At 53.0% G+C, this 139,371-nt stretch overlaps 4 protein-coding genes, 1 non-coding gene and 2 pseudogenes across 46 annotated transcripts in view; 1 reads left to right on the top strand and 6 right to left on the bottom strand.

The window, feature by feature from the left end:
- The window catches only part of ODF2 (outer dense fiber of sperm tails 2), a 49,149-nt gene extending 36,643 nt beyond the window's left edge, over nt 1-12,506 (bottom strand). For 2 of the 33 annotated variants that reach the window (XR_004178018.1, XM_031654586.1), the window contains exons 1-4: nt 11,546-11,738; nt 7,549-7,639; nt 6,540-6,656; nt 6,139-6,264 (exon numbers count right to left, since the gene is read on the bottom strand). Coding sequence is in view for 32 of the 33 variants with exons in the window: in XM_031654586.1 (XP_031510446.1) it covers nt 6,139-6,264; nt 6,540-6,656; nt 7,549-7,639; nt 11,546-11,709 (498 nt within the window). In the remaining variant the exon portion in view is untranslated. Of the gene's footprint in view, nt 1-6,138; nt 6,265-6,539; nt 6,694-7,548; nt 7,640-10,374; nt 10,615-10,749; nt 10,903-11,224; nt 11,397-11,545; nt 11,796-12,437 lie in introns of those variants that run through there. The other 31 variants (XM_031654582.1, XM_031654595.1, XM_031654581.1 and 28 more) reach the window with 31 other exon arrangements.
- Nucleotides 12,507-22,054: 9,548 nt separating this feature from the next.
- LOC110741514 lies at nt 22,055-27,228 on the bottom strand (annotated as a pseudogene).
- A 3,665-nt stretch (nt 27,229-30,893) lies between these two features.
- On the bottom strand, nt 30,894-62,609 carry CERCAM (cerebral endothelial cell adhesion molecule). 6 transcript variants are annotated; one of them, XM_031654576.1, is made up of 15 exons: nt 61,617-62,609; nt 51,154-51,273; nt 50,181-50,270; nt 47,441-47,551; nt 47,154-47,271; nt 46,144-46,278; nt 45,801-46,005; nt 41,193-41,312; nt 40,778-40,854; nt 40,576-40,682; nt 38,119-38,251; nt 34,252-34,379; nt 33,864-34,067; nt 32,612-32,864; nt 30,894-31,397 (listed from the first exon to the last, which is right to left on the bottom strand). In XM_031654576.1, the coding sequence occupies exons 4-14, from the start codon at nt 47,512-47,514 to the stop codon at nt 32,612-32,614; spliced, it is 1,554 nt and encodes a 517-aa protein (XP_031510436.1). In that variant the 5' UTR covers nt 47,515-47,551; nt 50,181-50,270; nt 51,154-51,273; nt 61,617-62,609; the 3' UTR covers nt 30,894-31,397. The 6 variants fall into 6 exon arrangements, with proteins under 6 accessions (XP_031510436.1, XP_031510435.1, XP_031510434.1 ...); XM_031654575.1 differs by lacking the exon at nt 61,617-62,609 and adding an exon at nt 56,102-56,288; XM_031654574.1 differs by lacking the exon at nt 61,617-62,609 and having other exon boundaries at nt 51,154-51,534.
- Nucleotides 62,610-67,208: 4,599 nt separating this feature from the next.
- LOC101001498 lies at nt 67,209-68,137 on the bottom strand (annotated as a pseudogene). Its single transcript, XR_638088.3, has one exon. The product of XR_638088.3 is annotated as a transmembrane protein 14B pseudogene (transcript).
- A 12,120-nt stretch (nt 68,138-80,257) lies between these two features.
- Nucleotides 80,258-101,328, bottom strand: URM1 (ubiquitin related modifier 1; the record flags this gene model as incomplete). The annotated part of the gene is made up of 5 exons (XM_003911234.4): nt 80,258-81,335; nt 81,691-81,739; nt 83,107-83,188; nt 94,485-94,555; nt 101,156-101,328. Coding segments are annotated over 5 exons (444 nt in total), but the record flags the coding sequence as incomplete, so codon positions are not given.
- Nucleotides 101,329-111,142: 9,814 nt separating this feature from the next.
- On the bottom strand, nt 111,143-131,796 carry SLC27A4 (solute carrier family 27 member 4). Of its 4 annotated transcripts, none has more exons than XM_009188099.4 (14): nt 131,465-131,628; nt 130,882-130,992; nt 129,645-129,811; nt 127,386-127,780; nt 123,939-124,097; nt 122,264-122,333; nt 122,070-122,161; nt 120,065-120,174; nt 119,578-119,787; nt 119,271-119,397; nt 117,819-117,956; nt 117,447-117,611; nt 117,213-117,359; nt 111,143-112,032 (listed from the first exon to the last, which is right to left on the bottom strand). In XM_009188099.4, the coding sequence occupies exons 3-14, from the start codon at nt 129,803-129,805 to the stop codon at nt 111,875-111,877; spliced, it is 1,932 nt and encodes a 643-aa protein (XP_009186363.1). In that variant the 5' UTR covers nt 129,806-129,811; nt 130,882-130,992; nt 131,465-131,628; the 3' UTR covers nt 111,143-111,874. The 4 variants fall into 4 exon arrangements, with proteins under 4 accessions (XP_009186363.1, XP_009186364.1, XP_003911284.1 ...); XM_009188100.4 differs by having other exon boundaries at nt 130,882-130,987; XM_003911235.5 differs by lacking the exon at nt 130,882-130,992 and having other exon boundaries at nt 131,465-131,796.
- A 352-nt stretch (nt 131,797-132,148) lies between these two features.
- On the top strand, nt 132,149-132,241 carry TRNAR-UCU. The gene is made up of 2 exons: nt 132,149-132,185; nt 132,206-132,241. It is a non-coding gene; the product is annotated as a tRNA-Arg (tRNA).
- The last annotated feature ends 7,130 nt before the right edge of the window (nt 132,242-139,371 follow it).

Genomic DNA, 139,371 nt, shown 5'->3' with positions numbered 1-139,371 from the left:
AACCCCATCTCTACTAAAAATACAAAAATTAGCTGGGCGTGGTGGTGCGCGCCTGTAATCCCAGCTACTTGGAAGGCTGAGGCAGGAGAATCGCTTGAACCTGGGAGGCGGAGGTTGCAGTGAGCCAAGATTGCACCACTGCACTCCAGCCTGGCAACAGAGTGAGACTCCATCTCAAGAAAAAAATAAAAATTAAAAAAAAATTAAAAAAATATTTTAGGGGCCAGGCACAGTGCACGCCTGTAATCCCGGCACTTTGGGAGGCTGAGGCGGGCGGATGACACCCGAGCTGGGCATGGTAGCAGGCACCTGTAGTCCCAGCTTTTTAAATATTTTAAAAAATATTTTTAAATGCATGTATGCTTCAGGAAACTTTATGCAAAGCTGTAAACACTTTCTTTTTTTTTTTTTTTGAGATAGGGTCTCACTCCATCGCCTAGGCTGGAGTACAGTGATGCGATCTCGGCTCACTGCAACCTCCGCCTCCCAGGTTCAAGCGATTCTCCTGCCTCAGCCTCCCGACTAGCTGGGATTACAGGCGCCTTCCACCATGCCCGGCTGATTTTTGTATTTTTAGTAGAGATGGGGTTTCACCATGTTGGCCAGGCTGTTCTTGAACTCCTGACCTCAAGTGATCTGCCTGTTTCAGTCTCTCAAAGTGCTGGGATTACAGGAGTGAGCCACCGTGCCTGGCCATATATTGCTTTTTTTTTTTTGCTTTTTTTTTTTTGGAGACAGAGTTTTGCTCTTGTTGCCCAGGCTAGAGTGCAATGGCACAATCTTGGCTCACTGCAAACTCTGCCTCCTGGGTTCATCAAGCGATTCTCCTGCCTCAGCCTTCCAAGTGGCTGGGATTACAGGTGCCCACCACCATACCCAGATAATTTTTGTATTTTTAGTAGAGGTGGGGTTTCACCATGTTGGCCAGGCTGGTCTTGAACGCCTGATAAGCCCACCTCGGCCTCCCAAAGTGCTGGGATTTCAGGTATGAGCCACCACATCCAGCTATATATATATATTGCTTTTAGAAGAAAAGAAGTTACTTTTAATACCTAAAAGGACAAAAATAGGAAAATGTATAAACAGTCATGTGCCACGTAACATTTCAGTCAGCAATGGACTGCATATATGACAGTGATCTCAAAACACCGTATTTTTACCGTATATGACAGTGGTCCCAAAACACCGTATTTTTACCGTACCTTTTCTATATTTACTATGTTTCAATATGTAAATACTTACCATTGTGTTACAGTTGCCTACAGTATTCTGTATGGCATCATGCTGCAGAGGTCTGCAGCCTAGGAGCAATAGGCTACACCACACAGCCCAGGTGTGGAGCAGGCTCTACCAATCTCAGTTTGTGTAAGTACACTCTATGATGTTTGCACAATGATGAAAGTGCCTAACAACATGTTTCTCAGAATATATCCCTATTGTTAATTGATACATGACTATTTATTTTTTAAAATGACAAAAAATATATATATAGCAGAAAGTGTGACTAGTTACTCCTTGTGATTGGGAGGCAGTGACATAGAGAAAAACCAGGGGCAGCTTCTAGGATGCTGGGTGATCGTTACACAGGTAACTTCAGTTTGTGAAAATTCATGAAGCAATACACTTCTGATGGGTGTACGTCCCTGCACTTTTCCATTTCTTTTTTTTTTGAGATGGGGTCTCACTCTGTCAACCAGCTTGGAGTGCAGTAGCACAACTTTGGTTCACTGCAACCTCCGCCTCCCAGGATCAAGCGATCCTTACACCTCAGCCTCGCAAGTAGCTGGGACCACAGGCGCACACCACCACACCAGACTCATTTTTTGTATTTTTGGTAGAGGTATGGTTCATCACATTATCCAAGCTGGTCTCCAACTCCTGAGCTCAGGTGAACCGCCTGCCTCAGCCTCCCAAAGTGTTGGGATTACAGGCGTGAGACACCAGGCCCAGCCCATTCCCTTTTCATTTTTCCTTTTTTTTTTTTTTTTTTTTTTTTGAGATGGAGACTCACTTTGTTGCCCAGGCTACAGTGCAGGGGCGTGGTCCTAGCTCCCTGCAACCTCCGCCTCATAGGCTCAAGCGATTCTCCTGCCTCAGCCTTCTGTGCAGCTGGGATTAGTGGCGCTGATCACCACACGAGGGTAAATTTTGTATTTTTAGTAGAGACGGGGTTTCGCCATGTTGGCTAGGCTGGTCTCGAACTCCTGACCTCAGGTGATCTGCCTGCCTCGGCCTCCCAAAGTGCTGGGATTACAGGAGTGAGCCATTGCTCCCGGGCCTGTACTTTTCAACAAGAAGTTTTTGAAACTTAACAGCAGCCAGATTTGAGTAGAACATTTTTTTTTTTTGAGATGGAGTCTCGCTCTGTTGCCAGGCTGGAGTGCAGTGGCGCAATCTCAGCTCAGTGTAACCTCTGCCTAAAGAGTTCAAGCAGTTCTCCTGCCTCAGCCTCCCAAGTGGCTGGGACTACAGGCACATGCCACCATTCCCAGCTACTTTTTGTATTTTTAGTAGAGATGGGGTTTCACCATGTTGGCCAGGATGGTCTCAGTCTCTTGACCTCATGATTTGCCTGCCTTGGCCTCCCACAGTGCTGGGATTACAAATGTGAGCCACCACGCCCGGCTGATCACTTTTAGTAACAGAGGCAAGAAAAAAACCTAGACCTTCTTTCTTCCAAAGATGATCTTATATTCCAGGAGTTGTAAGATATCAAACAAGAACCCCACATGCATACAGCAGCTTTTGGTCTTCATTTCCATATCTTCCCCAAACTTCCACCTCCAGGGGCTGTTCACCTTCCGTCCATGATGGACAGGGTTGAGTTAGGGCCTCTCAGGGTCACAGGAAGCCACTTGAAAATAGAAAGGGGCAGACAGACCCAAGAATGAAAGCAGAAAAGACAGCTACTGTTTCAGCTGCCAAGAGAACCTGGGCAGGCCACCTCTCTGGGACCTTCCATCTCTAGGATTTGGCTGTGGGGCTGGAAGTGGCATTATGCTTTCCAGTGGGGATTATTACGCCTAGCAATCCACGTCAACAGGAAAATTTTTCATAGCAGCATCTCTGTGATGTGTACTTTGAAAACTACCAAGGGCCGGGCGCGGTGGCTCAAGCCTGTAATCCCAGCACTTTGGGAGGCCGAGACGGGCGGATCACGAGGTCAGGATATCGAGACCATCCTGGCTGACACGGTGAAACCCCGTCTCTACTAAAAAATACAAAAAACTAGCCGGGCGAGGTGGCGGGCGCCTGTAGTCCCAGCTACTCGGGAGGCTGAGGCAGGAGAATGGCGTAAACCCGGGAGGTGGAGCTTGCAGTGAGCCGAGATCCGGCCACTGCACTCCAGCCTGGGCGACAGAGCGAGACTCTGTCTCAAAAAAAAAAAAAAAAAAAAAAAAGAAAACTACCAAGGAGGCCAGGCACAGTGGCTCACGCCTATAATCCCAGCACTTTAGGAGGCCAAGGCGAGCAGATCACTTGACATCAGGAGTTCAAGACCAGCCTGGCAAACATGGTGAAACCCCATCTCTACGAAAAATACAAAAACTAGCTGGGTGTGGTAGTGCATGCCTGAGTCCCAGCTAACTCAGGAGGCTGAGGCAGGAGAATCACTTGAACCCGGGAGATGGAGGTTGCAGTGAGCCAAGATCATGTCACTGCACTCTAGCCTGGGCAACAGAACAAGACTCTGTCTCAAAAAAACAAAAACAGAAAAACAAAAACTACCAAGGCTTTTTACTTTTTTAAAAGGCATTTTTGGGCCGGGCGCAATGGCTCACGCCTGTAATCCCAGCACTTTGGGAGGCCGAGGCGGGCAGATCACCGGGTCAGGAGATCGAGACCATCCTGGCTAACATGGTGAAACCCCATCTCTACTAAAAATACAAAAAATTAGCCTGGTGTGCTGGCGGGCACCTGTAGTCCCAGCTACTCAGAAGGCTGAGGCAGGAGAATGGCGTGAACCTGGGAGATGGAGCTTGTAGTGAGCCGAGATCACGCCACTGCACTCCAGCCTGGGCGACAAAGCGAGACTGTCTCAGGAAAAAAAAAAAAAAAAAGAGAAAAGAAAAATTAGCCGGGCGTGGTGGCGCACACCTGTAGTCCCAGTTACTCAGGAGGCTGAGGCAGAAGAATCACTTGAACCTGGGAAGTAGAGGTTGCAGTGAGCCGAGTTCGTGCCACTGCACACCAGACTGGAAGACAGAGCAAGGCTCCGTCTCAAAAAAAAAAAAGAAGGCATTTTTGGCTGTGCGTGGTGGTGGCTCACGCCTGTAATCCCAGCACTCTGGGAGGCTGAGGTGGGCAGGTTACTTGAGGTCAGGAGTTCGAGACCAGCCTGGCCAACATAGCAAAACCCTGTCTCTACTAAAAATACAAAAATTAGCCAGGTGTGGTGATGCATGCCTGTAATCCCAACAACTCGGGAGGCTGAGGCAGGAGAATCGCTTGTACCCAGGATGTAGAGATCATGCCACTGCATTCCAGCCTGGGTGACAAAATGAGACTCTGTCTCAAAAAGTAAATAAATAAATAAAAACAAAGTATTAAACCTTGCCATACCTCAGAGGCAATCACTGCTTACCACTACTTGCATATTCTCCCAGAAAACGTTCTGTACATATAAACATATGCGTTTATACATGGACACAGACGCCCCTTTTCTTCACAAATAAGGCCGGCCAAATGTTGTATGTTGTTCATCTCCATGCTTCATTATCATGCATAAATACCTGTCTCAATCTTTTTGTTCCTGAGACAGGGTCCTGTTCTGTAACCCAGGCTGCAGTGCAGTGGCATAATCACAGCATACTGAAGTCTCAGCCTCCCCACCCCAAGTAACTAGGAGGACTACAGGTGCGTGCCACCGCACTCAGCTAATTTTTTATCTTTTGTAGAGGCAGAATCTCGTCGTGTTGCCCAGGCTGGTCTTGAACTCCTAGGCTCAAGTGATCCTCCTGCCCTGGCCTCCCAAAGTGCTGGCATCACAGGTGTAAGCCACGGCAACCAGCCTCTACCTCAGTCTTTGCACGGCTGCATGGTATTCCATTGTATGGATGTATCATATTTCTCTTTTGTTTTGTTTTGTTTGAGACAGGGTCTCACTGTGTCACACAGGCTATGCAGTGGCATGATCATGGCTCACTGGAGCCTTAACCTCCAGTTAAGTGATCCTCCCACCTCAGCCTTCTGAGTAGCTGGAACTATAAGTGCACACCACCACGCCCAACTAATTTTTTTATTTTTTGTAGAGATAGGATCTCACTATGTTGCCCAGGCTGATCTCAAAACTCCTGGGCCCAAGCGATCCTCCCTCCTGGGCCTCCTAAAAGTGTTGGGATTACAGGCGTGAGCCCACCACACCCAGTCGGATGTATTATAATTTAACCAACACTCTCCTGATGGACATTTAGGTTGCTTCCAATTTTTCTGTTACAAACGATGCTATAGCAAAAAATCTACAAAAAATCCCTGTACTTGTAATCCCAGCACTTTGGGAGGCTGAGGCGGGCAGATCATGAGGTCAGCAGATCGAGACCATCCTGGCTAACACAGTGAAAACCTGTCTCTACTACAAAAAAAAAAATTAGCTGGGCGTTGTGGTGGGTGCCTGTAGTCCCAGCTACTCGGGAGGCTGAGGCAGGAGAATCACTTGAACCTGGGAGGCGGAGGTTGCAGTGAGCCAAGATCATGCCACTGCATTCCAGCCTCGGCAACAGAGCAAGGCTCTGTCTCGGAAAAAAAAAAAAAAAAAAGAAAGAAAGACAAGACAAGACAAGACAAGACAAGACATGACATGTGATGTGGCTCCTCACATGCAAAGCAGAGAGGCTAAGAGCACTGCCTCTAGAAAGAATCTTAACTCCAGCTCTGCTACCTTCTCTGTGACTCTGGGAAAATCACTTCTCTCTGAGGCCTGGTTCCTCATCTCTGCACTGGGACCGCAGGACTTCCCACACAGCAGTGTCATAAGAACTCAAGATTATTCACACAGTTTCAGGGTTTAGCAAGGCCCTCAGTAAATGGGGTCTGCTAGGACATTCCAGTAGCTACAGCTGACCCTGAATCATACCAAGGCTGAGGCCTGCTAGGATCTGAGCAGTCCGAGAAGAAAAGCCTGGGCAAGGGTGAGCCTACCTCCCACTTGCATCCCACGGGCCGGGCAGATGATTTTCCAGGGGGCATCCAAGGTACCTTGGTTTTCACCCGGACACTCCGCCGCACATTCACAGTGTCCCCTTTCATTCCTCGCTTGTGAGATTTCTGTGGAAAGGGACAAATCCAGGGTCACTTCCACACCCAGCTGGCCATGGTGCCATGCTAGTGACATCCCTCTCCAACTGGCAGAGTTCCTCTTCTGACTAATGTTACTGCTGCTGCTCCTGGATGACACGCCTGCCTACCTTCTAACCAGGAAACCGGCCTCCGAAAGAGTGTGTTTGTCTCCCAAACCTTTGGAGTCACAGTGCGAGGAAGCTGGGCTTAGCAGGATCACCCAGATCCACAGCTGCTACCTCACCCCACTGGCATGCTCCTACCTGGCTGCTGGTCGCTGATGGTTTCGGGAGTTTTTTTATGTGGACGTGGACAGGGGTGTTCTCATCCACGTGAACATGTAAGGGGGGAGTTGAAGAGCGGTCCTTCATGGTTGGCTTCTGGCAGGTGGGGGAGGACAACACAAAAATGGTTGATCTGTGGATGAGTAAACTGGGCATAAAAACGGAGCTCACAGCCTCTGGGGGCCACCAAAAAGCCTAGCCAGCAAGCGAGCAGGACAGCTACCAACTACTGGCATGCAGGCAGGCAGCAAGGCGGGAGTATCATTCAGCAGGTTCCTGCAGAGATCCCAGCAGAAGACTACCAGGGAGATTCTGGTCCACTCAAGAGAGGGTCTGCAAGACCCACTCGTTCTAGAACAGATCCCAGACGCAGGCCCCAGGGTCCTCAGGGCTGGATCTCCTCTAAACCTGCTGGAATGCACAGCTCCTCCTTGGATTTAGTGAAGCACAGCGGAAAGCAGGTGGATCCTTCTACACAGTGATCTCAAGTGGGCATGCAGATTGGCGTGGGAAACACACAAAATGCTCAGGGTGCAGAATAAATCAGACAGCAGGCAGACCAAAGACCATGAAAACAGAAAGCTGGAGGAAATCCTAAGGATGAGAAGGTTGTCTAGATTCTAAAGAAAACATGAGCAAGGCAGAACCGCAGCTACAAACCCCTCAACCACTACCAGCTCTTATCCTTCCCCCCATTCTTTAAACTTTTTTTTTCTCGTCTTTTTCTTTTCCTTTCTTTATTTTAAAAATCTCAAGATTTTAGGATTTGGCTGGAAGAATACGTCTAAGACAATTTCCTCACACCCGCAGCCTTACCGCAGACAAAAATGATCGTAATTAAAAATCAGCAGGCTATGCATAACAGCACCTAGCAGAGCAACTGGGCGGTGACGGTGCCCAGCAGGGTAAGGCATCTCCTGGAAATGGTGTGCAGAAGCATTTTTAGCAGGGTGACCAAAGAGGGCTGCTACGTGAGTGCATCACCTACCGTTACAGTTACACTGGGTGCGCCACAAGGTGCTCTCAAGACCTTTTTCTGCGTGAGACTCGTTACTCCGTTCTTCCCACACGATGGAAACCTGCACCCAGGCACAAGAACCAGATTGTAAGCAGAAAACTAGGGCTCTCTTATGTTTTAGATTTCATGAAATTATACACTGACTATGGTAGCTAACATGTTCAAGGCTAGGAAAACCAGCGTGGAATTCCTTGACTCCCCTGAGATGAGCACCAGATGTGCGTGGGAGCCCAGCAGTGGGATGGAAATAGGGTGACAGGCATTTGCAGGCTGGACTTGTAACATATCGTCACATCACATGTATTATGACCCTTACTGAAAAGCCAGGCTGACAGCCCGTCAGAAGACAAAAAGCAAGCAGCACATGAACACAGCCAAGGTGCTGGTTTGGCCGAGGGTAGAAGCACCCAGGACAGTAACTGGAGCAGAAGCGGCCCTGGAGAAAGATGGAGTGAGTGGATGACAAAAATAGAGCATTAGTGGCCACAAGCCATGGCTCATGCCTGTAATTCCAACACTTTTGGAGGCCAAGGCAGGCAGATTGCTTGAGCCCAGGAGTTTGAGACCAGCCTGGGCAACATGGCAAGACCCCATCTCTACAAAACATACAAAAATTAGCTGGGCGTGGTGGCACGTGTCTATAGTCCCAGCTACTTGGGAGGCTGAGGTGGGAGAATCACTTAAGCCCGGGAGGTGGAAGCTGCAGTAAGCCATGACCGCGCCACTGCACTCCAGCCTAGGTGGCAGAGGGAGATCCTGTTTCAAAACAACAACAAAAAAGAAAAAGAATTTTTTTCAAAAAGCATTAGGCTCAGGCACGAGAAGTCACTGTAACGCACACTCATCAAATTAAGGCTCAAATATTCCCCTAAGAGAATAAAAAAGCATCTGTTTCCCAAAATATTCCACTTCCTATCCTTTAAGCTCCTAAGCAGCAGGGGATTTTTTTTTTAATGCCATGTGTAATTCACATTGCTTACACATATACTGTACAGCCCCATCACCAGATCTGCAAAGACAGAAAAAAAAAAAAACAAAAAAAAAAACAGAGCAAAGTTTAAAAGTTTAATTTGCTCCAAAATCTTTCAGCAGTACATCCAAGAACTCCAGGACTTAGAATTACCATCTGATCCATCTCACTGCCCTTTTTGTTTTTGTTTTTGTTTTGAGACGGAGTCTCGCTCTGTCGCCCAGGCTGGAGTGCAGTGGCCAGATCTCAGCTCACTGCAAGCTCCGCCTCCCGGGTTTACGCCATTCTCCTGCCTCAGCCTCCCGAGTAGCTGGGACTACAGGCGCCCGCCACCTTGCCCGGCTAGTTTTTTGTATTTTTTAGTAGAGATGGGGTTTCACCGTGTTAGCCAGGATGGTCTCGATCTCCTGACCTCGTGATCCGCCCGTCTCGGCCTCCCAAAGTGCTAGGATTACAGGCTTGAGCCACCGCGCCCGGCCTGTTTTTGTTTTGAGATGGAGTCTCGCTCTGTCGCCCAGGATGGAGTGCGGTGGCCCAATCTTTGCTCACTGCAAGCTCCGCCTCCCAGGTTCAAGCAATTCTCCAGTTCTCCTGCCCCAGCCTCCTAAGTAGCTGGGATTACAGGCGTGTGCCACCATGCCCAACTAATTTTTTATATTTCTAGTAGAGACGGGGTTTCACCATGTTGGTCAGGCTGGTCTCGAACTCCTGACTTCAGGTGATTCGCCCACCTTGGCCTCTCAAAGTGCTAGGATTGCACAGGCATGAGCCACCGCACCTGGCCCCCAAAGTGGGGAGAGATCAGAGAGGCTGAGCAACCAGGGGGTGGCGGGGAGGATGGGGCAGAGATGGGGCGGTCCCAAATTATCATCCTGCCCTCTCTACAAGTACTTGAGGAAAATAATGCAATATCAAAATGCAAGGAAAAAATACTTGAGCACTGTGGTATGCGTTTTGCTGTATGTGTATTACATCCTGATTTTAAAAAGAGGCAATGGCCGGGCGTGGTGGCTCAAGCCTGTAATCCCAGTACTTTGGGAGGCCGAGACGGGCGGATCACCAGGTCAGGAGATCGAGACCATCCTGGCTAACACGGTGAAACCCCGTCTCTACTAAAAAATACAAAAAAACTAGCCGGGCGAGGTGGCGGGCGCCTGTAGTCCCAGCTACTCGGGAGGCTGAGGCAGGAGAATGGCATAAACCTGGGAGGCGGAGCTTGCAGTGAACTGAGCTGGATCCAGCCACTGCACTCCAGCCTGGGCGACAGAGCGAGACTCTGTCTCAAAAAAAAAAAAAAAAAAAGAGGGAATATGTATATATATATAGAGAGAGAGAGAGAGAGCGCGCGCTCTACTGATCCTTTAGCCAAGGAATACCAAAACTGAGAAGACAGGCTTTTTTCCCTAATCATTCAGAACATTGTTCACATAAAGCCAACAGTTTTGGGAAATCTCTCAGTGGGTTTCCTGTCAAACCACCTGGATTCCATCATCTTGCTAACTGCCACATCCACCTCCTACATGTTATTTACACCTCAACTCCCTTCAAAAAGGCTCTGAACCTAGTACTCTATGAAGACAACAAGAGTGACCCTGTTTGCTTCCAGGAAGCTGTGACATTTGGGGAAGGAAGGAGCCAGGGAGGTAGAGCTGGGATTGTGTATACATTTCGTTCCCCCTTCCCTTTAAAAATGATTTTTAAATGTTTTGGTCCAGACTTTCAGCAAACACAATGAGGAAGCTGGAAGCCTCAGGCGAGCCTGCCCTGGGGACCCCTGGCCACCTTTCCCTGCCCTCCGGCGCAGGCGCCTCCCACATCGGCAGTACCTGGGGGAGCCGCCTGAGGATGAGGCAGACATGGCTAGGCATCAAAGCCGAAAAGGTGGGCAACTGGGTCAGCAGGCTCTGCTCAGGGGGACCCAGAGGGGCAGGCTTGTCAATGAGCCTCTCAAGGGGCCCGGCATCAAACGTCCTCTCTGAGGGGAGAAGGGTGGAAGCTTTGGGGTTGGCAGTTGGATGAAAACTTGGGAGGCGCTCCTCTACTGTCCAAGTCGCACAGCAACTGTCCTGCCAAAGTAGGGGGAGATAGGAGAGGCTGAGCGACCTGGGGGCAGAGGGGAGGAAGGGGAGGGGACGCGGCAGAACGGCGAGGGAAAAGTACCACCGCGCCCGGGCCCCACGCGGAGGACGGCCGGTGGCTACCGGGGGAAACCTGAGGCGCCGGCGGCCGTGCGGAGAGGGCAAGTGAGAACCGCTCGGCCCCAAGTGGGCCCCAGAGGGCCGGAACCGCGCAGGGAGCAGCGGGGATGCTGGGGCGGGGTCGGACAACTGTCTCCTAGGAGAAGGGGCGTTCCCGGAAGAACAGGTGCCCGAGAGGACCAATAGTGTTTGAAAGAGGGAGGCGCGGAGCCCGGGCGCCCCGCCGCGAGGGAAAACCGAACAACCGAGTTCTAAGCAAGTTAGACATCGGGCTGGGAGGGGGCGGGCGGGACCCCCGCGGGCGAGGGCCCTGGCGACCCGGAGACGGTGCCCGGGGGACAGCGCTGCCTATGGAGGGCCGGCAAGTGACTGCCGTGTGGAGGCCCGCGGAGAGGACGAGGCAGTCGGGGCGAGGCCGCCGGCGGGCAGCAGAGCGAGGGACAGCCTCCGTCGGCGGAGAGAAGGGACGGCCACCCACCAGCAGGCAGGAGGGTACCGGTTTCTGCCCATAGAGAGAAAGGCGAAGCCCTGCCCGCGGGCGGCAGAAGAGGGGCAGAGCCCCGCGGTAGCCAGGAGAGGAAGGAGGCGGCCGGCCGCCCGTTAGCGGGAGGAAGAGAGGCCCCGTGCCGGTGGGCGTGGCGGGGGCCCAGGTTCTGACAGGAGGGGGACGAGCGCGACGCGGCGGGGAACGCAGGACCCGACGGCCCCGCGGGGCCGACCGCGCCGGGGGTACGAAGGCGACGGTCTCGCCCGCGGTGCCCCGGAGCGCGCTGGATCCCGCCTGCCGGCGGCCTCTCACCAGGAGCGACACGGCTGAGCCCAGAAACGCCGCCTTATGAAGTCGTTGAAGTCGGAGGCCAGGGTCGTGCCATGGAGACGCCGCGGCGGATGCAGTCTGGCTCTGGCGGCGGCTCCTCCCGGCTTCCGCCTCCTTTTCCGACACCCGGTCGGCAGCTCGCCCATTGGCCAGTTCAAACCCCCCCGGGAGCTGCTTGGGCTCCGCCATCGAGGCCCAGCCCCTAGCGTCACAGAGATGCCCCGCCCCGCCAGAAGCACCGCCCACTTCCGGGCCAAGCGTCCCGTCACCAAGGAGACGTGCGACCCGTCCAGCAGGCCTGGCCTGGTCTCGCCCCCAATTCAAGGGCTTTCCCGCTCGGCCCTGTTTCCCCTGCCTTGGGTCCTCCCAGATTCCCCTCACTCAAAGGAGCGTACGGTTCCGACGCGCTCCCCTTGGTACCCACCAGGAAACTAGGCTCACAGAGGACCCACGGAACACGTTATTGGGAGCTGCACACTGCCTCCGAAAATCCAGCCCTGCCCCTAGTCCACTGTTAGTGCAGAGATGGAATCGGCTTCTGCGCATTGCCCAGCCTCTCTCCCCTGCCCACATCGCCTCTGTCTTGGGCCCAACAGGAAAAAGGGTCGGCATTCCCCTTGCGCTTCACTACCCTCCTGCACTCTTTTTTTTTTTTTTTTTTTTTTGAGACGGAGCCTCTCTGTCGCCCAGGCTGGGGTGCAGTGGCGCGATCTCGGCTCACTGCAACCTCCGCCTCCCGGGATGGTCTCGCCATTCTCCTGACCTCATGATCCGCCCGCCTCGGCTTTCCAAAGTGCTAGGATTACAGGCGTGAGCCACCGCGCCCGCCCGGCCTACTACCTCCTGCACTCTCCATGCCGCTCTGTGTACAGACCTATTCTGATGAGGTCCTTGCTGGTCCGCCATCTTCTCAATTATGCTTCGCTGTCAGCCAGTCAGGGGAGGTCTGTCACGTGGCTCATAATGCCGCCCTGGAATCTGGGAGACCTGAACAACCTCCCAGCCAACTGGGCCACAGTCCCTTGACCTTTCTCCGGTGACCCCGCAGCACCTTAGCCACACACCCCCAGGGTCACACAAGTTTTTCACCTGCAATCCTAAAGTCAAACTCGCAAACAAAACCTGCTTTTCTGCCTCACTTTCACAGTATACTGCATACTGAATTTGTTCTGTAATGTCAGGGAGCTCCCCTATTCTTTGGTCCATTCATTGTCTCTCTGTCGAATAATTGACAGATTTCCTAATCCTCATTGTAACCCAACCTTTTAAGACTCTGCGGTGGCTCACGCCTGTAATCCCAGCACTTTGGGAGGCTGAGGCAAGCGGATCACCTAAGGTCAGAAGTTCAAGACCAGACTGCCCAACATAATGAAACCCCATCTCTACTAAAAATACAAAAATTAACCGGGCATGGTGGTGTGTGCCTGTAATCCCAGCTACTAGGGACGCGGAGGCAGGGAGAACTGCTTGAACCTGGAAGGCAGAGGTTGCAGTGAGCCAAAATCACCACTGCACTTCAGCCTGGGTGACAGAGCGAGACTCTGTCTCAAAAAAAGAAATACAGGTTCAAGGAAAAGAGGACAGGAAAAGGAGGTCCCAGTCCTCCTGGGGCAGGCAGGAGATGGTTCCCAGAGGTGATGGTATTGGAACTGAGCCATGAAAGATGAGTGGAAGTTCGCCAAACAAGCAGCAAAGGGAATTCTAAGCAGAGAGCAGTAGGTACGCAGTTACCACATGCAGGTACAAGAGAACACAGCATATTCTATGAAGCATCATTACTGCACTCCGTTGAAGTGTTACAGGGCCAGTGATGAGAGAAATCCTGCCAAAGTCAGCAGGACCAGACTATGCAGCGTCTGGTAGTCCAGCCTAAGGTGTTGGACTTCATCCCTCAGAAGCCTGGAAAGTCATGAGAGGGTTTTCAGTATTTCACTCTAGGTTGGGTGCTGTGGCTCACACCTGTAATCCCAGCACTTTGGGAGGCTGAGGCAGGTGGATCACTTGAGGTCAGGAATTCGAGACCACCCTGGCCAACACAGTGAAACCTCGTATCTACTAAAAATACAAAAATTAGCCGGGCGTGGCAGCCGGCGCCTATAGTCCCAGCCACTCAGGAGGCTGAGGCAGGAGAATCACTTAAACCCAGGAGGTAGAGGTTACAGTGAGCCAAGATCGCACCACTGCACTCCAACCTGGGCAACAGAGCGCAACTCCATCTCAAAAAAAAAAAAAAGTGGCCGAGCGCAGAGTGGCTCACGCCTGTAATGCCAGCACTTTGGCACTTTGGGAGGCCGAGGCGGGCAGATCACCAGATCACTTGAGGTCAGGAGTTCCAGACCAGCCTGGCTGACATGTGGAAACCTCATCTCTACTAAAAATACAAAAATTATCCAGGCATGGTGGTACATGCCTGTAATCCCAGCTACTCGGGAGGCTGAGGCATGAGAATTGCATGAACCTGGAAGGCAGAGGTTGCAGTGAGCCAAGATTGCAACACTGCACTCCACCCTGGAGGATAGAGTGAGACTCCATCTCCAAAAATGCAGAGCATGGATTGGAAAGACAAGAAAGCATGTAGAGAGAGGAGGCCTTTGCAATATTAACTGTAAACAAAATTTGCCGGGGAGGGGGTTGGCAGGCATGGTGTCTCATGCCTGTAATCCCAGCACTTTGGGAGACTGAGGTGGGAGGATTACCTGAGTTCAGGAGTTTGAGACCAGCCTGAGTAACATGGGGAGGCCCCATCACTTAAAAAAAAAAAAAAAAAAAAAGGGGGGGGGGCTGGGCACAGTGTCTCACGTCTGTAATCCCAGCACTTTGGGAGGCCGAGGCGGGCAGATGACTTGAGGTCAGGAGTTCCAGACCAGCCTGGCCAATGGGCGAAACCCCATCTCTACTAAAAATACAAAAAAATTAGCCAGGCGTGGTAGCAGGCACTTGTAATCCCAGCTACTCAGGAGGCTGAGACAGGAGAATTGCTCAAACCCAGAAGGTGGAGGTTGCAGTGAGCAGGAATCCCACCACTACACTCCAGCCTGGAGCACAGAGTGAGACTCTGTCTCAAAAAAAAAAAAAAAAAAATTGTCAGGCATGGTGGCTCACGCCTGTAATCTCAGCACTTTTGGAGGCTGAGTTGGGAGGATTGCTTGAAACCTGGAGTTCGAAATCAGCCTGGGCAACATAGGGAGACACCATCTCTACAAAACATTTTTAAAAATTAGCCAGGCATGGTGGCACATGCCTGTAATTCCCACTATTCAGGAGGCTGAGGTGGGAGGGTCGCTTGAGCCTGGGAGTTCAAGACTGCAGTGAGCCATGATTGTGCCACTGTACTCAAGCCTGGGTGAAATAGTGAGACTCTATCTCAAAAAATAAACATCAATAAATAAACATAAATACACATATTTTTATACATATACATTTTTATACATATATATACACACACACACATATATAAAACATACCCAGACTAGAGTGCAGTGGCATGATTACAGCTTACTGCAGCCTCAAGCTCCTGAGCTCGAACGATCCTCCCTCCTCAGCCTCTTGAGTAGCTAACACTGCTGGTGCGGGTCACCAAGCCTGGCTAATTTTTTTTTTTGAGAGAGTCTCACTGTGTTTCCCAGGCTGGTCTCAAACTCCTGGTCTCAAGTGATTCTCCCACCTCCCAAGGAGGTGCATCAGTCTCCCGAGTAGCTAGGATTACAAGCACAAGCCACTGCACCTGGTTGTAATATAAACTTTTAGGAGATTGCTCTATCACTGCCTGGTGGCCACCCCAATGTCCCCCCTGGACCGTGGATTCCTTGTGGACTAGGGTGATATCACAGTCATTTCTGTATCTACACCAACCAAAGCAACCTGTATACGGTAGGCAATCGACAAAAAACGTTGTTGAATGAATGTATGGATTAATAATACTAATATGCCACCTAGCACATTAAGTGGGAAGGAGGTAGCATTCCAGAGAATGCCCTGGGTACCCCTTGCAGACCTCACCCCCTCCCTGCAGGAGAGGATGTTAGCCAAACAGCATCCCAGCTCCCAGTCCTCCCGTGAGCCATCAGTCAGGAACAGCTTCAGCCTCTTGGAGGTGAGCACGGAGCAGTCAGGAAAGGTGGACAGGGGTCGGGGGAGCCCAGGCTGGGCCCCACTTCCCTGGGTCACCTGGAGTAAATATCACTATCAGTGGTTCTCAAACCAGAGTCACAGGCTTGTTAAAACACAGATTACAGGAACCAATTCTCTAAAAGTATCTGATTCAATAGGTTTGAGATGGGGCCAGAAAATTTGCATTTCTTTTTGTTGTTGTTGTTGTTGTTGAGACAGAGTTTTGCTCTTGTGGCCAGGCTGGAGTGCAGTGGTGTGATCTCAGCTCACTGCAACCTCCGCACTCCCGGGTTCAAGCAATTCTCCTGCCTCAGCCTCCTGAGCATCTGGGATTACAGGCGCCTGCCACCACGCCTGGCTAATTTTTTGTATTTTTAGTACAGATGGGGTTTCATCATATTGGCCAGGCTGGTTTCAAACTCCTGACCTCAGGTGATCCACCCGCCTCAGCCTCCCGAAGTCCGGGGATTACAAGAGTGAGCCACTGTGCTCGGCCAAAAATTTGCATTTCTTTTTTTTTTTTTTTTTTTTTTTTGAGACGGAATCTCGCTCTGCCGCCCAGGCTGAAGTACAGTGGCCGGATCTCAACTCACTGCAAGCTCCGCCTCCCGGGTTTACGCCATTCTCCTGCCTCAGCCTCCCGAGTAGCTGGGATTACAGGCGCCCGCCACCTCGCCCAGCTAGTTTTTTGTATTTTTAGTAGAGATGAGGTTTCACCATGTTAGCCAGGATGGTCTCGATCTCCTGACCTGGTGATCCGCCCGTCTCGGCCTCCCAAAGTGCTGGGATTACAGGCTTGAGCCACCGCGCCCAGCGAAAATTTGCATTTCTAATAGATGTCCAGGTGATGCTGGTGCTACTGGCCAAGGATCACACTTGGAGAACCACAGAAGAATTCACCAGACCCACAGGCCACCCCGAAGCTCCGAGTCTGTCTGATATCTGCATCCCCCACCTCCCTGATCCCCATGGAGAGTTGAGAGGAACTCGCGCTTTGGCCAAAATGGAGCAGATGGTTTACACAGAAACATCCAGGAGTATGTGCGTTTCAGAAAATAAGGGCAACCTGGCCGGGCGCGGTGGCTCAAGCCTGTAATCCCAGCACTTTGGGAGGCCGAGACGGGCGGATCACGAGGTCAGGAGATCGAGACCATCCTGGCTAACACGGTGAAACCCCGTCTCTACTAAAAAAATACAAAAAACTAGCCGGGTGAGGTGGCGGGCGCCTGTAGTCCCAGCTACTCGGGAGGCTGAGGCAGGAGAATGGCGTAAACCCGGGAGGCGGAGCTTGCAGTGAGCTGAGATCCGGCCACTGCACTCCAGCCTGGGCGACAGAGCGAGACTCCGTCTCAAAAAAAAAAAAAACAAAAAAACAACAACAAAAAAAAAAGAAAATAAGGGCAACCTGAGAAATTCCCTTGCCCCAAACACACAAACCACCCCAAACCAGAAACAGGGTTGATCCTCCACTCATCTCTAGAGTGTCTACTTCAGGAGCACAGGGGCTGGGCCTGGGCCAGGATCTCCAGCCCCTGCTACTGTGGGAACCCTCCAGGCCAAGTTCAGATGCTGCCTCCTCCCTGAGGCCTGCTGTGGCTCCCGCTTCTCAGGATGCTTTGATGGCTCCCTCCTGGGTATGGGTCCCAATATCCCTGCTGTGGGCACTCGTGTGTGTGTGGAAATCTTGTGCCACCTCCTGCTGGGTGCTCTCTTCAGGCAAGGGCCATTTCCTCACGTCCCACAGAACCTAGCCAAAATAGATGCTCAGAGATTTTCACTTTAAAAGTTCAATGAAGGATCAAACTTTAAAGACTTCTTTTGGGGGGCCGGGTACAGTGTGGCTCATGCCTGTAATCGTAGCACTTTAGGAGATGAGGCGGGCTTGAGCCCAGGAGTTCAAGGCCAGCCTGGAAACATGGTGTCTCTACAAAAAACACAAAACTTGAAGCCAGGTGCGGTGGCTCACGCCTGTAATCCCAGCACTTTGGGAGGCCGAGGCGGGTAGATCATGAGGTCAGGAGATTGAGACCATCCTGGCTAACATAGTGAAACCCCGTCTCTACTAAAAATACAACAAAATTAGCCGGGCGTGGTGGCGGGCGCCTGTAGTCCCAGCTACTCGCAGGCTGAGGCAAGAGAATGGTGTGAATCCGGGAGGCGAAGCTTGCAGTGAGCCGAGATTGCGCCACTGCACTCCAGCCTGGGCAAAAGAGCAACACTCAAAAAAAAAAAAAAAGACAAGAAATCTTGCCAAAAGGGTTAGGCCAATTTATACCCAATCAACAGTTTGTTTTTGTTTTTGTTTTTGTTTTTTTCAGATGTTAACCGCTGTTTTATTATTATTTATTAATTAGAGACAGGGTCTTGCTATGTTGCCCAGGCTGGTCACGAACTCCTGAGCTCAAGCAATCCTCCCGCTTCAGTCTCCCAAAGTGCTGGGATTACAGGAATGAGCCACTGCACTGACCTATTAACTGCTGTGGACCTTTTAATGTCCTCCTTGCTGACTTTTCAAGGCAAATGAAAATATTTTTCACTTAAATCAACTCATGTTTTTTTTTTTTTTTTTTTTTTTTTGAGACGGAGTCTCGCTCTGTCGCCCAGGCTGGATTGCAGTGGCCCGATCTCGGCTCACTGCAAGCTCCGCCTCCCGGGTTCACGCCATTCTCCTGCCTCAGCCTCCGGAGTAGCTGGGACTACAGGCGCCCGCCACCACGCCCGGCTAGTTTTTTGTATCTTTTAGTAGAGACGGGGTTTCATCGTGTTAGCCAGGATGGTCTCGATCGCCTGACCTCGTGATCCGCCCGTCTCCGTCTCGGCCTCCCAAAGTGCTGGGATTACAGGCTTGAGCCACCGCGCCCGGCCTCATGTTTTTATTCAACAACCTTTTTCTCTGATTTAACATGGCACAGGTACAGCTGTCTTTCCATGTTGGAGCCCCAACCAACAGTTTCTGAGAATGCATGAACTCACCCAGTGTTTACTGTTACAAACAACAGGAGGGATTTTGCCAGTCTTTCAAGCAACAAATACGCCCTCTGCTAGACAAACTATCCCTGCGTACAGAAAACTGAAAGTCTCTCAATTCTCTTTAAGAGATTAGTTTCTTTGTATTGTTTTGTTTTGTTTTGTTTGAGACAGGGTCTCGCTTTTTCACCCAAGGTAGATAGGAGAATTGCTAGAACCTGAGAGGCAGAGGTTACAATGAGCTGAGATGGCACCACTGTACTCCAGCCTGGGTGACAGAGCACGACTCTGTCTCAGAAAGAAAAAAAAAAAAAAAGGAAATGTATTGTCTGGCAGTTCTGGAGGCTGGAGTTCAAGATCAAGGTGTCTGCAGGGCTGTGCTCCTTCTGAAGGTGCCAGGGAAGGATGTATTGCCAACTTTGTTCTAACTTCTGGTGGTTCCCTGGCAGCATAACTCCAACCTCCATCTGGTGTTCTGTGTGTGTGCCTGTGTCCAAATTTCCCCTTTTTGTAAGGACATTAGATATACTGGATTAGGGACCCACTCTACTTCAGTAGGGCCCCATCTTAACGGATTACATTTATGATGACCCTATATCCAAATGAGTGGCCGGGCACAGCGGCTCACAGCTGTAATCCCAGCACTTTCGGGAGGTGGAGGCGGGCAGATCATGAGCTCAGGAGTTTAAGACCAGCCTGGCCAACACGGCGAAACCCCGTCTCTACTAAAAATACAAAAATTAGCTGGGCATGGTGGCATGCACCTGTAGTCCCAGCTACTTGAGGAGGCTGAGGCAGGAGAATTGCTTGAACCGGGAGGTGGAGGTTGCAGTGACCCGAGATCGTGCCACTGCACTCCAGCCTGGGCAACAGAGCTAGACTTTGTCTCAAAGAAACAAACTAAAACAAAGTAAGGTCACATTCTGAGGTACTAGGGGTAAGAACTTCGACACATGAATTCAGGGAGGATGCAATTCAACCCGTAACAGAATGTGTAAGTTTAGTTTAAGGATCTATAATAAAATAAACAGTAACATAGCCAGGACGCAGCTTAAGAAAGAAAAGAGGCGGCCGGGCGTGGTGGCTCAAGCCTGTAATCCCAGCACTTTGGGAGGCCGAGACGGGCGGATCACGAGGTCAGGAGATCGAGACCATCCTGGCTAACACGGTGAAACCCCGTCTCTACTAAAAAATACAAAAAACTAGCCAGGCGAGGTGGCGGGCGCCTGTAGTCCCAGCTACTCGGGAGGCTGAGGCAGAAGAATGGCGTAAACCCGGGAGGCGGAGCTTGCAGTGAGCTGAGATCTGGCCACTGCACTCCAGCCTGGGCGACAGAGCGAGACTCTGCCTCAAAAAAAAAAAAAAAAAAGAAAGAAAGAAAGAAAGAAAGAGGCTGGGCGCAGTGGCTCAGGCCTGTAATCCCAGAACTTTGGGAGGTCAAGGAGGGCAGATCACTTGAGTTCAGGAGTTCGAGACCAGCCTGGCCAACATGGTGAAACCCCCGTCTCTACTTAAAAAAAAACACAAAAATTAGCCGAGCGTGGTGGCACGTGCCTGTAGTCCCAGCTATTCGGGAAGCTGAGGCAGGAGAATCGCTTGAACCCAGGAGGCGAAGGTTGCAGTGAGCCGAGATGGCATCACTGCACTCCAGCCTGGGCGACACAGCAAGACTCTGTCTCACAAAAAAAAAAAAAAAAAAAAAAAGAAGAGATTTAAAAATCATTTCAGGCTGGATGTAGTAGTACACACTTATAATCTTAGCACTTTGGAAGCCAAGGAGGGCGGATCACTTGAGCCCAGGAGTTCAAGACCAGTCTAGGCAGCATAATGAGACTTTGTCTGTACAAAAAAATAAAATAAAAAACCCAGCCGTCACAGTGTGTGCCTGTGGTCCCAGCTACTTGGGAGGCTGAGGCTCAAAATTTTTCTTTTTGAGACAGAGTTTTGCTCTTGTTGCCCAGGCTGGAGTGCAATGGCGCATGCAATCTCGGCTCACCACAACCACCACCTCCCAGGTTGAAGCAATTCTCCTGCCTCAGCCTCCCAAGTGGCTGGCATTACAGGCATGCGCCACCACGCCTGGCTAATTTTGTATTTTTAGTAGAGATGGGGTTTCTCCATGTTGGTCAGGCTGGTCTCGAACTCCTGACCTCAAGTGATCCGCCCACCTCGGCCTCCTGAGGTGCTGGGATTACAGGCGTGAGCCACCAAGCCCGGCCTAAAAAGGTCCAAATTTTATATCACCTGCAGCTGTGAATAAAGATTCTCACTATTAGTAGCCATCAATAATTTCTTAAGAGACTACCATTACAAAGCCTATTTCTCCTGATAACAAGTTATCAGAAATTGTGTGTAGCTGTTTCAAACATGAAACCTGACATAAAAAGTTATTTTCATAGAAGCGAGCTCACATTTCACATGTATTTATTTAGCTACAGTGTCTCATTCTGTCACCCAGGCTGGAGTGCAGTGGTGTGATCATAGCCCACAGCAGCCTTGAACTCCTGGGTTAAAATGATCCTCCCACCTCAGCCTCTCAAGTAGCTGGGACTATAGGTGCACACCACCACACTCGGCTATTTTTAACTTATTTATTCATTTATTTATTTTGAGACGGAGTCTCGCTCTGTCACATAGGCTGGAGTGCACTGGTGCAATTTCGGCTCACTGCAACCTCCGCGTCCCAGGTTCAAGCGATTCTCCTGCCTCAGCCTCCCAAGTAGCCGGGATTACACGTATGCACCACCATGTCTAGTTAATTTTTGTATTTTTAGTAGAGATGGGGTTTCACTATGTTAGCCAGGCTGGTCTCGAACTCCCGATCTCAAGTGATCCGCCCGCCTCCGCCTCCCAAAGTGCTGGCATTACAAGAGTGAGCCAGGGTGCCTCGCTCCTGTGCGTCCTTCTTGATAAGGAAAGGGAGGTTCCTGGCTGTTATCAGGAGAATGTCAGTTGCTTGCTCTGTGGAGAGGAAAGGAAGAATACAGGCAACCGTTCTCTTCCCTTTTCGGATACACATGATCTGCACAAAGTGGTCATCACTAGGCCTCTCTTGTCCAGGCAATTTCCTCCTTAACTTGTCATACATGCTACACATTTTGTGCTTTCCCTCATCCATTCTAGCTTCAGGCAATAATGACTTTCATAGTCCTTCGCATCAAGGAGTAATCTGTAGGTTTTCTCAATTATGACAGGGTTTTGTTTGTTTGTGTGAGATGGAGTCTCCCTCTGTCGCCAGGCTGGAGTGCAATGGCATGATCTTGGCTCACTGCAACCTCCACCTCCCAGGTTCAAGCGATTCTCCTGCCTCAGCCTCCCGAGTAGCTGGGACTACAGGCGCCCGCCACCACGCCCGGCTAATTTTTGTATTTTTAGTAGAGACGGGGTGTCACCGTGTTAGCCAGGATGGTCTTGATCTCTTGACCTCATGATCTGCCCGCCTCAGCCTCCCAAAGTGCAGGGATTACAGGTTTGAGCCACTGCGCTCGGCCATGACAAGGGTTTTCTCCTCTTGTCTCGAACTTTTCTTCTGTCTCATTATCCTCACTCCAAGATGTCACAAGAGCATCAGTCATTTTTTGCTGATTATTTACACTAGAAACAGTCAGCTTTCCGAAAGTGCCCGCAAATTGCACTGGATTATAGGCGTGCTCAAGTTTGGCCACCTGAGGGGTGATGAGCTTGGTGCACTCCTTTTTAGGGCCATCACCTTATTTTTCTTCAACAGCTGACAGTTTTTCCAAGTAATTCTGGTAATAAAAATCTTCCAGGTAGGGATCAGTGGTTTGCAATTGCATCATCTGGATTTTAGGGACCCAATCCTTTTCCCGCTGCAACATGAGATTGGCATATGGATCCTTTCAGAGATTATCTTGATGAGTGTTCCATTGACTTCCTCTATCTCCTGCACCATTGAGATTCCGATGCTGATTTCTATTCTGTTGCTGTCTCTGATGCAAGAGTCAACAATGCTGTGGATGAAAGTGAGTTGTGTCCAGTATAAACATTGGGGCCTGAGATCTTAGGCTTTGCAGGTGGAGTCCTGGGCCAGGAGGGTGCTGCCGTGGAGGTGGTGCAGCAGGAGTGGAGCACTAAAGAAGGCACAGAAGGCTGGTGCTGGGGGAAGCATCTGCCCACTGGCCCTTGTAGTAACTTGGGATTCATGGCAGCAAACAGACTACCAACAAATCCAGGGACCCATGCGAACTGGCTGGGAGACATACATCCAGGCTGTAGCGGGACACAGCAGAGCTGACTTGGAGATGTCCTGTCACCATAGGGAGCAGGATAATGCGGTGGCATTGGGGGCTGAACATGGACAGGCTTGGGACACAGAAAGTGTTGGGTGAGACTGGGTACAGTCATCTGCTTAGGTGGGGCGCCTATGGGGACAGCTCTAACAGGAGGACTGCCAATGATAGATGAAGTTGACCGCCTCGGTAATGCATGTTCAGAAAGGTCCTGATCATCTTCTGGACCCTGGGGGCCTCTGAGGCAAGGCACATTCTAATACAGACACTGTAGGCACTTCCTGAGTGAGCAGTAGTCTTTGGATTCCCCTCAGAACTTCAGATTCATCCCAGATCCTGGAATTCAGACTTCCTGGTTGGGGTTATAAAACTGGCCTGGTTTGCACTGTCCTCATGATTGCCGGATCTTCTAGTTCATTTTCAGTCACCATCTTACTGAACCTTTCTACTAGATTCTCCTCATGGTCACCCAACAAATCCATTTCATGCCTCTCTCCATTGCCTTTTTGTTCAATAACTGCCACTGGTTGCTTTTCTTCCAGTTCAGCCAGGCACTCATGTGCTTCCTGCCAATGATCATCAATTGCACCTGACCCAAATGTATTATCACTGAATTGATCAATTTCCTCATCTTCTTTTCCCAGGCCCTGAAATGCATCTTCAACTTCATCCACAGGACAATCCTCCAAAGACTCTTGGGGAGGGAGGGAGTGGGGAGAAAAGTAGGAAAGAGAGGGAAGAAGCACTGACTCCCTGGGCTCGGGTCCTCCACCAACTCAGGACCTCTGGCCGCTGCCATACCCTCAGTTGCAATTATATTTAAAGACTTGGGCCAGCTGGGCGCGGTGGCTCACGCCTGTAATCCCAGCACTTTGGGACTCCGAGGCGGGAGGATCACCTGAGGTCAGGAGTTCGAGACCAGCCTGGCCAACACAGTGAAACCATTTCTCTACTAAAAATACAAAAATTAGCTGAGCGTGGTGGCACATGCCTGTAATCCCAGCTACTCCAGAGGCTGAGCCAGGAAAATTGCTTGAACCCAGGAGGCAGAAGTTGCAGTGAGCCGAAATCGCGCCACTGCACTCCAGCCTGGGTGACAAAGCAAGATTCTGTCTCAAAAAAAAAAAAAAAGAAAAAAAGATGGGCCAGGCACAGTGGCTCATGCCTGTAATCCCAGCACTGTGGGAGGCCAAGGTGGGTGTATCACTTGAGGTCAGAAGTTTGAAACCAGCCTGGTCAACATGGTGAAACTCCATCTCTACTAAAAATACCAAAAAAAAAAAAAAACAAAACTTAGCCAGGAGTGGTGGCACATGCCTGTATTCCCAGCCACTTGGGAGGCTGAGGTGGGAGGATTGCTTGAACCGGGAGGTAGAGGTTGCAGTGAGCTGAAACTGCACCACTGCACCCCAGCCTGGGCAACTGAGCAAGCTTCCATCTCAAAAAAAAAAAAAAAGGCTGTCACAGATGCCAGTAGGAGAACAGGTTAGTTGCAAATGGATGGGAGGTATTAAAATTTGTGAAGATGGAGCTGGGGAACTACCCCCAGGAGAGATGCACACCAGCCTCCTCCTTCCTGGGCCAGCTGCACCTTGGGCACATGGGACCAGAACTCCTCCAGCAGGAGGTCCATGGGTCCCCTGTCCAAGACAAGCAGTGGCGCCCTCTGCAGCTGACTGCTTAAGTGGATGTCCAGGGTGTGGACCCCCACCTTGGCCCAGCCAGCTCATCAGAACAACATGTTCACTTTCCACAGGAACCATGGACATAAAATAGAATCCTGCCCCACACAGGACACCATAGGGCCTGCCTAGCTGCCCCAAAGAGGGTGGTGATCAACATTTATTGGCTCACTTGCCAATAAATCACACTGAGTGTCCATGACACACTGCTGCAGAGGAGGCTGAGCCCAGCCTGGTTCTGAGGATGAGTCTGCTTGGCCTGTTGATAATCTCACCTCCTTGTCAATGATTGTCAACACTTGGTTCAGAAATGGACACGTGACTCTATTTGGGCCGATGTGGAGAGGCTGGCTGGGGTTCTTTCTTCAAAAGCATCTAGAAGTGACTCATTTTTTTTTTTTTTTTTTTTTTTTTTTTGAGATGGAGTCTCGCTCTGTCGCCCAGGCTGGAGTGCAGTGGTGCAATCTCGGCTCACTTCAAGCTCCGCCTGCTGAGTTCATGCCATTCTCCCCCTCAACCTCCCAAGTAGCTGGGACTACAGGCACCCGCTACCACGCCCAGCTAAATTTTGCTTTTGTATTTTTTTTTTTTTTTTTTTGAGACGGAGTCTCGCTCTGTCGCCCAGGCTGGAGTGCAGTGGCCGGATCTCAGCTCGCTGCAAGCTCCGCCTCCTGGGTTTATGCCATTCTCCTGCCTCAGCCTCCCGAGTAGCTGGGACTACAGGCGCCCGCCACCTCGCCCGGCTAGTTTTTTGTATTTTTTAGTAGAGACGGGGTTTCACCGTGTTAGCCAGGATGGTCTCGATCTTCTGACCTCGTGATCCGCCCATCTCAGCCTCCCAAAGTGCTGGGATTACAGGCTTGAGCCACCGCGCCCAGCCGAAGTGACTCTTTTTTTTTGAGATGGAGTCTCACTCTGTCACCCAAACTGGAGTGCAGTGGCGCGATCTTGGTTCACTGCAACCTCTGCCTCTTGGGTTCAAGCGATTCTCCTGCCTCAGCCTCCTGAGTAGCTGAGATTACAGGTGCCCACCACCATGCCCAGCTAATTTCAGTATTTTTAGTAGAGATGGGGTTTCCCTGTGTTGGCCAGGCTGGTCTCAAACTCCTGACCTCCAGTGATCCATCCACCTCAGTCTCCCAAAGTGCTGGGATTACAGCTTTGCACTCTGTGTTATGTCAGCCTGTACCTGGTCTTCTTAAGCCAGTTTGAGTTGGTTCCTTACAGCAAAAAGCATCCTCACTCATGGCTCTGGGACAATCAGAAGACCTGATAATCAAATACCATTCACTGTGCCTTACCTGCATTCTACAAGGTAATATTGTCCTCACTTGAAGATGGAGAAATGAAGGTTCAGAGAGGCTAAGTAACATGCCCAAGGTCACACATTCCCCACGCCATGTCAGGACTACAGCCCACGTGGGACCCACTCCAGATTCCATGTTCTTTTTCCTGGCAACATGCCAGCAAAGGAGGACGCAAAAGAACGTTAAAAGCAGACAAAGGAGCTCAGGAAACTCCACAGTTTGGGGCACTCAGCAAAGGGGCCAATAGCCCCTGACTTCAGCAGACAGGGAGCCAGAAGCACTTACAATTGGAGTTTACAAGAGAAGGTACTACTTGCTACTTAAAAAGTCAGGGAACAGATTTCTATAAAAGCCATCGCCTTGGCAAGGCGTGGTGGCTCACATCAGTAATCCCAGCACTTTGGGAGGTCAAGGTGGGGGGAATTGCTTGAGCTCAGGAGTTCAAGACCAGCCTGGCCAACCTGGTGAAACCCAGTCTCCAATAAAAGTTCAAAAATTAGGGGGACGTGGTGTCTCACACCTGTAATCTCAACTACTTGGGAGACTAAGGCAGGAGAATCACTTGAACCCAAGAGGTGGAGGTTGCAGTAAGCTGAGATCCTGCTACTGCACTACAGCCTGGGCGACAGAGGGAGACTCGTCTCAAAACAAAACAAAACACCAGCCTGGGTGTGGTGGCTCACACCTGTAATCCCAGAACTTTAGGAGGCTGAGGCAGGAGGATTGTTTGAGCTCAGGATTCAAGACCAGCCTGGGTAATATACCGAGATCTCACCTCTACAAAAAATTAAAAAATTAGCCAGAGTGGTGGCAAGGGCCTGTAGATCCAGCTACTTGGGAGGCTGAGGCAGGAGGATCAGTTGAGCCCAGCAGGTCAAGGCTGCAATGAGCTGTGGTACAGAGTACAGAGCAGCACTGTACTCTGGCGAGTACATCACTGCCTGGGTGACAGAGTAAGACAGAGTGATACTCTGTCTCAAGTATAAATTAAAAAAAATAAAAAAGGCCAGGTGCAGTGGCTCATGCTTGTAATCACAGCACTTTAGGAGGCTGAGGCAGGAAGATCACTTGAGCTCAGGAGTTTGAGACCAGCCTGGGCAACATAGTGAGAACTGTGTCTCTACCAAAAAAAAAAAAGAGGGAGAGAGAGTAAAAAACGTCAGGCCTCACCCATAGCCTACTAAATCAGAACCTTCAGAGAATTGGGAGGGGGCAGGAATGTGTCTTTTAACAGGTTCCCTGGGTAACTGGTGGAGGAGTATACAGCTTGAAGGATTCCAAGCTTCTATCTCCAGCCCAGACTAGGGCCCTGAATTCCAGACTTGTGTATCCAACTACTTACCTGACATATCCTTTTGGATCTCAATTTTTATTTTTTCTTTTTGAGACAGTCTTAGTCAGTCACTCGGGCTGGAGTACAATTGCACGATCACAGCTCACTGCAACCTCCGCCTCTGGGTTCAAGCGATTCTCCTACCTCAGCCTACTGAGTAGCTGAGACCACAGGTGCCCACCACCACTCTCACCTAATTTTTTTTTTTAAACTAAGTTTCACTCTTTTTTTTTTTTTTTTTTTTGAGACGGAGTCTCGCGCTGTCGCCCAGGCTGGAGTGCAGTGGCGCGATCTCGGCTCACTGCAAGCTCCGCCTCCTGGGTTCACGCCATTCTCCCGCCTCAGCCTCCGAGTAGCTGGGACTACAGGCGCCCGCCACCTCACCCGGCTAGTTTTTTTTTTTTGTATTTTTAGTAGAGACGGGGTTTCACCGTGTTAGCCAGGATGGTCTCGATCTCCTGACCTCGTGATCCGCCCGTCTCGGCCTCCCAAAGTGCTGGGATTACAGGCGTGAGCCACCGCGCCCAGCCAAGTTTCACTCTTGTTGCCCAGGCGGGAATGCAGTGATGCGATCTAGGCTCCCTGTAGCCTCTGTCTCCCAGGTTCAGGCAATTCTCCTGCCTCAGCCTCCTGAGTAGCTGGGATTACAGGCATCCACCACCATGCCTGACTAATTTTTGTATTTTTAGTAGAGATGGGGTTTCACCATGTTGGCCAGGCTGGTCTCGAAATCCTGACCTCAGGTGATCCACCTACCTCGGCCTCCCAGTGTGCTAGGATTATACACGTGAGCCACCGCGCCCAGCCATGCTTGAATTATTACAGTGGGTTCCTAACTGGTCTCCCTGTTTCTTCCATGGACCTCCCCACAGTTTATTCTCAGCACAGTAGCCGGTGTGATCTTATAACACTATGTGAGATCATGCCACATCTCTGCCAGGGTGATCATGTAAAAATGTAAGTTAGATGGTTACTTCTTCGCCTCCATCTCTCTGGGGGCTCCATCTCAGAGTAAAAGCCAAAATGGCCTTCATGACCATCCCTGCTCTGGCCCCAACCTTGGCTCTATCAACTCTAGACACTGGCTCCTCCTCTCTCTGTATTGTCAGTCCTGCTCCTCCCTCAGGACCTTTGCATATGCTGTTCCTTCTGCTTGGAAGCTCTTCCTTTTGCTATCCCCAAGGCTCAGCCCCACCCCTCCTGCAATTCTTTTTTTTTTTTTTTTTTTTTTTTAGATGGAGTCTCACTCTATCACCTATCACCCAGGCTGGAGTGCAGTGGTGTGATCTTGGCTCACTGCAACCTCTGCCTCCCAGGTTCAAGCAATTCTCTGCCTCAGCCTCCCAAGTAGCTGGGATTACAGGCGCCCACCACCATCCCTGGCTAATTTTTGTATTTTTAGTAGAGACAGTGTTTAACCCTCTTGGTCAGGCTGGTCCTAAACTCCTGACCTCGTGATCCACCTGCCTCGGCCTCCCAAAGTGGTGGGATTACAAGTGTGAGCCACCCCGCCCAGTGAAGTCTTCTGTTTTTGAGATGGAGTCTCACTGTCGCCCAGGCTGGAGTGCAGTGGCGCAAGCTCAGCTCACTGCAACCTCTACCTCCCGAGTTCAAGCAATTCTCCTGCTTCAGTCTCCCGAGTAGCTGGCATTACAGGCACCCGCTACCATATCTGGCTAATTTTTGTATTTTTAATAGAGACAGGATTTCCCTGTGTTGGCCAGGCTAGTCTCAAACTCCTGACCTCCAGTGATCCATCTGCTTAGGCCTTCCAAAGCGCTAGGATTACAGGCGTGAGCGACTATGCCTGGCCCACTCCTGCGTCTTTGTTCAGTTGTTAACTTCTTAGATCTTACTTTGTATCTCCCCACTCCTCATTTTTCTCTATAGCAATTCACACCCTCTAATCTTTCCTTGTTTTTGTCTGTATCCCTCATTAGGATGTCAGTTTTGGTTGGGTGTGGTGACAGAAGGTGACAGAATGAGACTCTGTCACAAAAAAAGAAAAAGAAGAATGCCAGCTTAATGAGGTCAGGAGTTTTTGTCAGTTTCATTCACTGCTGAATCCCCAGAGCCTGATCGTGGCGCATGGGAGGTGCTTAATAAAGGTTAACAAATGAATGAAGGAGACACCTGGAGCCTGGAGAGAAGTGAGTTGCTCAAGGTCATAGCCATCAAGAACGAATGGCTTTCATCTTAGAACGAATAAAGCGCTGAGTCCACAGCTCCGGCCCAAGGTCCTTCTCACAGTTGTGCCAGGTACTGGACCTCACGCCCAGGACAGAGCCAAGGGGTACTCCAACCTCAGGGAGTGCCTCTCGGACTCTGCCAAGACCAAGGTGCTCACACGACCAAGTCCGGGGGCCGCCATGAAAGAGGAGCAGGAACGGGGAGCCTGGAGATATCGGTGCCACAGTCCCGCATGGGTGGAGGACAAGGCAGCCGTGGCCAAGGCCGGGAACCATCTCCCCTCCCACCCCTCCAGCTGCCTGAGTGCAGGCATGACAGACAGTGGCTGGGCCCAGAAGCCCGACCCTCTGGGGCTGGGGGAGAGGCTTGCAGTTCCCATCAGCTGCTGCGGGTCGCCCCAGCACCAAGGGGAGCTTCACTATGGCCCACGCTCCCTTCCTGGTGTTGACCCCAACCCAGCAGGGAGCAGCCTGTCCAAGTACAGGCTCTGCCTCCTTGCGCCCTCTGGTGGCCACACTGGTTAGCGCCAGAGGGGAACGCAGGATCTCCCCCAGCCCCTCCCAGGGGGTTCCTCTTCCCCTAAGTCAAGGTTTCAGCTGCACAAGAGATGATCCAAAGAGCTGGGGGATATCAGCAGCCCTTGGACTGGCTGGGCCCACCCTGACCAGCAAGGTGAGGCTGGTAATGACTTCGGGGATGACTACATCCGCCCCACTGGGTGAGCACTCACTGTGGGCCAGACTCAGGCCAGGCCACTCTATACCCAACCAGCCACAATGACCAAAGAGTAGACTAAGGCCCAGGGAAGGGATGACACCCACCCAAGATCACCCAGCACGGAGGCGATGCTGGATCGGCCTGACTCCTTGCCTGTCCTCCCGTCTCTCTCCCTCTAATTGCTCAACCATAGATCAGGAAGCCTCCTCCCATGCCAGCTGAGATACAGAGGCTCAGCCATGAGTTAAAAAATATGAAGTAAAAATATAAAAATTAGCTGGGCGAGGGGGCGCATGCCTGTAATCCCAGCTACTAGGAAGGCTGAGGCAGGAGAATCACTTGAACCCAAGAGGCGGAGGCTGCAGTGAGCTGAGATCGCGCCACTGCACTCCAGCCTGGGTGACAGAGTGAGACTCCATCTTAAAAACAAACAAATATATATATACATATATAAAGTGGCAGGGTGCAGTGGCTCACGGCCTCTCATCCCAGCACGGTGGGAGGCCAAGGTGGGTAGATTGAGCCCAGGAGTTTGAGACCAGCCTGGGCAACATGCAAAACCCAGGCTCTACAAAAAAATACAAAATAAAATTTAGCCAGGCGTGGTGGCACCTGCCTGTGGTCCAGCTATGTGGGAGACTGAAGCAGGAGGATCGCTTGAGCCCAGGAGGTTGAGGCTGCAGTGAGCTGGGTTTGCGCCACTGCACTTCAGCCTGGGCAATGGAGGGAGACCCTGTGTCTATATATATATACACACACACACATATGTGTATATATATTTAAAGTGCAAATGGCTTTTATTGAGGGCCTACTGTGTGCTGGGCAACAAGTCTGCAAGGGTCGTCCTCTACCTCTCTGTACTTTGCACTGGCCAGGGAGGAGGGTGCTGGGGAGACCTAAACATCAAGCTGGGGGAGGGTGCTGAGGTGGAGGTAGAAGGGGGCAGAGGGGTCCCTCAGCTGAGTCCTTAGGGAGGGAAGGGCGCATGGGGTATGCCCAGCTTGAAACAGAAGGCTGGGGCCCACCAGGCCCTGAATCAGGCCAGGCAGGGTCAAGGGGCCTGGAAGTCCTGTTCCTTTGCGGTGAGACCTTTAGGGAATGGGATCCATCTCTGAGTGGTTTCTCCTGATGAAAGACAGGTCCAGAGGGCAGAGTGGCCATGCCCAAGGTGGTGGCCAGGTCTGACTGGATCTGCGGTCCCTGCCAACAACCTCCTCCTCTGCTCTCTGGGCAGTAGTGGCCTGCTCCTGGGCACTCCTTTGCAGTCATCACCCGGACCTGGTGGGACAGGAGGAGCAGGAAGAGAAAGAGAATTAGACAGAATCAGAGAGAGACAGATACCGACAGATATAGGAAAACAGAGGCAGAGACAGGCAGAGAGAGGAAGAGCTAGAAAGGGATGCAGAGACAGCGGAAGGTACAATTAGAGGCAGACACAGAGGCCAGGCAGAGTGGGTCATGCCTGTAATCCCCAGCACTTTGGGAGACTGAGACAGCCAGATCATTTGAGGTCAGGAGTTGAAGACCAGACTGGCCAACATGGTGAAACCCCGTCTCTACTAAAAATACAAAAGGCCAGGTGTGGTGGCTCACGCCTGTAATCCCAGCACATTGGGAAGCCGAGGCGGGCAGATCACCCGAGGTCAGGAGTTCAAGACCAGCCTGGCTGACATGATGAAACCCTGTCTCTACTAAAAATACAAAATTTAGCTGGGCGTGGTGGCGGGCGCCTGTAGTCCCAGCTACTCGGGAGGCTGAGACAGGAGAATTGATTGAACCCAGGACGCGGGAGGCAGAGGTTGTAGCGAGCTGAGATCATGCCACTGCACTCCAGCCTAGGCGACAGAGCAAGACTCCATCTCAAAATAAGTAAATAAATAAAAATAAAAATACAAAAATTAGCCAGGCCTGGTGGTGGGTGCCTATAATCCCAGTTACTAGGGAGGCTGAGGCAGGAGAATTGCTTGAGCCCGAGAGGTGGAGGTTGCAGTGAGCCAAGATCACACTACTGCACTCCAGCCTGGGCAACAGAGCGAGACTCCGTCTCAAAAAAAAAAAAAACAAAAAAAAACATGGCCGGGCACAGTGGCTCACACCTGTAATCCTAGCACTTTGGGAGGCTGAGGCGGGTGGATTATGAGGTCAGGAGATCGAGACCATCCTGGCTAACACGGTGAAACCCCGTCTCTACTAAAAATACAAAAAAAAATTAGCTGGGCATGGTGGCGGGCGCCTGTAGTCCCAGCTACTTGGGAGGCTGAGGCATGAGAATAGCGTGAACCTGGGAGGCGGAGCTTGGAGTGAGCCGAGATCCGGCCACTGCACTCCAACTTGGGTGACAGAGTGAGACACCGTCTCAAAAAAAAAAAAAGGACACAAAGGCAAAGCTAGAGATGGAGAGAGGGAGAGAGAAGGCTGAGAAGGGGGAAAACAACCCCAGATATAGTCACGCCATCAAAGGGAAGAGCAAGCCAAGGTCTATGCATCCTCACCTAGAGCTCATCTCGAGGCTGGGGTTGGAGGCTGTGCCCACTGCTGCCAGCCATGTCCAGGCGAGGGCTGCGCAGGGTCTTTTGGGAGCCACTCCAGCTGATGAGGCGGCCGCTGTCGTCATCCCATGGAGAGGAAGTCTCCGTGTCACTGAGCCACTCAGCGTCCCCGGCATAGTGGGTAGGGGCAGCAAGCAGGGGCCGGGCGGAGAAGGCTACCAGGTCCCTCGGCCAGAAGTGTGCCTTGTACTGCTCGCTGTAAGGTGAGAGGACAGCTCAGGAGGACTGAGGCGGGCCCCTACTCCGCGCTCACACGCCTGCCTGGAGCCAGGCACCTTGCCTGCCCAAAGCACCTCACTCCCCGTCATCTAGTCCTCACAACAGCCCTGAGCAGTGGCACTTCTACTATCTCCATTTTCCAGATGAAGAAATGGAGGCTGAGAACAGCGAAGTCATTTGATTAAAAACTGCATGCAGCCGGGCGCGGTGGCTCATGCTTGTAATCCCAATACTTCGGGAGGCCGATCACCTGAAGTCGGGAGTTCGAGACTAGCCTGACCAACATGGCAAAACCCCATCTCTACCAAAAATACAGTGGCTCACGCCTGTAATCCCAGCACTCAAGTGATCAAGCGGATCACTTGAGGTCAAGGAGTTCGACACCAGCCTGGCCAACACGGAAAAACCCCCGTATCTACTAAAAAATACAAAAAAGTTAGCTGAGTGTGCTGGCGGGCACCTGTAATCCCAGCTACCCAGGAGGCTGAGGCAGGAAAATCACTTGAACCTGGGAGGCGGAGGTTGCAGTGAGCCAAGATCGCGCCACTGCACTCCAGCCTGGGCAACAGAGCAAGATTCCAATTCAAAAATAAATAAATAAATAAATAATAGCAGGATGTGGTGGCATTTGCCTGTAATCCCAGCTACTTGGGAAGCTGAGGCAGGAGAATTGCTTGAACCTGGGAGGCAGAGGGTGCAGTGAGTCCAAATCACGCCACGGTATTCTAGCCCCGGCAACAGAGCAGGACTCCATTTAAAAAAAAAAAAAGCCTGCGTGCGCTGCGCAAAATACACACCGAGATTGTTCTGACTCTAAGGTTAGGCTGAGCCACTCCTTGGTGACCTGGGCCAATGACTTGGCCTTGCCAGTCCCAGTCTCCCCATCTGCCCGGTGAGGGGACTTCCTACTGATTGAGGTGAGTTCCCGGAGGGGACGCCCCTGCCCTGCCATGCCCGGCCCCCATCAGAGTCTCACTTGGGGTGCTGGTCGAACATGATGGGCAGGAACTCGTCCACAGGTAGCATGCGGCGTAGAGGCTGTGAGGCCAGCAGCTTGCGGGCGCCCGCCAGGCTCAGGGCGTAGGCCAGCGTCCAGTAGGAGTACCCGGCCACCACCAGGCCCGGCAGCCCCTCCACGGCTGCCTCCTTCTCAGGGTTCACCTGTTTCCGCCCGAGGTAGCTGAAAGTGACACCAAGGGGCCCAGGACTCTCTTAGGTCCTGGGTATCATGAGACCCCCCACCCCGCACCCGTTCCTTCAGGGCCAGGCTCTTGGGGGAGGGGCTGGCCAGGGTCCCAGGCAGGAAAAGGCAGACTCCGGAGGCCCACCCCGCCCCCCTGTCCCTGAGGGCGCAGGCTGCCTACATCAGGTCCCATGGCAGTTTTTCTGCCTCCACATCCTCCATCAGCCGCTCCAGCCTCCCCCTGAAGTTGCTCTCAAAGCGCACGTCATCCTCAAACACCAGGACCTGGGACAGGCCCCTCGCAACCACCTGTGATACACGATGGGGTGGGAGATGGCTCTTCAGAGTTCAGCTGTCCCCTCCCTCCACGCTGCAGCCCACAGCCTCTCCCTGGCCTCGGTTGGCCTGGCCACGTCATGCAGTTGCCCCAAAGCCTGCTGGGGGCCCCACTGCCCGGGACCTGAAATCCCAACCTCACTCTGGCATCTGAGGCTCTCCAGATAGAATCATGATGGTAACCATGGCCCCTGCCACATTCCCTGAGTGCTACTGTACCCCAGGGCTGTGCCACTGCGTATCTCCAGGGGCCCTCAGGAGGCAGGAAATGACGATCCTCAACTGCAGGAGGGAGGAGGACACGCAGAAATGGGAGACTGCCTGTCCAAGGACACACAGCCAGGAGGTGGCGGAGCTGGGATACGAACCCGCATCTGCTGAACACCAGGGCCCAGATGGCCACTTTGGCCTTCTGCAATTTTCTTTTCTTTTTTTTCTTTCTTTCTTTCTTTTCTTTTCTTTTCTTTTTTTTTTTTTTTTTGAGACAAAGCTTCACTCTTGTTGCCCAGACTGGAGTGAAATGGCCTCCCAAGTCAGGGGGCTGCATGGAAGAGGAGCAGGAACGGTGGAGGGCAAGGCAGCCATGGCCAAGGCCAGGAGCCATCTCCCCTCCCACCCCTCCAGCTGCCTGAGTGCAGGCATGACAGACAGGGGCTGGGCCCAGAAGCCCGACCCTCTGGGGGCTGGGGAGAGGCTTGCAGTTCCCACCAGAAGATGGTCTCGGCTCACTGCAACCTCCGCCTCCCGGGTTCAAGTGATTCTCCTGCCTCAGCCTCCCAAGCAGCTGGGATTACAGGTGCCCGCCACCACACCGGGCTAATTTGTGTTTTTTGTTTGTTTGTTTGTTTGTTTGTTTGTTTTTGTTTTTTTTTTTTTTTTGAGACGGAGTCTCGTTCTGTCGCCCAGGCTGGAGTGCAGTGGCCGGATCTCAGCTCACTGCAAGCTCCGCCTCCTGGGTTCACACCATTCTCCCGCCTCAGCCTCCCAAGTAGCTGGGACCACAGGCGCCCGCCACCTCGCCCGGCTAATTTTTTGTATTTTTTAGTAGAGACGGGGTTTCACCGTGTTAGCCAGCATGGTCTCGATCTCCTGACCTCGTGATCCGCCCGTCTCGGCCTCCCAAAGTGCTGGGATTACAGGCTTGAGCCACCGCGCCCGGCCTAATTTGTGTATTTTTAGTAGAGACAAGGTTTCACCATGTTGGCCAGACTGGTCTTGAACTCCTGACCTCGTGATCTGCCCGCCTCAGCCTCCCAACGTGCTGGGATTACAAGCATGAGTCACCGCACCTGGCCTGGCCTCCTGCTATTTTCTTTCTTTTTTTTTTTTTTTTTTTGAGGTGGAGTTTCGCTCTTGCTCAGGCTGGAGTAAAGTGGCATGATGACTCACTGCAACCTCCACCTCCCCCGTTCAAGCAATTCTCCTGCCTCAGCCTCCCGAGTAGCTGGGTGGGATTCTAGGCATCTGCTACCATGCCCGGCTAATTTTTGTATTTTTAGTAGAGACGGGGTTTCACCATGTTGACCAGGCTGGTCTCGAACTCTTGACCTCAGGCGATCCACCCGCCTCGGCCTCCCAAAGTGCTGGGATTACAGGCGTGAGCCACTGCGCCCGGCCTCTCCTGCTATTTTCTAAAGGAAGCTGGGCTGGGTGGGGATTGGGAAGACCCCAGCCCCGAATATCCCAAATAAAAAGTACTTTCGATAACTTTTGGAAAAGTTACTTCAGAATAACTTTCGGAAAACTACTTTTGATAACTTCTGTGAAAAGAAAAGGAAATCAGCTCAGAAATTAGTGAAGCCAGGAGCGCTGGCTCATGCCTATAATCCCAGCACTTTTGGAGGCTGAGGTGGGTGGAATCACTTGAGCTCAGGAGTTCGAGACCAGCCGCCTAGCCAACATGGCGAAACCTTGTCTCTACAAAAAATACAAAATTTAGCTGGGTGTGGTGGTGCGCGCCTGTAGTTTCAGATACTTGAGGGGCTAAGGTGGGATAATTGTTTGAGCCCAGGAGGTCCGGGCTGTGGTGAGCCACTGCACTCCTGCCTGGGTGCCAGAACAAGACCCTGTCTCAAAAAAAAAGTAGTGAACCATGTTCTGAGATGGTAAAAAAGTCAACATAGGTTGAGCGTGGTGGCTCATGCCTGTAATCCCAGCACTTTGGGAGGCCAAGACGGGCAGATCACCTGAGATTAGAAGTTAGCTGGGCGTGGTGGCAGGTGCCTGTAATCCCAGCTACTCAGGAGGCTGAGGCAGGAGAATCGCTTGAACCCAGGAGGTAGTGGTTGCAGTGAGCCAAGACTGCACCACTGCATTCCAGCCTGGGCGACAGAACAATTCTCCAGCTCAGGAAAAAAAAAAAAAAAACACCCCATAATGCTCACATACACATGCACATATATTTGGCTATAGCAGAGAATAAAAACAAGGAATCCATGTCCCATCTCCTGGAGGGGCTGCCCTTGGAGGGCTTAGTTCCCCTGTTCTCTCCAGCCGTGTCCAGCAACCTCTCCTCTGCGCTCACACTCCCAGCCCCTGGGCTGAGGCTTCCTGGCCAAGTACTGAGCACATGCTGAGTCCCAGGCTTCCTTCTTTCTGCTCCTAAACACCTTCCTGCCTCAGGACCTTGGCACCCACTGTTCTCTGCCTAGAAGGCCTTTCTCCCTGCCCCTCAATGGCGACACCGACTCTGACCTCTCCCACACCAGGTGCCTTTTTTTGAGGCCGGTCAGCTCTATCCTGAGCTGGAGTCACGGTGGCGGTCTCTGCTCACTGCAAGCTCAGCCTCCACGAGGTTCACGCCATTCTCCTGAGAAACAAGCCTCACGTGCTTCTGGGACTGGTATTCGCCACCTCGCCAGAAGCTAGTTTTTGTACTTTTTTTTTTTTTTTTTTTTTTTTTTTTTTTTTTTTTTGAGGCAGTCTGGCTGTGTCGCCAGGGAGTGCAGTGGCGGATCTCAGCCATTGCAAGCTCCGCCTCGAGGTTTTTACGCCATTCTCCTGCCTCAGCCTCAGTAGCTGGGACTACAGGCCCACCACCTCGCCCGGCTAGTTTTGTATTTTTAGTAGAGCGGGGTTTCACCGTGTTAGCCAGGATGGTCTCGAACTCCTGACCTGCATTGATCAGCCGTCTCGGCCTCCCAAAGTGCTGGGATTACAGGCTTGAGCCACGGCGCCCGGCGTTTTTGTACTTACTTTTTAGTAGAGGCGGGGTTTCACCGTGTTAGCCAGGATGGTCACCGATCTCTGACGCTGATCCCGCCCGTCACTAGAGGCCTCCCAAAGTGCTAGGATTACAGGCTTGAGCCACCTTCCCGGCCCTGGGTGCAAAGTGGCCCACACCTCTCCCCTCCACTGCAAGCTTGGTTTTCTTGATTTTTTTCTTGGTTTCAGTAACCCCCCTCTGGTCCCTGAGCCCCAGGGGGATCCCTTTTTTGGAGGAAGGAGCAGATATGCATTGTTCCTGTCCTCCTCTGTGTTCTCAGAGCAGAATATCTCCTAGCACACAGTAGGTGCTTAAGAGAGACTGCAGAATGCAAACGGGTACCGCTTAGCGGTGCCCACTGGGGTGCTGAACACAGAGGAGATTGAAAGCTGCTGGCCAGGTTTTGATGCATATCTTCATTCATGCACTCGTTCACAGAGCAGTGAATAGAACAAACTGGCCCCGTTCTCCCCGAAGGCCGTGGGTGGAGGAAGCAGGCGCCCTCACCTCTTCCCAGATGGAGTAATGGCTGAGGAAGCAGCCCACCTCGCCCTTGGTCAGGGTGCGGCCTGAGTAGGGGTCCTGGTAGCCCGGGAGCAGGTCTACGCCGAGGCTCCTGATGGCACTGCTGTTGAGCATCCTGAGGGACACAGGTGTGATGGGTGAGGGGTGCCTGCCAGAGACCCCTCCAGAGGGGCCAGGCCTGTGCATGGTGGGGACGGTCACACTGGAGTCGGGTTTGAAGAAGGTTTCTGCCTTGTAACTCTTTTGTGTGACCTGAAGCTGTCAAGGGACTGGACCTGGGGAACTGGAGCCACTGTTGCCCAGGCTGGACTGCAGTGGCACCATCTCAGTTCACTGCAACCTCTACCTCCCCGGTTCAAGCAATTCTCCTGCCTCAGCCTCACAAGTAGCTGAGATTACAGGCACACACCACCACACCCGGCTAATTTTTTTTTTTTTTTTTTTTTTTTTTTTTTTTAGTAGAGACGGGATTTTACCATGTTGGCCAGGCTGGTCTCGAACTCCTGACTTCAGGTGATCTGCCCGCCTCAACCTCCCAAAGTGCTAGGATTACAGGCGTCAGCCACCACGCCCGGCCACCTCAGGAGTTCTGAGAGGATAACTATTAGGACGTGTCCTAATATGATAGGATGGGGGTTACCCTTGAGGAAAGGGTGGGATGGTAGGGGGCTGCCTGAGCGGGAGGCACTCTAAAGAATGTGGGAACATGAGAGATACTTCTTGGGCAGAGGCCCAAGCAAAGGATGGATAGCCTATGGTCAAGAGACCTCGGGGCACATGGTGTCTCACACCTGTAATCCCAGTGCTTTGGGAGGCCAAAGTGGGAGGATTGCTTGAAGCCAGGAGTTCAAGACCAGCCTGAGCAACAGAGAGAAACCCCATCTCTCCAAAAAAAAAAGTTTTTTTGAGACAGACTCTCACTGTTGTCGGCCCAGGCTGGAGTGCAACGGCACGATCTTGGCTCACTGCAACCTCTGTCTGCCTCCCGGGTTCCAGCAATTCTCCTGACTCAGTCTCCTGAGTAGCTGAGATTACAGGCGCCCACCACCACGCCCAGCTAATTTTTGCATTTTTAGTAGAGAGAGAAAAAAATTTTTTTTGAGAGAGTCTCGCTCTGTTGCCCAGGCTGGAGTGTAGTCATGTGATCTCGGCTCACTGCAAGCTCCGCCTCCCGGGTTCACGCCATTCTCCAGCCTCAGCCTCCTGAGTAGCAGGGACTACAGGCGCCAGCCACTATGCCTGGCTAACTTTTTGTATTTTTAGTAGAGACGGGGTTTCACCATGTTAGCAAGGATGGTCTCGATCTCCTGACCTCACGATCCACCCTCCTCGGCCTCCCAAAGTGCTGGGATCACAGGTGTGAGCCACCGTGCCCGGCGCTGCCAAAAAGTTTTTTTAATTAGCTGGGCATGGTGGTGCATGCCTGTAGTCCCAGTTACTCAAGAGGGTGAGGCAGGAGGGTCACTTGAGGCCAGGAGTTCAAGACCAGCCTAGGCAACAGAGTGAGACCCTGTCTCTATGAAAAAAAATTTTTTTTTTTAGCTAGGTGTGGTGATGCAAGCCTGTAATCACAGCTACTCAGATGGCTGATGGAGGAGAACCACTTAAAACCCGGGAGGCGGATGTTGCAGTGAGCCGAGATTGCGCCACCGCACTCCAGCCTGGGTGATAGAGCGAGACTCTGCCTCAAAAAAAAAAAAATTATTTTTAATTAGCTGGGTGTGATGGTGCACGCCTATAGTCCAGTTACTCAGAGGCTGAGGCAGGAGGATTGCTTGAACCCAGGAGTTTAAGGCTTCAGTGAGCCATGTTTGTGGCACTGCACTGCGCCCGGGTAACAGACGGAGACGCTGTCTCTAAAAAAAAAAACAGAGCTGAGCACTTGAAGCAAATAGCAGCAGACGACATATGGGGCCACAGGACCCCTGGTGGCTGGAGGAGCCTGGCCTCTGGATTCCCCAGGGGAACATGGCTGGCCTTTCCCGATCTCCGCCCACCAGGAACTCAAGTCCGGGATGGAGAGTAATAATACTGAAAATACCTAACCTTTGGAAACTTACTATGTGCCCAGCCCTGGCTAACTTCACTAAACCCACAAAACCCTAAGAGAAGGGCACAGTTATCTGCTATTTATACAAAAGGGCTGAGAGATGGGGGTAGCTGGCTGGAGGTCACACATTCAATAGCTGGTAGAGCTGGAACCCAGGCTGTGGAGCCTCAGCCACTGTGCTCGCCTCCTGTGGTGAGCAGCGGGAGGGTGGCTTCTCCCACGTGTGCCTGCTCTGAAACTCCCTGACCGAGTATTACTCAGACCCTATTTGGATACTTCCTGGGACAAGAAACTCATTCAACCTGTCTGCTTTTCCCAGTCCTAGGGGGCTTGGAGATGGACCACATTGCTCCCCCAAGAGCTCAGGGCCCCATCCCAGGCAGCCTCACCGGCCGTCCACAGCGTCCACCACCCGCCCAGAGATCTCCATCTCCCAGAGCGAGGCGAGCATGCGTTCTCGACGGTCAGGCCTGCGAGCCAGGCTGATGACAAAGACCTGGAGGAGGCAGGGGGTGGGTGGTAAGTGCAGGGGAGAGGGAGGGGAGGGCCCATTCACCTCCTAACAGCGAGCCCACAGGCTCGGGGACTTACCTCATCAAACCCTATCTTGCTGGGCCTCTTGGAGGGCCGAGTCACATGAGCTGAGGCCTGCATGGGGGGGCCGTCCACTGCAAAGGGAAGTAGACCCCAAGCATGAGTCCCTACTGACTCCTGTTAGCAGTCACCCTGAAGTCCTAGCCCCCAGCCTCATTCCTGCCCCCAGCCCGGCAGAACACCCCACAGGCTGGGCCCTCAGAGATCACAAGATCCACCTGTCCCCATTGTAGGGATGTGAGACTGAGGCCCAACAGGGAAAGGGACTTTCTCAGAGTCATGGAACGACTCAGGGGTAAGGCTGGAACCCCAAGGCCAATGCCCGCTCCAGTACAGGGCCTAAGGAAAGGGGCATCATGGGGAGGCAGGAAGCCCTGGCAGCAGGCGGGTGGAACAGTTCCCCAGCCCTCACCTAGTGCTTCTAAGATCAGGTGGATGAAGTTGACCCTCTCGTCTTCCAGCCCCTGGTGGGATTTCACGGGCACATTGATGTACCCATAACGGTGCTCATTGCACACGTGGACTGCGACCCCTGCAGAGACAGGTTGAGTGAGAGCTACAGTGGAGTGGGGGGGCTCTCAGAACCCAGCTGAGAGGTCCTAGGCCCAGCAATGCCAGTTACCCGTATCGGTCTTCTCTGGGACTCAGTTTCCCCACCTGTAGGACCAGAGGGAGAAAGGGCTTGGCTCACACAATATCTAAGGGGTCATTCTGCTGAGATGGTTCATTCATTCAATATACCTGTCCAGGGCACCCACTGGAGTCAGGGTTACGGCAGTGAGCAAGACTGAGTCCCTGCCCTCAGGGTATCAAGGTGAGGCAGGAGCAGGCAAACTCCCACCCACCACAGCCATAGGATGGCAGTGAGCCCCACTGCTCTGTTCTCTAAATCCCCCCATCTCTCCCGATCCCCACCACCCCACCTAGATCCAAGGGCCATCACCTTTTCCCCAGACCCCTCCACTTCACCCCACACCCTCTGGGGCTCCCTTCCACAGTATCTTTCACCTGGCAGCCAGAGTGGCCTTCCCCGGGCTTCAATATTTGTCACTTTTTTTTTTTTTTGAGACGGAGTGTCGCTCTGTCGCCCAGGCTGCAGTGCAGTGGCTCATTGCAAGCTACGCCTCCCAGGTTCACGTCATTCTCCTGCGTCAGCCTCCCTAGTGGTTGGGACTACAGGCACCCGCCACCACGCCCAGCTAATTTTTTGTATTTTTAGTAGAGACGGGGTTTCACCATGTTAGCCAGGATAGTCTCGATCTCCTGACCTAGTGATCTGCCCGCCTCGGTGTGATCTTGGCTCATTACAACCTCTGTCTCCCGGGTTCGAGTGATTCTCCTGCCTCAGCCTCCTGAGTAGCTGTGAATACAGGTGTGCGCCACCACACCTGGCTAATTTTTGTATTTTCAGTAGAGATGGGGTTTCACTATGTTGGCCAGGATGGTCTCGAACTCCTGGCCTGAAGTGATCCACCGCCCCCCTAGGCCACCCAAACTGTTGGGATTACAGATGTGAGCCACTGCACCTGGCCAATATTTGTTACCTTTATTATAACTATCCTCAGGGGCAGGCACACGGTGCCAATTAAAAAGCTAACCCAGGCGGGGCACAGTAGCTCACGCCTGTAATCCCAGCACTTTTGGAGGCCCAGGCAGGCAGATCACTTGAGGTCAGGAGTTCAAGACCAGCTTGGCCAACATGGTGAAACTCCATCTCTACTAAAAATACTAAAATTAGCTGGGTGTGGTGGTGGCTGCCCGTAATCCCAGCTACTTGGGAGGCTGAGGCAGGAGAATCACTTGAACCTGGGAGGCAAAGGTTGCAGTGAGCCAAAGTCACACCACTGCACTCCAGCCTGGGTGACAGAGCAAGACTCTGTCTCAAAAGCAAACAAACAAACAAAAAACAAATGAAAGCTGACCCTATTCCCAGCATCGAGCACAAAGCTTGGCCCAGAGCAGGGATATAATAGCTGGCTGTTAGAGACTGAATTCCTTCAAATCATTGACCGATTAACAAGGGCTGTCGCTTGAAGCAGGGATAGCACATGAAAAATAACAGAATGCTTTTGTTTTCGCTTGTGTTTTCCCCTCCAATTGTTTCACCTTCACTCACTTTTTCCACTTGATAAGATTTCTTCTTGCATGTCTGCACACTGCAGATTTCTCCAGCACAAAACAAAGAATCACAACACCCTCCTTACCGGCTGCCACTAATTACTTAATTAAATCGTCACCTCTAATTTACCCTGACCACCTGCAAAGTTCTTCTCCGTGCACCAGATAGTCTTCAAGGTCAGAATTACACATTCTCTGCAGCCTTCTCAAGAGCTTCACTCCAACATGAGTGTCTCCACTCCTCCCTCTCATCCACAGGACTGGATTTTTTTTTTTTTTTTTTTTTTTTGAGACGGAGTCTCGCTCTGTCACCCAGGCTGGAGTGTAGTGGCGCGATCTCGGCTCACTGTAAGCTCTGCCTCCCACGTTCATGCCGTTCTCCTGCCTCAGCCTCCCAAGTAGCTGGGACTATAGGCACCCACCACCATGCTCGGCAAATTTTTTGTATTTTTAATAGAGACCGGGTTTCACCGTGTTAACCAGGATGGTCTCCCTCTCTTGACCTCGTGATCCACCTGCTTTGGCCTCCCAAAGTGCTGAGATTACAGGCATGAGCCACCGCACCCGGCCAGGATTGGATTTATTCCATTCACACCCAAACACTTTCTCTTTTTTTTTTTTTTTTTTGAGGCAGGGTCTCATCCTGTGTTGCCCAAGGTGGAGTACAGTGGCATGATCACAGCTTACTTCAGTCTCAACCTCCTGGGCTCAAGCGATCCTCCTGCCTCAGCCTCCCAAGAAGCTGGGACTACAGATGTGGGCCAACACACCAGGTTAATTTTTAAATTTTCCTGTAGAGATGGGGTCTCGCAGCCAGGGGTGGTGGCTCACACCTGTAATCGTAGCACTTTGGGAGCTGAGGGGGCAGATCACCTGAGCCCAGGAGTTCAAGACCAGCCTGAGCAACACGGCAAAACCCCATCTCTATGAAAAATACAATAATTAGCTAGGCATGGTAGTGTGCACCTGTGGTCCCAGCTACTCGGGAAGCTGAGGTGGGGAGGTCAACACTGCAGTGAGCTGAGATTGTGCCACTGCACTCCAGCCTGGGCCATAGAGCAAGACTCCATCTCAAAAAAAAAAAAAAACGCTGGGTTGGGCTCGGTGGCCCACGCCTGTAATCCCAGCACTTTGGGAGGCTGAGGCAGGCAGATCACCTGAGTTCGGGAGTTCGAGAACAGCCTGACCAACACGGAGAAACCCCGTCTCTACTGAAAACACAAAATTACCCAGGCGTGGTGGTGCATGCCTGTAATCCCAGCTACTTGGGAGGCTGAGGCAGGAGAATTGCTTGAACTCAGAAGACAGAGGTTGCAGTGAGCCAAGATCATGCCATTGCACTCCAGCCTGGGCAACAAGAGCAAAACTCCATCTCAAAAAAAAAAAAAAAAAGGCAGAAAAGTGATGAGGTCTTGCTATATTGTCCAGGCTGGTCTCGAACTCCTGAGCTCAAGTGATTTCCCCTCTAGCCTCAGCTTCCCAAGACTTTGAAATTAAGGTCTGAGTCACCTTGCCTGGCCATACCCAAACTCTTTTTAGTAACTTTCATCTTAAAAGTAACTACTAGCCGGGCACGGTGGCTCATGTCTGTAATCCCAGTACTTTGGGAGGCCGAGTCGGGTGGATCACAAGGTCAGGAGTTCGAGACCAGCCTGGCTAACATGGTGGTCAGGCGCAGTGGCTCAAGCCTGTAATCCCAGCACTTTGGGAGGCCAAGGGGGGCGGATCACGAGGTCAGGAGGTCAAGACCATCCTGGCTAACACGGTGAAACCCCGTCTCTACTAAAAAATACAAAAAACTAGCCGGGCAAGGTGGCGGGCGCCTGTAGTCCCAGCTACTCGGGAGGCTGAGGCAGGAGAATGGCATGAACCCGGGAGGCGGAGCTTGCAGTGAGCTGAGATCCAGCCACTGCACTCCAGCCTGGGTGACAGAGCGAGACTCCGTCTCAAAAAAAAAAAAAAAGAAAAGAAACCCCCTGTCTTTACTAAAAATAAAAATAAAAAAAATTAGCCGGGCATGGTGGCACACACCTGTAGTCCTAGCTACTCAGGAGGCTGAGGCAGGAGAATACCTTGAACCTGGGAGGTGGAGGTTGCAGTGAGCCGAGATCGCGCCACTGCACTCTAGCTTGGGCGACAGAGCAGGACTCCATCTTAAAAAAAAAAGGAGGCCAGGCATGGTGGCTCAAGCCTGTAATCCCAGCACTTTGGGAGGCTGAGACGGGTGGGTCACGAGGTCAGGAGATCGAGACTATCCTGGCTAACACGGTGAAACCCCGTCTCTACTAAAAAAATACAAAAAACTAGCCGGGCAAGGTGGCGGGCGCCTGTAGTCCCAGCTACTCGGGAGGCTGAGGCAGGAGAATGGCGTGAACTCGGGAGGCGGAGTTTTCAGTGAGCTGAGATCCGACCACTGCACTCCAGCCTGGGCGACAGAGTGAGACTCCGTCTCAAAAAAAAAAAAAAAGAAAAAAGAAAAAAAGTAACTACTGGCTGAGTAGTTACTGAGATCACACCTGTAATCCCAGCACTTTGGGAGGCCGGAGTGGCCTGATCACCTGAGCTCAGGAGCTTGAGACCAGCCTGGCCAACATGGCGAAAACCCATCTCTGCTAAAAACACAAAAATTAGTTGGGTGTGGTGGCGGGTGCCTGTAATCCCAGCTACTCGGGAAGCTGAAGCAGGAAATCATTTGAACCCAGGAGGCAGAGTTTGCAGTAAGCCAAGATCACACCAAAAAAAAAAGAGAGAGAGAGAGAGAAGAAAACTCATGACCCAAAGCTGTAAGTCAAGAGTTAACAGGATGAAATGCAGGGTAGAGAAAGGCATGGTAAGCAGCCAGAATAGCATGTGCAAAGGCGCAGAGGCATCCAAGGAATGTTCAAGGAGGGCTGGTCCTCACCAGCAGCCTGGCAGGCATAGGCGAAGACAATGATGTCATCGAAAGGCCAAGTGTAGTTGGGATGTGGGGGGTAGAAGGCAAGTTGGTCTGCCCCTTCAGCCCGCAGGGATACCAGGAAGGTGGAGTGGACCATGGGGACGCGGAAGCAGCCCCGGCGCTGGCGGTTCTTGGTGGGGAAGTACTCGGCTGTGCGGCGGTAGTAGCCCTGGGGAAAGGGGATGCTTTGGGCTGTAAGAGGGCTCCCCTGCCCCTGCCCACAGACCCCAAGGCCTTCAGGCTCTCTGCTCTCCACGTCCCTCCTTCCAGGACCTCAGTCCACCCAAGGCCCCCATCCTGGCCTCACCTGGGGGGTGATCCCACACCAGAAGTTGGAGTAGTAGGTCTGGGAGTCCAGCATTGGGGCCACCACTGGAAGCCCCTGCCCCATGAGAAGCCGCAGAGTCTGGTTGTTGGTCAGAATGTTGTCTGTGTCTGCAAACTTTGGGGAGGGGATGTCACAGGCTCCAGCCCTGCCAGGGCTGCAGCCCCCCAAAGAATTCACTAAGTGGTCCTGCCAGAGACCCAGCGTGGCTCCTAGGATCCAATGGGAATACTCTTACAGAGGTCTAACTCACTCAGTAGATCCCTTTCTGGACCAAGGCTCTAGTCTGGGGCACTGACTCAGGGATTCGGTCCCGAGATTATACCTGAGTTTGCTGATCTAAGACCTTTATCTGGGATCTGGCTTAGAAAACGGGTCCAAACACCTACTCTGAGCTCTAGTTCAGAGATCCAGGCTCAGTTTATACCCTGGGCTCCAGCCCACTAATCGAGGCTTAGTATATAGTATATACAATGGGATCTGTCTGAGGGGTCCAGGCTTAGTACCTAGTCTGAGCTTTTAACATAGGGATCCAATCTGAACATCTGGTCTGGGCTCTGGCCCAGATAGCCTGCTGAAGGACCCAGACTTCCGGTGGGTCAGTCACACCCAGATTTTTCTTTTTTTTTTTTTTTTTTGAGACTGAGTTTCACTCTTGTCACCCAGGCTGGGGTGCAGTGGTGTGATTTCAGCTCAGTGCAACCTCCGCCTCCCAGGTTCATGTGATTCTCATGCCTCAGTCTCCTGAGTAGCTGGGATTACAGGCACCTGCCACCATACCCAGCTAATTATTGTATTTTTAGTAGAGACGGGGTATCACCATATTAGCCAGGTTGGTCTCGAACTCCTGACCTCAGATGATCCACCTGCCTTGGCCTCCCAAAGTGCTAAGATTATAGGCGTGAGCCACTGCGCCCAGCCTATACCCAGATTTCTATCAGGGACAGATACTACCACCTTTCAGAAGCCCAATTCTAGCCAGACTTCCTTACCAGGATATAGTCAGCCCCCCAGTCCCTGGCAAAGGTGAGGGCTTCCTGCTTCAGCTCCATCAGAAACTGGTGCCTTTCTTTGGTCCAGTGCTTGGGACCCTCTTCATCTGGGTAGAACCTGAGGGGGTAGAGAGGTGAGATGTTCCCATGGGGTACATGCCCCTCCCTCTCTGCAAGGCAGTGGACAGAGCCCTGGCTTGGAGGCTGCGGCTCTGGGCTGTCCCTTTTCCTCTCTGGACTGCAGCTGTTCTCCATCTTCCCCAGTACCCTTCCCCTCAGATCACCACCTGGGCTCCCCCTCGGGCCTCCAGACCACAGCGGCATAGTCATCGCCCACAGCTGCCAGCCACTCCTGCAGCATCTCTGTGGTGTTGTCCACATTGTGGTCCGTGGCACACCTGGGGATGGGAAGAAAAAAGGCTGAGGGGGCACAGCCACAGAAGGATTGAACCCCAAAGCAGCCTTGACCCCGAAGCACCAACGCCTTTGAGGCCGGGCTCTCCTTGGAACAGTGAAGGGTAGGCATGTTACAGCAGAGGGGCTGGAGGCAGCACAGCCAGGTCCCCATCACAGTTCTGTGACCTGCTCTGTGACCTCAGGCAAGTCCCATCTTTCTCTGGGCTTCACGTCCTCCCTCTATAACTTAAGCTTTCTTGCCTATGTCATGGACCAAGAGAAGAGAAGACGAAAGTATATATGTGTGTATGTGTGTGTGTGTGTGTGTATATATATATATATATTTTTTTTTTTTTGAGACATAATCTTGCTCTGTCACCCAGGCTGCAGTGCAGTGGTGTGATCTCGACTCACTGCAACCTCCATCTCCTGGGTTCAAGTGATTCTCCTGCCTCAGCCTCTCAAGTACCTGGGATTACAGGCACGCGCCACCATACCCGGCTAATTTTTGTGTGTTTAGTAGAGACGGGGTTTCACCATGTTGGCCAGGCTGGTCTTGAACTCCTCACCTCAGGTGATCTGCCCACTTCAGCCTCCCAAAGTGCTGAAATTACAGGCGTGAGCCACGTTGCCTGGCCAATGAATGCATTTTGAAAGATGAAAAGTACCTCGACTTTAAGGATCCCACCTGCCACATTCCCTGGTAACCTTCGTTAGGTGGGCAGATACCTACCTGTGTGACCTATGGCTGTGTGACCACAGGCCAGCCCCTGTCCCTCTCTGAATGGGGACTAGACAGAAGAGCTGCTGCTTTCCTCCACCCCCAGGTTGTAATAAGGACCAAACCATGCTCTGCGAGTCCCTGAGAATGCAGACGGGCCCAAGCTCCGCTGTCATGGAGCACACCCTCCCCTCTCCTGGGGAAGGGGCTCCCATAACAGAGGTGGGGGCTTTAGTCAAGTGCCCAGGTTTTGGGTGATGCTGCCCCTTTAAGCCAATTCCCCAGAAATGAAGACTACGTGTCAAGTCTTACAGGGGTGGGAACTAACAAACTCCCAAACTGTGGTCATTGTGGGCGGCCTCCCCAGGCCAGGGCTCCACCCCCCCAGCCCAACTAGGGTGTATTGTAAAGGGTGGCTTGTCATTTTTCTCAGTTTACCCCCAACCTCAGCCAGGGACTCCTCCCTGTTCTGGTGTCTACAGACCTGGGGTTGTGGCCTCCGATCCCAGTGCCCTGTGGGCACAGAGATGCCAGAGGGGAGAGGCTCCAGGAAGGGGGACTGCCCTTGGCTGACAGGATCCTGCCCCTCTACCAAGAGAGCTGGCCCCAGCCCAGAGGGAAAGGGAGCCGGTCTGACTCCCCTGCACAGCCCGGAGCCCAGTGCTGATGGCACCCCCCACCTGTGCCCAGAAGCCTCCAGCCTGGCCGATCCCTGCCACGTTGGGCCCCAGGGGACTTCAGAGGTTCCTGTCTGCTTCTCTTCAAATCCAGCCAACCACAGGTCCCACCGGGGTTGAACTGGGCCCTGAAGGCTGGGGTGAAAAGGGCTGGCTGCGCCCAACCTAAACCCAGGGAAGGCCCCAAGACGAAGGAGTAGGGGACCAGAAGGAGGGGTGGGTGTCTCACGTCGGCCTGTGGCCTCAGAGGTCTCCCAGCAGGGGGTTCAGGGTCCTGTCTGGGGGCTCGGGCTGGCAGGGCCGTCTGTGAGGGGAGGGGCCTGTCTAGGTGGTGTCTGGGCAGGGAGCGAGCAGACAGGGCCGCCGGGGGCGGGGGCCATCTGCGAGGCTGGGGGTTAGGTGCCCACTGGGTGCCAATGCCAGTGTCTCTCACCAGAGGGCCATCCTGGCCCGGGGGTAGTCCAGCCGCTCCAGCGCGCCCAGGTAGTGGGGCAGCGAGTGTTCGGCATTGCGGGCCAGGATGGCAAGGACCACGGCGGGCAGCGGCGACTCTGCAACGCCCGCAGCCTCTAGCCACAGCCCCAGCAGGAGCAGCAGCTGGAGCAGCGGCGCGGCGGGGGCAGCGCGCATGGCGGGCGCTTGGGCGGCTGCGGCGGCCCCCGGGGCGCTCCGGCCAGCCGAGGGGAGGGGGCGGGGCTTGGGGCCCAGGCGGGGCCGAGGCAGACCCGGAGAGGGCGGGGCAGTGCACCCCTAGAGTGGGATTCCCCTCCCCACCCCTGCGCGTGGATGCTCAAGTTTTCTGTCCTTGGCCTGGGGTACCGGACGGCCAGGGCCCGGGGACCCGCTCCAGCCGCGACCCTGGAGCAGCCCCGCCCGGCTGGACCCCGGAGGGGCGACGGGGGAGGGGCCGGAGGATGGGGACGGGGGAGGGGTGCTGGGACGAGTGCCTCGGGGCCGGCCAGGCATCCGAGAACAGTAGGGGCTCATGGAACCCCTGGGCTTTGAACCCCCGGAACCGGATTTCCCGGCCCATAAAGCCGACCCTTAAGACCTGAGCCGCAGACCCCGCGGGGCGGCGCCGGCTCTGCCACCACCTCCCCGGGCTTCCCCGGCTCCCGCCCCCTCCTCCGCCCCGGGCGCCCTCTGGCGGCCCCGGCGCCAGCACCGCAGACCAGACGGGCCACGCGTGGGCCGGAGACCCAGTGTGGGGGTCGCAGAGGGAGTCCCCCTGACCTGGGCGCGTCCTCCCGCGGCGGTCCGCTCCATAAGTCCCCTGCGCGTCACCTCCTTGCCTCGGTCGCTAGCGCTCGCATTGCTTCGGCCCTTTAAGAGAGCACAGTCTGGCCGGGCGTGGTAGCTCAAGCCTGTAATCCTAGCACTTTGGGAGGCCGAGGCGACGGGATCACCTGAGATCCGTTCAAGACCAGCCTGGCCAACATGGTGAAAACCCATCTGTACTAAAAATACAAACATTAGCCGGACATGGTGGCGGGTGCCTGTACTCCCAGCTACTTGGGAGGCTGAGGTAGGAGAATCACTTGAACCCGGGAGGCGGAGATTGCAGTGAGCCGAGATCGCGCCACTGCACTCCAGCCTGGGTGACAGACTCCGTCTCAAAAAGAAAAAAAGAGAAAAAAAAAAAAAAAGGCACAGCCCTCACAGCCCTCTCTTGGTCTGAGTGTAGAACTAGGGCACACCACGCCCTCCCAAGGAGGGGATGTTGGCTCCCCTGGAGCACCGCCGGGGTCCTTAGGACCCTGCTAGGAGGGAAAGGACTCTCCAGCCTCTCGGGAGAGAGGCAGAAAAGGGAGAGGCCTGGCGGTACCACAGATGGGATCAAACTGGGTGTCTGTCACCAACCTCAGACAGGTCACTTTCCCTCAGCAGCCTCTCGGTAAAATCGGGCTGATAACACCACCCATCTGGGAGGGCTCGCAGGGATTCCTCGAGAGAATGAATGCACTGGCAACTTTTCCCGCGTGGAGGCTGATACACAGGAAGAGCTCCGCCCTGGGGCTGGGAAGACAGGACTGGAGGAGAGGGAGGCTCCCCGTTCACCCTCCCACCGCTGGGAAGGGCTCCTTTCCTAGGAACACCACGGGGTCTCCCTTCAGCCTTTTCCCAGGCTCAGGGAGGGGAGCTAGGGCTGTGCACACTATCTCCACTGGAAGGGGAGGGCTGGAGGTCCACAGAGGAAGGGACTTACCTAGTGCAGGAGCAGCAGGTGCACACTGAACCCTGGAGTCCTCATCTCTAGCCTAGCTCCAAAACCTCCACCAGGATCGGGTCGCAGCTTCCATTTGAGGCCATTTCTAGGCCAGCGGCCCTGCAATGAGAAGCATCCTGGAGAGATGCCAGATTCCTCCTCCCTTGCACCGCAGTCCCCTGTGGGAAGCCACTCCCAGCCCCAGAAGAGGGATTCCCTTTTTAAAGCAACTTCACCCACCTACTTCACCCACCCCAGAGTCATTCCACAGCCTCTGCCTGTCCTATTGGTCCAAGGGTGCTATGGTCTGAATGTCCCGGACCCCCAAAACTCACATGTTGAAACCTAATGTTAATGTCAGGGTATTAAGAGGCGGGGCGGGTCGGGCGCTGTGGCTCACACCTGTAATCCCAGCACTTTGGGAGGCCAAGGCGGGCGGATCACGAGGTCAGGAGGTCAAGACCATCCTGGCTAACACGGTGAAACCCCGTCTCTACTAAAAAATAGAAAAAATTAGCCGAGCGTGGTGACGGGCGCCTGTAGTCCCGGCTACTCAGGAGGCTGAGGCAGGAGCCAGAGCGAGAGCGAGACTCCGTCTCAAAAAAAAAAAAAAAAAAAAAAGAGGTGGGGCCTTTGGGAGTTGATTAGGAGGTGATTGGGTGGGCTCCCTGACATGAATGGGGCTAGTGCCCTCATAAAAGAGGCCTGGGGGCCGGGCGCGGTGGCTCACGCCTGTAATCCCAACACTTTGGGAGGCTGAGGCGGGTGGATCATGAGGTCAAGAGATCAAGTCCATCCTGGGCAACATGGTGAAACCCCATCTTTACTAAAAATACAAAAATTAGCTTGGTGTGATGTCACGCGCCTGTAGTCCCAGCTACTCAGGAGGCTGAGTTGGGAGAATCGTTTGGAGGCAGAGGTTGCAGTGAGCCAAGATCATGCCACTGTACTCCATCCTGGCGACAGAGCAAGACTCTGTCTCAAAAAGAAAAAGAGGCCTGGGGAGCTTGTCTACAACTTCTGCCACAAGAAGACACAGCTAGAAAGCCCCATGTATGAGGAACAGGCGAATCTGCTGACGCCTTGATCTTGGACCTCCCAACCCCTAGAACTATAAGCAATAAATTTCCTTTATTTTTTGGTGGGGGAGGGGCGTGGGTGTGGGGTGTTCAAGCGATTTTCCTGCTTCAGTCTCCCAAGTAGCTGGGATTACAGGCGCACACCACCATGCCTGGCTAATTTTTTGTATTTTTAGTAGAGATGGGTTTTCACTATGTTGGTCAGCCTGGTCTCAAATTCCTGACCTCAGGTGATCCAGCCACCTCAGCCTCCCAAAGTGCTGGGATTACAGGTGTGAGCCACCGCGCCCAGCTGATAAATTTCTGTTGTTTATACATTATGCAGTCTAAGATATGTTGTTATAGCAGCCCAAATGGACTAAGACAGAGGGCTTCCAGATTCTTCCCTGGCCTCAAGTCCTCCTCTTCCCCCCAATCCTCCCATCCTCCCCAGTAGTCCAGCCTGTCACTAACTTTCTTGCCTCCAGGTTTTCCCATCACACCTGCCTGGAAACCCCAATAGCCATCTTGTTTTGGGGTAGGTTGGGGCTACTGCAAACTCAGGGTCTCTACCCTCAGTTGGGCTCTCACCCAGCCCAAGAATCCTGTTTCTTTGTGTCCCCTGCCCATTCCCCTCAGGGCATTTCAAATGCCTCCAGTCATTGAGGCACAGTGGCTCACGCCTGTAATCCCAGGACTTTGTGAGGCTGAGATGGGCAGATCACTTGAGGCCAGGCGTTCAAGACCAGCCTAGGAAACACGGTGAAACCCTATCTCTATTAAAAATACAAAAAAAAGGGGCCGGGTGCGGTGGCTCACGCCTGTAATCCCAGCACTTTGGGAGGCTGAGGTGGGTGGATCATCTGAGGTCAGGAGCTCAAGACCAGCCTGACCAACATGGAGAAACCCCGTCTCTACTAAAAACACAAAATTAGCCAGGCATGGTGGTGCATGTCTGTAATACCAGCTACTCAGGAGGCTGAGGCAGGAGAATCACTTGAACCCAGGGGGCGAAAGTTGCAGTGCGCCGAGATCACGCCATTGCAATCCAGCCTGGGCAACAAGAGCAAAACTCCATCCCAAAAATAATAATAATAATAATACAAAAAGAAATTAGCCAGGTGTAGTGGCACATGCCGGTAACCCCAGCCACTTGGGATTCTGAGGCAGAAGAATCAGTTGAACCTAGGAGGCAGGCATTGCAGTGACCTGAGATCATGCCACTGCACTCCAGCCAGGGTGACAGAGTGAGACTCTGTCTCAAAAAAAAAAAAAAAAAAAAGCCTCCAGTCTTCTCAATCCCTCATTCCACCGCCCCTCTCCCCCAGCAAAAATCTCCCTACTACTTTTTGGAGAAAATAGAAGCCATTAGCTGGGAACTCTCATTTCCAGCCTCCAAACCTTCCACCTCTTCCCTCAGCCAGCCTCAGGAGGGGCACCCCTCCTCAACAGAACGACCCCTGTGAAACCGCCTTTGCAAAATTGTAACTCAGGAAATTATGACAGTGAAACAAATCAGACCTAACTGACTCTATCTTGTTTCTAACCCTTAAGCTGTCCTTGTTCACTCCTGGGCGTAGGCTGAACTAACTTTGGGAAGCAATTCAGTTCATGGTTTGACTCTGAAACAAAATTTATAACAGCCCTTTCCCAAAAGACCCCCCTTCTTGCCTAGGGTCCAGTCTGCCTTTGCAGGACTAACAAATTAGCTATAAGATTAGAAATTACAATTTAAGGGTCATGCAGCCTTTGGATCCTCCCCAAATTGCTCCTGGGGTAACATCATTATTGTGAAACCTAAAGTCAGTGCTTGAGATATTTTGCAGACCCTGCACTCGATGGATCAGCTGACACCACCCAGACCCGTAATCGGGCCCAACCAGTTCTACCATCGCACCCAGGAACAGAAAACATTAAGAACACCTAACTTCCACCTCCTATGATTCCATCTCCAACCTGACCAGTCAGCATTCCCCACTTCCTGACCTCAAGTGATCTGCTCGCCTTGGCCTCCCAAAGTGCTGGGATTATAGGTGTGAGCCACTGTGCCCAGCCACCCACTCCCTCTTTTTGGAAACCTGACATCTCAGCTTCTCACCTGGACCCAAACTCTTTCTGTCCCAAACGGCACCCCAGTCTTTTCTCCTACTCTGCGCCCTGTCCCGTGCAACTCTGCGCCCTGTCCCTTCTCTAGGGAACAGTACTTCGGCCCATCCAGTCCCTCAGGCTGGAGACCTGGATGTTGCTGATGAAGAGGCCGTCTCCCTCCATCACCGCTCCTGGCCAGGCTGCCTCCTTAGCACCTCCTGCAGGTGGTCAACTCTTCCCTTCTGCACCACCCATTTGCCTGGCTCAGGGTATCAGCATCCCTCAACCTGAGCCACTGTATCTTCCAGCCCCCATCCCCACCCCATCCTCCCACCACCAGACTCTCTCCCTGGAGACCATTCTGTATGCAGCAGCCCTTTCTTTTATTTTACTTTTTTTTAGCGATAGGGTCTCTTTCTGTGGCCCAGGCTGGAGTGCAGGAGTCTAATCATAGCTCACTGCAGGCGTGAACTCCTGGGCTCAAGTGATCCTCCCACATCAGCCTCCTGAATAGCTGGAACTGCATGAGGCTACGGACATGCACCATGGGGTCTCACTGTGTTGTCTGGGCTAGTCTTTTTTTTTTTTTTTTTATCCAGACAGAGTCTCGCTCTGTCACCCAGGCTAGAGTACAGTTCACGATCTTCCCTCACTGCAACCTCTGCCTCCCAGGTTGAGGTGATTCTCCTGCCTCAGCCTCCCGAATAGCTGGGATTATAGGCGCGCCACCAAGCCTAGCTAATTTTTGTTATTGTTGTTGTATTTTAGTAGAGATGGGGTTTCATCATGTTGCCTAGGCTGGTCTTGAACTCCTGAGCTCAGGCAGTTCATCCACCTCAGCTTCCCAAAGTGCTGGGATTACAGGTGTGAGCCACTGTGCCCAGCCTAGGCTGGTCTTGAACTCCTGGGCTCAAGTGATCCTCCTGCCTTGGCCTCCCAGTGTTGGGATTACATGTGTGAGCCACTGTGCCTGATCTCAGCAGCCTTCCTTTTTTTTTTTTTTTTTTTTTTTTATTGAGATAGAGTCTCACTCTGTCACCCAGGCTGGAGTACAGTAGCATGATCATTGCTCACTGCAGCCTCGAACTCCTGGACTCAAGCCATCCTCCCGCCTCAGCCTCCTGAGTAGCTGGGACTACAGATGCATGCCTAATATTTATTTATTTACTTATTTTGTAAATACAAAATAAGTAAATAATTATTAAGTAAATAATTATTTAATAAGTAAATAATTATTTTGTATTTTGTAAATACAAAATAAGTAAATAATTATTTTACTTATACAGGGATCTCACTATGCTGCTCAGGCTGGTCTTGAACTACTGGACTTAAGCAATCCTCCCATCTCAGCCTCCCAAAGTGCTGGGACTGCAGATGTGAGCTCTTGAGCCTGGCCAGCACCCCGTTCTAAAATGCCTGACAATAACTCCCTTCAGGGCGGCCACTGCCAGGCACAGAGCTCAACCCCTCAAGACCCTTCATGGCCTGCCTGCATCTTCTCCACCTCTTCTGGTCTGCAAGTCTTCCTCCGACCCAACCTTATGCTCCAGCCAAATGGCACAATTTACAGTTTCCAGAATACTCCATGCTTTTGGACCTTCCCACATCCTTTTCTATTTTTTCCCTTGGTCCCGCTGCCTGGACTGGTCTTTACTGGACAGCTTCTACACTCTGGGTCCTATAGTCTCAGCCTAAACTGCCTCCCTCTGCAAAGATTTCCCTGATGCCATGTCTGGGAGACATATCCTACAGGTCATTCTATATGATCCTGTTCATTCAGCAACTATTTCCTGAGTACTTACTATGTGCAGATGGAACGCAAGGGGCTAGGAATACAGAGGTGCACAAAACAGACGCAGTCTCTATTCCTAGGCTCCTTACATCCTGGTGAGGAGAGACAGATAGGAAACAAGCAAAACAATCAATGAAGAGATAATTTCAAGGAATGGTAAATGCCATGAACAAATTGAAACACGTGATCAAGGCCGGGCGCGGTGGCTCAAGCCTGTAATCCCAGCACTTTGGGAGGCCGAGGCGGGTGGATCATGAGGTCAGGAGATCGAGACCATCCTGGCTAACATGGTGAAACCCCGTCTCTACTAAAAAATACAAAAAACTAGCCGGGCGTGGTGGCGGGCGCCTGTAGTCCCAGCTACTCGGAGGCTGAGGCAGGAGAATGGCGTGAACCCGGGAGGCGGAGCTTGCAGTGAGCCGAGATCGCGCCACTGCACTCCAGCCTGGGTGACAAGGCGCGAGACCCCGTCCCAAAAAAAAAAAAAAAAAAAAGAAACACGTGATCAAGAACTTTGAGTAGGCTGAAGGCAGTGGCTCACGCCTGTAATCTCAGCACTTTGGGAAGCCAGGGCAGGCACATTGCTTGAGCTCAGGAGTTTGAGTCCAGCCTGGCCAACATGGTGAAACCCTCTCTCTACAAAAAATACAAAAATTAGCTGAGCATGGTGCTGCACGCCTGTAGTCCCAGCTACTCAGGAGGTTGAGGTGGGAGAATCACTTGAGCCTGGGAGAGCAGAGAGAACTGAGAGTAGTTGGGAGTAGAGCAACATTCAGACAGAGGGGTCAGGGAAGACATTTTGGAACATAAGGAAGAGCTAATCAAGGGGGGATCTGCAGGAAGAGTGTTCCCCGGATGCAGGAACAGGTAGAGCAAAGGCCCTGAGGTGGGAACATGCAAGACGGCCAGTGTGACTGGAGCAAGGTGAGCAAGGGGATATGGTAAGAGGTGAGGTCAAATAGGTGGGAACGGCCAGGTCACCCGGTGCCTTGAAACTATGGTAGGGTTTTGGTTTTGGTTTTGTGTTTGAGAGGGAGTCTCACTCTGTCACCCAGGCTGGAGTGCAATGGTGAGGTCTCAGCTCACTGCAACCTCCGCCTCCCGGGTTCAAGCAGTTCTCCTGCCTCAGCCTCCAGAGTAGTTGCGATTACAGGCGCCTGCCACCGTGCCCGGCTAATTTTTGTATTTTTAGTAGAGATGCGGTTTCACCATCTTGGCCAGGCTGGTCTTGAACTCCTGACCTCGTGATCCACCCACCTCGGCCTCCCAAAGTGCTGGGATTACAGGCATGTAATCCCTACTAAAAATACAAAAATTAGCTGGGCATGATGACGCGTGCCTGTAATCCCAGCTACTCGGGAGGCTGAGGCAGAAGAATTTCTTGGACCGGGACCCAGGAGGCAGAGGTTGCAGTGAGCCGAGATCGCGTCACTGCACTCCAGCCTGGGCTACAGAGCAAGACTCCATCTCAAAAAAAAAAGCCCAGGTGAGGTGGCTCACGCCTGTAATCCCAGCACTTTGGGAGGCTGGGGCGGGTGGATCACCTGAGGTTGGGAGTTCGAGAGCAGCCTGGCCAACATGGAGAAACCCTGTCTCTACAAAAAAATACAAAATTAGCCAGGCGTGGTGGCGGGCACCTGTAATCCCAGCTACTCGGGAGGCTGAGGCAGGAGAATCGCTTGAACCCAGGAGGCAGAGGTTGCGGTGAGCCGAGATTGTGCCACTGTACTCCAGCCTGGGCAACAAGAGCAAATCTCTGTCTCAAAAATAGAAAAAAAGTGCTGTCCTGTGAAGCCTAAGACCTCATTAGCTGGGTCATGCCTGGAAAAAAATGATTGCTTGGGCCCATCTGGCTGAGCCGGATCCGGATCCTATGGGGCTGACACCTGGGGGGCTGCTGGTTTCTGCCTGCAGCATCCTCACCCACTTCAGCCATTGTAGTTCTGACCAAATCCAGGTGGTGGCGCCAGCACCTCAGGCTTGACTCTGGCTTTCCGGAGTAGAGACCCTGCAAGAACTGTCCCCCTCGCCAGCGCCTTCTTCCCTCTGGGAGCCTCAGTTCCAGGGCCTGCCTGCTCCTGGTAAAGACTTTGTAGCATGGCTTCACCAGGGAGAGGGGAGCTGAGGCTGGCAGACTCAAACTGGGGGCCAACCCCTACTCCTGGAGGTTAGGGAGGTGGGCTACAAGAGCCCCTTTGGGCCAAAGAGAAACTAGGGGTATCAGGCCACTGGGAGCTGGGGGTCAGGAACCCGGGTAGGCTGCTCTGGTTCAGTGGACTCTGGCCACACCCCCATTAACCCTCTGCGTACCCTGCCCCACCTCATTTGAGGTCCCAGGTGCTGCTTCCTTGCCAATGGGTAGGGGCAGCCTGGGGGTGCCCCAGGGCCCAGGTAGGGCCCGCGGATTGGGAGTCCTCATGGCCTGGCAGCCAAACGGGCTTGAAATAGGGACCCAAAGCAGAGAGGATGCTTGGATGCTCTTACCAGCTGCCAGCTTCACATCTCCTGAGTTGGGGGATCTCTGGTCCCCTGTCCTGCTTTGTGGCCAAGGGAGCCCAGGATCCTGGCCAGAGGATGGGCCTGCGCCCCACTCCTGGTTCTGGGTGCAGCTCGGCAGATGGGAATCCAGGAGCTCAGCTTGGGCACCCTCCCCACCTTCAGCTCCAAGCCCGGTTCCAAGAGGACCCAGGGCTGAGCAGAGGCTTGTCCCCAAGATCCTCCCCTGCCCCTCATCTTTCCTATTTGAGGGAAGACTGAGACCCTCAAAGTCCAGCTGGAGGCATCCCTGCCCATTCTGCTTGGACTTAGCACACCCTGGTCTCTGCTCTAGGAATCTGCCCTCCACCCCCCCCATTCTGGGGGTCCACCCAACACCCACACACACTTCCACAGACCACCCTCTCTCTCCCTTTTGGCCATGCCCTCCTCTCCCAGGATCCCAGATGTGCAGCTGTCCTCCGCTGAGGCTCTGCCTCTGTTCTCAGGAGGCTGGGGCCAGGCCAGCTGTTTTCTCTGGGCAGCCAGCTGTTTTGCCCATCAGGAAGCAGTCCTGGCTCCTCTGCTAAAATCGTTGCTGTGGCTGCAGCGTGGCAGCCCTACTGAGCCAGGTCCTGGGAGCTGTTAACTCCTCTGGGCCCAGGCAGCCCCTTCCCTCTCTCAGCCCTGATCCCTTCTGCTTCCCCCGGACCCACAGAACTAGCCCATCGCGGGACTTCTAGAGACCCCAAGAAAACCAAGTTTTGCTATCCCCACCCCCTTCAACAACTCCTAACCCCCGCCCTGCTCCACAGAGCCTTGTCCTCAGGTGAACCCAGCAGGAAGCTCAAAGGGATAAACGTTAACCTTATTCAGAATAATAATAATAGCTATCATTAACCGTTTGCTGTGTGCCAGGCATCTGCTAAGTGCTTTTTTTGGGGATGGGCAACGGAATCTCACTCTGTCACCCAGGCTGGAGTGCAATGGCATGATCTCGGCTCACTGCAGCCTCTGCCTCCCAGGTTCAAGCGATTCTCCTGCCTCAGCCTCCCGAGTAGCTGGGATTCCAGGCATCTGCCACCACACCCAGTTGATTTTTGTATTTTTAGTGGAGATGGGGTTTCACCATGTTGGTCAGGCTGGTCTCCAACTGCCGACCTCAGGTGATGTACCTGTCTCAGCCTCCCAAAGTGCTGGGATTACAGGTGTGAGCCACCGCACCCAGCCTGCTAAGTGCTTTAAATGTATTATCTAACTTGATTTTCACAACAACCCTGTGAAGTCAGGAATTCTTTTTTTTTTTTTTTTTTTGAGACGGATTCTGTTGCTGTGTCGCCTAGGCTGGAGTGCAGTGGTACTATCTTGACTCACTGCAACCTCTGCCTCCCCGGTTCAAGCAATTCTCCTGCCTCAGTTTCCCAGCTTGTAGCTGGGACGACAAGCACGTGTCACCATGCTCAGCTAATTTTTGTATTTTTAGTAGAGACAAGGTTTCACCATTTCACCATGTTGACCAGGCTGGTTTTGAACTCTTGACCTCAAGGGATCTGCCCGCCTTGGCCTCCCGAAATGCTGGGATTACAGGCATGAGCCACCATGCCTGACCAGTTGGGAATATTTTTACTTTACAGAAGAGGAAACTGGGAAACTGAGGCACAGAGAATCTAAATAAATCACTTGCCCAAGCTCATCCAGAGTTGGGGTTTGGGGTTTGAAACCAAGTCTGCCCGTCTCACTCTGGCCAGCCCTGGCGGCTCTGGAACTGCTGTTGGTGTTACTGTTTAAGTTCCCCGGAGCTTTTGCCCCAGGCTTTCTCTCCCTATCCTCAGTCGCCCCACCTGTAGAATGGGGACACTCTAGCATGGAGTTAACACCACCAGTTCTGAGTCTGGAGCTGTGTCAGCTTCTGTGCTCGATTCTTTCCAAGTATTCATTAGCAGATTACTCCTCCTGGTGGCTACGTTCGGCCTGGGCTAGAATCCTAGCTCTGTTGCCTCCAGACTGCCTGGCTTTGGACAAGTGACTGGACCTCTCACAGTCTACCAGTCTCCAAAGCTGGAAAATGGAGACAGGAACAATGCGTCTGCATCTCTGATTTTGTTACGGAAAGGTTGAGATGACGCAGGTAAAGTGATTAGCCCAGGACCGGACCCAGAGGTAGTGAGTGGGAAATGCTCCCTGTTACTATTCTATTTAACCACAATGGTCAAGGACAGGATCCGAGTGGCCCATCCACCACGGCGTGCCCCCATGCTCAGCTCAGAGCTGGTACATAGGAGGGCTCTGTGATTACCTGTGAATGAATGAACCTAGTCCATGGTCCCCACATGGGGAAAGCAGGCTGGGAGAGGGCCATACCTGTCCAAGATCACAGTTACCGGGTGGCACTGGGATTCAGCCCTGTCCGTGAGTCTGCCAAGGCCCCCTGGTCCAACTCCTGTACCCCTAGGGCCTTCTCTCTTGAGGCCAGGACCTGGACTAGGGAGGGGACAGGGGAACAGGGACAATCCCATGGCTAAGTAAGACAACCCAGTAGGTGACTTGGCTGTGGCTGGGTGGGATCTCAGGGTCTGGGAGCGACCCCTCAGGATGCAGTGACCCGTGCTCTCCCTTTTTGTCCCCTCCCCCCTGCCCACCATGGGTCAGTTCCCTGGTCCCAGCCTAGACATCTGGAACTGGGGCAGACAAAGGGCTGCGGGAAGGGACAATAACCTTCTGTCCATTTTCAGATGTCGGGCCGGGCCTGGCCAGGGCTGGGGGCCGGAGCCCCGGCGAGGCGGTGCCAGGCCCCCCGCGGGCAGCGGACAATGTTGGCAGTGATGGAGAGGAGGCATTTCAAAGCGTTTTGTTCCCGCTGACCCCCTCCCCCCCCCAACATCTCGCCCCAGCTCGGGGCGAGGCCCCATCCCCACCCCCAGCCACCCAGGCCTCTGCTCTGGGCGGCTTGGGGACCAGCCACATTCTTGACCTCAGGGGAAAAGTTTAGACTCTTTGCGCCCTGGGCAACAATAACAGTGTCACAGAACTGATTTAGGAGCAGCACTTACCATCACAAAGCGGCAGACAAAGAGCCGGGCTGAGAACGCGCCGGGCCGCGGCAACTACTCCACCAACCACGGCTCCGCTTCTCTCCAGGCTCTGCCAGGCAGGACTGGGTGCCAGGCCCCACACCCTAGGCACACCAGGGGAGGACCTGAGGTGGGCAGTGGTCAAGAAGAGACAGGGAAAACCAACCGGGAATGTGGAGGCCTGAGAGCCGTTCCTGCTCCACCACCAACTTGCTACGTGACCCTGAGCAAGTCCTTCCCCACTGTGGGCCTCAGTTTCCCCATCTGTAACAGAAAGGCTAAACTACAAGGCCAAAAGCACGAGGCTCTGATCTTGCAGGCAGAAGGGTTTCAATGAGGTTGATGATAGTGGTGATGGTGGTGCTGCCAAGCCCCCTCCTCCAACTCCTGTACCCCTAGGGCCTTCTCTTTTGAGGCCGGAACCTGGACTAGGGAGGAGACAGGGGAACAGGGACAATCCCATGGCTAAGTAAGACAACCCAGAAGGTGACTTGGCTATGGCTGGGTGGGATCTCAAGGTCTGGGAACTACCCCTTAGGATGCAGTGAGAAGTAAGGATGCAGTGAGAAGTATTTGCCACTTGGTCCTGGGCACTTCACAGGTGCCAGGCACGGTGCTTACTAAGCCCTTTCAGACCTTCATATCCTTTTATCATGTAAACTTTCTCAGACTCACAAAGCAGATGTATAATTAGCTCCACTTTAGAGTTGATAAGCTAAGGCTCAGAGAAGTTGAGTCATTTGTCCAGCGCCACACAGCCTGGAGGTTGTGGAGCCAAGACAAGGCGGAGCTGCTTCCTTCCCGAAATTATACTCCAGTGGGAAGGAGAGAGGAGCAACGAGGCAGCTGGACATGGTGAGTTCTGGCTGGGAGGGCCTCCCCTCCCCGCCAGAAGGCTATGAATAAAGAAATGTCTGCTTATCCCCAGGGGAAATTCCACCCTTGGAGCAGGTGCCTTTATTTTTTTTTTGAGACAGAGTCTCGCTCTGTCACCCAGGCTGGAGTGCAGTGGTGCGATCTCAGCTCACTGCAACCTCCTCCTCCTGGGTTCAAGCAATTCTCCTGCCTCAGCCTCCTGAGTAACTGGAACTACAGGCGCCCGCCACCACGCCTGGCTAATTTTTTTCTTTTCTTTTCTTTTTTCTTTTTTTTTTTTTTTTTTTGAGATGGAGTCTCCCTCTGTTGCCCAGGCGAGAGTGCAGTGGCGTGATCTCGGCTCACTGCACGCTCCGCCTCCCGGGTTCACGCCATTCTCCTGCCTCAGCCTCTTGAGTCACTGGGACTACAGGCGCCCGCCACCATGCCCGGCTAATTTTTTTGTATTTTTAGTAGAGATGGGGTTTCACCGTGTTAGCCTGGATGGTCTCGATCTCCTGACCTCGTGATCTGCCCGCTTGGCCTCCCAAAGTGCTGGGATTACAGGTGTGAGCCGCCATGCCCGGCACGCCTGGCTAATTTTTGTATTTTTCGTAGAGACGGGGTTTTACCATATTGGCCAGGCTGGTCTCCCAACTCCTGACCTTGTGATCCACCTGCCTCAGCCTTCCAAAGTGCTGGTATTACAGGCAGGAGCCACCACCCCCGGCCGCAGTTGCCTTTAAAAACGAGGTTGGAACAGCATGGTGGCTCCCACCTGTAATCCCAGCACTTTGGGAGGCTGAGTTGGGTGGATCACTTAAGCCCAGGAGTTTGAGACCAGCCTGGGCAACATGGCAAAACTCCATCTCTACAAAAAATACAAAAATCAGCCAAGCATGGTGGCCATGCACTCCAGCCTGGGCGACAGAGTGAGACCGTGTCTCAAAAAATAAAAAAAAATTAAAATAAATAAATAAATAAAAGCTTGATTGATTCTTATCTGTGAGCAGAGGTGGGCCTGGGTGGACACCCAGATGCAGGGGATTGAATGCAATGACCTCCAGTGGAGGCCCCCTAGGAATCAGAGGCACTATGGAAGAACATTTAAGGGATCGGGCTCTGCAGCCAAGCTATGGGCTTGAATCCCAGCTCTTTTTCTCGCAGTGTGTCCACAGATGAGTCACTTCAACGCTCGGTGTCTCAGTTTTCCAATCTGTAACACTGACTCCACACTGCAGGAATGTGGTGACCATTCAGCAAGGTACGTGGACGACCTCAGAACGGAGCCTGACCCAGTGAGGAAGGCCTGTTTCTACTCGGCAGGGTCCCCCCAGCCAGGTCCCACCTCAAAGCAGGCACCACTGGGGTGCTGTGGTATGCAGTCAGCTGTTGACCTTGCTTTTTGGGAAGTGGTTGGGCTTTGAAGACAACATGCGGAACGATGGTTAGACACCAAGAGCGAAGGGGTCCCCATTCTCTGGGGGATGTAAGGCAACCATGGCTTCCCAGGGATAGTTAGAGGAGATTGTGGCTTCTCTGAGGCCCAGGCAGGGGCTGCTCCTGCTACTAGGCTGGGCCCTGGGCATGGTGCCTGGAGAGAGAACAGAAAGGAAAGGCCTGGAGGTGCTGGGCAGAGTTGGCTCCCTCCATCCCTCAGCCTCTTAAATTCAGGGGGAAACTGCACATGGAGAGGGAGAGACGTGGTCAAAGGTGGCTTCCATAACACAAACAGCCTGCGGTGTGATGGGGAGGCCTGGTGGGTTTGAGTACCACCAGTCTGCTGTGTCACCCGGGATGAACTGCTAACCCTCTCTGAGCTCATTCCAAAGGTCTTTTGCAATCCAAAGTGTTAAAAGGAAGCCATTACAAGAGCCTCTGTGATTTCACAAATCTAATCAGGAAGTTGGCTAGGCTGGGTGCGGTAGGTCAGGCCTCTACTCACAGCACTTAGGGAGGCTGAGATGGGAGGATTGCTGGAGCCCAGGAGTTCAAGACCAGCCTGGGCAATATAGTGAGACCTTATATATATATATATTTTTTAATATAAAGATACATTCCATACAAGAGAGACCTTATCTTTTAAAACAGAAATTTAAAAATCTTACAAATAAAAATAAAACACAAAAAGTTGGCTGGGAATCCGGGAGTCCTATACCCTAGACTCCAGCCCTCTTGCCTCCTCACATTCCCAGCCTTCTCCTCCAGCTTCTCTAACCATCGCTTCAGCTCCCCTCACCCAGCCACCGGTGACACAGACAGAGGGTGAGACAGTCACAACAGAAAATGCCACAGAACCATGAGGACCCACAGAGATTGTGGGGGTCTCGGGGAGCCCCAACGTGGACATCCTCTCCCTCCCTCACTGCCTGGCTGTGGGGCCAGAGGAGCACTCACCCGGGCAGAGCCTCTTGGGGGTACTCCTCAGCCCAGGAGGTGGATGGCACTGCTGGGGCGTCTCTGGCATAAAGTGACTCCCACCCAGCTCCTGCTGCTGAGAAGGGCTGGTCAGGCGGGGCCCTCAGGTGCCAGACCGCCCTTCCCGGGCACAGATTTTCCTGGCATCTTCTGGGCAGGAAGGGTACTGGCTGGGGGTTGGGCAGAGGAGCAGGGAAAGATTGGAGCAAAGGTGTCTCACGGAGGGCTTGCCCCCAAACCTCCACCCCACTCTCCTTCTGGACACTGTAGGCCAAGGGTCCAGGGAGTCAGGGAGCCTCAGGAGTGGGGAGAGGTCTGATCAAGGAGGCTGAAAGGAACCCAGGCCCCTGCCCCTCCCCACTCCCATCCACTGCCAGCAGGGCCCACATGGAGGTGTTTGCTTTTCCTGCCTCTACACTGAGTCCATTCAGAGCGGCCGATCCCCACCCCCGGCCGACGTCCAGCCAGCCAGGGCACCAGGGAGCGAGATCACGGCCCCCGCGTCCCCCTCCACAACCCTTCCTGCCCTCTTCACTGCGGGGGATACCTCAGCCACAAGGGCTTCCTAGTTTCATGGGCGACTGGGGCATGGGGGGCAGGCAGGAGGAGAGAAAGAGGGAAACCAAGCGGAGAAGAGGGTGGTGGGAAGGAGCCGAGGAGAGGGACGCAGAGGAGAGGGCTCCTGATGGAGGAGGCCCAGGCAGAGATGGGGCAGGGACGGGACGGGGTAGCCACAGAGCACAGCACTGTCTAGGAGGCAGGCAGGGCCGTCTCTAACTGGTCCAGGGCCTCACAGCCTGGCTCTGCACCGGTCACAGCCAGCAGGGCCTGGAGTGGACACTGAGGATGGGAGCTCCTGGCGCCCACCTGAAAACCAGCCTCCTCCACATCCCTGGAACAGGGGCCCAGGCAGGGCTGTGACCTGGTCTGGGGCCAGGGGAAGGAGGAGGGTGAAAAGTTTCCCCAAGTCAGAAGGCCATGGGGGAGGCATCTCAGGGGGTCCTGCTCTTTGCTGTCTCTGACTGTCACGTTGGTACATAAAGGGGGTAGAAAGGTCAGATGCGGCCTTTCAGGCCCGTGGGAAAAACTCTGCCCATTTCCCTAATCCATATTTATTGGTGTGAGACACTGGGGAGGGAGGAAGCCCGCCGCCCCCACCCGCCGCCCCAGCCAGGCCAGGTTAGCACTAAGAACAGGCTCCATGTCACCCAAATCCTACTCTTTGTCTCCAGATTGGCTCCAGAGTCCTCCCCCATCCCTCCTCCCCTTGGTCCCCCCCACCCAACCCCCTTTGGGGTTGCCAAGCAACCATGGAAGGGTAGCTGAGATATTTTCTTTATTACAAGCAAAAGCAAGACAGCATCATGGCCCCAGGAGGGGAGCAGGGTGGGGGCTGAGGGAGAGGGCGTCCCGTGCTCTGGGGGGACTCAGCCACCTCCACTTGTTTTGAGAGTGAGCAGTGGGGAGACAGGGCCCCAGAGCCCAAGAGAAGGAGGGAGATGGAAGACAGTGTTGGTGAAGGGGTGGGTGGAGTGTGCAGACACTGGTCCACGCTACACAATGCTAAAAGATGGGGTGGTGCCATGAGACCCAGGCCCAAGTCTCTCACCTGCCACCCACCAGCTGTGCCATCTGCAACTAAGTCGCTTCCCTTCTCTGGGCCTGTTTCCTCCTTGATAAAATGGGAATAATAACATGTATTATCTCATTTAATCCTCACAAAAGACCCAGGAGATGTTTATTTTTCCTATTTTACTGGTTAGGAAGCTGAGGTTGGGAGGCATGAAGTCATGAGCCAAGCAGGTAAATGGCAGAGGTGGAATTCCTGACCCCATCTCTCTTTTTATCTCTTTTTTTTTTTTTTTTTTTTTTTTGAGATGGAGTCTCGCTCTGTCACCCAGGCTGGAGTGCAGTGGCACAATCTCAGTTTACTGCAACCTCCGCCTCGCGGGTTCACACCATTCTCCTGCCTCAGCCTCCAGAGTAGCTGGGACTACAGGCGCCCGCCACCATGCCCGGCTAATTGCTTGTATTTTTAGTAGAGATGAGGTTTCACCATGTTAGCCAGGATGGTGTCGATCTCCTGACCTCATGATCCGCCCAGCTCGGCCAGTGCTGGGATTACAGGCGTGAGCCACCGCGCCCAGCCTTTCTCTTTTTCTTTCATAACAGCATTACTGAGATGTAATTCACATGCCATGCAATTTGCCTACCTAAAGTGTATCATTCAACAGCTTTTAGTATATTCAAGAATTGTGTAACCATCACAACAAGCCATTTTATATTTTCATTATTTAATTTTTTTTTTATTATTTATAGTAAACTTTATTTTCAATGATATTTCACTTAACATAATTTCAAAGTCAGTCTGTGGTCTAAGATGAGCAGAAGAACAGATACTCTATTTTTTCACACTGTTCCTCTGAGCACGGAATGGGGTTTCAGGGTTCTCAATGTCAACACCTAACATTTTACCCTTGAGATTTACCTATAGATACAGAAAGAAGAGAACATCAATATACAAGAATCGATCTCTGTGAGGGTCTCAATAAGCTCATGTTACATCCTCATTATAACCTCTGTAGGGTTATAATGGTAACAACTGATTTTCCACCCGTCCGCCAAGTTTGGTGTCTTTTTTTTTTTTAGGTAAAATGTCAAATGCAAAAATGCTGCACTTATTTCTCCTAATACATTGAAAATAGGGGAAGATGCAGATTTTTAATCCTTCATGAGTCCAAGCTGGAACATGACTTCTGCTAATCAGATGTCATCAACATATGAACTCCAACTTTGGCGGCCATCAGCAAACTGGCACCTGCAATTAAACCTACAGGCATGACTTTTCCATAGTAGTAGGATCTCAATCCCAAAACACCAACAAAAGTAACAGATGTAGCAGCTAGGAAAACCCAAACGTTCCTTGGATCCTGAGACATCTGGTAAGAACCCAGGCCAGCGAGGCTGCCGAAGAGCAGCCCTGCAGCCAGGGACGCCACCCTGCCTGTTTTTACATAGCCAACGATCCCACCAGAAACAACCACTGCTGTGTAGCCAAAGCCAAACCAATGCAAAGGCACTAATGGCAAGGGGCTCTTCTCCATTCTTCTCTTCTCTGTCCAGAAAGGAGACTACCCCAGGCCTGCATCTCCCGAAGGCCCGCGCGGTCCACAAGCGCGCACAAGCCGCGAGGCACAGCAGCCAGGTAATTTTCATTATTTTAAAAAGAAAACCCATACTCAGGCCGGGTATGGTGGCTCACACATGTAATCCCAGCACTTTTGGGAGGCCAAGGCGGGCTGATCACCTGAGGTTAAGAATTCAACCTGGGCAACATGGTGAAACCACATCTCTACTAGAAAAATACAAAAATTAGCAGGGTGTGGTGGCGGGCGCTTGCAATCCCAGCTACTCGGGAGGCTGAGGCAGGAAGAACTGCTTGAACCCGGGAGGTGGAGGTTGCAGTGAGCCAAGATCACACCACTGTACTCCAGCCTGGGTGACAGAGTGAGACTCCATCTCAAAAAAAAAAAAAAAAAAAGAAAACCCATACTCATTAGCCATCATTCCCCATTTCTCCCCAAATGCCCTTCTCCCCAGCCCTAGGCAACCACTAATCTGCTTTCTGTCTCATTAGATTTGCCTATTCTGGATATTTCATATAAATGGAATTATACAGTATGTCTGAGTCCCAATTATTATTATTTTTTAGACAGGGTTTCTAAGTGGAGTGGAGTGGAGTACAGTGGTACACTCATGGCTCACTGCAGCCTCAACCTCCTAGGCTCAAGTAATTCTTCTGCCTCAGCCTCCCAAGCAGCTGGGACTACAGGCACCCATCACCACGCCCAGCTAATTTTTTTTTTTTGTAGAGATGGGTTCCCACTATGTTGTCCAGGATGGTCTTGAATTCCCGTGAGTCCCAACTCTTTAACTTCCAACGGTTCCTACTTCACTGGGTACTGGGGCAATAGAGTAAGAGGGGTGAGGTGGTGAAGTATTGAAGAATGTGGGCGTTGCAGATAGACAGACTTAGGTCTAAAACAAACCTAGGGCCTGGCGCGGTCGTTCATGCCTGTAATCCCAGCACTTTGGGAGGCTGAAGTGGGCAGATCACCTGAGGTCAGGAGTTCAAGACCAGCCTGACCAACATGGAGAAACCTCATCTCTACTAAAAACACAAAATTAGTTGGGCGTGGTGGCGCATGCCTGTAATCCCAGCTACTTGGGAGGTTGAGGCAGGAGAATCGTTTGAACCTGGGAGGTGGAGGTTGTGTGAGCTGAGATCATGCCATTGCACTCCAGCCTGGGCAACAAGAGCGAAACTCCATCTCAAAAAAACAAACAAACAAACAAAAAACCCAACCTAGCTCTTGGCAGGGTGTGGTGGCTCACAACTACAATCCCAACACTTTGGGAATCAGAGGTGGGAAGATCACTTGAGCCTAGGAGTGTGGGACCAGTCTAGGCGACATAGGACGACCTCATCTCTCTTTTTTTTTTTTTTCTGAGACGGAGTCTTGCTCTGTCGCCCAGGCTGGAGTGCAGTGGTGTGATCTCGGCTCACTGCAAGCTCCGCCTCCCAGGTTCACGCCATTCTCCTGCCTCAGCCTCCCTAGTAGCTGGGACTACAGGCGCCCGACACCACGCCTGGCTAATTATTTTGTATTTTTCGTAGAGATGGGGTTTCATCGTGTTAGCCAGGAAGGATCTCTCTCTCTTTCTTTTTAGACAGGGTCTCACTCTGTCGCCCAGGCTGCAATGCAGTGACGAGATCTACGCTCATTGCAACCTCCACTTCCTGGGTTCAAGCAATTCTCCCACCTCAGCCACCAGAGTAGCTGGGATTATGGGTGCCCACCAACACACCCAATTATTTTTTGTATTTTTTTGTAGAAACAGGTTTCACCATGTTGGCCACACTGGTCTTGAACGCCTGAGGTCAAGCAATCTGCCTGCCTCGGCCTCCCAAAGTGATGGGATTACAGGCATGAGCCACTGTGCCTGGCCTGGGACCCCCATCTCTATTAAAAATAATAATAATTAATTGAGGCTGGGCGCAGTGGCTCATGCCTGTAATCCCAGCACTTTGGAAGGCTGAGGCAGGGGGATCACCTGAGGTCAGGAGTTCTAGACTAGCCTGACCAACATAGTGAAACCCCGTCTCTACTAAAAATACAAAATTAGCTGGGCGTGGTGGCATATGCCCGTAATCCTAGCTACTTGGGAGGCTGAGGCACCCAGGAGGCAGAGGTTGCAGTGAGCCGAGATCACACTGCTGCACTCTAGCCTGGGAAAGAAGAGCAAAATTCCGTCTCAAAAAAAAATAAAATAAAATAAAAAGAAGATTAATTGAAATCAATACAACCTATCTCTGTCATTCAGGAGCTGTGTACCTGGGGGAAGCTGCTTCCTCTCTCTTGGCCTCAGGTTCCTACTGGGTAAAATGCGGAGAGTGATAGCATTTCTCTCAAGGGCTGTAGTGATGCATGTCAAGTGCTTAGCCCCGTGCTTAGTGCTTAGTATATGGTAGTTGCTAACTAGATTACAATGGTCCATGTATCTGCCTATTTATTCCTCGACCTAGGTATTTAATAACGCTTAGCACCTTCCAGCCGGGCGTGGTAGCTCACGCCTGTAATCCCAGCACTTTGGGAGGCCGAGGCAGGTGGATCATGAGGTCAGGAGATTGAGACCATCCTGGCTAACACGGTGAAACCCTGTCTCTACTAAAAGTACAAAAAATTAGCCAGGCGTGGTGGTGGGCGCCTGTTGTCCCAGCCACTCGGGAGACAGGCAGGAGAATGGTGTGAACCCAGGAGGCAGAGCTTGCAGTGAGCCGAGATCGCGCCACTGCACTCCAGCCTGGGTGACAGAGTGAGACTCCATCTCAAAAAAAAAAAAAGAAAAAAGAAAAAAAAAAAAGGAAAACAAAAACTTAGCACCTTCCAGCCGGGCGTGGTGGCTCACGCCTGTAATCCCAGCACTTTGGGAGGCCGAGATGGGCGGATCACCTGAGGTTAGGAGTTTGAGACCAGGCTGGCCAACATGGTGAAACCGTGTCTCTATTAAAAATACAAAAATTGGCCGGGCGCGGTGGCTCAAGCCTGTAATCCCAGCACTTTGGGAGGCCGAGACGGGCGGATCACGAGGTCAGGAGATCGAGACCATCCTGGCTAACACGGTGAAACCCCGTCTCTACTAAAAATACAAGAAAACTAGCCGGGCGCGGTGGCAGGCGCCTGTAGTCCCAGCTACTTGGGAGGCTGAGGCAGGAGAATGGCGTAAACCCGGGGGGGCGGAGCTTGCAGTGAGCCGAGATCGCGCCACTGCACTCCAGCCTGGGGCACAGAGCAAGACTCCGTCTCCAAAAAAAAAAAAAAAAAAAAAAAAATACAAAAATTAGCTGGCTGCGGTGGCAGGCGACTGTAGTCCCAGCTACTCAGGAGGCTGAGGCAGGACAATTGCTTAAACCCGGGAGACGGAGGCTGCAGTGAGCTGAGATCATGCCACTGCACTCCAGCCTGGGCGTCAAGAATGAGACTTCATCTAAAAAAAACAAACAAACAAATAAACAAAAAAAACCCCAAAAACTTAGCACCTTCCAAGGGGCAGGCATTGTTCTAGGTGCTGGGGATATAGTAATGAACAGGACATGATCCCTCATAGTGCTTCTGCTCTAGCAGGGTGACAAACAAGACAGCCGGTAACTATGACACTTTCAGGGAGTGATCCAGTCAGGGAAGACATCAACACAGCACGATGGGCTGAAGCGTGCCAGGCAGGTGCATGTTTTAACCCGGAAGACTCCCCTGCCCCGCCTTCACTCACTTCATAGACAGGAACATCTGTAAGCTGAAACATGGTAGGCAGGGTGGGGGGGTTCTTAGGATCCCCTCTGAGTGGGGACAGATGGCCTGGCTCTGGCATCTTCTGAGACTGGAGTGAGTCAGGTTGTCAGTTCATTTCTAGAGGTAGGACACCATGTAAGAGCACTGGCCAGTCCTAGAGATTCTCTTTGTATAAATGGGTCTGGCCACTGGAGCCCAGAGTGGGCAAGGGCCTGGCCTGTGGAGGCACACCAAATAGCAATAGGGCTCTTTCCTCTATCCCAGGCCGCCGGCCAAGTCATGGTGAAACCTGGATTGACAGAAACACTTGGGGACAGGACTCTAGGGACGGAAAGATCTGGCACCGAGGTGGAGGCTGTCACCACAGCTGTTCCCTGGACACCTGTCTGCATGCTCTGGGTCCTGGGCTTGCCTTCGAAGTGCAGAATTGAGGCTGCTGTATGATGGAAGCCCCTCCCAGCCCCCTTCAATGAGCCCCACCCACAGCAATACCTCAAGTGCCACACCTAGAACCTCAGCTGATTGGCTGCAAACATCCATGTACCCACTGTCAATTCCTTATTAATTTCATCTTTCACTCCATTGTCCCAAAGTCTGCTTTTTCATGCATCCGTTTCCATCTACCCATTCATTTAATTATTACTTCAATAAAGCATTCGTCAATTCATCCATTCATTCATTCATCATTCATTCAACAGATGTTTACTAAGCATGTCCTTTGTGTTGAGCGCGATTTTTGGTCAAATCCTTGGTAAAGGCCAGGCGCGGTGGCTTAGGCCTGTAATCCCAGTACTTTGGGAGGCTGAGGAGGATCACCTGAGGTCAGGAGTTCGAGACCAGCCTGGCCAACATGGCAAAACCCTGTCTCTACTAAAAACACAAAAATTAGCGAGGCGTGGTGATGGGCCCCTGTAGTCCCAGCTACTTGGGAGGCTGAGGTAGGGAGAATTGCTTGAACCTGGGAGGTGGAGGTTGCACTGAGCCAAGATTTTGCCACTGCACTTCAGCCTGGGTGACAGAGTAAGACTCCATAACAAAAAAAAAAAAAAAAAAAAAATGCTTGGTAAAATGCCAGGCCAGGCCAGGCATGATGGCTGATGCCTGTAATCCCAGCACTTTGGGAGGCTGAAGTGGGCGGATCACTTGAGGTCAGGAGTTTGAGGCCAACACAGTGAAACCCCATCTCTACTAAAAATACAAAAATCAGCTGGGCGTGGTGGCACACACCTGTAGTCCCAGCTACTTGAGAGGCTGAGGCATGAAGATTGCTTGAATCTGGGAGACAGGGGTTGCAGTGAATCGAGATTGTGCCACTGCACTCCAGCCTGCGCGACAGAGTGAGACTCTACCTCAAAAAAAAAAAAAAAAAAAAGCCAGTCCTGGTGGGAAGGAAGGGCTTGCTTAACTGACAGTGTGGACAACTCTGCCATCTTTTTTATTTTTTTGTTGAGACAGGGTCTTACTCTGTCACCCAGGCTGGAGTGCAGCGGTGGGATCTCAGCTCACTGCAACTTCTGCCTCCTGGGTTCAAGCAATTCTTCTGCCTCAGCCTCCCGAGTAGCTTGAATTACAGGCATCTGCCACCACGCCCGACTAATTTTTGTATTTTTAGTAGAGACGGATTTTCACCATGTTGGCCAGGCTGGTCTCGAACTCCTGACCTCAGGTGATCCGCCCGCCTCAGCCTCCCAAAGTGCTGGGATTACAGGCGTGAGCCACCGCGCCCCGCTGACTCTGCCATCTTCCTGAGAGTTGGTTTTGTGTGTGTGCGTGTGTGTGTGTGCATGCACACCGGGGGTGTAGGGTGGTGATGGTGGAAGCTCATGATGACACATTACTTAACTGCAAGCACATGTAGAGGGTGTTTGGATCCTCCTAACACCCACCCATCTCTAGGGAGGCAGGACAGGCACGACGGATAGGCACAGGGGCTGTCACTAAGATTCAGCCTCCTGGAATCATTTGTCCTGGAAGCCCAAGGCAATGCTGGCTCTTGCTGAACTCTTCCCACAGCCTCCCTGTTCAAATGAATCTCTGTCTTCTATAATCCCCAGAACCTTGCTAATTCTTCAGCTACCATGCTTTCCTGGGGCTCTGCTCTTTCATTAGAGTTGGCTGGGTATTTGTGTCTGTTGGTCCACTTGTCCACTGGATACCGGGTACTTCTGGGGGGCAACGACACTATTTGCCTTTCTCCCTTCCCCTACCTCCAGCACACACACAGTGCCTTGCAAACATCAGGTCCACTAAGCGTTGCTCACAGAGAATCACTCAGACCGTCGAGAACGCAGCTACAGAACCTGCTCTGCCATCGCCAGCCCTCACCTGGGAACCTGCAGTAGCCTAATTGGTCTCTGGTCATCAAACATGCCCCATCCCCCCGCCCCCCACCCCCCATTCTCCACACTTCAGTCCCAGCAAACCTTTAAAAATGTAAATCTGAACTTGTCAGACCTTTCAGGATCCCCACCGCGTTTAGGATAAAATCACAAATCCTCCCCAATAGCCTAAGAGCCTGGCAAGGTCGACCTCAGCTTTATGTGGAACTTCCCCTTCCTCGTTGCGCTCCAGCCACACCAAATTTCCTTCCTTCTCCGAGCTCGCCAAGTACTTCTTTAGAGCACGCTGTTCGCTCCGCCTGAGACAGTCCTTCACCTAACTCCCCATTCCTCCTCCCCCAGGATCTGCCTCCATCGCACACTGTGCGTCTCCTCTGGGGACATCTGTCCTCTGCCGAGTCCCGGGCGAGCACACAGTAGGCATTCCATCAATATCTGTTCAGTGACTGCAGTTAGCAGCCTTCTTGGCTCCTCATTTCCCTGAGGGTGAGGGTGAGGGCAACTCACTTCTCTGCCCAGTACTGATGGGCTTTACATAGCTCAATTGGGCGTGGTGGCACATTCCTGTCAAATTTCAGCTACTCGGGAGGCTGAGGTGAAAGGATCCCTTGAGCCCAGGAGTTCGAGAACCAGCCTGGGCAACATAGGGAGACGCCTGTCTCAAAAAAAAAAAAAAAAAAAAAAAAAAAAAGCTCTAACGTACCCTGGGGACGGAAAAGCCCTTCTCCTAGAAGGCAGCTAGGACCTAGCTTGGGAGCCCCCAACGCTTTTTCCTTTTTTTTTTTTTTTTTTTTGAGACGGAGTCTGGCACTGTTATCCAGGCTGGAGTGCAGTAGCACGATCTCTGCTCACTGCAAACTCCGCCTCCTGGGCTCATGCCATTCTCCTGCCTCAGCCTCCCGAGTAGCTGGGACTACAGGCGCGTGCCACCACGTCCTGTTAATTTTTTGTATTTTTAGTAGAGATGGGGTTTCACCGTGTTAGGATGGTCTCAGTCTTGGGTCTCCTGACCTGCCCGCCTCGGCCTCCCAAAGTGCTGGGATTACTAGTGTGAACCCCCGCGCCCGGCCAGCCCCCAACTCTTTTTTACATTTTTATTTAAAAATGTTTATTTTGGCCGGGTGCGGTGGCTCAGGCCTGTAATCCTGCCACTTTGTGAGGCTGAGGAGGGCGGATCATTTGAGGTCAGGAGTTTGAGACCAGCCTTACCAACATGGTGAAAACCCGTCTGTACTAAAATACAAAAATTAGCCAGGCATGATGGCGGGTGCCTGTAATCTCAAGCTACTCCGGAGGCTGAGGCAGGAGAATTGCTTGAACCCAGGAGGTGGAGATTGCAGTGAGCTGAGATTGTGCCACTGCACTCCAGCCTGGGCGACAAAGCAAGACTCCCTCTTAAAATGAATAAATAAATCATGTTTATTTTTATTTTTGTAGAGCTGGGGGTCTCACTTTGTTGCCCAGGCTGGATTTTTTTTTTTTTTAGACCAAGTCTCTCAATCTTCCTGCCTTGGCCTCCAGCCTCGGCCTCCCAAAGTGTTGGGATTATGCACGTGGGCCATGGCACCCGGCAATCAGAGACTACTGTTGCCCACTCTATCTTGGTTGTGTTCATGCCAGGCTGGGGTGGGGCTGGGACTGGATTATAATGTTATAAGGTGACACAGAGTGTCTCCTGGATCCCGTCGTTTTAAGTGTGCATTTACATCCATCCCTTCTGTACCTGCTAAATAAAGTCTGGGAAACTAGAGTGTGCAATAAGTCCCACAGCTCTGGGTTTCTAGATCCCTAGTGGGTGCGGTCTCTGGAGGTTGGGGATTGGGGCTGCATGCCTTCTCCCTTATCCTCCAGCATGGTCTTCTCAGGGGGTGACCCTCTGACCTCCAGAATTCTCCCCCTCCCTCTCCAGCTGGAAGCCCCAGGCAGGAGCCTAAGGAAGGATGGCTCTGCAGTTTCTTCATCTGTGAAATGGAGCTGATAACAGCACTTACTTTCCAGGCTTATTGTAAGGAATCAGTGAGCTACTACCTTCAGAGAGCTTAGTGCTTGGCACACAATACACTCTTTGCTGTTATTATTACCAAATGGAGCATTCCCAGGAGTTGGAATCTGGTCAGCAGGGCTCCCTCCCTGTAAAACCCGGGCTGCAAGAATTACTCCCCACAAGCAACATTCTTTCAACTTTTATAAGAAACTCCAAGAAGTCTATGTGACTCATTTTGAAGTCACCGGGCATGCGTGCAACCACCCACAGATATTTAATGATTGGTTGGGGGGAGGGCACTGGACTAGGCCCTGGAGGCACAAAGATCCGTAGGACCCATTTCCTGTCCTAGGGAGGAGACTCAGACAAACCGATATTCACAATTCAGCCGGGCACGTGGCAAGGCCACCCAGAGATTGTGAGGACAGGAGAGCATTTCAAAGCAAGGCAGCTTGGTGTGCCAGGACAGAGGCAAGGGTATTTTGGGTGCTTGGAGAACCCTGGGGTGAATGGAAGGCAGGCTGTATGGGAAAAATGACCACACACTCCGGCTTTAGGGTGTGAGGTTCATTGGGAAAGACAGGCTGGGCTTTAGGGGTGAGAAACTGGCTATGTATCTACCCAGTAGACTGAGAACCTTCTCTGCCACACCAGGCCGGGGGTGGGGCTGGGGGTGCATTAGACCTTGGACAGAGCCCCTGCTCTCCGGGATGGGTGGACTGCCCAATGGAAGAGACAGTGACAAGACAAGCATTCACAGATTCCACGCCCCTCTCATACCCACCTGCTCCCCTCCCCCTACCCCTGCTGCTAGCCCCGAGGTATCCAGGAGCCTGCTGGAGCCTGGGAATCAAGCTCTGGTCCTTGGTGGGGGGAGGGGGTAGGCTCCAGCTCCCGGGTGGGGTGTGGTCTCCAGGGATGGCATTCTCAGCCCAGGGGTGGGGACTGTACCCCCTTCTCCTTTATCCTTCAGCGTGGTCTTCTCAGGGGGTGACCCTCTGACTTCCAGACTGTTCCCCTTCACCCTCCAGTGAAAGCCCCTGGGCAGGGTCCTAGGGAGGGGGGCTCCAGAGGCCTTCGGTTTCCATGCAGCTGGGAGACAAGGGATGGGCCGTAAAAGACTCTGGGGTGCCCTGGGTGCTCTTGGATTGCTCAGCCAAGGCCGGGGCCTGAGTCAGGTCCAGGGGAGAGCAGGGCCGGGATGCTGGTGCCTGGCCCAGGAGAAGGGAGGGGGCGATGGGCAAAGGGGTCAGGCCGAGGGAGCAGGCGGGGCATCGGGAGTTGAGGGCGCCGAGTGGGGGTGGGAGGACGAGGGGTCCGGCCGGTGCAGAGGGGGAGGCGGCCCCCGGGGAGGGGCACGCTATGTCTTTAAGAGCTGCCTGAGCGCAGGTTGCAGCTGCCTGGCCAGCCCGAGAGACAGCGGAGATTCATTACCCGCCGACACAATGACCATTGATGGCCCCGTGGCGTTATTCAAATCCAGTACCAATTGCAGCCGAGCCCCTTTCTCCGCGCCAGGCCCGTATTGTTGGAGCGGCCCACTAAAAGCCCGCCCCGGCCCCGAGCCGCCAGAGGCGCCCGCTCGGGTTCAGCCCTGCGCCTCGGCAGCCCGCCGGCTCCCAGTCCGGCTCCCCGGGCGCTGCAGGTGACCCGGCGGCGCATTCCAGCACTCTCCGCCGCCCGGGCCACCGCCGCCACCGCCACCGCAGGCGCCCCGGCCGCGACTCAGCCACAGGAAAGCGGAGAGCGCCCGAGCCGGTGCGTGCGCGGGGCTGGGCGGGGGCGGGGGACCCACGAATCCAGCAACCCGGACCCCGGGCTCGGAAACGCCACCTGGCCTGGGGGTCCTGCCTCCCGGATTCCCGGAGAGTCCAGGCTGGGGGCAGGGAGAGGGGAGTCGGGGTTCCCCAGGCCTGACAGAGGAGATTCCCCCTCGACCTGGGGCGGCGCTGAGACCCAACGCGGGCCACTCTGGGGACTCCGGGCCGCGATCGAAGGAGCCACGCCAGGGGCGATGGGGATCCCCGCACAGGGTCAGGATCCGCGTGCTTGCTAGTCCACCTTACCGCCAGATGGGCAGCCGCTGCTGAGCGCCTGCGAGGTGGTCCGACGCGCAGCTCCGAGATGTCCTGGTCTGGCGCTTTTTAGGAGCGAAGCGGAACCCCGCAGGAGACCAGGGCCCTGAACTCAGGGGCTTCGCCACTGATTGTCCAAACGCAATTCTTGTACGAGTCTGCGGCCAACCGAGAATTGTGGCTGGACATCTGTGGCTGAGCTCCGGGCGCAACAGGGGCGGGGGCCGCAGGGACGGAGCTCAGCGCAGGCGAGACCTCTCGGGGCGGCGGCTGGCTGGCCCCAGCGCGAGGATCGCGGTCCCAGCCCGCGCGCACAGGGACGCCGGTCCCTGCCACCAGCGCCGCCATCCGCATCCTCGTCCTTCTTCCTTCTCCTCTGCGGGTGACCAGTACCGGCCGGCAGGGTCCTCCAGTCGATCGCGTCGTTTTTCCTCCTTTCAAATTTCGGCCGGAACGAAGCCTGCACGCAGCGGCGGGGCCGAACGTGGTCCGCCCTCAGCCCAAGCCGCAGGAAGTCGGGGGTGAAAGAGGCCGGCCGAATGCGCCCGCTAACTCGTTTCGCAGTTGTTCTAACTTATCACCCCAATACTCTCTACCTAAACAAAACAAATCCTCAACCAACCCCTAAATCCCAAACAAACCAACCCCTCCCGCAAGCCCTCCGGACGGACCGAGAGGCTGAGCCTCCTCCAGCCGCTGCCAGGGTCCGACGGGCAAGCGTCGCCAACGATGCGCTCCAGCCCGGCAATCGCCTTGGCTTTGGAAATAGAACTTGGAAAAACGAATCCTTTTCATTAAAGAAAAATCTTCGGAGATAGCGGGGTTTTATTTGTTTATTTCCTCAAAAGCAGGGACCAGGAGTTGCTTGGGAGAGGGGCGGTTGGGAGCTGCTGGGGGCTGGCTGAGCCCAGGTCACCTGTCCCCTGACCCCTTTCCAGCCTGGGGCTAAAAATGACCTGAAATCGTCTGGAGTGCCTTGGCCATGGCCAATCTCAACCACAGTGCTTGCACCCCCATGTGCCAAGAAACCCGGTTTTCCCAGCACCTCCTCCTGCCCTACTCTTCAGCATTAATTGGGGTGTGGTGGGAGAAGGGATATCCCACATCAGGCCTCCCACTCTTTGCAGCCAGAGAAACGGATCCTAGCGCCCAGTTTCCAGGACCTGCAGTCTGGGGTGTTCCAATCAGGTGCACTGATGGGCTGCTCCTGCAGCTCAGTGGGGTGGAGACAGGGAGGGACCTCCAGGTTACAAGAATGGGACAGGCTGACCTTCTGAAAGTGCAGCGGTAGGGGCTGTTCCAAGTCTCCTGCTTTGTTCCCTAACATGGAGACCCTGACCTCAGGAACTAGTGAGGGCTGGTCACACAGCCTTTCTGGACAGCACTCAGACCCCAACACTAGCCTTAATTTGCACCCAGACCAGCTCCTCCCCATAGTCCCAACACGGCTGCTCCCACTCCACACAAGCCCAGAGGGCTTCTACCTGCAGTAGTGCTGGAGAAAAGCCCACCAGCCGGCAGGTCATCCATCCCCAAAAGAATGATGTATACACCCCGTCCCCCAACACTGCTGGGACAACCTTTTGCCACTTCCATCTCCACAGGGTGAGAGGTGAGAAATTCCACTTTAAATTACTGACATAGAATGAAAAGCACTATTTTGGGTGGGATGACGCTTTTGATGGGATGTTAGCACCCTAATTCTTTTTGGGGGTCTCCCTCCAGCAAACAAAGCTCTTTTCTCCAGGTCATGGGAAGGAAAGACCACAGAAAGGGGGCTCAGCAGTCTTATCTATGCCACCCCCATTCTGGGTTCTGAGGCTGCTGGCTGCAGCTGGTGGGACAAAGCCTTGGACAGACGGGTGGGGATGCGTGCTGGGACGCAGACTGGTCAGCACAGACTGACTCTGCCACCCCCTTCTCCAGATGGCTCTATTAGACTACCCTGTCTCAGATTGTCTGAGTGTTCACCCCCACCCCTCTTTTGGGTGAAAGGTAGCTCTGAGGCTCTAGGCTGAGGATGGAGAGGTTGTATCACAGACCATGGCTGGGGGGATATGAGGTGCCACCTGTTTCCAAGGATGAAGCTCCAAGCAAGGCTAGTAAACAACCTAGTCTTTTATTTGCACAAGGCCGGCTGTTGCAAGCACTGAGGCCCCAAGACTTCCAGAAGGGAAGGGGAGGGGGAGCAAACCACTCTGCCTACCAGGTGCTGCCTGCCCCCTCCTGCTTCCTGCAGGAGGTGGGAAGGGAGAGAAAATGGACATCTGCACCATCAGGTATCTCCCCAGTTTTCAGCCACTATAAATATTCAGTTGTAGAGGAGGAAACTGAGGCACACAGATCCCCCCCAGGCTTCTACTTGCTACTCCAAGGTTTAACTTACTCCCTCCCCTCATCTCTACCCCCAGCAGAATAAGCTGTAAGCAGCCTGGGGAGGGTCTCAGGAGCCCATCTGGTGGCCTGTGGAGGGGGGTAGGCCAGCCAGGGTCAAGGGCTAGGGGTGGGGGGAGCAGAAGGAGGGGTGTGGCTGGAGGAGCAGCTGCTGGCTGGGGGGGAGTCAGCACTGAATAGGGGACCCCAGCTGGGGTTCCATACTGATAGCAGTGGGGGACAGGCAGAGCCCTCAGCTGTCCAGACAGGGAAATTGAGGCTGAGAAGCCTCCAATCTTTGGGTAGGGAGGGGCCTTCCTTCAGCTACTCAGGTCCATTCATCTTCCCCATGAAGATGCTGGCTCTGGGGCTGGAGCACCTTGTCAGCGGCCACTCCATGTTTAGACTGAGGTACAAGGAGTGGAAGGCAGCCAGGTCACCTGGCCACAGAGCCTCCTTCCACTCTTGACAAACCAGAGGGGCACCCTCCCCCATCACAGCTGCTGGAAAAGGGAGTGCTGGGCTCTGGTGCCTGTCTGCCTTCCCCTGCTCACGTGCTTGAGAAAGGCTCATTTTTAGCACCTGGCCTCTTTTCCCTGCCTGGAGGGAGCTTGGGGGACAGAGCAGGGAAGAAGACAGGCAAGGGGGACAGGGAGACCTGGAAGCAGGGCCCAAGGGGATGTCTGATTGCTTCGTTCTCCCCTCTAAGGGTGCCCAGGCCCAGAGAAGGGCCCTCAGCCGCCGTGCAGAGTGGAGATGAAGAGGACGCTGTCCTGGTCCTGAAGCTGATAGTCCAGCTCACCCTGGTGCGGGACAGAGGGGAGTGGGAGACCCTCAGGGCTACCTTCCCAGTTCCACCCCAGGAGTTGGGAGAGCAGGGGCTGAGGACTGGCTGCTCTGGAAGAGACAGACTGTACCAGAAAAATGGGTATCCTATACCTCAACCTGCAAATCTTCAGGATGGAGGGCTGCTCCCACGTCCCCAGCTACCCATCCCTTCCTCACCTGGAGTGAGAGACTCCAGCAGCCTCAGTGTGGGGCTGGAGTGGGGCGGAGGATTACCCAGCCACTCTATATGTACCTGAGAGAGGCCCAAGGCTTTCCCACTGAAGCAGCAAGGGCAAGGGCTGGGGGAGGGATGTCACCCGAGGTACTGACCAGTAGCTCCCAGTCGGCATCGTTAATCAGCACCAGAATTCCTGGCCGCCTGTGGGAAAGATAGTGGTGAGTAGCAGGGAGTGAGAAGCAGGAGGCAGTAGCACAGAGGAAGAGAGGCTGAGAGCTTTGGGCTGCAGGAGAGCAGGAGAGTGTGCTGGGGAGCCTTCCTCCTGGGGTCTGGCTAAAGATATCCCAGGAAGGGGAGGCTGGTCTGAGTGTGAAGGAAACCAGGTCAGACAGTCATGCATGGTCTTTGTAGCCAGATGGAAAATGGGTGCAAATGCCAGCCAGCACCACCACCCAGACCGTGGGCAGGTCATTTTGTTTCTGAGTATCAGGTTCCTCATCTGAAAATGGGATAAGTGATAGTGTCTGTCCCACAAGGCCTACATGAAAACGAAATCAGCTGGTATGTGTGGAGTTCTTGCCACACTGTCAAGGTAATCATTAGTGGGACTTTTCCAGGGGTCTAACCTTACTCTCATTAGCCCTGGAAAAGAACTTCAGCTTTTTTTAGGTCTCTGCATGCACATCCTGGAGAGGAGGCTGTTTTGCCTCTTCTGAATCAGTTGCCATGCCACATGGCAATGTTCATGTGCAGTCCTGCCTGGCATAAGGCAGCGTAGGTCAGCATTTGGTCAGGCAACTTAGCCTGGCTCCCACTGGTAATGGCCCAAGGAGCGCTGCTGGCCTTAGAGGTGGCCTCCAGGACCACTGGACCATGACCTGAAGGAGGGCTGATCCCCTAGGACCTCACAGTGACCTATGCTTCGAGGCAAATAAGCGAGCCTCACAACTGCACCGGCCACCTTTCACAAGGGGGACTGGCCTTGTTTTAGAAGTAACTTCTTGGCAACTGGAACCTGGTCCTTTCCAAGGAGACTGCTCTGGGCTTCTATGGGGTGTCCCCAGTGAGTGTGTGTGCATGTGCATGGGTGTGTGCATGCACAGAGTCAGTGACTCCTTGGAATTCTAGACCTGTGCTGCACCATATGGTAATCTACTAGCCACATGTGGCTATTTAAATTACAATGAAATAAAATACAATATTTAGCTCTTCAGTTGTACTAGCTACATTTTTTCCTCAGCACTTTCTGTGTAGAGAGTAACTGAGGCCCAGAGAAGTGAAGTAAGTCGTCTAAGGTCCCACAGCAAGTCTGTGGCAACCAGAGGGCAGAATCCAAGTGTTCTGAGAAATTCACCAGGCTCCTTTCATCTGGGATTTTAAAAATCCTCAAGAGTTTGGTTTTAGGAACAAGAAAACTGAAAATAGATCTCAGACTATTTTCTGGAGGAGTCAAGGAGGAGGAAGGGGAGAATCGGATTCAGAGAAGGCCAGAACTGAACCCAAGGGTGGGGGCTCAGATATCCGTCCCTCCCTCCACCCTCTTCAGGGAAGGGAGGAATGGGACTCACACGCTGTCTCCCTGGATGAATAACTCTGGCCGCTCTTTTAGCAAATTCTTCTTGATCCAGACGAGCAGGTTCCGGATGTCCCCTGGAGAGGAATGCACAGAACAAACTCTTGTCAAACTCAAATGACACCTGTCCCCCCAGAGCCTTGCCTGGCCCAGAAGGAAATACACATGGGGTTTAGAGGGCTTTTTTTAGACCAGGCTGTGATGGCCCATGAACTTGTACATTCCAAAGGTGAGGAAACAGGTTAGGACAGGCCGGTGACTTGCCAGGTGGATCTTCAGAGACAGCTGCACATGGCACTGCTGAAGTCCTGGAGAAGAGGCAATGGGATTTACCTATAGTGGAGGGATTCAAGGCAGATGGCGGGAGGACTGTCACATCTAAAGGGTTAGGAGACAAGCCCCTAACCACGAGTCCTGGAAGCCAGTCTCCAACTGCCATGGCTGGACTTCTGAGAGGACTCTGAAGAGCCCCCTCCACCTTTCTCTCTCCAGCCAGTCCCAGATGGGAAGGCTTCGGCTTTGCTCTTGGAGGGGTCTGCATATATTTCCCTTTGTGAGGGGAAAAAAACAATTGCTGAGCTGATAACATCAGTTAATTTCCTCCGGCAGAGAGAGAGGAGGATCATTCACCAGCCAGGGATGCTGACAAATCCCCGCTCTACTCCCCTGCCACCACCCCACGCTTCCAGAGCCCTCCACGCCAGCGGTGGCCAGAGATTCGGGTGACAGGGCCTCTCCTGCTCAGCTAACACTGAGATCTGCCTCCTTGTGGTTCTAGGAGAGCCACCAGTCTCTCTGTATGTCATGTGGAGGCTCAGAGTCACCTGTCTCCAGGGTCACCTCTCCTTTCCTAGGGGCAGCAGTATCGAGCCACAGCACACAGGAATGTGGTTCTATAAACACCTCGAAGCCTATGGTCCTCAACTGTCTGCCCCTGAAACAGGGCCATTCTCCTGAGGCTGCGGAGTTTCTTCTCATTCCCTTAGACAACTTGAGGATAAAGGTCCTAGGGAGACAACTTGCTTCTGGGAAGCCAGCAGAGGGGTTGGGGTTAACCACCCCCATCCTGAGTCAGTGTCCAGAGGGGTCTGCTGTCCTGGACTAATGCCTGAGACAAAGCTCAGGGCTATGCTGGAGAAGGCCCAGGTGGGGCCTTGGTTTTCCTGCCTGGAGTCCAGAGTCCTGGAGTGTAGGCAAGGGAGAGGCTGCTAGGACTCAGGGAGACTTTGCCTTGCCCCGTCCGGGCCCGCAGCGTGGCGCACACACACACAGCCCCAGCCTTGGGCAGGGAGTTAAGGCACACTGGCTGGCACGCGTGCCACCCTCGCTCTGACAGGCCTGCAGCCTGGATGGTCCACTTTGCTCAGTGCCAACTTGCCTGGCTCGTATGCCAGCAGAGCACAGGGCCACGGGCAAAGTGTCCATGGACTGAGACTGCCGCCTTTCCATTTTAATGTCTCCTTTTAAACAAAGCAGATCGGAGTCTTCATGGTCCCTGGAGCAGGCATGGGATGGGGAGAAGGCTGCCTCCAACGAGCTGCAGCCCACTTGGACTCCTGGCTGGGTTCCTCCCTGAGATCTGGGTTTCAGAGGTTTCCCCTTGGCTCTGAATCCCCTTGGCCTCCATCTTGGCACTGTCTGGTGGGCCGCCAACCCATACATCTTGTGGCCGCTCGATAGAGCCACCGGGGTCTGACACATCCATCAGCCAGCCCTGGCGGGCGGGGGTGTGCCTGTGTGTGTGGAGACGGCGAGAGGGTCTAGGCAGTGCCTGGCCTGCGTGGAACCGGGACTCAATTAGGAGACAGTCCTGGCTCCCTCCAAAGGGAAGGTGCTTCTGCTCCACTCTGGATAGGCCTGGGGGTGGGGGAAGGGCTAGTGGTCATGGTGGGGTCATCTGAACGATGGCACCAGCATGGAGTCCCAGAGGGATGAGCTGGGGGATGAGTCTGCTGCCCGGTGCTGGCTCATTTATCATGATGCTCCTATTTGCTGAGGTCACTCCCTCCCTCTTCTGCCCACCCCCCACCCAGGCCTGCCCACATTTTTGATAGCCTGTTACCATGGTGAGGCTACCGCATCACCACCCGTATTGTTCCCCCATGCCTGGGTTTGGGGGTGGGGAGAGGGGGAACTCATGGCTCCCTTCGCAGGATGCAAGGGCCACTCGGCCTGGCCTGAAACACACCCCCAGGGACATCTTGCTAGGCTTGCTGAGGCACAGACAATATGCAAATAGCCTCCAAGCCAGATGGTCGGCTTCCAAAGGCGCCCAGGGGAGGAGGAAGGGTTAAGCAGAGTCAGGGGCTGGTGGCTTGGGGATGGATGACTCTGGGATAGATGGGGGCTGGAGACTCTCACTTTCACCTTCCCACTCTGTGTCCTCTTGTCTTCCCTCTCCTACTAGGGGCGGTCTCCCTCCTGGAATCCCATGTGATCACTCAGGAGACAAATATTTATTGAGCAGCTACTATGTGCAAGGTGCTAGCGAGATGGTAGTGGGCAAGAGGGACACAGAGCTCCCTACCCTCATGGAGCTAGAGGCCAGCAGGGGAGACAGACCATATTAATTAGTTGTGACACATGCTATCTCCTTCATCTGGGATCAGGAAAGGCCTGGCTGAGGATGTTAAACAGTGAAGCTCAGGTCTGAAGGATGAGTGGGGTGGGGAGCATTCTGGGCAGAAGGATAACACATGGGAAGGCTGGGGCAGGATGGAATGGGCAGGTTGAAGGTAGCAGAACAGAGAAGGTAAGAAGCTCAGCAGGAGATGGGGCCAGGCCTTGAGAACGGGCCTGCTCTCGTAGGGGCCTCTCCCTCTTAGTGAACCTCGGTGGTATCTCCTAGGTATGTGCTTCCTGGGAACCAGGACCCACTGCCCAGGCCTGTGCTTCCATGTGTCTCTGATGTGACACTCGAATCACAATCCAGCTCAAATGTATGGCACTACCATTACCATTACTTGAGTGGACAACTGGGGAGGTAGGGAGGGAAGGCGGGAGGGAGAAAGAGATTAAAACCATGGACCCTGGAGTCAGACAGGCCTGGTTTTGAGCTGGACTCCATCACTTCCTAGTTCTATGACCTTGGGTAAGGAATTCTTGGAGCCTCAGCTTCCTTTTTTTTGTAAAATGGCCTCAGCTTCCTTTTTTTGTAAAATGGGGATGTTAACATTGTCTCATAGGGTCATTGTGGGGGATAAAATAAGACGATATATAGAAATCTCTCAGCACTGTAACCTGCATATCAATGCTGTAATTACTCTAGGATCCAGAGGAAGAACCTATACCCCTCGCACTCTCTGGGTTTCTGCACACTCTGCCCAGTGGTCTGGCACCCCAGCTTTAGAGGGCAGGGCAGAACCAACCATGAATCAGATAGTGCTGGGACTGGCTGGGGTTTTCTGTGGCATCCAGTATCTTCCCATCAGAGGCTGGAAAGGGAATAAGGGGACTGGGAGAGTAGTGAGGGGTCCTAGATACTGACCTTCCTTCTATTTTAGATGTCTGAACCCACAAGATGTTGGGGTTGGCTAATGCTCCCAGGACAACCCAGGTGGAAGGAATGACACTCTGAGGCTAGAGGTGCTGGCAGCCAGGCTGCCCCTGGGCACACGGCACCAGAGGAGGGAGACGGGCACATAACACAAGGTTTCCAGTGCAGGATGCCTTGGCACCTGGCCTGCCCATCAGGGACAGAGCAGGTGATGAGAGCTGCTGCTCTATGATGGAGTGGTTGAGTTCTGAGTCTACAGCCAGAGGACCTGCGCTGTGTGCTCAACGGCCTTGGCTGGGAAATCACTTCACCTTGCTGCCTCAGGGTCATCCTCTGACAAGCAGGGGTAATAATCCAAATGCCAAGAGCTGCTGAGGATTACGTAAGGCACAATGCCCATGGCAGGCCTGGCAGTGTCACATACACAGGACACGCTCAACAGATGGCTGCTCTGAGCTGTAAGCCCACAGTGACTTCAGATTCCTCATCCTCTGGGCTCCAGTACCTTCTAAAGGCTGCTGCCAAAGGGAGGATACCCATTGTGGAGAGCACCGACTCAAGCTCCACCAGAATCCCTCGCCCCAGTGGACTTGTCCTACTCTGGGGGACACTGACTGCCCACTGTGGGAGAGCCCCAAAAGGTGTCAGCCTCAGCCTCGCGGGACTGAAAGGGAACAACCTCAAAGTCGTCTCTGATACTGACCCTCATCCAGTGTGTAGCAGACCCTCGTCCAGCCTCTCTTTGAACACCTCCAGGGACAGGAGGTCAGCTCCTCTGTGCAGCGGCTCTGATTGTTAAGAGCTCTTTTCTCCCAAGCAGAAATCTGTCTTCCTGTCATTCCCACCCACTGGGCCTGAATGGTCCACGGGGACCATGCCAACAAATGTACCCCCTCTTCCCCAGGATGGCCCTTCAGATATGGAAGAAAGGATCCCCTAAGTCTTCTCTTCCACAGGTTAAACCGCCTCTGTCCCCACCAAGTCCACCAGGCTCCAAGTCGAGCTCTTCGGGGAGCCCACCCCAGGCCTCAGTTGAAAAGGGAAAAGAAAGAGCTGGCAAGGGGGGAGTAACAGAGGAGAGGGGGTGGAGGGAACATCAGAGGGGCCATTTACAAGTGAATGGGGGTAAGAATGGAGCAGTTTGTGGGCTAAACTGGCCGCAGAAGGAGGTTTACAGATGTGCGAGGGGACCTCCTCATTGTTTAATTAAGCAGAAAGTGGATCTTTTCAAAAGCAATTTTGCACAGGGACTGGGAGGGGTGTGGGGAGGAGGGAGGTGGAGAGGGGATCAGCAAACAGGCCCTGAGAGCAGAGAAAGGAACAGCTGGCCCCAGAGAGGCTGTGAAATGCATGCTAAGCAGTTTAAAGCACCCAGGAGCTCCTGCAGCTCCTGCCCTCCCTCACCAGCCACCCTTTAACGCAAGTGGAACAGGCGGAGGGGGCACAATGGCAGGGCAGGGGAAGGAAGACAGGCAGGGAAAGGTGAGGCGGCCAAGTCTACTCTTGGGGCCTGGGCAGGGGGCCTTGGGTTAAAGGGATGTTTGAGTCATAGAGACCAACTCTCAGCAGCCGCAGTACCCTAAGCTGGTGGGTGCCTGGCTGGCCCGTTTCAGCAAGATGGCTGTTAAGACATCCCTCGTCTCACATAGCTTCTTACTGGGTCAGCACACTCTGCTTCACAGAATTGTGTATACTTGGATCTTGAAGAAACTCTTCTTATAGATGTCAAAGAGACAACCAGCTCAGTAATGTACAAAACGAGCCCGACCTCCCATCTAACAGATGGGGAAGAAAGAGGCTGGCATAAGTGAAGAGCAACTGCGCGGGCCAGGCTTCCTCTCTCGCAGTCTCACTCCCTCAGGCCTTTTGCTCATCACTTCTCCCAAACTGACTGGCTTCGAAGCTCTCCCCTGGCCTAGGAGCCACGAGTTCCCTAGTTTGTGAGGCTTGTCACATTCCGAAATCTTACGGCTGCTATTATTTCTGCTGGAACCACCAAGACTCGCTTGGCCAAGTGGCAGCCCCTAGGCTGGGAAGGCTGCCAGATGACATATCTGGGCACGGACTTGGGGGAAGGGTAAGACTCTCCTAGCAGCACCAGGCCCCTGACCCCCAGCTGGGCTCACATGTGCCAGGGTGAGGCCTGGCAGCTGCTAACCAGCTTTGTTGGTGACCTAGGTCACCAACCTAGGTTACCCTGGGTCTGCTGTGTGACCCATGCCTCTGGGCACAACAGGAACCAGGTGTAGGGACTCACAGCCAAGGGACCAAAGACTAAGTGGGCCACTGTGCCTTCCCTCCCACTCCCCTCCTTTCTTCCCAGAGTGGGGATAGGCCCCTGCCTGTTCCCTGAACAGTGCCTGGAAGATGAGGGATAAAAAAATCTGAGTCCCAGCCCAGCCTCCCTACTTGGGTAACTCTGGACAGGCCTCGGGTCCCTCCCTCCTTCTCTTTCAGGGGTCTCTTTTATCTCTTGAGGTTATCATGAAAGTTGAAATAAGTAGCTGTTGAACTCATGCATAAATTAAGGAAAGTGTAAACATTGGAAAATATAAGATGTTAGAGTGGGGCCGGGCGCAGTGGCTCACGCCTGTAATCCCAGCACTTTGGGAGGCTGAGGCAGGCAGATCACAAGGTCAGGAGATCAAGACCATCCTGGCTAACATGGTGAAACCCCGTCTCTACTAAAAATACAAAAAATTAGCCGGTGTGGTGGCAGGCGCCTGTAGTCTCAGCTACTTAGGAGGCTGAGGCAGGAGAATGGTGTGAACCCAGGAGGTGGAGCTTACAGTAAGCTGAGTTTGCGTAACTGCACTCCAGCCTGGGCGACAGAGTGAGACTCTGTCTCCAAAAAAAAAAAAAAAAAAAAAAGATGTTAGAGTGATTCAGGGAGCCTCTTGGGCTAGATGGTGATGGGGTTAGTGGCAAAGTGCCAGGACTCTGAAATTCAGTGGCCTGAAAGCTAGTTCTGAATCCCAGCTCTGCTATTTAAATAACTATGACTTGGGGTGAGACCCCTAACTTCTCTAAATTTTGGTTTCTACCTTTTATTTGTTTTTTTGTTTTTGAGATGGAGTCTTGCTCTGTCCCCCAGGCTGGAGTGCAGCGGCGTGATCTCAGCTCACTGCAACCTCCACCTCCAGGGTTCAAGCGATTCTCCTGCCTCAGCCTCCCGAGTAGCTGGGACTACAGGTGCCCGCCACCACACCCAGCTAATTTTTTGTATTTTTACTAGAGACAGGGTTTCACCATGTTGGCCAGGATGGTCTCGATCTCTTGACCTCGTGATCCGACCACCTCAGCCTCCCAAAGTGCTGGGATTACAGGCGTGAGCCACCGTGCCTGGTGGCCTTTTTTCTTTTTGAGACGGAGTTTTGCTCCTGTTGCCCAGGCTGCAGTGCAGTGGTGTGGTCTCAACTCACTGCAACCTCCGCTCCCTGGGTTCAAGCGATTCTCCTGCCTCAGCCTCCCGAGTAGCTAGGATTACAGGTGCCTGCCACCATGCCCAACTATTTTTGTAGTTTTAGTAGAGAAAGGGTTTCATCATGTTGGCCTGGCTGGTCTCGAACTCCAGACCTCAAGTGATCCGCCTACCTTGGCTTCCCAAATTGCTGGGATTACAGGTGCGAGCCACCACACCCAGCCTTGGTATGTTACTTCCTTAAAGAGACCTCTGGTGACCACCTATTAGTCCCATCCCAGTACTCTTTTGTTCTCCTCATGCCAATTACTAAAAGTTGTAGTGATGCAGTTATACATTCATTTGTTTACTTGTTTATTCCCTGGCTCTATTCCCATTACATTGCTAACTCTATAAGGGCAAGGACCACATCTATTTTGCTCACTAATGAATATCCAGTAACTTAGTACAGTGATGGCACAAAGAGGGCACTAGACATAGATTTGCCAGCTACATGAAAGAATAAAGTACTTTCTTTTTTTTTTTTTTTTTTTTGAGACGGGTGGTCTCGATCTTCTGACCTCGTGATCCGCCCGTCTCAGCCTCCCAAAGAGCTGGGATTACAGGCTTGAGCCACCGTGCCCGGCCATAAAGTACTTTCTTATTTTGAGACAGGGTCTGACAGCCTCAGGTCTGTTGCCCAGGCTGGAGTGCAGTGGCACGCTACTAGCTCACTGCAACCTCCACATCCTGGGCTCAAGCCATCCTCTGACCTCAGCCTCCCAAATAGCTGGGACTACTGGGATGCACCACCATACTCAGTTAATTTTCATATTTTTTGTAGAGACGGGGTTTCACCATGTTGCCCAGGCTGGTCTCAAACTCCTGGGCTCAAGCGACTCACCTGTCTTGGCTTCCCAAAGTGCTGGCCACTGTGCCCAGTCAAATAAAGTATTTTCTACTGTACCTGACACTGCTGAGTACTCAGTCAAAGAATGAGTGAAATGGGGCTTGAATTATGAGAATCTGTGGGCCAGGCAGTGGTTCATGCCTGTAATCCCAACGCTTTGGGAGGTTATGGTGGGCGGGTCACTTGAGGTCAGAAGTTAGAGACCAGCCAGGCCAACATGGTGAAAACCTGTCTCTACTAAAACTTACAAAAATTGGCCAGGCGTCGTGGCACGTGCCTGTAGTCCCAGCACTTTGGGAGGCTGAGGCGGGCAGATCACGAGGTCAGGAGATCAAGACCATCCTGGCCAACATGGTGAAACCCTGTCTCTGCTAAAATACGAAAAACTAGCTGGGCGTGGTGGCGTGCGCCTGTAGTCCCAGCTACTCGGGAGGCTGAGGCAGGGAAATTGCTTGAACCCAGGAGGCAGAGGCTGCAGTGAACTGAGATCACACCACTGCACTCCAGCCTGGTGACAGAGCAAGACTCTGTCTCAAAAAACAAAAAAGCATACAAAAATTAGCCAGGTGTGGTGGTGCCTGCCTGTAATCCCAGCTACTTGGGAGGCTGAGGTGGGAGAATCACTTGAAACCAGGAGGTGGGGGTTGCAGTGCGCCGAGATTGCACTACGGCACTTCAGCCTGGGAGACAGAGCGAGACTCCATCTCAAAAAAAAAAAAAAAAGGAAATTTGTGGGTTTTCATGTCAGACAAAATCCAGAGGAAATAAATAATAACTTGTGATATTTTAATAAACTTCCAGGCAAGGTCTTTGAGACTGAAATCTTTCAGAAGCCTCTTCTGAGAGCACTGTGTGCCCTCCCAAGGCTGCATGGCCATCTGCCAAACTAAGAAACAGTCACCTTTAGCACCCCATGTCTTCCTTGACCAGGCACACACAATCCTGACACTAAACCCCAGCCACATACCCCCTCCCAGCTCAATGTGGGCAGTGCCCTGCTCCTTAATAAGTGTCCCCCAGCCTCCAAGTGTGGCAGACAGACCCCACCCTGTGCCACTGCTCTCCAACCTGAGGGAGGGACAGAAAGGTGTGACAGCCAGTGAATCTGAGCAATAATAATTGATTACTGGCAGATGTGTCTCCAGTTCCAGAAGAATCCTGCCAAATCTCACTTGGCCATTTTCTTTTTTTCTCCCCATACATATTCTGATTTTTTTTTTTTTTTTTGAGACAGGGTCTCACTCTGGCACCCAGGCTGAAGAACAGTGGTGTGATCATAGCTCACCGTAGTCTCAACCTCCTGGGCTCAAGCAATCCTTCAGCATCAGCCTCTAAAACAGCTAGGAACATAGGTGCATGCCACTACGCCTGGCTAATTTTTTATTTTTCTGTAGAGACCAAGTTTTGCCATGTTACTCAGGCCGGTCTCGAACTCCTGGGCTCAGGTAATCCTCCTACCTCAGCCTCCCAAAGTGTTGGGATCACAGGCGTGAGCCACTGCGCCTGGCCTATTTTCTTCTTTTTCCTTTTTTTTTTTTTTTTTTTTTTGAGACGGAGTCTTGCTCTGTCGCCCAGGCTGGAGTGCAGTGGCCGGATCTCAGCTCACTGAAAGCTCCGCCTCCCGGGTTTACGCCATTCTCCTGCCTCAGCCTCCCGAGTAGCTGGGACTATAGGTGCCCGCCACCTCGCCCGACTAGTTTTTTGTATTTTTTAGTAGAGACGGGGTTTCACCGTGTTAGCCAGGATGGTCTCGATCTCCTGACCTCATGATCCGCCCGTCTCGGCCTCCCAAAGTGCTGGGATTACAGGCTTGAGCCACCGCGCCCAGCCTTTTTTTTTTTTTTTTTTTGAGATGGAGTTTTGCTCTTGTTGCCCAGGCTGGAGTGCAGTGACACGATCTCGATTCACTGCAACCTCCGCCTCCCGGTTTCAAGCAATTCTCCTGCCTCAGCCTCCCAAGTAGCTGGGATTACAGATGCCTGCCATCGCACCAGCTAATTTTTGTACTTTTAGTAGAGACAGGGTTTCATCATGTTGGTCAGGCTGGTCTCAAACTCCAGACCTCGTGATTCGCCTGCCTCAGCCTCCCAAAGTGCTGGGATTAGAGGTGTGAGCCACCACGCCTGGCCTGACTTGACCATTTTCTACCGCCCACCTCCAGGAACCTCATTTCCTGTCTCTTAATATAAATGATGCCCTCTTCTCCCCAGAAGTATCTCAGTCATAGGTGGAGACTGGAATCCCATCCCTGAGCCCTTGCTAGAATCCACTGCGAAGGTTACAAAAGATCTGAACACCTGCTGTATCTGGTCCGTAGCCCCTAGGCTATCCTGACAGTTACTCGGCCAAAGATCTGCAAGTTAATTCTTTAAAACCTCCCAATTTAAAGGCAGGGACTGGCTTTTTTTTTTTTTTTTTTGTTGACAGAGTCTTTCTCTGCCGCCCAGGCTGGAGGGCAGTGGCGCGATCTCGGCTCACTGAAACCTCTGCCTCCCAGGTTTAAGTAATTCTCCTGCCCCAGCCCCATGAGTAGCTGGGATTACAAGCACGCACCGCTATGCCTGGCTAATTTTTTGTATTTCTAGTACAGATGGGGTTTCGCCACGTTGGCCAGACTGGTCTCAAACTCCTGGTCTCAAGTGGTCTGCCCGCCTGAGCCCCCCAAAGTGCTGGGATTACTGAGCCTCCACACCTGGCCTGGGACTGGCTCTTGTTCAGATCTGTCTCTACAATGATGACCACATGGTCTGCTGCATAGGAGGTGCTCAGTGTATATTTGTTCAAGAAAGATTAACAAGCATTTGGTTTTTTTTGTTTGTTTGTTTTTGAGATGGAGTCTCACTTTGTTGTCCAGGCTAGAGTACAGTGGCATGATCTCGGCTCACTGCAACCTCTGCCTCCCGGGTTCCAGTTCAAGTAATTCTCCTGCCTCAGCCTCCCGAGTAGCTGGGATTACATGCACACACCACCATGCCCAGCTAAGTTTTTTTTTTTTTTTTTTTTGAGACGGAGTCTCGCTCTGTCACCCAGGCTGGAGTGCAGTGGCCGGATCTCAGCTCACTGCAAGCTCCGCCTCCCGGGTTCACGCCATTCTCCTGCCTCAGCCTCCCGAGTAGCTGGGACTATAGGCGCCCGCCACCTCGCCCGGCTAGTTTTTTGTATTTTTTAGTAGAGACGGGGTTTCACCGTGTTAGCCAGGATGGTCTCGATCTCCTGACCTCGTGATCCGCCCGTCTCAGCCTCCCAAAGTGCTGGGATTACAGGCGTGAGCCACCGCGCCCGGCCAAGTTTTGTATTTTTAATAGAGACGGGATTTCACCATGTTGGCCAGGCTGGTCTGGAACTCCTGACCTTGTGCTCACCGCCCACCTTGGCCTCCCAAAGTGCTGGGATTACAGGCGTGAACCACTGGGCCCGGCCGTGCAGACTCTTTTTATTCCTCTGCCTGCTAGAGAGGCAGCTTAGCACACGGGTACAGAACACAGGCCTGAACAAGGCTGAGTGTTCCCCATGGACCAACTCCTGTTCAATGGCCCCAAGAGAGGGGTTCAGAAAGCCAGTACTCACAGGGTTCCTCCTGTCCGGGCAAAGTGACTTGATGTTTCTTAATACCGTCAAACAGGAGCTCCGCACCACCTCTGCAAAGGAGGACCAGAGAAAAAGACAGCTAGGTGAGCTCCTGCAAATAGGAAGAGGTAGTGGAGATGGAAAACTGAGGATAGGGCTAGTAATAAAGCCCGAGAGAAGCAGAGACTAAGGTGCAGAAACACCTTGGGTGCAGTGACCAATTCTTTTTTTTCCCCTTTCTTTCTTAGAGACAGGGTCTCACTCTGTCACCTATGCTGGAACGCAGTAGTGCAATCATAGCTCATTATAACTTTGAATTCCTGGGTTCAAGAGACCTTCCTGTTCAACCTCCCAAATAGCTAGGACTACAGGTGCATGCCACCATGCCACCATATCAGGCTACTTTTTATATTTATATTTATATTTACATTTATATTTATATTTATATTTCACTTTGTTTAGTCTCACTCTGTTGTCCAGGCTGGAGTGCAGCGGTGTGATCTCAGCTCATAGCAACCTCCGCCTCCCAGGTTCAAGCAATTCTTGTGCCTCAGCCTCCTGAGTAGCTGGAACTACAGACATGAGCCACTATGCCCGGCTAAATTTTGTATTTTTAGAGAGAGGGTTTCACCATGTTGGCCAGGCTGGTCTCAAACTCTTGACCTCAGGTGATTCGCCCACCTTGGCCTCTCAAAGTGCTGGGATTACAGGCATGAGCCACTGAGCCCGGCCCATATCAGGTTAATTTTTAAATTTTTTGTAGAGATGGAGTCTTGCTGTGTTACCCAGGCTGATCTCAAACTCCTGGCCTAAAGCAATCCTCCCACTTCAGCCTCCCAAAGCACTGGGATTACAGGCACAAGCCACTCTGCCCAGACCCAGTGACTAATTCCTAAATATGACTTCTAACGTGGTAAAGTAGGATATAATTTTTACTAATAATCAAGTACCGGCTAGGTGTGGCGGCTCACACCTGTAACCCTAGCACTGTGGGAAGCTGACGCGAGATGACTGCTTGAGGCCCGGAGTTTGAGATGAGCCTCAGTGAAACACAGCCTCGGTGACATAGCAAGACCTTGTCTCTACGTTATTATTATTATTGTTATTAGGTGCCCGGCAAATTATCTATTTATTTATTTTTGAGACAAGGTCTTGCTTTGTCACCCAGCATGGAGTGTAGTGGCACAATCACAGCTCACTGCAGCCTTGACCTCCTAGGCTTAAAAGCAATCCTCCCACATCAGACCCCCAAGCAGCTGGGACTATAGGTGCATGGCATCACACTCAGCTAATTTTGTATTTTTTGTAGAGATGAGATTTTGCCATGTTGCTCAGGCTGGTCTTGAACTCCTGAGCTCAAGTAATCTCCCTGCCTTGGCCTCCCAAAGTGATGAAATCACAAGCATGAGCCACTGTGCCTGGCCTATTTTCATTTTATTATTTTATTTTATTTTATTTATTTATTGAGACGGAATCTCACTCTGTCGCCCAGGCTGGAGCGCAGTGCTGCGATCTTGGCTCACTGCAACCTCTGCCTCCTGGGTTTAGGCAATCTTCTGCTTCAGCTTCCAGAGTAGCTGGGATTACATGCACGTGCCAGCACACCTGGTTAATTTATGTATTTCTTTTTCAGTGGAGACGGGGTTTTGCCATTGTGGCCAGGCTGGTCTTGAACTCCTGACCTCGTGATCCACCTGCCTCAGCCTCCTGAAGTTACAGGTGTGAGCCACCGCGCCTGGACTATTTATTTTTTGAGACAAGGTCTCACTGTCAACCCAGGCTGGTGTGCAGTAGCGTGATCTCAGCTCACTGCAACCTCAACCTCCTGGGTTCAAGCGAACCTCCCACATCAGTCCCCAAGTAGCCGGGACCACAGGCACGTGTCATCACACCTGCCTAATTTTATTTTTATTTTTTGTAGAGACTGGGTCTCCCTATGTTGTCCAGGCTGGTCTTGAACTCCTGGGCTCAAGCAATCCTCCCAAAGTGCTGGGATTAGAGTTGTGACTCATCATGCCTGGCTCTGTCTCTAATTATTAAAAAAATAAAATAAAGTACCCAAATTTGCAGACTCTTGTTTTCTTCTTTTTACTCCTCTGCCTTCTAGAGAGGCAGCTTACCACACAGGTGCAGAACACAGCCTTTGGAGCTGCTGGCCCCAGTGTGAAGCCCAGGCTCCACCTCTCCCTATGTTGAGACCTTAGATGTGTGACTCAATCTTTTTTCCCTGTTATTAAAATAATTTGGGGGCCAGACACAGTGGCTCACATCTATAACCCTAGCACTTTGGGAGGCTGAGAGGGGAGGGGGGATTGCTTAAGTCCAGGAGTTCAAGAGCAGCCTGGGCAACATGGCAACACCTTGTGTTTACAAAAAATACAAAAATTAGCTGGGCATAGTGGTGCATGCCTGTAGCCCCAGCTACTTGGGAGACCGAGGTGGGAGGATCACTTGAGCCTGGGAGGTTGAGGCGCAGTTAGCCAAGGTCACGCCACTGTACTCCAGCCTGGGCGACAGAGTGAGACCCTGTCTCAAAACTAATAATAATTAAAAAATATTTTATAACAGAGATGAGGTCTCACTATATTGCCCAGGCTGGTCTTGAACTCCTGGGCTCAAGCAATCCTTCTGCCTTGGCCTCCCAAAGTGCTGGGATTATAGGCGTGAGCCACCATGCCCGGCCTTGACTCAAGCTTAAGCTTCAGTCTTTCCATATGGAAAAATGTTGAGGAGCCACTGTGAGGCACTCTGGAGATCCTGTGCATCTAAGGGTTTCCTCTGGCCAGATGACGGTTTGAAATGCTCCTGCCCATGCCACCTGCTGCTGACCAGGTGGGCACATCACAGTGCTCGAGGCTGAGAGAGTCCACAGGGCCTGGCATCAACTAACAACAACTGTTCACATCGCCTCACCATTTATAAGATGTTCCTCATCTCATTTCATCCTCAGGGAGTCCCAGGGAAGAAGGGAGGAGGTAGATATTATTAACTCACTTTGATAGAAAAGTAGACTCAAGTCTAGAGAGGTTAAGCAACTAAATTGTCCAAGGTTAGACAGGCAGGGGCTGAACTATTATAATTTGAGTCTAACTGATTCCTGCTTAGCACCAGCAGACTGGTCAGAAAAAAAAACAGGACTTCCCAAAGGTCAGAAAGCCTCTTGAGGGCAGAGTTTGGTTCATTTCTGTGTCCCAGCACCTGGCCAAGGGAAGGCGGGGACTGCAGAGGTGACTGGAGCCAAGTCCAGCAGCTGAGGCTTCTGAGATGAGCGCCAGGGCTCTTTCAGCGCCCCATGCTGCTTCTCCCTCTGGGTCTCCCTATTCCCATCTCAGACTTCTTGTGGATCTTAACTGAAAAGGCCTTACCAGACTTTTGAAGGATGCGAGGTCTTCCACCCCACCACCCTTCCCAATTTCAGGGAACAGAGATGTCCTGAGACAGCCTACTGGGAAGCAAAGGCAAGGCAAGCATTGTCATGGGGAAAACATGGGGCGACTGTCATCCAAACAAGGTCACGCTTTGTTGATGCAGAAATGTGGAGGGGGAGAGGAGGCCCATCTGTGGCCGCGCACAGGGCCATTTCAGCTGCAAGCCCGCACAGAGCCTCCATTTATCCCCTTCCAAGAGCCTCGTTTTCTCCTGGGTGGGGGTTGGCACATGCAGCAGCTGGGGTGGGGGAGGGTGACAGGCAAGGGGCTCAGGAGTTGGGGGTCAGAGAAGAGGGATGGGAACTGAAGGCACTGGGACTCAGGCAAACAACCAAGACTGGCCAAACCTGGTGGTGCCAGGCTCAGAGGCCGAGGCTGTTTTTCCGTTTACAAGCGGATGAAGGGAGAACCAGTCTCGCTCAGAGAGTGACCTGTCACTGCTGAATTCACTGGCCCTCAAGGGAGGGGTTGGCATTTCTGCTGTCAGCACATCTGGAGTGGGGGAAGGTGCATGTCCAGCCTCAAGAGTGATTCAGGGAGGCAGACAAGGGGATTGTTCTATCCCAGGAGAGACCCAAGGCCAGACTCTCTTATAAGATCTGCTATTCAAACTCAACTGACATATCTCCATCTTCCTTCCACCCCTCAATTCTTGGTGGATGTGTTTGTTGATACCAGTGACAGGTATAGATGTTCTCAAAACTGCCTTCACCATTTCTAATGTATCTTCATCTTTTAATCTTCTGTATATACACATACATATACATGTACATATATATTTTGTTTATTTACTTCCTCTCCACCTGCTGGGCTGCGAGCTCTGCCTAAAACAGGGCCTGGCACACAGTAGACACTCAACAAATATCTGCTAAAAGAAAGGAAATGCCCATTTCTCCCAGTTCTTCTCGGACTTCAATGACATTCCCTCCTTTTGCCAACACCTCCCCAACTTGGGAAGGAGGAAGAGGGGTGGGACAGAGAGAATTTCACATCTGGGCCTTTACAACATGGACCACAGGGACACAAAACACAACTGTATTACATACTTTGAATCCTGCGTGACCTGAGAAAATGCTCTGCTGAGAACAGTTCAGGGGGAAGACAAAGGGTGGCAGACCTGGTCACTGACAAGAAGGAAGGAGTGAAGGGCCTTCCAGAGGGTCTCTGGAGGAGCTAGTGGGGCCAAAAGGACTGTATCTGCTCAGGAGGGAGACCCTTCCAGGACTGAAGTGGGAGTGGGGCCACTAAGGGACAAAAGGGAGAAAATGATGGGCGTGTTCGCCTTTGCAAATTTGCTCCAGTTCTGGATAAAGGGTGAATCACGTCTGCTAAGATACATAGGAAATGAAAGAAAGGTCAGGGCAAAAACATGCATCAGCACAAGGACAAAGAGAGGAGCCTGGGTTGAGCATCATGTTGGGCATTCCTGCTTCCTGAGAAGCTGCAATTTTCATGGAACGCTGTGCTGTGATAGGAGGTGACAGAAGGTGGGTGGAGGAATGTTGTCCTGCCTTGCCAGGGGTCATTACTCCAATCTTGGAGGTAAGGGAGACTGAAGTTAGAGATGATTGGGTCAGAAAAAGGGCAACTGTGCTGGTGTGTAAGCTCTGGAGAGCAAGGGTCCGGTCTTCCTCACATGACTTCCCCACTGAGCTAGCACAGTACCTGGCAGAGACATTCTTGATAAACAAAGACCATGTCGGACACATGAGAATGAAAGGCAAGTTGTCCATAGATAAATCTTTTTTTTTTTTTTTTTTTTTTGGTAGAGATGAAGTCTCCCCATGTTGCCCAGGCTGGTCTCGAATTCTTGGGCTCAAGTAGTCCTCCTGCCTCAGCCTCCCAAAGTGCTGGGATTACAGGCATGAGCCTCCATGCCTGGCCTAGATAAATCTTAACATAGCAGCCTGTGGTTTCTCTCTTTCCAGCTCTGCTGAGGGCTATTAAGGAAGAAGGGATCCTCCTAGAATCCCAGGCTTTAGGAAGTGTAGCTGGCCAAGGGTCAGTGAGGCAAAACAGTGAGGAGTCCAGACCAATACAGTTCTAATTGGATCCAAGCAGCCAGACAATATCAATTAAAATGCACTTAGTCATGAGACTTACCCCCCTTCTAAGGGGCAGAAATGCTGAACGCTGTAGGGCACGGACAGACTTCTATTTATCTTTGTATCCTCAGTGTCTGGCTTGCTGCCTGGCACATGGTAGGCACTCAATAAATGGCTGGTGAATGAACTACCCAATTAAGAGAAAACATGAAAGAAACAGGAGGCATCCAATGAGAAGAAAGGCACTGGGCAGAGGTTTTAGATTCCCATCCCAGACTTTGCCTTTCACATAGAAACCTTGGCTTGTTTATCTACCCACACACCCACATACACACCTATTCCCTCTTTTCAAGTGATTCTGGAAAGTACACCACCCATCTTTCAAGGTGTCAGTTTCTTTGCCTTCTCTCTAAACTCTGCAGTTTCTCTCAGCTTTGAAACCATATGATAAACCTGTTTGTAGGAAGCACAAAATAGTGCCTTGAGTAGACTTCCTCCCTGCTCTGTGTTTCCTCGGTAACTGGTGTGTGTCCCAATTTCTCCATTTTTCGTCTTGTGTATACTATACTGTCCGTGTTAGTTCCCTTCAGTGTGATTTCTTATTTGTCCCCATATCGCCACCTGACTCAGGTTCTGCAGAAGGCACTCAAGTTCTGCAGAAGTTTACTGACTGTCCTGAAGGAGGCTCGGGTCTGTTTAGTATCCCCAAGTCTTGGGAAAGAAAAAGAAAAAATTCCCGCCCTGGCCACTACATCCCACGAGAAACAAGACCTTAATAACTGTGTAAAAAGAAACTGCTGCCCAAAGAATGAAATCAGTGGGTGGAGGGGTGGTCCTTCTTGGTTCTAGGAGCTCAGATGCAGATGCCAAACAGATGGGATTGGTCCGACACAGGAATGGAAAAGAAGATACAGAGGCTGCCTGCTAAGAGTCACGACCTTCGACTCCGACGGAGCACAGGGCACCAAGGCGTAAACAGAGAGCATCTCCCTCCCAATGTGCGCCTCTATTTCCCGACATGCGGCCTCATCGCTAAGGGAGACTGGCCTCTCAGACTCTCCTAGGCGGGTGGCGTAGCTCACAGCGGGCACTGGGACACCCAGTGATTCGGCCGTGTCAGGCCCCATGGCAGAAGGAAAGGAATTCCGAGCCCGACGACTTCAATCTATCCCCATGGTGCCCCAGCTCTGTGACTCACCCGAACTCCACCTCCACTACAGCCAAAGGGCGCTGCCACCATTGAAGCCAGGCTCGCAGGAAACTCCTCTCAACTTCCGGCGCGCTCGCCAATTTCCGGGCGTCTCCGGGCGCCGCGGACGGAAGAGGCGGTGCCCAGGGACACAGCTTCGTCAGCTGTTGGAGGAAGTCACCGGGAGGGAGAGGGAGGGAGAGGAGGGAGGGAGGAGGAGGGAGGGTGGCGGACTTAGGAAAGTGATGGCGGGGAGGTGGCGGGGGAAGGTCCTCGGCGCGGTTGGGGCTGTGAATCGATCTGCCTCCGTCTTTCACCGACTGGGCTCAGAGACCCAGGGTGGGAAGCGCCTTGTACGGGACCACAAGCAGGCGGAGGAGAGCCCCCAGCATCTTTGCGACGTGACTGTGAGCCACGTAATTGCTTATCTTGCATGAGTTAGAATCTCTCCAGTCTACACACCGCTTGGGCGAGCCCATCCACTCGTCTGTTTTGAATTATAAGTGACTCCCAGATCTTTATTTCCGACCCAGAATCTCTCCTGAGCGGACGACTCGCTATCCAGCCGCTTCCTTTGCTGTCGATTTGGATATCACTCGTTCAACAGCTGTTCATTGCCTCCCTGTGCCAGGCATTTTGATGGGTGCTAGTGGTAAAGGAGACGGGCAAGGTTCCTGCCTTTAAGGCACTCACAGTCTAGCGGGGAGACTAACTGTAACCAAATAAGCATGCTAATACTAAGATATGTACAACCTCAAAAAAGGAACCGAAGTTATAGGAACTTCAAAAGGAAAACTGAGTAGACTGGACTTGCTGAGCTCTAAAGCCTGAGTAAACCAGGTGGCTGTGAGGGGAGAGAAACCTCTAGGAGCATTCCAGTGAGGAGGACAAAAGGCCCAGAAGCTCTGAGTGAGAACATGCTGGAAGGGAGAAGAAAGTGGAAGTTAGGGAGCCTTTCATCCATCTAGAGATGGAACTGCAAAGGTGGGCAGGGGCCAACCCCTGCCTTGTAAGCAGGTAAACATTCCAGTCTCTAGGAGCAGTGGAAGACTACTGAAGGGTTTTGGGAGACAGTGGCATTTTAGAATTCTGTTTTAAAACATCATTTCTGGCTGCAATGTGGAGGATGATTTGAGGGGAATAAGGAAAGAGACGAGCCCAGTTGCAAAAGCCCAGGGCAGGCTGGGTGCGGTAGCTCACGCCTGTAATCCCAGCACTTTGGGAGGCTGAAGCGGGGAGATCACGAGGTCAAGAGATCAAGACCATCCTGGTCAACATGGTGAAACCCTGTCTTTACTAAAAAAATTCAAAAATTGCCGGGCGCGGTGGCTCACGCCTGTAATCCCAGCACTTTGGGAGGCCGAGACAGGCGGATCACAAGGTCAGGAGATTGAGACCACGGTGAAACCCCGTCTCTACTAAAAAAAAATACAAAAAATTAGCCAGGCGCGGTAGTGGGCTCCTGTAGTCCCAGCTACTCAGGAGGCTGAGGCAGGAGAATGGCGTGAACCCGGGATGCGAAGCTCGCAGTGAGCCGAGATCGCGCCACTGCACTCCAGCTTGGGGGACACAGCGAGACTCCGTCTCAAAAAAAAAAAAAAAAATTCAAAAATTAGCTGGATGTGGTGGCGCGTGCCTGTAGTCCCAGCTACTCGGGAGGCTGAGGCAGAAGAATTGCTTGAACCTGGGAGGTGAAGGTTGCAGTGAGCTGACATCGAGCCACTGCACTCCAGCCTGGTGACAGAGTGAGACTGTCTCAAAAAAAAAAAAAAAAAAAAAAGCCCAGGGCAGAAATGGAATGAGGTTGGGCAGGCACAGTGGCTCACGCCTGTAATCCTAGCACTTTGGGAGGCCAAGGTGGATGGATTGCTTGAGGCCAGGAGTTCAAAACCAGCCAGGGCAGCATGATGAAACCCCATCGCCACCAGAAATATAAAAATTAGCCAGGCATGGTAGCGCACACCTGTAGTCCCAGCTACTCAGGAGGCTGAGGCACAAGAATTGCTTGAACCTGGGAGGCGGAGGTTGCAGTGAGCTGATTACACCTCTGCACTCCAGCTCTGGGTGACAGAGTGAGACTGTCTCAAATAAAAATAAAAATTAAAAATTAATATATCTAGGTCCTACTACTTTCTTTTTTTTTTTTTTTTTTTGAGACAGAGTTTCGCTCTTTTTTGCCCAGGCTGGAGTGCAGTGGCGCGATCTCAGCTCACCGCAACCTCCGCCTCCCGGGTTCAAGCGATTCTCGTGCCTCAGCCTCCCGAGTAGCTGGGATTACAGGCATGTGCCACCATGCCTGGCTAATTTTGTATTTTTAGTAGAGACGGGGTTTCTCCATGTTGGTCAGGCTGGTCTTGAACTGCCGACCTCAGGTGATCCACCCTTCTCGGCCTTCCAAAGTGCTGGGATTACAGGCGTGAGCCACCGCGCCCGGCCGGTCCTACTACTTTCTAGCTGTGTCTTTGGGCAAGTCCCTTAACAGCTTTGCACCTCAGTTACCACATCTTTAAAATGGGAATAATAACATCCCAACCCCATAGGGTTGTAGTGAGGACTGAATAAGTTCTTGGCACAGTGCCTCTTTCCTAAAACAGGTTCTCTCAGCCGGGCGCAGTGGCTCACGCTGGTAATCCCAGCACTTTGGGAGGCCGAGGCAGGTTGATCACTTGAGGTCACGAGTTCAAGACCAACCTGGCCAATATGGTGAAACCCATCTCTACTAAAAATACAAAAATTAGTCGGACGTGGTGGTGCACACCTGTAATCCCAGCTACTTGGGAGGCTGAAGCAGAACTGCTTCAACCTGGGAGGCTGGAGTGCAGTGGCGCAACAAGAGAGCTAGACTCCGTCTCAAAACAAAACAAAACAGGTTCTCTCTGTGTTCCCCATCTCAGGAATACCACTACCACCCACCAAAACACCCAACACCCAAATTATCCTAATTTTCCCTCATATCAAAACAGTCACCAAATTTGGATGAGTCTCCCTTTTTTTTTGAGACAGAGTGTCACTCTGTCACCCAGGCTGGAGTGCAGTGGCCGGATCTCAGCTCACTGCAAGCTCCGCCTCCCGGGTTTACGCCATTCTCCTGCCTCAGCCTCCCGAGTAGCTGGGACTGCAGGCGCCCGCCACCTCGCCCGGCTAGTTTTTTGTATTTTTTAGTAGAGACGGGGTTTCACGGGGTTAGCCAGGATGGTCTCGATCTCCTGACCTCGTGATCCGCCCGTCTCGGCCTCCCAAAGTGCTGGGATTACAGGCTTGAGCCACCGCGCCCGGCCTTCCCTTTTTTTTTGAGACAGAGTGTCACTCTGTCCCCCAGGCTGGAGTGCAGTGGTGCGATCTCAGCTCACTGCAAGCTTTATCTCCCGGGTTCACACCATTCTCTTGCTTCAGCCTCCTGAATAGCTGGGACTATAGGCGCCCGCCACCACACCCAGCTAATTTTTTGTATTTTTAGTAGAGATGGGGTTTCACTGTGTTAGCCAGGATGGTCTCGATCTTCTGACCTCCTGATCTGCCCACCTCAGCCTCCCAAAGTGCTGGGATTACAGGCATGATCCACTGTGCCTGGCTGAGTCTCTCTTCTAATCTGGCATGCCTCCCCAACCCCCCAGCTCATCACCTCACCTGCACCTGCTTCCTCTCTGGCTTGCCTGCCTCCCACCTCCTCTGGCCTTGGCTTCATTGTACACATCAACTCCATGGACAGCTTTGAGCCCCTTCAATGTGCCACGCCCTGTTCCTATAAAACAAGGACAAATGAGACACTGCCCTGGTCCTCGGAAAGCAGAGGAGTCCTGTGGTACACAGAAAGGCTTCACCCTCACCATGCCATGTGACCCACCCCTCTGTGGAACTCAGTTTCCCTATTCTGTGAAGAGGTTTGGAACCAAATGATCTCCTAAGGTCTTCTCTGCAAACATATTCTAAGATTCTGCTACTGGAATCTAAGCTCCTTCTGGGCAGAGACTTTTCCTGATTCATCTTTGATTATACCAGGTAGTGTGGAACTCTGTACTCTATAGGAGTTTGCCAAGAGCTTGCTGAATGAGTAAATGAATGAGTGATATCAGTCACTTAATGGCTTCCCTTTGCCAACAAGCTAAGGACCTACCTAGAAGGCATACAGAGCTCTTTACAGCCTCTGATTCCAACCCACCTCAGTGTCCTCTGACCTGGAAGCTGCCTCCCAGAGCTGGAATGGAGCACTTGGGAGCATTTGAAGAGCTTCATCCACCGGACAAACCTTCACTGAGAACCTATTACACACCAGGGCCAGTGTTGCTGCTGGGAACAATGATGAACAAAACCTGTTGGTAGGCCAGGTATGGTGGTTTACGCCTGTAATCCCAGCACTTTGGGAGGCAGAGGCGGGTGGATTACTTTAGGTCAGGAGTTCGAGACCAGCCTGGACATGGCAAAACCCCATCTCTACTAAAAATACAAAATTAGCCAGGCGTGGTGGAGCACACCTGTAATCCCAGCTACTTAGGAGGCTGAGGCAGGAGAATCGCTTGAACCCTGGAAGGGGAGGTTGCAGTGAGCCGAGATTGTGCCACTGCACTCCAGCCTGGGCGACAGAGCCAGGCTCCATCTCAAAACAAAACAAAACAAACCCCAAAACCTGTGGGTCTCCTTGCCTCCTGGGGCTGATATTTAAGGAGACCACATAGAGGGAACCACAAAAGACACAGAGCAATCCATGCTATGGAGGGAGAACGCGGGGCCTGTGGGAACCAGAGGAGGTCCCCAACCTAGTCCTGGGGTCCCGGAAGGCTTCCTACAGGAAGTCACATGGAAGCCCAAGTCTAAAGGAGGTGTTGTGAGTCTATGTGCAGGGCCAAAGACAGTCCCTCCCTAATAGAATCTCCCAGGTGGTCCTCCAGCTTCTCCTGGCAGAGTCCAGAGATTGGTGAGCTCTTTGGGTAAGCCAGCCCACTCTGGATGCCCAGCTGTCACTGATAAAAGTCCTTCCTTCTGACCCAAGCCTACTCCACTCCACCCTTTAGTTAGTAACAATATTATCGTAACACCCATAATCTTTCAGAGTATTTATTGCACGCCCACTTTGCACCTGCCAGGTGCATTGCAAGCACCCCCTAATTGTCTCCTCACAGGGACTCTTCACGATCCCCTTTTCAGATGAGAGCACCAAGACTCCGAACCGGTGGCTTGCCTGAGCACCCGTAAGGCCTCAGCCCCAGGCTTTAGTACCCTCGGGATCCCTGCCCCTATGCACTGACCTCACTGCCTTCCCTTGGACAGCCTCACCCAAATGCTTTCCCTTTGGGTCCACACAAAACAGGGGCTTGGGCCCCATTCCCTGTTCCCTCCAGCAGGCCGGCCAGCCCGGGCGTAGGCCTCCGTCCTCTCTGAAGCTCGTAGGGAGACAATGGCGGGGTAGGTGGGGGAGGCGAGGGCGCGGGTGCCCCCCTGCCTGCTGTCCTTTGTCTTCCCGCCTGCTCCCCTCGCGCGCCCCGGGAGGCTGGGAGGCGCCTCTCGCAGGCTTCCTCCTCCCATTCTTGTGCTAATTGGGTGTCAAGCTGAGATCAGTGAGAAAGAAATCCGCCCCGGCTCGGGTTAAACTGCCGCCAAAGACGAGGGCTGAGCCCAGAATATCATTAGACCAGGAGGAAGCAGGGCCCCCTCCTCGGGGGGAGGGGCTGGCTACGCATTTCAGGCCCCTTTGAAAGTCACTCGGTCACCCCCTCCTTTGCTGCCACAGCCTCAATGGGCCCCTCGGAGGTATTTAACCTTCTTCCCAGGAACTGAAAGTGATACACCACGCAGTGGCCTGGGTAGCCACTTGCCTGTCCCGAGGGCGGCTGGACCTCCGGGAGCGCGCGAGGCTAGCCCCTTCCAGCCTCTCCTGGAGGAGCAGAGAATTTGCAGATGGGAACACTGAGGCTCAGGGAAGGTGACTTTCCTCCCAGCTCTGCCATTCACAAGCTCTGTGGTCTTTGGAGAGACTTTGCCTCTCTGAGCCTCAGATTCCTCATCTGTGAAATGGGGATAAAAATGTACCTGCTTTGGGCCGGGTGCGGTGGCTCAGGCCTGTAACCCCAGCACTTTCGGAGGCCGAGGCGGGTGGATCACTTGAGGTCAGGTGTTCGAGGCCAGCCTGACCAACATGGTGAACCCCTGTCTTTACTAAAAATACAAACTTAGCCAGGCCTGGTGGCGGGTGCTTGTAATCCCAGCTACTTGGGAGTCTGAGACAGGAGAATGGTTTGAACCTGGAGGTGCAGATTGCAGTGAGCTGAGATTGGGCCACTGTACTCCAGCCTAGGCAACAAGAGCAAAACTCTATCTCAAGAAAAAAAAAAAAAAAAAAAAAACAAAAAAAAAGAACCTACTTTGGAGGCTTAAAAAAAAAAAAAAAAAAAAAAAAAAAAAAGGTACCTGCTTTGAATAGGAGGATTTAATGAAATCATGCACCTAAAGCGCTTTGCACAGGGCCTGGCACATAGAAGTGCGCCATACATTGTGGCCATTAATGGGAACCTAAGGAAGTGGGTTTGACTTGATACTCGGACCTGCAAACAAAGCTTGCTCCTCTCTGGAGGCGTGCAAATAGAAGAGCCCACAAAGGATTCTAACAATTCTAACCCCTCTCCCCAACCCTGCAGCCTTGCTGCCTGCCCTTACTTACATATTTATTTATTTGAGACAGAGTCCGCCTCTGTCTCCAGGCTGGAGCGGCGGACCTGGAGCCAGCCCACTGCAACCTCTGCCTCCGGTTTCAAGCCGCATTCTCCTGCCTCAGCCTCCCCGAAAGTAGCTAGGCTACAGGCTCTCACCACGCCAGGCTAATTTTTTTTTTGAGACGGAGTTCAACTCTGTTACCCAGGCTGGAGTGCAGTGGCGGATTCCTGCTCACCGCAAGCTCCCACATCCCGGTTCGTAATTCTCTATCCCCTCCTGCCCTTGTGCCTCCCAGTAGCCGGGACTACAGGCCTCCACCACCATGCCTGGCTAATTTTTATTTTTAGTAGAGATGGGGTTCTGCCCTGTTAGCCAGGGCGTCTTGATCTCCTGCCTGACTCCTGTGATCTGCCCACCAGCCTCCCAAAGTGCTGGGTGACAGGCGGAGCCAATTGCACCCGGCCCCACTTTTTGCACAGAGTCTCGCTTCTGTCAGCCAGGCTGGAGTGCAGTGAGCCGATCTCGCTCACTGCAAGCTCCGGGCCTCGGTTCACTTTATTCTTCCTGCCTCAGCCTCCCCCGAGTAGCTGGGACTACAGGCCCCACAACCGCCTGCTAATTTTTTGTATTTTAGTAGAGACGGGGTTTCACCGTGGTCTCGATCTCCTGACCTTGTGATCCGCCCGCCTCGGCATCCCAAAGTGCTGGGATTACAGGCGTGAGCCACCGCGCCCGGCCCTAATTTTTGTTTTTAACAGAGATGGGGTTTCACCATGTTGGCCAGGCTGGTCCTGAACTCCTGACCTCAAGTGATCTGCCCACCTGGGCCTCCCAAGGTGCTGGGATATAGGTGTGAGCCACTGCGCCCGGCCTGCTTGCCCTTCTTTAATTGGCCCTGGACTTTCAGACCTCTGCATACATGGTTGCTCCCTCCATCTCGAACAATCTTCCTTTAAAGCCCTCCCTGACCAAGATACGCCCAGCCTGGGTGCTGGATTAGGTGCAGCTAAGCACACAGCCTTTGCTTCTTTACCCACCATCCCCCTCTCTGGAGACGGTGGCTCCCTGAGGGCAGATCTGGGACCCAGGTCTCTATCTTGCTCATCTGGCAGTTCCCTGCCCTCCCTGCACTTTAGAATTTGCTCCATAGGGCCGGGCGGGGTGGCTCACACCTGTAATCTCAGCACTCTGGGACGCCGAGGTGGGTGGATAACCTGAGGTCTGGAGTTGGAGACCAGCCTGACCAACATGGAAAAACCCCATCTCTACTAAAAATACAAAATTAGCCAAGCGTGGTGGCACATGCCTGTAATCCTAGCTACTTGGGAGGCTGAGGCAGGAGAATCGCTTCAAACCAGGAGACGGAGGTTGCGGTGAGCCGAGGTGGTGCCATTGCACTCCAGCCTGGGCAACAAGAGCGAAACTCTGTCTCAAAAAAAAACAACAAAAAAAAGATTTTGCTCCATAGATGAACTTACAGGGTGCTCTGTAAACTGTGGGGGCACTATATAAATGTCAGGAAATGCCTGAGAAACAGTAGCTATTTTTGTCAGTTAACGTCACAAGCATGTAATAAGCACCTGCTGCATGCATGGAGACGACTCACATGGCCATGGCTGAGGTATGATCAGATGCAGACCCGAGAGCTGAAGGGGTCACAGGCTCACCAGTCCCTGTCCATCATGGAGGGGCTGCAGTGGGGTCCAGGGCAGAAGTGGGAAACTTAGCCTAGTCTAAGTGGGGTTTTAACATCTAAATATATCACCCTTTTCTCTTTTAATTACCACGCATTGAGCAGACACCAGCACCAGGCCCAGTGCTGAAATTTTCGTGCATGATCTCATTGAATTTTCACAACTATCCCAAGATAGGGATTCCCTGACCTCCATTTACAGGAGAGGAAACTGAGGCTTAGCCTGGCAAGTGGTAGAGCTGGGATTTGGATGCAGGCCTGTCCGACTCCAGAGCCAGAGCTCTTCACCACCACTGCATACTGCCTTCAGGTGACTATGTTCAACCTGGAGAAAGGAATGCCTCACTCTGGGAGCTCCTTCTTCTCATTGTGGAGAACTCACTACTGAGGGTTAAAGACACAAAGCCGCACTGCCAACCAAGTCCAGGCCCTCGGAAAACCGACCAAAGGCCCTCGGAGGCCTGTCACAGGGTCCTCTAAGTTGGGGACCTGCTCACGGGTGAGGTGGGAATCAGCCTCTCCATGCTTTCCTCGGCCAGGAGTGGATTCTCCAAGCTCCACACGCCCTCTGCTGATCACACTCAGGCACGGCAGCTATACCTGCCACATGACCACTCGGCATCGCTCCGCAAGGCCCCCTACTCCAGTTCGGCCTCTGCATCTCAAATTCTCCCAAGACAGGCACTGGATTCCTCTGTCTTGCCAAGTGCACTCCCCCAGGAGGCACCCCAGCTTTCAGCCTGGCCACCCTCCGCCTGCACTGTCAGCTGCTGGCCTGGGGCGTGGCCGAGGCAGCTCTGCAGGCATGCGTGGAATGGAGGCTTTCTGGCTTCCCTCGCCTTCTGCATCAGGAGGCAGGGTGGTGTGGCAGGAAGGGCATGGGCTCCATTCCAGCCCCCTCTACTTCCTGCGAGATGTTGGCCATGTAACTGAAAACCTCCAAGTTCTGGTTCTTTCCTTAGAAAGCCCATAGTGGAGATAAAGGCCCAGGGGCTCGCGCTGCCCACCGCCCTGGGCTGTACTGGAACCCCCTCCCCTTGGGCAGTGAGTTTCCAGCCTGGGTGTGACTCCTCCATCGGGGCCTAGGAGACAGCTGGCTCTCCACTGGCACTGCTGGTAGGGCAGCTGTGTTGACTGTTCCAGGAAGCTTCCCTGGCCTCTGTCCAGGCTGCCGGGCAGCCTTGCTTTGGCTCTCACAGCAGCCACCACCCCTGCATATCTTTCCCGCCCCTAAACAACTGGGAAAATGCACCTCAGGCAGAGTCAGAGTCCTGCCTGAGGTGAATTTCCTCTCAAGCCCCTTACTCGTGACGGCACTTTTAGCTTCTGAATCCTCTTAACCGATGAATCCATTTCACAGGTGAGGAGACTGAGTCATTTCCCCAAGGCCACACACTTGGAGTGATAGAGCTGGTTTGGACTTTCAAGCCCACACTGTGAAACGCCTTGCCAGACTGACATGGGCACTGCCCCAGCAGAACCAGCACACTGGAGACAGGGGCTGTGGCATCTCACCTGCCGCACCCTCAGGTTAGATGGGTGAATGAACAGATGAGGTGGGTGAATGGGCCAGGGGGCTGGCGTGGGGGATCGAGTAGGCCGCAGGGGGGCTGCAGGGCTCTGGGGTCAGGGTGGGCTTGGGTGGCTTGCACACAGGCTAGGAGGACTCAAGGTAGAATTTATTGTTCCCTGAGCCCCCTCCCCCATTCCTCCTTCTCTCATAGCCAGGCCAAGACTGACATGGAGGTGACACAGACCCGTAAGGACTGAAAGGCTATGCCTGAGGGACAGCCAGGCAGCCATCCAGGGAGGAGGATGGGGAGTGGGGAGAGACCAGGAGCGCGGTCCTGACCTCCTACTGTAGATGGGCATCAGGGGCCACCTATAGATGTCCGGTCCTCTCCTCCCCTCCTGGAGGTGGGGGTGGAGCCCAGTGAACTTGGGCAGCTCTGGGGCTACAATTCTCTTTGGCCACCGGATAGATGTGACCACTGTCCCTGACCACTCTGTTGACTTCCTGAGTCTGGGGACTTCTACCCTGGTTCCATTTATAAGCTCCCTGCTTTCTAGGAAGGGCTTGGTGACCCCTTGTCCTCTCCCTACCCTGACCCAAGACATCATCCTGAGAAGACCCGTCAAACTCAGCCTGGGAATCAGAGGGCCTGCCCTGCCCAGAAGACGTTAACTTGGACATGAGACTTTCACAGAAAGCCTCTGGAAAGGTTGGGGAGGCAGTGAGTCACTTGACAGTTTTGGATGGAGGGGGCAGCACCTCAGGATGGAGGTGCCAGGCCCCGCTTGCTTTGGTCTGGCCTTGTCCAGGACCCCTCTGGGGCGGAACCTGGGGCTCCGGATCCAGCATCCACCGGCCCTCAGAGGGATGGGGGGAATCACAGCTTCTCCTCGCCTGCCTGGATGCGGCTGTAGGCCTCTTGGTCCAACAGGACGTAGCGGCCCTTCCGGGCATCTAGATAGAACAGCGGGTCTTTCACAATAGCCGGGTCAAAGCCCTCCTTCCGTAGCTCTGTCTTCTGCAACTTGTAGGTCCCTGGGAGAGCAGGGAAGAAGACTCAGTGCAGGGCAGGGGCCTGAGCTCCCAGGAACCCCACCACTAGTGCTGAAGAAGGCAGGCAGTGGGGCTAGAGGACAAACACGGGAGGAAGGTGGGGGAGGAGGAGGCACAGCCCTTTACAGTTTGCAAAGAATGTTCGACCTATTACCTAAAGTAATAGAGCAGCCGTGGCAAAGTTGGGGCCTGGGGACAGCTGCTAGTTACCCACCCACTCCTACTTTGCAGATGGGAAAACGGGCCTGGAGAAGGGAAGTTATTTGCCTAGTATTACATACTGAGTGACAGCAGAGTGGGGACCAGAACTGAGGTCTTCTGACTGTGATGTCTCCCTTTGAGTACCGACCAGATAACAGTGTGAGCTCATTTCATCTGTACATCAGCCCCACAGGGCAGGTGCTCAACCGTATTCTCTGGATTCTAACATGGACGTGCTTACAGATTTTAACATCTCTGAACTAGTATAATTAGCAGCACATATTTTCTTACTCGTATATAAAGTATTCATGGTATTTTTTTCTTTTTTATTGAGACAGGGTCTCGCTCTATCACCCAGGCTGGAGTGAAATGATGCTATCTCAACTCACTGCAACCTCCACCTCCCGGGCTCAAGTAATCCTCCTACCTCAGCCTCCCAAGTAGCCAGAACTATAGGTGTTCACCACTGTGCCTGGCTAAGTTTTGTATTTCTCTCTTTATTTTTTTTTTGGAGACGGAGTCTTGCACTGTCACCAGGGCTGGAGTGCAGTAGCTCGATCCTGGCTCACTGCAACCTCTGCCTCCCGGGTTCAAGCGATTCACCTGCCTCAGCCTCCCAAGTAGCTGGGATTACAGGCGCCCACCACGACGCCCAGCAATTTTTTGTATTTTTAGTAGAGACAGGGTTTCACCATGTTGGTCAGGTTTGTCTCGAACTCCTGACCTCAGATGATCCACCCTCCTCAACCTCTCAAAGTGTTGGGATTACAGGCGTGAGCCACTGCGCCTGGCCAAGTTTTGTATTTCTTGTAGAGACAGGGTTTCGCCATGTTGCCCACGCAGATCTTGAACTCCTGGGCTCAAGCAGTCCACCCGCCCCAGCCTCCCAAAGTGCTAGCATTACAAGCATGAGCTGCCACGCCTGGCCGCATCTTCCAATCAATGGTATTAATCCTGTACAGATGAGAAGACTGATGCTCAGGGTGGTAGAAGTGGGGTTGGAACCTGGATGAGACAGACTACCAAAAATGGCTACAGGTTCCTCCCCTCCCTGTACACACACACACCTCTGCTATGTGGCTTTGGCACTTCTGGCAAGAGCTCTTTTTCAACCTCCACTGGCCTCAATCTGGACTGGCTTTACAACCTGCTTTAACCAACAGAAGGTGGTAAACACAATGTTGTAGGAGTTCCGGGTGAGTCTAGGCCTCGGGGGACCTTGCATCTTCCACCTCTACCCACTTAGGGGTGCCCTGGGGCTAGTCTAGCCTTCCAAAGGGTGAGAGGCCATGTGGAGCAGAGATGAGCCATCCCAGGTGAGGGCCCAGACTGGCGCTGTCCAATATGACCTCATGTGGCTATCTACATTTCAATTATTAAATAAGGCCGGGCATGGTGGCTCGCGCCTGTAATCCCAGCACTTTGGGAGGCCAGAGTGGGCGGATCACCTGAGGTCAGGAGTTCGAGACCAGCATGGCCAACATGTCAAAACCCCATCTCTAATAAAAAAAAAAATACAAAAATTAGCCAGGTGTGGTGGCACGTGCCTGTAATCCCAGCTACTGGGGAGGCTGAGGCAGGAAAATCACTTGAACCCAGGAGGGAAAGGTTGCAGTGAGCTGAGATTACGCCACTGCACTCCAGCCTAGGCAACAGAGCAAGACTCCATCTCAAATAAATAAATACATAAATAAATTTAAATTCAACAAAATTTAACCCCAAAGTGTTGATATTACAGGCGTGAGCCACGGCATCCAGCCAGCAGCCACCTTTCAAGTGTTCAGTAGCACTGCCAGGCTAGTAGCTATTGTGTTGGACAGCAGAAACCTAGAACATTTCCATCGCCGCAGAAGGTTCTGTTGGACAGCGCTGCAGAAGCAAGCAGTCGAGAGCCAGACACCTGGGTGAGGCCATCTAACTGCCTCCTGCCCCAGCTAAGTTACTAAGTGATGACAGCTCTTTCAGTGACCCCAAAGCAAGGTCAAAAAGAGAACTGCTCAGCTGCACTTAACCCTTTTTTTTTTTTTTTTTTTTTTTTGAGACGGAGTCTCGCTCTGTCACCCAGGCTGGAGTGCAGTGGCCGGATCTCTGCTCACTGCAAGCTCCGCCTCCCGGGTTTACGCCATTCTCCTGGCTCAGCCTCCCGAGTAGCTGGGACTACAGGCGCTCGCCACCTCGCCCGGCTAGTTTTTTGTACTTTTTAGTAGAGACGGGGTTTCACCGTGTTAGCCAGGATGGTCTCGATCTCCTGACCTTGTGATCCGCCCGTCTCGGCCTCCCAAAGTGCTAGGATTACAGGCTTGAGCCACCGCGCCCGGCCACTTAACCCTTAAATTGCTTACCCACAGAATTATGAATAAATGAAGTGGCTGCTTCAAGCCATTTTGGGGCAAGTAAGTTTGGGGGTGGTTTGTTCTGCAGCAAAGCGCATCTGAAACACAAGGTCTGAGAGCCTCCCTGCCTTTCCTGGCCAGAAGTGTGGTGCTGCCCAATCCTCTGGAAGCTCCTGGTCTTGGCCATTAGCCTGGCCACGGTGTCTCCATCCTTCAGAACCACACTGAAGTCCTAAACCCTCCCCAATACTTTAAGCACTCCAGGTACCCACTGTTTGGCAGAAGCCACACTGACTAGGGAGTGTCCACCATCAAGGCAGGACTGACATGATGACAACATGGGAGGTGGCCAGGGAAATGTGCTCCAAGGGTGAGCAGCCAGGGGGTGCTCAGAAGGGGCACCAAGGGCTGAGGAAAGCATGGGCAGGTATGGGCATGAGCCTCAGCATTTCCTGCCCACCAGGGAACTCTTTTTTTTTTTTTTTTTTTTTGAGACGGAGTCTTGCTCTGTCGCCCAGGCTGGAGTGCAGTGGCGCAATCTCGGCTCACTGCAAGCTCCGCCTCCCGGGTTCACGTCATTCTCCTGCCTCAGCCTCCCGAGTAGCTGGGACTACAGGCGCCCGCCGCTGCGCCCGGCTAATTTTTTTCTATTTTTAGTAGAGACGGAGTTTCACCATGGTCTCGATCTCCTGACCTTGTGATCCGCCCGCCTCGGCCTCCCAAAGTGCTGGGATTACAGGCGTGAGCCACCGCGCCCGGCCCCAGGGAACTCTTAAGAGCCACCAATGGGCCAACAGATAGAAAGATGGTGCTGTCCTGTGGGCGACTGCAGGCCCGGGGCCCACCTCCCACCTGGACAACTGCAACCAGCCCTCCCTCGTCTCCCAGCTCCCTCAGGGCTGCCTGCAATCCTCTCCCACTCCATACACAGCAGCCAGAGAGCTTTCTAGAGCATGAGTCTGACCAGGTTCCCACCTGCTGAGATTCTTTTTTTTTGAGACAGAGTGTCACTCTGTTGCCCAGGCTGGAGTGCGGTGGCGTGATCTCAGCTCACTGCAACCTGTGCCTCCTGGATCTCCTGGGTTCAAGCAATTCTCCTGTCTCAGCCTCCTGAGTCGCTGGGGTTACAGGTATGCACCACCATGCCTGGCTAATTTTTTTTTTTATATATATTGAGACAGAGTCTCACTCTGTCTCCCAGGTTGGAGTGCAGTGGCATGGTTTCGGTTTACTGCAACCTCCATCTCCCAGGTTCAAGTGATTCTCATGCCTCAGCCTCCCAGGTAGCGGGGATTACAGGTGGCCACTACCATGCCTGGCTACATTTTTTTTTTTTTTTTTTTGAGACAGAGTCTCACTCTGTAGCCCAAGCTGGAGTGGAGTGGTGCGATCTCGGCTCACTGCAACCTCCACCTCAGGGCTCAAGCTATTCTTCTGCTTCAGCCTCCCAAGTAGCTGGGACTACAGGCACCCACCACCATATCTGGCTAATTTTTTTGTATTTTTGGTAGAGACAGGGTTTCACCATGTTGCCCTGGGTGGTCTCGAACTCCTGAGCTCAGGCAATCCATCTGCCTTGGCCTCCCAAAATGCTGAGACTACAGGTGTGAGCCACCGTGCCCAGCCTAAATTTTTTATTTTTATTTTTGTATTTTTAGTATAGATGGGATTTCACCGTGTTGGCCTGGCTGGTCTTGAATTCCTGACCTCAAATGATCCGCCCACCTCGGCCTCCCAAAGTGCTGGGATTACAGGCGTGAGCCACTGCGCCTGGCCAGCTAATTTTTGTGTATTTAGTAGAGACGGGGTTTTGCCATGTTGGCCAGGCTGGTCTCAAACTCCTGACCTCAAGTGATCTGTCCGCCTTGGCCTCCCAAAGTGCTGGGACTACAGGCATGAGCCACTGCACCCAGCCTTGCTGAGATGCTTCTGTGGCTCCCTACTACCCCCGGGACAGTCCCGACTCCTATCCTGGCCTGCAAGGCCCTGGACTTCCGGCCCCTGCTGGCTTCTCTCCCACTTCAATGCCACTGCCTGCCCCTCTCACTTGGCTCCAGCCTTGGGGGCCCCCTTTCATTCCTCGAGCACCCAAGCTCCTTCCGGCTTTAGTGGCTTTACAGTGTCTATTCCTGCAGCCTAGAGTGCCTCCCACCCCCATATTTCAGGTCTCAGCTGAACCATCCCCTCCTCAGAGGAGCCTTCTACTCATCCCAAGTGTCCTCCTTTTTGCTCTCCTATCAGCTTGCTCTGTGGTTCATTTTTCTTCTTTTTATCTGTTTAACTCTAATCTCATGACAGATTATGTGGTCCACTCTTTACCTTTGGAATGCCTTGTCCTAGACCAGCCACTCTCCTGCTCTAAAACTCCAAGAAGGCAAACGTCCTGTCAGAGCTCACCACCCGTATCCTGAGGCTTAGCGCAGTGCCTGGCACCTAGTATTTGTTCTACTAAGGAACAATGTGTGTCCTCTCTGCCGGCCCCGTCTGCTCACCTCTACATGGGCAGGTCACTTTACCAACTGCCCGGCCAGGCTGTGTGCAGAGGTCAAATGACAGCCAACCGGGTCTCTCCAGAAGGAAACGGGAAGGGACCTGGGATCCGAGAACTAGAGCAGGGGCGGGACACACCTGTTTTGTGCAGCTCAGGCAGGATGCGCAGGAAGATGGGGCGCGCATATAGGGGCAGTTCCTTCTCCAAGTCCTGAGCAAAGCGCTCCAGGTCACAGTTGCCAGTGGGGCTGGCCACGGCAGCCATTCCGGCCCGGCCCTCGGTTCCTGGGGGTGGCAGGGTAGACACTGAGCAGCTGGTGGTGCCCCTGGATGATGCCTCCCCACCCACACCTTGCGTCTGCCTGCACATACCTGGCACCTCGACACCATACACGGCCACGTCAGCCATGTCCAGCAGGCGGCTGAGTGTGCCTTCCACCTCGGTGGTGGACACGTTCTCACCTTTCCAGCGGAACGTGTCCCCAGTGCGGTCTCGGAAGTACAGGTAGCCCAGCTCGTCCATCACCAGCACATCACCTAGGGAGGGGCCGGATGAGGCAGGGCTGGGCCTGGCCAGCTCGGAGTCCACCGCTCAAACCAGGGAGGCTTCGCTGGAGCCCAAGGATTTGTTTGACCACAAGGGCCAGGACTGGGGAAGTCCTGGGAAGGTGTCCTCTGGAGGTGGGAGAAGGTCCCCTCCTCCCCCAACCCTTAGGAAGGGGCTATGAAGGGCTGGGGACCCACCAGTAAGGTAGGCCTGGTCCCCCTTCTTGAAGACGTCCTTGGCAATCTTCTTGTTGTTGGCGCCCTGGTTGAGGTAGCCATCGAAGCGGCGCAGGGGGTCTTTCTGGATGATGCGGCCCACCAGCTGGCCCGGCTCACCTGGGGTGGGGAAGGCAGGGTCGGATCTGCCCTAGGCAGCCTCTCCCACCCGTCCCGTCACCAGGTGTACCCTGTGTCGTTTTTTTTTTTTTTGAAACGATGTTTCGCTCTTGTTGCCCAGGCTGGAGTGCAGTGGTGCGATCCTGGCTCACTGCAACCTCCACCTCCTGGGTTCAAGCAATTCTCCTGCCTCAGCCTCCAGAGTAGCTAAGACTACAGGCGCACGCCAACACGCCCCACTAATTTTTTAAAAAAATTTTTTAGTAGAGATGGGTTTCATCCTGTTTGCCAGGCTGGTCTCGAACTCCTGACCTCAGGTGATCCGCCCACCTCAGCCTCCCAAAGTGCTGGGATTCCAAGTGTGAGCCAACACTCCCAGCCTATACTCTGTGTCTTGATCTGATTTGAGTCACGCTGCTTGCCACAGAAATGCCCCACCTCCCCCAGCCCAAGAGCTCATCTTGGCAGGTCGGACAAACTGAGCCAGCAATGTCTGTTCTTGAAACTGATGGGAAGATGAACATAGGTCAGGCTCCCTGGGCACAGCCTAAGGAAGCCAGTGCCCCAAGCCCCTGCTCCATGCCAGGTCCCACTCAGAGTTTTATGTTCTTTACCAAACATAATCCTCAGGCCAGCCCCACGGGCGGGTGCTGCCATGGGCACAGTTTGTAGATAAGGGGACTTAGACACAGAGAGGCTGAATACTCGCCCATGACACAGAGCTAAGGAGCTGAGCCAGAATAAATCTCAAGCAGCCTGGACTCAGGGTCATTTGGAGTCAATATGAAAATGAATGAATGAGGCTGGGCATGGTGGCTCACATCTGTAATACTAACATTTTGGGAGGCTAAGGTGGGTGGATCACTTGAGGTCAGGAGTTCGACACCAACCTGGCCAACATGGTGAAAGCCCATCTCTATTGAAAATAGAAAAACTAGCCAGGCATGGTGGCGTGAGCCTGTAATTCCAGCTACTCAGGAGGATGAGACAAGAGAATTGCTTGAACCCAGGAGGCAGAGGTTAGAGTGAGCCAAGCTCATGCCACTACACTCCGGCCTGGGCGACAGTGAGACCTCATCTCAACCAAAAAAAAAAAAAAAAAGAATGAATGAATGAAAATGAATGAATGGACTGATGGACAGATAGAACGGTGAATGAATGAATGGATGGATACACAAAGAAATGAGTAACTTGTAGCCCTAGGAGCAGAGCTAACTGATGGCCACTGGTCAGAAAAGGGCTTCCCATCCACACACACCTGGATTCCTTCCTTCCCAGGCCAATCCCTCCCTCTCTGACCCCCAAGTGACAGACCTGGCTGGCAGGGAATGCAGATGCCATCAGGCCCCCGGATCAGCTCCATGGTGTCCTCGTTGACACGTACCAACCGGATGGGGTACACGAAGGACAGGATGCGGCTGTTGAAGCCACAGGCCCCCACCTGTGAAGGCCAAGACTTGGGCCTGGGCTCTCTCACCATGGGCCCAAAACTGGACAATGAGGGGGAGGTGGGACTCCAGCACCCACAATCTCACGCTGGAACTCTGCCCTCCCCTCTGCGTCCAGTGCCTTCCGTGGGCCATCCCTGCAGCGGCCTCGCCCGTCCCCAACCTGGCCGCACCTGGCTGTCGAAGTTGCCCAGGCTACAGTTGCACTCCGTGGCCCCGTAGAACTCAGCCACCTGGGGTATGTGGAAGCGGCTGGAAAAGTTGGTCCAGATGGACTGCCGGAGGCCGTTGCCTAGTGCCATGCGAACCTGGTGCTGGTTTTCTGCCTCCCGCGGTGGCTGGTTCAGGAGGTAGCGGCACAGTTCACCAATGTACTGCACAATCTGGGGGTGAACTTGGTGTGATTCGAGGCTCCAGAGGCTGCCCTCACTACACTAGGATTCTCCTGATCCCTTAAGCTCCTACTCTCCCCAGGGGCTGGCCATGCCATCCTTTCACTCTCCAGGTCTCAGTCTCCCCATCTGAACAATGGGGACTTTGCCACACATGAGCCCTTTGGAATGACTGGCCACCTCAGCTGTAAGATAGATGCCCCGAAGTGTAGTTGGGAAGAGGGTAACGAGGGGAAAGGGACGGTTCACCCTTCCCACTCTCGCTCACCGTGCACTTGTACTTGATACAATCATCCCAGAACCGGGAGGCTGAGAACTTCTTCCGAATCACCACCGTCATGCCATGCAGCAGGCACTGCCCGATTCCCACGATGTTTCCTGGAGGCGGAGGGATGGCCCCTGAGGGTCAGGGAGATGAAGACCCTCCCCAAACCAGCGATACTGCCATCCAGCCAGGCAGGCCTGCGCTGCCCTGCAGGCCTCTGCACCTCACATCTGCCTGCCTTGGGTGCCCTCCTCCAAGGAGCCTCCCCGGCTTCCATCCCCAGGCTCTTCCTGGTGCTGCACTCTTGTCCCTGCCCCTCTCCTACACTCACATATACACCCGACTGTAAGCACGTGGAGGCCAGGAGCTATATTTATTCAAGTCGTCTTCCTGTAAGCCCCTACAAACAGCAGCAATGCCATGCATATCTGGGGAAACAAACTGAAATGAGACAGGCCCAGATGCTCCGTGGGACACTGCCACACATACTGTGAGGCTGGTGTGCTCATACTTTTTTCAATTTAAAACAACTTTTTTCTTTCTTTTTTTTTTTTTTTTTGAGACGGAGTCTTTGCTCTGTAGCCCAGGCTGGAGTGCAGTGGCCGGATCTCAGCTCACTGCAAGCTCCGCCTCCCGGGTTTGTGCCATTCTCCTGCCTCAGCCTCCCGAGTAGCTGGGACTACAGGCGCCCGCCACCTCGCCTGGCTAGTTTTTTTTTGTATTTTTAGTAGAGACAGGGTTTCACCGTGTTAGCCAGGATGGTCTCGATCTCCTGACCTCGTGATCCGCCTGTCTCGGCCTCCCAAAGTGCTGGGATTACAGGCTTGAGCCACCGCGCCCGGCCGTCTTTCTTTTTTTTTGAGACAGAGTCTCACTCTGTCGCCCAGGCTGGAGTGCAGTGACGCCATCTCGGCTCACTGCAAGCTCTGCCTCCTGGTTTCACGCCATTCTCCTGCCTCATCCTCCCGAGTAGCTGAGACTACAGGCGCCCGCCACCTCGCCTGGCTACTTTTTTTTTTTTTTTTGGTATTTTTAGTAGAGATGGAGTTTCACTGTGTTAGCTAGAATGGTCTCGATCTCCTGACCTCGTGATCTGCCTGCCTCGGCCTCCCAAAGTGCTGGGATTACAGGTGTCAGCCACTGTGCCCTGCCTAAAACAAAATTTTTCTAGAGACAGGTCTCACCATGTTGCCCAGGCTGGCCTTAAACTCCCAGGCTCAAGTGATTCTGTCTCAGCCTCCCCAGTAGCTGAGACCACAGGCATGTGCACCACGCCTGGCTAATCCTGTTTATTTTTATTTTTAAATTAAATTAAGTGTATTTATTTATTTTGAGACGGAGTCTTGCCCTGTCACCCAGGCTGGTGTGCAATGGCGCGATCTAGGCTCATTGCAACCTGTGCCTCCTGGGTTCAAACCATTCTCCTGCCTCAGCCTCCCGAGTAGCTGGGATTACAGGCGCCTGCCACCAAGCCCAGTTGTTTTTTGTACTTTTAGTAGAGACGGGGTTTCACCACGTTGACCAGGCTGGTCTCGAACTCCTGACCTCATGATCCGCTTGCTTTGGCCTCCCAAAGTGCTGGGATTACAGGTGTGAGCCACTGCGCCTGGCCTATTTTTATTTTTTTTGAGACACAGTCTCGCTCTGTTGCCCAGGCTGGAGTGCAGTGGCGTGATCTCAGCTCACTGCAACCTCTGCCTCCCAGGTTCAAGCAATTCTCGTGCCTCAGCCTCACAGGTAGCTGGGATTACAGGCACATGTCACCACACCCAGTTAATTTTTGTATTTTTAGTAGAGATGGGGTTTCACCATATTGGCCAGGCTGGTCTCGAACTCCTGGCCTCAAGTGATCCGCCCGCCTTGGCCTCCCAAAGTGCTGGGATTACAGGTGTGAGTCACCGCACCTGGTCCAAAGCTGTGTGTTTGTACCTCAGCACACTGCCTGACAGGGGTGGGGTTCCTGGGGACCTGGCAGGTGCTGGAGGCTGAGTGACAGCCCTAGAGTTACCTGCTGAGTGGTAGAGGGGGAGGCAGTCATAGATGATGTCATTGGGCCGCATGCGGAATCCATAGTACACCAGGGCAGCCATGCGGTAATACCTGGGAGGGCACAGGGCCGAGGGCTGAGTGGGCCCTGAAAAGGCAGGAGGAGGCTCCCCAGCCCTGCCTGTGCCTACCCCACCCTGGGCACCTGCCCCTTACCTGCTGTGCACCACGATGGCGGCCTTGGGCAGCCCTGTGGTGCCCGATGTGTAGATGTAGAACAGTTTATCTAAAGAAAACAGATGCGAGTGGCTGTCGGGCACAGCTCAGGGCTGGGCACAGGGTCACACAGACGGACACCTGCAGGTGTGCACCCTTCAACACCTGTTCCCATCACACCCTTGCCAGGAAGCCTGTTCTGATGACCTCAGATACCACTCAGCTCCAACACCAGCATCCATTCCAACAAATATTTCCTGGGCCCTTGCTCTGCGCTAGGCCCTGCGGGGAGAGAGACATCAGTGAGCACGACGGGCATGGGCCTGGCCCTCTTGGCAGTCACAGCTCAGTGGAACAGTCAGATGAGGACACAGGCAATTCCAATACTAAGCAGCAAGTGCCGAGGGAGGCCACAGGACCTGTCGAAACCCAGTAGCCACATTCGGCCCAGGCTTGCAGGAGGGGAGCTGGTGCCAGGTAGGCTTCCCGATAAAGGTGACACCTGCCCCAAGTCATAGAGCACAGGGAGGTCAGCTGCAGGAAGTGGGGTGCTGAGTAGCTTCCGCACTGCTGAGCATTGATCTGCCCCACTCTGCAGCCCTCCACAGGGACTGCCACACTAGAGTTTCTATGCGAGGCTTGGCCCTACCAGACTTGAGGTTCCCTGGAGGTCAGGACCTCCACAGGAAGACTCCACATGCTTAGAACGCCTGCCAAGACACCTCACGCTCCCTGGCTGCCTGCTGTTTGCCAGCTCTAGGCACTATGAGGGCACCGGGGCAACCCAGTCAGAGTCCCTGCCCTGAAGTAGCTGACAAATGCACCCAAGAGACCAGATTCACGTACAAGAGAGAAGTTAAACAGTGCTGATGACAATGACCAGTAACTGAGCCCCTCCTGCCATACCCTAGCTTCAGGACTGGCCCCACTGTATTTTTTTCAACCCTCAAAGCTACCCATAGAGTAGGTTCTGTTACTGTCCCCAGTTTTATGGCTGTGGGAACTGAGGCTCCAAGGGCAGGGCAAGTGTCAGGGTTCACACAAAGGAAGCAGTAGAGCCAGGATATAAACTGGGATCTGACTCGATAGCCCAAGCTCTGAGCCACCAGGCAATGTGGCTTCACAGGAAAGGGAATGAAGAGAGCAGAAGAACCAGGTAGGCTACAGTATAAAAGAAGAGGGGTGAGAGGCTCAGGGGGGCTGCCTGGAGGCGGGGTCAGGGAGGCAGCACAGCCCTGGGAGAGGATCACAGCTGGAGATCCCGAGGTGACCTGCACTGAAGAGGCACTTGATGAATATTCAAAGGGTCTTGCTCCTCACCCACCCTCCCACCCAACCGCAACAAAGCCCAGACCAGGAAGGTTCCTGGAGTCCACAGGATTCTACATTAGGCATCAGTGAAGGCTTGTTCAACAAATCAAACTGGACTTTGTGAGCTCCTGTGTTCCCAGCCCTGTATCTGGCACTGTGACACACATCAGCTCATGCCACCTTCACAGTAACCCTGGAGTGGCCCAGGTTTACTGTCACCATTTTCCAGATGGAAAAAGGGAGGTGATGTGACATGTTCCAGGCACACAGCCAGTTTCCAGAAAAGCCTCCTTTTGGCACTGAGGCCAGTGCTCTGTCCAGGGCCCGTGTAAGCGCCCCTCTATGGGGTGGGGACGGAGCCCACCTGTGAAGCCCTTGTCAGGGCAACTGGGCAGGTGCTTGGGAGCATCTTCCAGCAGAGGGTCCAGGTGTTCTGTGCTTGTAGGCACTGCATTGGGCTCCCAGGAGCCAGAGCAGAAGAGGCTGAGCGAGGGGTCCAGGCTGGCATGGATCTCACAGATGGCTGTGGGGAGACAGGGCAGTCAGCAGGCCAGAAAGCCCCATGTTGCCAAGGACCTCTGCTCCCAGCAGGGCTGGCCATGTTGCTGAGGAGACTGGCTGGGCAGAAGGAGAGGCAGTGAAGCAACTAGGCCTTCAGTGCTGATGGGGCACCAGCAACGGTTCTATTAGCCACGGGTTAACCACAGAGTAGGCCCACCTTACCTGCATTCCCTGGTCTCACAGCCCTGGGAAGGAGGGACCAATGACAGTCCCTCTTACAGATGAGAAGACTGAGGCTCTGAGAATGAGAGGACCTGCTCACAGCTAGAATGTGCTGGACCTGGCATGCAACGCCAGCTCTACCTCACACCAAGGTCTGGGCTCCCACCCACTGTCCCGCACTACTTACTCTGTGGGGCACCAGATAGAAGGGAGGAGTGCGGGTCAGAGGCCGTGGCTGTCCATCCCCTTCCGAGAGTGGGAACCTTCTCTCAGGCTCCCCTGTGTGCTGCACAGACATCACATAACCACCCACCCAGGCATGGAGCAGCGCTGGTCAGCTTGGCCCCACCTCCCTGGCTTCCTCTTGATTTGCCCAACCCTCTCCTCTTCCCTGGCTGCCTTCTTCCCTCTCCCTTTTCAGCACCATTTTTTCTTTTCTTCCTTTTTTTTTTTTTTTTTTTTTAGCTTTTTAAAATAGAGATGGGGCTCACTATGTTGTCCAGGCAGGTCTTGAACTCCTGGGCTCAAGAGATTCTCCTGCCTTGGCCTCCCAAAGTGCTGGGATTACAGGCATGAGCCACTGTGCCTGGCCCCCTTTCAGGATCTTTTTTTTTTTTTTCAAGACAGAGTTTCGGCTGGGCGCCATGGCTCACGTCTATAATCCCAGCACTTTGGGAGGCCGAGGCGGGCAGATCACGAGGTCAGGAGATCGAGACCATCCTGGTTAACACGGGAAAACCCCGTCTCTACTAAAAATACAAAAAATTAGCCAGGTGTGGTGATGGGCGCCTGTAGTCCCAGCTACTCAGGAGGCTGAGGCAGGAGAATGGCATGAACCCGGGAGGCAGAGCTTGCAGTGAGCCAAGATTGCGCCTCTGCACTCCAGCCTGGGCGACAGAGTGAGACTCCATGTCAAAAAAAAAAAAAAAACAAAAAACAAAAAACAGAGTTTCCTCTGTCGCCCAGGCTGGAGTGCAGTGGCATGATCTCGGCTCATTTGGTTCAAGTGATTCTTGTGCCTCAGCCTCCTGAGTAGCTGAGATTACAGGCGTGCACCACCACACCAGGCTAATTTTTGTATTTTTAGTAAAAACAGGGTTTCACCATGTTGGCCAGTGTGGTCTTGAACTCTCGAGCTCAAGTAACCTGCCCTCCTCGGCCTCCAAAAGTGCTGGGATTACAGGCGTGAGCCACCGCGCCCAGTCCCCTTTCAGCATCCTAATGACTTCCCCATTCATTATCCCACAAACACAACAGTGTGGGGAGGAAAAACAGAGCACTGTGGTCAAGCTGAAGATCAAACCCCAGTTCTGCCACTTACCAACTGCGTGACCTTGGGTGAGCTCCTCACAAACCCCTCTGAACCCCAGGCTCATCATCCATAAAACCAAGATCCCTACCTTCCCCGGTCTTTATGGAGATTAGAGCTGCTCTTGGAAAGCAGCAGTGTCAGCACTTTGCAGGTGCCCATTGTGGCAGCAAATAAAATGCAGGCTCTGTGAGGACAGTGGGGAATTAATTTTGTTCCCATTATACAGATGAGCCAGATATGGCCTAATTAGTCACCAGGATGATTACCATTGTACTGAGGGGCCACTTCACATCAGCCATGCTGCTAGTGCTTCAGGTAAAGTATCTTTTTTATTTTTTTAGACGTAACCTCTCTCTGTCACCCAGGCTGGAACACAGTGACGTGATCCTGGCTCACTGCAACCTCTGTCTCCTGGGTTCAAGCGATTCTCCTACTTCAGTCTCCCGAGTAGCTGGGACTACAGGTGCACACCTCCATGCTCGGCTAGTTTTTTTTTGCATTTTTATTAGAGACCGGGTTTCACCATGTTGGCCAGGCTGGTCTCAAACTCCTGATCTCAAATCTGCCCACCTCGGCCTCCCAAAGTGCTGGGATTTACAGGCATGAGCCACCGCACCTGACGTTTTTTTATTTTTTTGTTTTTTTTTTTTTTTGAGATGGGGTCTCACTCTGTCTGCCAGGCTAGAGTGAAGTGGCACAATCGCCACTGACTGCAGCCTTGACCTTAGTCTTTTTTTTTTTTTTTTTGAGACGGAGTCTCGCTCTGTTCCCCCAGGCTGGAGTGCAGTGGCCGGATCTCAGCTCACTGCAAGCTCTGCCTCCTGGGTTCACGCCATTCTCCTGCCTCAGCCTCCTGAGTAGCTGGGGCTATAGGCGCCCGTCACCTTGCCTGGCTAGTTTTTTGTATTTTTTAGTAGAGACGGGGTTTCACCGTGTTAGCCAGGATAGTCTCGATCTCCTGACCCAGTGATCCGCCCGTCTCGGCCTCCCAAAGTGCTGGGATTACAGGCTTGAGCCACCGCGCCCGGCAACCTTAGTCTTAAGTGATCCTCCTGCCTCAGCCACTGAGTAGCTGGGACTACAGGTCCATGTCACCATGCCTAGCTAATTTTTTAAAAACTCTTTTAGTGGGCCAGGTGTGGTGGTTCATGTCTATAATCCCAGCACTTTGAGAGGCAGAGGTGGGTGGATTGCTTGAACTTAAGAGTCTGAGACCAGCCTGGGCAACATGACAAAACTGAGTATCTACAAAAAATGCAAAATTTAGCCAGGCATGGTGGTGCATGTCTGTGGTCCCAGCTACTCACGAGGCTGAGGTGGATGGATTGCTTGAGCCTGAGAGGTCAAGGCTGCTGTGAGCTGTGACTGCACCACTGCACTCCAGCCTGGGTGACAGAGCAAGACCCTGTCTCAAAAAAAGTTTCTTAGTAGAGACAGGATCTTACTATGTTGCCTAGGCTGGTCTCAAACTCCTAGGCTCAAGGGATCCTCTTGCCTTGGCCTCCCAATGTGCTGGGATTACAGGTGTGAGCCATTATGCCCAGTCTGAAGTACCTTTTTGAAAACAGTATGAAGTAGGAACTACGGATGAAGAAACTGAGGCTCAGAGAAATCAGTCCCTTTCCCAGGATCTCCAGTTTACTCGTGGCACTGCCTAAGCTCTCTGACCCCACTCTGTGTCCTTAACCACACAGCCTTGGCAGGGCTGGAAGGGAGCTGTGGTCTGTGTAAGATCCCATGGGGTTCCTGCTTGTCCCTCACCCGCTTGGGGCTCACCTGAGGCCATTTCGCTGCCAAAGACAAGGGCCCGTGCACGTGAGGTGGTGAGGCAGTGGAGCAGGGCATCCCGCCGCAGGTTGGTGTTGATGAGGGCCGCCTCCACACCGAGCTTGGCCATGCCCAGCCACAGGCCCACGAACTCATTGCGGTTCTCCATGAAGATGGCAGCCACATCCCCCGAGGCCAGGCCCCGGGCCTGCAGGAAGTTGGCTACGCTGCTCGAGTACTCATCCAGCTGGCGGAAGGTCCAGTGGGTATCTGTGCCCTCGAAGATCAGGGCCGTCTTGTCGGGGTGGCGCCGAACGGTAGAGGCAAACAAAATGGGCACCGTCCGCCGCTCCCGCAGGCACTGTCGCACCTTCGCCTTCACCTTCAGGAGCACCAAGCCGCCACTGTGTGTGAGCAAGAGAGGGCGCTGTGCCTGCCATGGTTGGCAGTGAGGGGTCCTGACACCCTACCCCAGGCTGCTGCTTCGCCAGCCTATGCTTCATGAGCCAGATCCCCTACAACACTTCCATCTCCCGGCTCCTGCTGGGAACATGCACCGTCTTACTGATGCCGCTCAATAACACTGAGAGTTCGTATGATTCCTATCTTCCCTCACACAGAAGGAAATCAAGGCTCTCGTGGTGCCATGGCCTGCTCAAAGCTTCATGGATGGAGGGTGGCTGAGCTGAGATTTGAACTCTAGGCCTCTCTGGCTCCAGAGTTCAACTCCTACCCTCTCAGCCTGCTGCTCCAGCAGAAACCTCCTAGGTCTCCAGAGCTTCCTGTAAAAGTCCAAACTCCTTGTTTGGGGCCTCCCACAGTCCAGCTGCTCCCCCCACCCACCATGACCCCAGTAAATAAAGAATGAGTTTACTGGTCTGTCCAGTCTTTCTCCCTGTGAGCCTAGCTGGGATAGGCTTCTGTCTTATACAACACGCTGTCCCCTGGGTCCTGTGCCAGGCAGAGTAGATGTTCAATAACTTTGTGGAATCACTTGGCAACATCCCACTCCTGCCACCCTTTTTTTTTTTTTTTTTTTTTTGAGATGGGGTCACACTCTGTCACCCAGGTTGGAGTGCAGTGATGCAATGTCAGCTCACTGCAACCTCCGCTTCCCAGGCTCAGATGATGCTCCCAACCTCAGCCTCCCAAGTAGCTGGAGCCACAGGTGCACACCACGGTGCCTGGCTAATGTTTTTGTATTTTGGTAGGGACGGGGTTTTGTCGTGTTGCCCAGGTTGGTCTTGAACTCCTGAGGTCAAGTGATCCACTCACTTCGGCCTCCCAAAGTGCTAGGATTACAGGTGTGAGCCACTGTGCCCAGCCCTGGACTCCATGGCTTCGTTGCTGATGCTGTGCCTTCTGGTTGGGACTCATCTCCTTCCACCACCACTAAGGCACCTCTCAAGTACAGCCAGTTTTTCTCCAGGAGGCCTTCTCTGATTCCCAGGATCCTGGCTGGAGGCTGTCTCTCCTTGCTCCATGCTCCCACAGTTACCACCCTTCCTGGTGTGCCGCTCCGTGCCTTCTTTTGTAATCAACCCAGATTGACAAATGCTGAACTGCCTGTGCTGGGTGTGGGTCACTGAACTGGGTGCTGGGACACAGTAGTGAGCAACGCTGCACCAGGGTCTCTGCCCACATGGGACTGCCAGTTTATAGATGTGCTGTGTCCCTTTCTTTCTCCTGACCAATCTGAGCTTGGCAGATGGGGTCTGCCTTATTCCTCTCTGGACCCCAAAGCTAGCCTGGCACCTAGTAGAGAATAAGCGAGAATAAGTATTTCTGGTACAGGGTGTCCCTTGGAGCATACCTGGCTTTCTTTGGGGAGCAGGTTATCCCAGACATCTGAGTAGGGACCCTGCTCTAGAACTCAGTGCCCCCGTGCCATCTCGCACCCCTGCCAACCTGAGGGCAGGGCCTTTCCCCAAGGTTCCTCTTTACCCTTTCACAAACTTACAGAGTCCTCAGGACCCCTTGCAGATGTCTCAACACACTTGGTGTTCAATGTATGTCCTAGGCCAAGCCTGCCCAAAGCCTAGGAGCCTCAAGTTAGGGAGATTCCCTGGGAAAAGACTTTGACCTTGGAGATGGAGGTACCAGGTACCATTGCCAGGGGAAGGGTGTGGAGCAGAGGTTGCTGTTCTGGAACTCAGCTCAGCTGCCCTATGCTGGTAGAGACCATGAGGTCTGGCCTGGGGAGACTTGGGGGACCAGAAGCTCACTGTAGTGTGAGAGACCCCAGGAAAGGCTGGGCCAGGTACTCACAAAATATCGCGCCTGATGGTTTTGATGAAGACCCGGATGAAGCGCCAGCCTCCAGATCCCAAGTAGAGGAACAGCAGGGAGAATCCCACCTGGGTCCAGGGCAGTTTCAGCACCAGCTTGGAGAACAGCAGCACCCCCACTAGAGAGGCTCCAAGCAGCATTGTGGCCTGCAGACACAGAGCAGTTAGTGGACTCAAACACCCATCCCTCCAGGTCTCCTACCTCCCAGCCCAGACAGCCAGGCCACTGTGATCCCAAGGGGACAGCCTGTGGTAAGGCTCAGCCATACTGAATTAGGTGACTGACCACAGGGGTCCCTTTCCAGGCATGGCCTAGGAGGGGCAGGCTAGGGGCTTGGCACTTGAGGTGAGGAATTCCAAGAATGAGAAGCAGGAGGCTGGTTCTCGTCTCATAGTCCCATCTCTGCCTACCATTCTCCAAGTGACCTTGGGCAAGACCCTTTCACATTTTAGACTTTAGTCTCTGCCCTCTGTGCAATGGGTATAGGGAGAGGAGGCTTTTCTAGCCAAAACAGGACAGTTCCCTCTTCTGACATCCAAGGTCTCTAAACCAGATGGCCTGGGGGTGGGTATCGACTAAGAGCCTCTGGCTCGCCAGCAGTGGGGGCTCACACCTGTAATCCCAGCACTTTGGGAGGCCAGGGCAGGCGGATCACGAAGTCAGGAGTTCAAGACCACGCTGACCAAGATGGCGAAACCCCATCTCTACTAAAAATACAAAAATTAGCCAGGCATGGTGGCACACACCTGGAATCCCAGCTACTCAGGAGGCTGAGGCAGAAGAATTGCTTGAACCTGGGAGGCGGAGATTGCACTGGGGCGAGATTGTGCCACTGCACTCCAGCCTGGGAGACAAAGCGAGACTCTGTCTCAAAAAAAAAAAAAAAAAAAAGCATCTGGCTCGACTCCCCACCCAGAGACCCAGGGAGGGTCTGTGGATGACCAGGCCAAGTCAAAGGGGCAGCTCCCTGGAAAAGGTGCCCTGCTCGGTCCCTGCCCACAGGCTCAGGCATCGCAGTGCGTCTGCTGGTCGATAGAGGGCGACCCAGAAAACGAGTTAGAGCCTGGAGGTGCTTGAGAGGTGACCGCCCAGGGGGCAAAGCTGATTGAGGGAGGCGAGGAGGACCTTGAAGATACCACCCCACAACACACAGACACACACAGACACTCGGATGAATCTTTGGGGTCTGGGACTTAGGGGAAGGCGAACGACTTACTGTGCTTCAGGGGCTGGGCTAAGCTAGGACTCTTGGATTCTATTCCTGGATCTTTGAGGACTTGCTCAAGGGGACATCTGATGGGGCTGTTTTTCTCCGGGTTTTCCTGTTCTTGGGAGTAGATGAAGGTCACGAATGTGAAATGGCCTGAGAGCCTCCAAGCCAGGATAAGGGAATGGTCTGGACCACAAGAAGCCCTGGGACACCATCTCCCCCGCCCCCTCGCGAAAAGCAAAAGCCGGGGGCGGGGGAACTGAAGCAGAGTCCTCAACCCCAACTCCAGGGTCCAGGATCCTCAGATCTCTGGCCTCCCATAGACCACCACAGCAGAGGGGCAGGAACCTGTCCTGGAAGGATGGCGGATGGGGCAAGAAGAGGCCAGAAGAGGGTGACCAGTTCCCTCGGGCCCCTGTCCGGGGTCACGCGTACCGCCCTCGCCCCTAGACAGCAACGTAACAGTGCGTCTGTCCGGGAAACAACGCCGCAGGGCGCGCCCCCCACCTGGGGTCCGCACCGCCACCTCGCCCGACTCGGCCCGGCACATTTCCCCACCCGGGAACCCACCGGCCCGGTCTGTGCTCACCCGGCGTCGGCTCCGCCGCGCGACGCCCCGTCCAGATGCGGCCCGGTTGCAGCAGAGTAGGGAGCGCGAGGGGCATTAGCCGCCCCCGGGCGCACGAAGCCGGGTCTCAGCAGGACTTAGCCGGCTCTGCGCCCTGCATGGCCCGGCCGCCCCGCCAGCCCCGCCCGCCGCCAGGCCCCGCCCGCCGCGCTCCTCCCCCGCCCGCCTTCCGCAACCCAAACCGGCTGTGCCGGGCCGCAGAACCGCCTGCCGCACCTTCCCCGCGGCCGGCAAGCCACAGAGCCGGCGGCGCAGCGCAGCCCCAGCGCGCCCGGCGCCGCCCGGCCCCAGCCCGCCCTGCGCGCGCAACGGCTTCGGGCGGCGCCGCCGCGCGGCAAGCTGGGAGTTGTAGTCCACGCCGCCCCGCCCCACCCGGCCGAGGAGACCCCCGAGTCGACCCCCGAGTCCGCGAGGAGACAGGCGGACTTCACCCCGGCCCTTCCTCCCCGCCGACCCGGGCCCTTACCCACTGCTGTCCCCAGCGCCCGGATGTAGGAAGAGCACCCCAATCCACACCACAGCCGAAAACCCGAAGCACGCGCTCGGGCCCCGGCCGAGTTCAGCAAACACCCAGCACCACACCTAGAAGCTCGCTAAGAGGGCGATTTCAGGCAGAGGTGAGCGGGGCGGCTGCACTCTGCAGCCGGCTCTGTGGCGCAATGGATAGCGCATTGGACTTCTAGCTTGAGCTTTAGTGTGGTCATTCAAAGGTTGTGGGTTCGAGTCCCACCAGAGTCGAATTTTGATGGCTCCTACTCCCTGACTTCCACCTGCGTGTTTTGAGGACTCCAGGACCTATATAATAAAGTTCATAAAGAAAATCATAAATCACACCCAACTTTGCTGCGACACAGCCATAAACCTGGTGTCCGGGTGACTAAGAGGAATCCTTTCTCATATCATGGTGTCTTGTGAGCAGCCTGGCACAAAGGACACGGTTTTGGAGGCCCTTAGTTAACTTCACCATCTATGATCTCTGGTCCCTGCAGTAAATCAGTTAACCCATAAACCTATGCCCTTATTTGTCATGCCACCTGCAGAGCCATAGGCAAGTGGCCAGATTCTTGGCCCTGTTGGGACTCTTGGCCTCTGAAAAATTGGTTTCTTGTTAACCATGTCGGGCATCCACAATTGCCACTTGGAATAGATCCCTCGGAGGCTGAGGCAGAATTGCTTGAACCTGGGAGACAGAGGTTGCAGTAAGCCGAGATTGTGCCATGCACTCCAGCCTGGGCAACAGAGCAAGTCTCCGTCTGAAAAAAAAAAAAAAAAAAGACATTCTGGCACTGGCGTGGTGGCTCAAGCTTGTAATCCCAGCACTTTGAGAGGCGGAGGCAGGAGGATCGCTTCAGCCAGGAGTTCAAGACCAGCCTGGGCAACATAGTGAGACCCTGCCTCTACAGAAAAAAAAAAAAAAAAATTAGCCAGGTAGCTCTGGCTTGTACTCTCAGCTACTCAGGAAGCTGAGGTGGGAGGATTGCTTGAGCTCTGGAACTTGGGCTGTGACTGCACCACTGCACTTCACCCTGGGCAACAAAGTAAGACTGTGTCTCAAAAAATGAAAATAAGCTGGGCACAGTGGCTCATGCCTGTAATCCCAGTACTTTGGGAGGCTGAGGTGGGCAGATCACATGAGGTCAGGAGTTCAAGACCAGCTGGCCAACATGGCGAAACCCTGTCTCTATTAAAAATACAAAAATTAGCCGGGTGTGGTGGTACACGTCTGTAGTCCCAGCTACTCGGGGACTGAGGCAAGAGAATCACAGAGAGGCAGAGTTGCAGTGAACCGAGACTGTGCCACTGCATTCCAGCCTGAGCAACAGAGCAGCGAGAGCCTGTCTCAAAAAAAAAAAAAAAAAATTATAATAATAAAATAAGGATGAAATTTTGGTCTGATAAGGATTGGAACCTATTTCTTCTGGAATACAGCGTGCATCCTTTTGGGGACTTGGGTAAATTCCAGCACCACATTCTTCATGGGTATCACCATCAGGAGGCAGAATGTGCAGTGGTATGGGCATGGGCATGGAGTTCAACTTCTCAGCTGAAAGGTCAAGATTCATTTTCTTCTTATATATAAAAATTGGGACATACTAATTCATAATACCTCACAGGGTCGGTGTGGAGATTTGTGGGGAGTATTGGGTTTGTTTTTTTTTTTCCTTTGAGACAGAGTCTTGCTCTGTCACCCAGGCTGGAGTGCAGTGGCACGATCTCCACTCACTGCAAGCTCCACCTCCCGGGTTCACACCATTCTCCTGCCCCAGCCTCCCAAGTAGCTGGGACTACAGGCACCCGCCACCACACCCGGCTAAGTTTTTTGCATTTTTTTTAGTAGAGACAGGGTTTCACCGTGTTAGCCAGGATGGTCTTGATCTCCTGACCTCGTGATCGGCCTGCCTCGGCCTCCCAAAGTGCTGGGATTACAGGTGTGAGCCACCGCGCCCAGCCAGGGTTTTGTTTTTGAGACAGGAAGACAGGAAGACAGGATCTGGCTCCATCACCCAGGCTGGAGTGCAGTGGTGCGATCATAGCTCACTGCAGCCTCAACTTCTTGGGCTCAACGGATTCTCCCCGCCTCAGCCTGGGACTACAGGCACGTACCATCACATCCGGCTTGTGGGGAGCATTTGCAGTAGTGCTTTACATGTTTATAATTGTGGCTTATAGACTCATTAAGCATGAAGTATATACAACATCAAGATCTAGACAGGAAGATTATCTCTGATTGTTTTCACAGGGCTTGGCAAATAACAGCAGCTCAATAAACATTTCTTTTTGTTTGTTGGTTGGTTTTTTTGAGACAGAGTCTCGCTGTGTGGCCAGGCTGGAGTGCAGTGGCACGATCTCAGCTCACTGCAACCTCTGCCTCCCGGGTTCAAGCGATTCTCCTGCCTCAGACTCCCGAGTAGCTGGGACTACAGGCTTGCTCCACCAAGCCCACGCCCAGCTAATTTTTGTATTTTTAGTAGAGACGGGATTTCACCATGTTGGCCAGGATGGTCTTGAGCTCTCTCTTTTTTTTTTTTTTGAGACGGAGTCTCGCTCTGTCGCCCAGGCTGGAGTGCAGTAGCGCGATCTCGGCTTACTGCACGCTCCGCCTCCCGGGGTTCATGCCATTCTCCTGCCTCAGCCTCCCTAGCAGCTGGGACTACAGGCGCCCGCCACCATGTCTGGCTAATTTTTGTATTTTTAGTAGAGACGGGATTTCACTGTGTTAGCCAGGATGGTCTCAATCTCCTGACCTCGTGATTCGCCCTCCTCGGTCTCCCAAAGTGTTGGGATTACAGGCATGAGCCACTGCACCTGGCCAACATTTCTTGAACGAATGAAAGGAAGAATGAATTGGAGGCTCTGACCTTATCCACATCGGGATCCGTGAGTATAAACATGAGTACTTCCACATCAACTACTGAGGTCATATACGAGTGGGCAGGTGAGAGTTAGCAGGAGGGTGCTGGTGACCAGCCATCTGCTCTCCTTCAGTCAGGCTTGTCACACTGGAGAAACCAAAGCAGTACCACCGGACATTGGGTCAGGCCTGAGGGGGAGAAGCAAGAGGGAGAGCAACAGAGAGAACAGGACAGCCTGCCTTTCAGTTGCTTACAGTCTAGCTGGCCACACAGAGGGCAGGTGGGAGTGAGATGGAATAGGTTGTCCCTCACTCAGTGCTCACTGTGCTGGTGTCACACTCATCACAGTACTGGCATTAAAATTTTTTAATTTTTTGAGACAGGGTCTTATTTGTATCATCCAGACAATCACAGCTCACTGCAGCCTTGACCTCCTGGGCTCAGGTGCTCCTGCTACCTCAGTCTCCTGGGTAGCTAGGGCTACAGGTATGCACCACCACATCGGGCTCATTTTTTGTATTTTTAGTAGAGACAACGTTTCATCATGTTGTTCAGGCTAGTCTGGAAATTTTGAGCTCAAGTGATCTGCCTCCCCCAGGCCTCCCAAAGTGCTGGGACTCCAGGCATGAGTCACCACCTCCAGCTCTACCAATAAAATAATTTCAGAGTGGTGAGCGCTCTAAAGAAAATAAGGGGCCGGGCGCGGTGGCTCAAGCCTGTAATCCCAGCACTTTGGGAGGCCGAGGCAGAGTGAGATCCACAAAGGTCAGGAGATCAAGACCATCCCTGGCTAACCACGTGAGAAACCCCAAATCTCTACTAAAACTAAAAGATGCTTGGGCTGAGGTGAAAAGCTGTGGCCTCAGGGAGGGAGCTGAAGACAGGAAGAATCATGAGGAACCAGGGTGAGCTTGCAGTGAGCTGAGATCAGCCCTGCACTCCAGCCCACAGGGGCGACAAGTGAGACTCCGTCTCAAAAAGAGAAAGGGAAATAAGAGAGATCAGGAGTCACGGTGGCTCACATCTGGAATCCCAGCACATTGAGAGGTCAAGGCAAGAAGATGGCTTGAGGCCAGGAGTTCAAGACCGGCCCAGCCAGCATAGCAAGACCCTGTCTCTACAAAAAAAAAAAAAAATTAAAACAAACAAACCAAAAAAAACACAGCCGGGCCTGGTGGCTCACACCTGTAATCCCAGCGCTTTGGGAGGCTGAGGCAGGGGGATCACGAGGTCAGGAGTTTGAGACCAGCCTGACCAACATAGTGAAACCACATTTTTTATTAACAATTACAAAAAAAAAAATTAGCTGGGCATGGTGGCAGGCACCTGTAATCCCAGCTACTCAGGAGTCTGAGGCAGGGGAATTGCCTGAACCCAGGAGGCGGAGGTTGCAGTGAGCTGAGATCGTGCTGTTGCACTCCAGCCTGGGCAACAGAGTGAGACTCCATCTGCCAAAAGAAAGAAAGAAAGAAAGAAAAAAAACACTTGGCTGGGCATGGTGGCTCATGCATGTAATCCTAGCACTTTGGGATGCCAAGGCGGGCAGATCACCTGAGGTCAGGATTTCGAGACCAGCCTGGCCAACATGGTAAAAACCCATCTCTACTAAAAATAAAAATTAGCTGGGCGTGGTGGCACGCCCTTGTAATCCCAGCTACTTGGGAGGCTGAGGCAGGAGAATCACTTGAACCTGGGAAACGGAGGTTGCAGTGAGCCGAGATCACGCCATTGGACTCCAGCCTGGGTGACAGAGCGACTCTGTTTAAAAAAAAAAAAAAAAAAAAATTTAGCTAGGCGTGGTGGCACGCATCCATAGGCCCAGCTACTAGGGAGGCTAAAACAGAAGGATCCTGGAGCCCAGGGGGTCGAAACTGTAGTGAGCCGTGATCGTGGCACTGCACTCCAGCCTGGGTGACAGAATGAGACCCCATCTCAAAAAATAAATAAGTAAATAATAAACAGATGATAGCATGAAGAGAAGGGGAGGGGGACTAGGGACTGCTTTAGATGGCTGAGAAGCCCAGGAAGGCATCTCTGAGGTGACATGTGAGCAGAGATGTGAATGACAAGGAGCTCACCATGTAACAACCTGGGGATGGTGCTGTTCCAAAAGGCAGGAAGAAGCCTGGTGTGTTCAGGGAGCAGGATGAAGGTAAGCATGGTTTACTGAGATGGGAGACTGGAACTTTCTAAGCAGAAGTTAGTAGGGCCTCACTGGTGATTACCTATAGCCAGTTTGATTTTTCTCCAATCATGAGCTGGTAACACAAATGCCACCCTATGCTCAGGAGACCAGACTCCATTCCCAGCTAAGCCTGACGCTTTGTGTCCATCTCACGAGTGCTATAAAGGCCCAGGGTTGTCCAGGAACTGCTTGCCTAGAGCAGGTGAGCTACCCAGCTGGGCAGTGAAGGCCATCTGTCTGACCTCCGCTGCCACCCTGGCACTGTTGACTTTGGTGAGCTGCAGTGGGGGTGTCTAGGACCCTTGGAAACTGCAGAAACAGCTGGCAGGTCTGCAGAGACTGGTGAAGTATGGGGACTCACTAGCATGGCCTCCTTTTCCCGCAGAGATTCAAGAAGCTCAGAACAAGGTTTCCCTCCTGAAAAGTCTGTGGTTCTGAGGTGGGCCTCCAGCCTCTCCTGCCCTTCCTCTGCTATTGGGATCCCTGAACCAGACGTGGTACGCACAGGGAAGGCTGGGGCCCTGGTATGGCAGTGCTGAGCAGGTCTTCGGACAACCCGTGGTTCCAACCCCAGCTCTACTCCTACTGCCTCATTAGTAAAACACAAGTAAAATACCACCTCCCTCCTTGGGTGGTGACCTTGAGGTGTCAATGCGATAATGCATCTCAAGTGCATGGTACTGCCTGACATATAGTACAGTTAGAAACTGATCATAGAGGCCGGGCGCGGTGGCTCAAGCCTGTAATCCGAGCACTTTGGGAGGCTGAGACGGGCGGATCACAAGGTCAGGAGATCGAGACCATCCTGGCTAACACGGTGAAACCCTGTCTCTACTAAAAAATACAAAAAACTAGCCGGGCGAGGTGGCGGGCGCCTGTGGTCCCAGCTACTCCGGAGGCTGAGGCAGGAGAATGGCGTAAACCCGGGAGGCGGAGCTTGCAGTGAGCTGAGATCCGGCCACTGCACTCCAGCCTGGGCGACAGAGCCAGACTCAGTCTGAAAAAAAAAAAAAAAAAAAAAAAAAAAAAAAAAGAAACTGATCATAGATAGGGAAACCGAGGCACTGGTAAACGTACCAGGGGGCCTGTGGCCTGTGTTTTAGTTACTCCAAGCAATTCTCTGCCTGCCTCTGGGCCATCAATCACCCACTCAAGCAATGAGGAATTGGCCTGAAAAATGCTAAAGCCTCTTCCATCTTAGGGCTTCTCTGGTTCTAAATCCCAAGCTAGGGCCACCCACTCTTCTAATACCTTTCATCCAGCCGGTCCTTGTTCCTTGGCTCTTACCCAAGGAAAATGCCTTTTTGCCACTCCAAAATGAACTGCAGCCTTTTGTGCTTATGAACACAGTAAGAAAACAGCTCCTGATTGGCTGGAAACAGTGGTTCACATCTGTATTATTTGGAAGGCCAAGGGCGGGAGAATCACTTGAGCCCAGGAGTTAAAGCAGCCTGTGCAACATAGAGACCTCAATTCTACAAAAAATTAAAATTAGTTGGGCGGCCAGGCATGGTGGCTCATGCCTGTAATCCCAGCACTTCGGGAGGCCGAGGTGGCCGGATCACGAGGTCAGGTGTTCAAGACCAGCCTGGCCAACATGGTGAAGCCTCATCTCTACCAAAAAATACAAAAATTAGCTGGGCAGGATGGCATGCTCCTATAGTCCCAGCTCCTGGGAAGGCTGAGATGGGAGAATTGCTTGAACCTGGGACACAGAGGTTGCAGTGAGCTGAGATCACACCACTGCACTCCAGCCTGGGCAAAAAGAGCGAGACCCTGTCTCAAAAATAAATAATTAAAAAATTAGTTGGGCATAGTGGTGTCTACCTGTGGCCTCAGCTACTGGGGAGGCGGAGATGAGGACTGCTTGGGCCCAGGAATTGAGGATGCAGTGAGCCATGATTATGCCACGCACTCCAGCCTACATGACAGGGCAAGAACTTCTCTCAAAAAAAAAAAAAAAAAAAACACACACAAAAGAACAAAAAACCCCACCTCCTGCTCCTTGGGTCCTTTCTCTGAAGTCCATCTTCTGAATGTCCTCTCAGAAACCCCCACAGTAGTCCTACGGGGTGAGCGCCTTAGGATTCCACTTTTCTTGAGATGAAATGGGGACTCCGAGAGGGGAAGGGACTTGCCCTAAGTCCTCTGCTGGAAAACAGGGAGGAGTTAGCCGGGTGTGGTGGCTCATGCCTGTAATCCCAGCACTCTGGGAGGCCAAGGTGGGCGGATCACGAGGTCAAGAGATCAAGACCATCCCGGCCAACATGGTGAAACCCCATCTCTAAAAATAAAAAAATTAGCTGGGTATGGTGGCATGCGCTTGTAGT

The sequence above is a fragment of the Papio anubis genome, chromosome 13, assembly GCF_008728515.1.
Source record: "Papio anubis isolate 15944 chromosome 13, Panubis1.0, whole genome shotgun sequence".
NCBI classification, from domain to species: Eukaryota; Metazoa; Chordata; class Mammalia; order Primates; family Cercopithecidae; genus Papio; species Papio anubis.
This window is presented reverse-complemented; position numbering and strand designations above follow the sequence as displayed.

What these genes read in the sequence shown, in the direction of transcription:
- CERCAM (XM_031654572.1), bottom strand. Translation starts at nt 48,485, where the DNA reads ATGGGAGCCCCTTCCCCAGGAGAGGGGAGGGTGTGCTCCATGACAGCG. An exon ending in CCTGATCTTAGAAGCACTAG is followed by an intron (nt 40,855 to 41,192) that starts GTGAGGGCTGGG and finishes TTCCCTTTGCAG; the next exon opens with TGGACGGCCCCCCCATGCAG. An exon ending in GCAAGATAGGGTTTGATGAG is followed by an intron (nt 40,683 to 40,777) that starts GTAAGTCCCCGA and finishes TGCCTCCTCCAG; the next exon opens with GTCTTTGTCATCAGCCTGGC.
- SLC27A4 (XM_003911235.5), bottom strand. Translation starts at nt 129,805, where the DNA reads ATGCTGCTTGGAGCCTCTCTAGTGGGGGTGCTGCTGTTCTCCAAGCTG. An exon ending in ACCATCAGGCGCGATATTTT is followed by an intron (nt 127,781 to 129,644) that starts GTGAGTACCTGG and finishes GCTCACACACAG; the next exon opens with TGGCGGCTTGGTGCTCCTGA. An exon ending in GGACCAGGCCTACCTTACTG is followed by an intron (nt 117,612 to 117,818) that starts GTGGGTCCCCAG and finishes GCCCCTCCCTAG; the next exon opens with GTGATGTGCTGGTGATGGAC.